This window comes from Stylophora pistillata, chromosome 3 (assembly GCF_964205215.1).
Source record: "Stylophora pistillata chromosome 3, jaStyPist1.2, whole genome shotgun sequence".
Taxonomy (NCBI): Eukaryota; Metazoa; Cnidaria; class Anthozoa; order Scleractinia; family Pocilloporidae; genus Stylophora; species Stylophora pistillata.
In genome coordinates this window covers 4,107,688-4,247,523 of record NC_142521.1, presented here as the reverse complement: position 1 = coordinate 4,247,523, position 139,836 = coordinate 4,107,688, and the positions used below count along the sequence as shown (strand labels likewise).

Genomic DNA, 139,836 nt, shown 5'->3' with positions numbered 1-139,836 from the left:
CAGAAGGCACTTGAAATCCGAAGTATTCCCCTATGCTTTAGGAAATTCATCATAATCGCAAAAGTATCCAATCCCTAATAAAGGTCTTCAATTTGATTTAGAGCTTTTTCCCGTCACAGATCAATGACCTACCAAATGAAGGCATGCCTTCCAAAGGGCTTAAGTCAAAGCGGAAACTTCAGGAGAATGTGGATGTAAGAGAGATGGCTATAAAGCAACAGGTAAAGTAACTACAACCCTCCCTTCTCGTTCCACATTGCTTTTCTCAAATGTTATCATCTTCGAGGGCATTGTCTCCTTCATTGTATATTTAGCCCGAAGTCATCGGCTGAATTTCTGTCGAGAACTTAAGATAATGATAAGATCAGCTTGTAGAGCAGTGATCGTTGCGAACAGATATGAGTAATTCTACGACAACAATAAGAAAACTATTTTCCAATTCCTGTCTCATTTCACCCCTTATTCTCAAAAGTGTTCACAACTTTGTTTCAAACTCAGTAGTCCACCAGATGCGTTCTTTTCACGAAAAGATGGCTATCTGACAAAGGAGGCAGATCCTCCTATTTCTAACCTTCAAGGTATTTAATCCTGTTTTGGCAATGCTAACAGCTCTTCCCTTTCCATCCGCTTTTCCATTTAGTTTCAAAATGTCATTTTGAAATTTGGACCCCAACCCTTTTCCTTTCAGGGAGTCAGCCTCCCCCTCAGCTTTTGATCGTCACTTTACCTTTATTTTGAGTGCTAAGACATATACCATACATTTAGCTCCACAAGGTAAACATGGTGACTTTGATCGACTGGCTTAAAAAGCGAGGTGTCCCTGTGAAATCTAAGGACAAGAAAGAAGAGCTGGCCAACAAAGTGAAGGGGTACATTTCAATGATTGTGCATGAACAATAAGTATCGAATAACTATTTTCATTATTCCACGATTACGTCGTTTTACCTTATTAGGATAATGGAACGCACAAAATATGCCACGGTATGACGCTGTACACAGACAGAAACGATCCTCGTGATCTTTGATTTCTTTTTCCGTATTTTCAGATATTTTTTTCAGCAACGCACTTCAAAAGCCACATGAGTTCAAATTTGTTTCTAAAGTACACTTCAATGGTTTCTTTCATGTTGTTTCTTTTTTCATGTACTCCTTATGCCATCGGCACGATGCTGAGGTATGACCGAGCGTAGTTTGGAGCAGTAGAGGCCATAAGACTAGAAAATGAAAGAGAAGAGGAATAATAAATCTCTTATTCGTTGCTTTAACACACAATACAAGCAGACATTTTGCTCACTGATCTTATTTTCCTTGTTCCGACGGGGCTCGGAAATATGCTCTGCAACTTGCAAAATATGCGCGCGTGTTATATGATAGACCATTGAATGAGTTGTATCTATGCTTTCCATTAGCCATGGAATTAAGAAAAATACACGAACACGCTCCTTTCCCCCCCTTCAAAAACATGGGCACTGTCATGATACCTTTGTTATTAAAAAACTAGTCATGAAATTTACAGGGGCATAAAAACAAATACACGAAGAAAAATGATCATGAAATGGAGCTTTTGATAAAACACCGCAATCGTAGGATGAATAAACATACGTTTTTATTTTAATGACCTCCCTCTCTTAAAACGAATAAATTTAAACAAAAAGCAGTTTTCCTTAATGAACACCCCCTCTTTAAAACGCGTTGGTATTCCTTCTAACTTAAAAGCTATTGCAACACGCACGAGAGAAGCTTTCAGACCCGAGGTGAATTCCTCTTTTCTACCAAATTTGTAGGGAGAAAAGAGTTCTTCTCAACCCTCCTCAATATTCATAGAATAGTTCTCATCTAGAATTGTTCTCAGAGAGATTTATTTGTTAGAAATACCAGGAGGCTGTTTCAACAAGAACATTTTAAACAGTGTTATTATTTTACTGATGTAGCTCTGTTATTCTTTCGGAGTAATGAGTTGTGTCTTTACAAGGAAGTAAAATTAGTGACAGATTAATAAACGATGAGCTCTTCTTAGCAGCCTCCTTAGACACAGGAAAATAAGATAACCAGCTTGCGATGTAATACAACACTTCAAGAGTTAACACTCATCTCTAAGAACACCATGACTAAAGAGACAGTCATCTTTTTCCCATTATTCATGGTTTGAGTGACGAGCAACGACACGGAACACGCTTAACGGAAGAAAAGAAAACAAGAAAGAAAAAGGTATTTCGTCTTTATGTTTTTCTTTAAACTTAAAACAATAAGGAATAATTGACTTAACAAGCGCGGAGTAAAACTCACGTTTTTCGCAAATATCGCGTCGGTTCGTTTCAAAGCCGATATCGCCGAAATTAACAAAAAGTGCCAAATACGAGCTATATCGGACTGGGTTAGATTTGTAATTACTTCTCAAGTCGTGTTTTCAACCCGGTCTAGGCACGTGCCTCAGCTTAAGCGACTCGATACATGTGAAATTGGAACACTGGACATTTTTTCAGAAGGTGAATTACATTTGATGTAGAACGCTGGTTTAACACTGTACTTGACTACTTTGGTCAAGGTAGCTTCACCTGCCAAAATTCTTCAGTTGTTCGTCACTTGAAATATGTGGTTGCTAAAGAACTTAAACGTGATGATGCTCAGAAAAAGTTTTTGCTTTATCACTTATAATGCTACTCGTGCAACTGTACAGAACGACTTCTTTCCATTTGCAACCTCAGTATTAAAGGTAAACTACTGAAGCGTGAGCGCTACTCAGTTGAAATATTCCAACGTAGCATCGCGCGAATGAACGTGATTTTCCACTTCGATACCTCTATGCCCAGCTAAAAAACATCCGGCGAGTAGGTGAACAACAACGTGCGCTTTCATGATATTGTTCTAGAACTTTGAGAGTCTTGAGAGGAAAATGCGCTGATACATCACCCAAACCCACGTTTCCGGCGCTTTGTTAATATTTCTGATCATTTTTTTGTTTGTTTTGACATTCCAGTCATAACAAATCTTTTCAAACTAGTCTTTGTCTCAGAATTTATTTGGTAGCAAAACCAAGGTGCTAGTGTTTTTCTTTTTTTTTTTGGAGCTTAAACAGAGAGAGACAGTTTTAAGTAAAGCGCCAGGAATGTATCACGGTAATTTTTAATCGAAGTGTTAAATTATATTCAAAAAATCTGATAGTCTATCTATTGCTTTCCTTTCTTATTCTTGAACTTGGTTATGCGACGTTTTTAAGTTTTTTTGTATTAGTACGTTTTACTCAGTATAAAAGGTCTCGACAAATGCATACCTCTAGGACAAAACTTACGACTGTAATCGAGAAAACTTCAGGAAAGGCGTCAATGGTTTTGTGGGTCATTAGTGAACAAAAGCCCCTTTCTCCCTGAAAGGCGAAGACCACTTACAAGTTTAAAATAAAAACAAACCCCTCAAAGATAATCACACCTTAAAGTAATGAGTAGGACTACAAAAAAAAGATTGTTTTATTTCCAGAAAGGTCAGTCCATGCACAATCGTTAGACAATTTGGTTCTAGACAATGAAATGATCACTAAATTGCACATTTTCTTAGTACAGCGCCAGCGCTCCGTTGAGCAATTGTATATATAAGCAACATAAACAAATTAGGAAATAAAAACAGCACCAAAATTTTGCGCAATGTCCATAGGTTTGTAAAGAACGACATGAAGAAATATGGTCTACGACACATACTTTGATAATCATTTCAGAGACAAACAAATTAGAGAAGTGCGCAGACTGAACAACATGGCCACTTAAAAATAGAACTACATCAAAAACCGCAAGCCATTTACCTGTATGTTGCCTAAGTACTTCAAGTGCTTATAAAGTCGTGGTGTCTATCGGGAGTAGATTAATTAGCACTGTACGTAAATCATGATGGAGAAGGTTTTGTTCTTTACAAGTGCCCTTGGGGTAGCAATTCCTGCTCAGACGTACTTCACACGTCGCCGCTGTGGTAGCGCGTAAAATGGCCTCTTGAAATCCACTAAAACAACCTAAAGGCCCTTGATAACAACATGATAAATATGTGCTTTGTCATGGGCGAGAAAGAACGCGAGAGAAACAAAACCGCAACAAAAGAAAGCAGCTCCGGTTTGCCATGCAACATCCATGATCCTGATAATCAAATAGCTACGCGGATACTTTTGCAATTGTTTAAAAGAATTGTTCATCTAAAAGACACTTTTTGATATGGAATGAGACTTGAGCTAACGTTATAATCTCCAGTCGACATACAAAAAAGATAATTGAATTAAAGAAGTTCAGTCAAACCACTATTTTGTGCTTCCATGGTCTTTAAAAAAAAAATAACAAAAAATCACAAGTTCAAAATCAGAAAGCGAGCTTTCCTTTGAGGACTTCTTTGTTACTTTCTATCCTAAGAATTAGTTGCAGATGGGTGTAAGCAAGCATACTTCTACAATTCACTTTGCGAGTCACAGAATATGAGCTTTTTGTAAAGTCTTACTAGGTGAACTGTTGCTCTAGGATTTTAAGTAACACTGGCGTTTAAGTGACCAAAAAAAAAAGCTCAGCAAAACTCCTGGTGTTAGAAAATAGAACGAGACAACTTCTGAGATTTTGCTCAGTGCGATAAGAGGCAGAATTTTTTAAACAATTTCTCAAATTTACATCTATTTCGTTGTTCTCGTTATTTGTCATTGTTGTTTTCGCAGGAATCACGAGAGATTTCTGTTTAACTATCCACCATCGCTGTTCAGGCATAGAACGACGTGAAAGCTGAGTTTGCAAACATTAAAGGGGAGGTAGCAGCCATTAAAAAGGGCACAACAAAGGCATAGAAAAACTATTCCTAGTAAAAATCGGTTCACAACAATACTGTGTGCATGAGGGATTGCCTTGTTTCTAACTATCAAAGCAAGTCATGTTATACACGAGAAGTTTTTATCATGCCAGATATCAGAAATTGTTAGGATCACTTTCGGTTTGCAACTGACGGGTTTCTTTTGTGGGGCTCGAAACGCTTCGTTAACTATATCTAGTTGATTTCGTCGACATAGTTCGGTATTGATAATATTGTTTTGACTTGTTTTGTCTTAGTGTTTTCTTTACGCTTAGTTCCACCCATGTGTTCTTTTGTCCACGGTCCAAAAGCAATCCATTTGATTATTTTACAAAATAACAGGCTTCCGAACAAAGGTTCATTTATCTGTTCCCACAAAAGACCTCACACAACAATAACTTTTTTTAAACCGACACGACTTCTATTTTTCATCAATAAAGAATGATCTAAACAAATTCTTTGCCCTCTGCAAAGAAGGCACGTTTCTCACAATTCGAGAAAATGAAAAGAGCCGTGATGTGATAAAAGAATTTAATACCTCGTATCAATATGGTTACAGGTTTTCGTGCCGAAATATGCTGATCGTGATTAAGGGTCCTATTGCTCACGCGAAAACGCGAGGTACACAAATCGAATGCGCAATCTAGCATGTGACAGGTGGCACGTGCTGTAAAAACGTATGACACGTATAATTGACCAATCATAAAGTATTTTATATGTGGAAAGATTTAAACCGGAATGCTACCGATATGGCAACGTTGTTGTAGTTCGATCCAAAAAAACATGTATCACTTCCCATTCACAGCCCCATCCCGGTGTTTAAGAAGGGTGGGGGTCGCGAACGACTCCTTTGCTACCTGAAGTTTCAGCTAACAAACCTGGGAAAAACCGTTCCCTTCCCATCCAACTCTTTACTTATTTAAAAATCAAGCATTTGCAAAGAACGTTTCGAGCTTCATGATCTGCTGTTGCATCTACATTTTAGCTTAAATCATGAAAAATCCTCCGTTCTTCTTTCCATGTCGGTAAATATAGTTAGAAAAGATTTCGTTCTGATCTCTTAACCAAAATTTCAAAGAGGGCGGGTGAGGTTGGAATTGCTTTGAGAACCTCCTTCCAACATTTTGTGGAAGATTGCAGTTTTGCTGGATCATGCTAGGAGCTTTCCTGGCAGACGTCGAAGACTGAAATAGTAAAAATGCGTGATTTGGTCGGACAGTTGCTGGCGAGGAAGATAATTGCAATATTTCATTTGGTTGTGATAATAACAAGGTGTTACGCTTGTGGAAGAAGGGCCTCGCCAAGTGTGATCTCCTTATTCAATCCTGTGCACTTTTCGTTTTACGCTGTATGTTGCTTCAGGGTTAAGGTCGCTATGGTCGTTAACCTTGAGCTCTACGTGAGAATAGTTTACCAGTGCAATTCATTTTGTGTCCGCAGTAAGATTCATAGCTTGCTGTGCTCAAGCATATTTTCGGTGGGTGAACGCTGAGTTCTTCTCATGATGTGCAGGGCCTGCATTTTGAAGTCGTGGACTGGCATTGCTTGAGGAGAGAGAGCGAGACTGAGAAAAAGGAAGAGAGAGTGAGAAAAAAATGTAGGTTTATCTGGTTAACTTGTAATGCTAATGGCAACCCTTGTCAAGATAGTTAGGGGGCACTCATAGGACATAAAACTTTGCACTAAAATAGATAGCGAGTGATTTTTATCATGACCTGCGCGGCGCCCTGAATAAAACCTTGGGCGCGGCGCGCAAAGTGTTTTCCGTGAACGTATACACCTTGCTAGGCACATCCTTAGGATATTAAGTGTTTAATTGACACTACAGCGCACAACAAAGAAACTCGTGTTGCGCTAACACGTTGCGTGGGTTAGAGTGTTTAAACAAGCTGAATGTGATATCGCAGTCCATGACAGCTGTTAAAGGTATGTTTAACTTCCCGCTATGCCGTTAATATCCCGATGCATGCAGATTGTAAACGTTTTGCAGAAGGTGATTTGGATTGTTAGGGACCAGATTGCAGAGCGGACATGCGATCGCGAAGCAGAATAGGAAGAGTCATATAATTATAATTCGAGTTGATTAGAAATCAAAACCGCAACTAACTCATTAACAATGAAGACCTGTCCACAAGGAATTCTTTGTTTCCAACGAAGAAAATTTTGAAAAGGATGGATATTGGTTACGAAAACCTAAAATTCGTCCATGCGTGCTCTATTATTAAAACAAACAGGTTCATTCCATGGAGAACAGACCACTCAAAGTGTTGAGATAAAAAGTTTCTTTAGCGATTAAGAAGCATTCTCATTCTTTGAATTTGTAGTCGAACCTTTTGTTTACTGTGTCTCGTTGAAATAATAATAATTCATAAAATATCTTCTACTTTTTATTTTACACTTTTTCTAAGTGTAATTGTCAAACGGTGGTATATATAAAATTAAGGTTACCCACACGATTTGAGTACTTTTATGTATCTCATTTGTTTCCCTCTCGTCATCTTTAAGCAAAACTTTGACAAAAACAATTCAATCAATTCAAGACTTTCAATTTTCTCAGAGCGAAACTCTACGCCGTGGACACAATAACAAACAAGAAAAACATCGCGAAGAATGGATGTTATAAAGAAGTTATATGGAACAATTTGTTCCGTAATGGTTTAAAAAAATAAAAGTATGCAAGAACTAACATTCCGATTTCAGGTCAGACAATCACAGGTGGTTTCAAAAGCAAATGCTTGGTTTGAAAAGGAAAGCTTCTCTACGTAGACAGGAGCTTAATGAACGGGCATGATGAAAATTGAATGTAGTTTGGACATATTACACACCTCTAAAATTTGATACGTCAGAGAGGAGAGCTGCTCTGCAGACCTGTTTCTCTTAATTATGTAGTCTTAAAAACAAAACCATTAGAGGATTTTTTGATGTCTCATTAGCACAACTATTTTGACGACAGGGTGGTTTGAAGGTGATCATAGATCGTTTAACAGTGCTGGGCTGATTAATTAACCCTCAAACAAAGAAAATCGGTCATTTGATCTCTATCAGATACTATTTGGAAGAGCTACACCGCAGGGAATCTTGCGCACGATCTAACGCTCTTTTGTGTAAGAGTCGGTGTTGCTTAGCTGAACACACTTTTACCCATCGATTCACATGGCATTCAGGAATCGAAGGTCCATAAAATATAACTAAAACCCTTCGCAATCACTGCAACACTTACTATGAGCTTAAATAGTTGAATGATATTTTTTCTTTTCAGAAAATGCAAAACAAACACTTCGCGCAGTAGGCGATTTTTGCACACTTACGAGTTGAAACATTTAACCTCTCTACCAGATAACGAGACCTTCCGCTGAAGTTTTTGTTTTGAAGCTGAGATCGTATTTTGATGGCAAGGATAGATCGAGAACCATGTGCTCTAACAATTCTTGATAGGTGTCGAATTCGGGCGTGAAACAGACACCTGCCCATTATCACAACAAATGAATTGTTTTTTGATCTTCTACCCAACAAGTCACTCGTTTGTTTCTCAACATAATTAAAGTAATCGAGAAACACTCCATCCCACGTGCGGACACAACTTCATCAAGCTAAGATGAAAAAAAGAGTGATAATTACTAGACAATGAGAAGTTTGAACAGGAGTTTAATACTTAAGGTTTACCTAAATTGTAAGCCTAAAAGTTACCAAACTTGGAGTTATGAAAACATGTAGTGTTATCGACACGCTTCGCAAAAAAAAAAAAAAAAAATTGTACCACACATGTTGTTTTGGGTGGCTTTTTAACTCACTTTTTTCTTGCGACCTAAAGCGAAGCGTCGAGGAAAACAAAAATGCTTGTTTTTACTTTTTTCCAAATCCAAAACCTTAGTATCTATAGGGCTATTGCTAATGTAGTAATATGTATTCCCTTCACATCATTTTGTAGAGATGATGTCCATCTACATTCAATACCACTGGCACACTTCTGACACGTCTTGTTGAAGATTAAAAGAACACCCCAGCAACCTTGATGCTGGACGTTTTATATCTTTTATCCTAAATATCATCTGCATTTGATCGCTTTGGGATTCTCAGAAATCAAAGTGTACACGCTATTTATGCGCATGTCTTCAAGGTCAGATTCTAAAAAAATCATGCCTCTAAAATTGTGCGGCGGAGATGGGAATCGATAACCCCCTAAGTCCCCGTCCTCCCGCCGGCTCAATAACCAGCTGCTCTTTGTCAGAGGAGCCCGCGTTTCTCTCTCCGAAGGGAGGGAAGAAAACTGGACTCGAGGAAATGGATGGACATTTTGCCAACTCCATAACCCCCTTCCCATGCCATGTGTATGGGAAATAACTTTCCAACTCAATTTTGGCACTGAAGCCACGTATACCCTGAGATCAGAATGAAACAATATATAACGATTATTTCCCTCAGCCTTAGGGAGGCTTACATAAAAAAAGAAAAGGAAAACTAGAACAGAATAGACAAACATTCCGTCTTCTGTCTCAGTGACCACGGAATAGACTGTACTATAAAAAGAGCTGAACTATAAAAACAGACTATAATTAGAAAAAAAGCAAAGCAGGCTACAAAATTAGCGGAAAGCAGCTCGCGTATCTCCTCAAGCACTGCCACAGGAAGCATGTAGTCTGGACTGTTATCGGATAAACAAAATTAAAAGCAGCATCTTCCACACCTGAAAGGCGCGGGCCCAATTCGAGACACGAAAAATGATAAATAGCCTTAAGAGTTTAGTCGAAACTCTGAAATATAGATCAAGCTTAATATGCTACACTGAACTCCGAATGCGCCTCTTTCGAAATACACAATCTCAACGGCAGATAACGAAAATTTAGCTGTACAAAAACACAAAAGCTCATTGCATAATCAGTTAAATTTTGCAGAGATACATGATTCAGAAGAGTATGTTTAAAACGCAGGCCCTGAAAATCGAACAATAATTCTGATTTTATTCCCTCTACAGGCTTCGCTAGAGTATTTCCTGTCTAAAACTCACAAAAAATATAGAAAAAGAAAACAGGAACAAATAACTGTAGGTGTTGAATAAATGTGTACCTCGAACTTAAATAACCATCCTAGAAAAACTTTTATCTTTCTTTTACTTGAACAATAGTGCATCACAACTTAAACGTGGCAAAGGTAGGAAAATAACTTTTCCGTCTAATTTTACGGTTAATTACTTTTCCAACATTGAAAAACCCATGCATAGAAAAGCATTCAAAGGTTCATTACGAGAATCTTTGTATGGCCATGATACAAAGATGGTTTTCTCTGTAAAAGAAACCTTAATTACTGTTCCGGAGATTTGGGCGACGAGATAAATCGATTGCAAGGAAAAATAAGCAGTTGCTGTTCAGAAAATGTGTGTGTCTGGAACGTACAGTGAAAAAGCTCTCTTCACTTTCACGATTTAAGACTGCGATAAACATAACGGTAAAAAAGACTTCATTTTCAAGCATGTTAAATCCCTGTTAATTGACAGAGAAGAAAAAAATTAAATAACGAATTTAGTCGGCATATTGCCAAAAATATCCACTGAAATTTTTTTAATGATAAATGAAATTTCAGTTCAAAAATCAACTTTTTTTTACGGGATATATGAACCTAAGAGAATAAGTACTCTTGATGACGTGCGCACGAACAAGAAGCGATAATGAAGAGGAAAATAAAATAGTATTGGAACACGAACAGTTGGTCGTGTTCCCTCGATCATGTGCCACTCGAATGCACTGTCCTCCGTTAGCTCTTCGCAAAATATGCGAATAATTTATACTTAAAGAGCTAAGGAAAAGCAACGAACTAAACTTTCGCCCTTTCTTCCTGCCCATAATGATTACCTATGCCCAGATATTTCGTTCACTTGTCGTAAAACACGGCTTCACATTTCACATACGTGTATTTCAATCTAAGTTTCATTTTTCTTTCGCTCTAGGCGAAAGTGTTAATATATCCAGCTAGTATGTGTTCGCCTCTTTCTATCGCATTCGCGAAACAAAAGCTGTAATGAGCAGTTAATGGCTACCGCACACAAAGTGCCTCTTAAAATGTTCCTCAGATAATGGGCGGACTCAAACTTGAAACATTTTTTCCTGAAGCGAAATCGCAACACGCAAATATAAGCTTGATAATTGCGCAACGATTAAATTGCATCTTGTTTTTCGAGGGAGATTATAACTGTATTTTAAAACGAGCGAATCTCAAATCTCCCCTTCGTGATTCAAGAAAACAGTCAAATAATAGAAAAGCAAACAAATTTATTGAATTCTAAGTTTGAAATCTCAGACTTTTCTAGTGCATGGTTGCAACACGGGTGCTAGACATCAATTTTGAAAAGCTCCCACGGTTTTTCAACTCCGAACCCATTTCCCAACCGATTTAAACGAAATTGAATATTTTTAGTCCAGTATATTAATTGGTATCACTATCTAAAAAGCTTTATATTTTCAATTTCATAAAATCGTAGATTATTAGTCTAAACGTTGTAGCGTTAATTACTCGTTTAAGTGCAAAGCAATCAAGTGAACATTTCTCTGTTCCTCATCAATAACAGCAGCCTTTGTTCATTGTGCTTATCCTCATTTTTATGGCTTGTTTTTATTCAAACAACGCATTTGGACACTTCACTTAGCCAAATAAACTTTTAAATCGAGCGGCTCATTTTTTTTTTTACTAAAAAATTAATTTTTCCCTGGATTCAGCGACCTCCATATTTCAAAGAAGTTCATCCTGATAAATTGTTTGTACGAAACTTAAGAAAGAGAACAAGAGACTGACACCTATTTTTAAAAATAAAAAAACTGAAAACAGTTAAGTTTTGTCCAAGTGAATTCCCTGTTATAGAAAAGATAAAAGCTACGATTAAATTGAGTCTAGAAAACCATTATGTAGAACTGGGTGTAAGCTATTATTTCAAACTATTTTAATAGTAGAGGGAATATTTCAGCGTGCATGACTTTTAGAATTTCTTTATTCATTCAATCGACTAATGGAAAGTAAAAAAGGAAAGCCGCTTTGAAAATTTGAACCTTTGAATTTGCCGATGGTAAAATTTGGGAATGCAAAGTAACGCGCATATTTTTAACTGTACAAAGAAACCATGAAATGTTTAAGCCGATTGCCTTTGGGAAAACACCATCTACACACAAGTGTTTGGATATGATAATTGACAGTTTAAATTACCGATCCTCGGCCCAAATGGCGGAAAACGTTTTGATTAAGCTGCGATTTTTCCTAGAACACTTGAGATGCTTTGAATCTGAGACTATTCTCAACGAAGAGAGGGTCATGCGAAATTGTAATCCCACGGAAGAGTGCATGCGAAATAAAACATATGAACGTTAACAAGCTCGAAACAGACCGACAAAATATGTCATAATTTCTGCCATTTAAAACAGGATGATGGCAAAACCGTGAAATAAAATAACAGGATACAAATTAACCGTTGTGTGATTATTCTGCATTGGATAGCCAAAAGCGATAAACAAACACCAGTCACAACTTACTAAGTGGAAGGCGTGGAGCAAACCTCATCAAAGCCAAAGCCCAAAGGTAATATATATTTTAAGTGTTTGTTTCCTCTTTTTTCTTCCTTTTCCCCTAAAGTTTAATTTTCTAAATTCCTCAGTCGGTCAGCTGACTCAGGTTTCACTGGAATAATTTAGCAAGAAACGCTAGTTTAACTTGCGGGCGGTTTTGCTTGAAGTTTTAATCACTTCAACATATTGGCAGCGAAATTCCGCTCAGATTCAAGAGGTGCAAGATAACACTTACAAGCCACTGCTCAGGTAGAAAATAGTTATTTTCCCCCTCTAAATTTTTAAGAGGAAATAATTTCCTAACCAAAAAGGTAAATTAATAGACTGGAAAATTCAAAAGTGTGTATGCTTATACTAAGTAACCCAGAAGATTTTCATTTCCCGCGTTTTCCACGACACAACGTTGATATTATGAATTCAATGTTTTATATTTCAATTGACGTTCAGCGGGAGAGCATTTTTAACATTCTCATTTCCCTTATTGTATTATTTGTTTCTTTTCAAGACCTTAGAAATGTTTGCCGAGTAAAACTCTTGTTTATTTATGAAATAAGGGGGAAAAGATACTTTATTGTAACGTTCTATTTCAAACTCGCAAATTTTCTTCGCGCACCGCAAATTCGTAATGACCACTATACGTCTGCCTCAACTTTCCTTCGTCGATTAGCAATCATTTTGTTTCCCCATAAAAAAAAACAAAGATGACGAAGTGAATTTGCAATATCATTAAGAACTACATCCTTAAAATGCAGGTCTAGAATAAGAGGAGATAAAAGTTGAGATTATTTTCGCGAACGAATAATTTTTTTATCAGCCTCAGTGTTTATCTTTTTAATTCACTGCCAATTTGACTACTTTTATTTTGGTTAAGCTCCGCTTACAACAACCAACGAAAAAATATAACATTTTCACATCAACGGATTTATTCAAACTGATAGCGCATTCTTTAAGGATAGGTTTTAGAGGAAAAGAGAGCCATTTATCAGAGATACGATCAAAATTTTGAGGGATTTTTTTTTTAGTAACCCGCAAACGTTCGTTATACTTCCATCTTACTAAAGCAGGTGTCATTAACTATTTCCAAAAAATGGTACATTTTTCTCCATTTCCAAGACTCAAAATAAGATTTCGAAAGATTCAGACATCCTGCACCACAACTAACGTTTTGAAGCACTTAAACTTACTTGAAAATAATGAATTTTCCACTTTCGCCTGTCAGACTTGGTTTGTTAAAGCAATATTTTGCCTTCCTTTTCCGTAAAATGTTCGCTCAATTACAGTTGTGTGTTCACAGAAACTTATCCCACTGCGGTACTCGCCAATAACTTGAATTCATTCTAACCAACCTACCAATTTATTGAGCACGAAAACCGCAACATCTATATAACCTGTGTTTTCTCTACTACTTATTAGCATGTCCTTTGTGAAGACGGCAAATTTTACTTGCTAGAAATGCAAATTGGCAAAACTATGGTCGTATTAGCGAACAAATCGCTGTATTCGCCTATTCTGTGCGGGGTAAACATTTATTTTCATCCCAATTTTCTCTATAGCCATTTCAACGGCTTTCCATTGTGTGTTGTTTTGAAAGCTAAAAAGAAAGGTTTATTTCAGACGGGGCTGAATTCACTGCTTTAGAATAACCAGCCAGGCACGCGTTGTGACAAATTCTGGACTCCTACCAAGCGAAGTAAGTGATAATTCTTAAAGATTGCTCGGTAATTCTTCATTGATGCCAGCTTATATATAGAGGTGCTAGAATAAATTCACTTCTAAATGTCAACAAATATCACTATTCTCTAGCCGTTATTGAGAAGCGAAAAGAATTGTTTTCTTCTGGGATTTTAGAGCTCGATAAAGTTAATGAAAGTGCTTTGGTAGTCTCCTGGGGTGATAACCCAATTTATGCACTAAAATATTTTCCCGCGAAGAACAAAAAATTCAACTGAAACGTGCATGGTTTCTTGGGAAAAAAATCTACTCATTTTCAATCTTTTTTTTTCCGCCCGCCCTGATCGATATCTCGAGTACAATCTTAGACTTAAAAATTCCTCATAATATCTAAATTGCTTTCTCTAGCAGGGGACAGGTGTCTAACAATTTTAACTAGGACTGAAACTTGCTCCGAGCTATATTTCAACAGAATGTTTATTTTTCTCAAGAGATCGTCTTTCTTTCATCTTTGTCTCGCTAGTTAGTTTAATTCAGCGGTCAAAGTTTATTTACACAACCAGGAAAAGATATCAAATCGCTTTACGCCGGCCTCGCAGCAATAAATACCATTATTATTCATTTTCCCTACTTTTTGCGGGGAACATTAATTTGGTGAAGAGTTTGTTATCTTAGCCTTGAGCAGAAAAAGCCATAATTAAAAGTCGCACGTCGAGAAATGTTAACTTCGCAACATTAGGTTGTTTTAAAAAAGAGCGATCTCTGTTATTTGCTTTCCAATTATCCAAGGCATTTCACGGGTGGGCAACGCTTCTTCCTGCTCGCAACTCTCTACGACAATCACAATCGCCGATATATCCACAAGAGACAAAGGATAAAAAAGAGAACAAAGAACGCTGTTTTGGTAAGCTTTATCTCTTTTGTGCAGCATTCATTTTCTACCTTTCGTTCTCTCGTGGTAAACTTCACAGCGGGGCACCAGTAAATTTTCAACTTTGTCTAATTGGAAATAGTTTGCAGCGAAAATCCCTTTTCCTCCATTTCTATGCCGTTAACAGTTGAAGCTGCCCTTCGTGCTAAATAACATAATTAAAGCCAGTATTTGTCTCTTGATTAGCAGTGTAAACAGAGAGGAAATAAACTCGAATACAAATACAAATGTAGGTGTAGAGCATTTCTCTAAATATAATTCCAAGTCACAAGCCATGCAGTTCCAATGTTTGTTCTACCAAACTCCCACGGGTTCGCCCTAGATTGAAAATTACCTCTGGTCGCATGGAAAAGCACCTAACAAAGATTAAGAAAGCGACTTCGTCGCAGGAGTCTCCTAGACTTTTTTCTCATTTTTTAAGACAAAAAAGCACGTAAGGAAGAAAAAAAATAGAATCGCCTTTCTTTATTGAGTTCGGCGCACACACGCTAAAGAAAAGTACATGTTTAAACTTTTGGCTAAGACAATAGTGCTTACAATGATCACAATAAGATTTGCCAATTCTCAATTCGGAAATATTTATCTAGCGGTGCAAATCGGTTGTAACCCAAGTTTTTAATGACTCTGCAAATACGACGGTCTATCAGCAGATTGGATCTAATTTGTCAATGTCCTTTCGTTGGTAATGCAATCATCAAGTATCGAAAGCGTTCGCACTTCAAGGCGCACTCATGCACGGAAAATCAGCGCTGAGGATTTTTAAAACTGTGTTTTGCCCTCTTAGTCTTTTACATCTAGAGTACAATACACGAAGACCCCTAGGCCACTGTTTGAAAAGCTTTTTCTCTTTTCATTTATTGTGCCGTTCAATGAAAACCAATTGACCTCGAATATGCGAAGTTCGCTATGATTATTCGCGAAAAGGATCACACAATACAGCTTTCATTATGTAAATCGCTCCAAGCAGTCCATTAAATAGAGAAAAGCTGAAAAGTTTGTAAATCTCTTTAAAAAAGCGACAATGACGCACAGAAAGGCAAGGTAAGCCCTTAATGAAACACGTGCAAAGCTAACAATAGCGAATGCCGCAGATGTGGTGAAGGCATTGAACGGAAAACATTATTATATTGAAATAGTTTGAAAAGCGCACCTGCCTGAGTCGTGCAGGTGTCGCGCTACTGTGATTAGAACAATGTTTGAATGAGAGAGCAAACAGAACCGAAAACTTCCAATAACTCAGTGATCATTGCGTTATAATCCGCTGCTAAGTGTTCCCACTTGTGCGATCCTCGTGTTATCCTCAAAATATCCATTTCTGGGCTGCCAAGCGAAAGTTTCGCCGCTCTAGCACACGTGTTTCAGAGTTATAGCACAAGAATTGCCGCCGAACTTTCCCGCGCATTGATTGGCCGACAACGGAAATATACATAATTCATGCACAAATAATTAACACCTATTGTTTACTTCTTGTATTATTATTGAAATGAAATATTAGCATTGTCCTATTATATCATTATACCCATCAGCCATAATCACGCCTGTGAGGTGCTGTAGCTGTTGAGCCGGTCGACCAGGCAAATAACAGATTGAGGTTGCTCCTTTGAGAACAGTTTGACCGTACTCACCCTCGCGTGAACATCACCTAACTCCGTCCGTCATCGACTGCCAAGACAACAGGGATCAATCCTATTAACAACTTCAACGACATGGGCAAGCAAGAAGAGGGCCACATTAAGAGACCCATGAACGCGTTTATGGTGTGGAGTCGTGGTAAGAGAAAGCAGTATGCTGCGATAAATCCGCGAATGCACAACTCTGAAATCAGCAAGCGACTCGGAGCCGAGTGGAAAATGCTTTCACAAGAGGAAAAAGAACCGTTCGTAGCCGAAGCGAAGCGACTGCAGGCCATCCACATCCAAGAGCACCCCGACTATAAGTACAAGCCGAAGCGTCGCAAACCGAAATCACTGCAGAAGAAAGAGCTAGCGGCCCCAATGTTTTCACCATACAGCGCCCCAATGATGGCGGTCGATAAATTCTCAACGAATCAATTGCCTCAAACAATAGCTCATTCAACGGCTTTGTCCGCGGACCCAATGTATTCCAAAATAAACGGAGCAGCAGCGTTTCATCACTCGGTTTCACCAGGATATCCAGTGATTTACCCCAACGTAACCGCAGTGAACACTCACCATTCGGTTACTCCACCATCGCGTCAGCTATTCGCAAGTTCCTTGGACACAACGCATTCATTCCGCGCCGCCGCCGCCGATGTTATGAGCCACAACAGAGCTCTTTATACCAGTCAAGCCTTCCAAACTGCGCTACCTTCCCAAATGCAGCAGAGAATTTCTAGCGTGGACGAAACACGAGGCGCTTCTATCAGTAGTGGAGCATCTTCCAGTCCGACCGCTTCAAGCAGCGACGCGCCAAGCAAGTCCAATGGTTATACAGTTTCCACTGCTGAACTGAATGGACAACGCGTTTGGCAGCCTCAACAGGATCTGTCCCGACCAGTGGCCTATGTCCCGGTATTGCTTTAAATTTCTTATGTATTTGCCACACCTTTTAATTTAAGGACTAACCCATAAACTGATAGTATATCATTAGAGATTCGATCATGCCAGAAACTTTACGCGTGAAACTCCTCGTCAGCATACGTTACTAAGTATAATCATTCAGTTTCTATAATAATGAGCGAAGATCACTTTATCTCGAATGTTTTCGCTAGTTTTTTTCTTTTCCTTAAGTGTAAAGTTTATTAGCGCCGACGAGTACATTAAAAGCATGTGATAATGCGTCTTTCAGACGCTTTTTCAGTTCATGCAAGTTGAATTCTGTATTATTTCTAGCAGCAAATTTCCGTTTAGCACAAAGAGCGCGGGCTTGTGATAAATACGGATTAATGAGGAACAATTTCGAGTTTACAATGAATAATGACGAAGTCTTGTCAAACGGTACAATAACTCGGTTAATATAGTGTAACAACACATCGCTTGGTATCACAGATATTCAATTTGCTGTAACGGTTTGGTGTCTTCTTGATCTGAAACTATCCCAGAGCGATCAAACGAAATCGAAAATGAAGTTCTAATTTTTTCTTCGTTTTTAATATATGCGCATTATCTGGTGCATACGTATGTTGTGAACAAACAAGGGCACAATGCCTCAACTGTTTTATCTCGAAGGAAGTTAAAAGAGTTTGGCTCTGATTATAAACTCAATCGGCCGGGCATGTATTTGACACTACGGCATCTCGTTATATAGCGGAACAATACTCTAATCTCGGGATTCAAACCAACATTCTGTTTGGGTCATTGTTATGCAAAGATTGTAATTCACTTAATGCGATAAAACAAGTGGCCACGTCAAAGACGAGAACAAAACAATTTCTAAATATCTAGGTACAACTTTCCTTTTAGTGCGATCAATGAGGAGATACCAATGTTTACATTAAGTTCATCGCCTCTGTCGCCAGTGTGCAACACCGCGTTCAAGGTACGAAAGGAGAGAAAGATTACTTGAAATATTTATTTTTTTTCCACGTTTTTGCATATTTATGCGCGGTGCGATCAAAAGCTTTCATGTCGCTCGCTGAGGTAGTTTCCATTAAGTTAATTTCGCCCGTAATGGCAAGCTAGAGAGTTAAGGAAGTTTTTCTACTTTATTACATGGACCAGTTAAAGTAACACGATACGTTCGCATTCAAGTTATTATCATTTTGTTTTTGAAAAATTGTAAATTACGAGATTCAAACCCACATGCCGAACGCATGGTAGACTACGGAAATTTAATTCATGCCTCAGTGGTCGATTTACTCACATGCCAACTTCGATAAGCAAACTGAAAACCGAAACTTCTAGGTTGTCCAATTTGTTCAAACAAACACATGACGGAAAAATGTGAAGGCTAGGATATGTCACCTAACGAAAGACACACGGCGCAAGAGCATCTTCGCTTATTTTACCAAGAGTCTTGAAATTAAAATGATTTATTGGATTGCCTAGTCTTTTCCAAAATACTCTTTATAAATTAATGAGCTCTTTGAGGTATTGTTGACCATGGTTCGCCGGAATAGGGACCTTAACTTTGTACATATAATGACCGCGAATATTTACGACTTAAAGTTATGGAAAAAAAGTTCACTAGTCGTAAGCTACCATAAGTCAAACAATTGATAGAAAAAAATCTTCAAACCAAAATTATGTTAAAACTTCGTTGGTTATAGAACATTAGCTTTGTGATTATTATTTTTTATGTCTACGATACGCAGTACTTAAAATACTGTAGCAAAGTTCTTATTTAACGAACAAGTTTAAAGTTTGTTCTCTATTCATTTCAGATAACTATGAAGAGTAAAGTCCGTTTTCCAGCCCATTTCAATTTTGCCTAGTTGTATACATTTCGATATTTGAGAATAAGTATATATCTCAGTATTATTTTTTGCCATATGCTTTAAGTTTACTGCATTGTGAATGCCTGAAAATTAAGTCGGCCTTCACTTGAGAATAAACTTTTTTTTATGCTGTAACGTGCAGCGCCACAAATTTTGGCGTTTAAGGAAAACATTTTTCTTTTTGTTACCTGAATCGAAATGTGAAATACAAAAGTGACTTATTAAACCCTATGTATCAGTAGAAGGTACGAACTTTGTTGAACAAGTATTAAAAATTTCAAGTTTGTATATGGAAATCTTTCGTATAAGTCTTCATTTTTTTCTCTTGAAAAGGTAGCAAATTATTACATATCAGAAATGTGCTGATATTTGAAAAGAAGTATGTAAAATCCTTCTCTGTGTAATATAAGAGTAAATAAAATAGTGATGTGAAGAATCTTCGCCTTTTATTTTTTATCTCGTAAGGACTTGCCGCAAGAAACTTTTAAGTGCAAGTGCTCGCGAAACGGGGGCAAGAAAAGCTCTCGGTCTTAACCGTCTCCTAAAAACCTCCCTCACTGCGTTTGTCTTTATAACCGCGCGTCTAAGTGTTACTTCGTACCTGAGTCGCACACGAGGTTAAGATAAAATGTTGATAAAATGTTGATTTATACAGTTGTACAAACTTCGTACCGTCTAAAGCAAATTTTGCCGCGTTCAAGCTTTGTAGATTTAGCGCAGCACTGAAGAAACGAATGCAAAGTTATGCGAGGAAACGAAAGTGAATCCCTAGTTTCTATGTATGACTCACACTGACTATTTTGAAGTTGAAATTTCCCCCTTGCTGCCATATCGTTCTAACTGTTAGTCGTATACGGCAAAGGTTTAACCAAAATCGACACAAAAAAAAGTTTTGTTTATCGACATGCCCTTAACGCCTAGAAATCATCACAATGAAAGTATTGTTCACACTCTAGTGAAAAGAAAGTGCGGAACATTCAATTTTTTGTACACTCGACCAACAATACAACTTTTCTTTCTTTACTCATTATAGACCTCTAGGTTGAAATACAAATTAGCCAACAAGCTCATTACTCTATGACTCGAAGCACTTCTCGTAAATTAGCGCGTACAAATACACATTTGATCTTATTAGGAGTTCAATTCTGTCGGCCTAATCTGTAAATTTAATTTTCCTCTAGTTTTCCCTGTGTCGTCTGGCCCTTTGGGGAAGCATTTCCGCCATAAGAGAAACTATACGTGTTTCAACGTGGGTGTTTGTAAAGTACAATTTCACTGCACATTTATTTTTGACTCATCGCACCGTTTTTCTGACTTGTTTAATCGCTGGTGTAGTCCATTTGAGCCAAAACAGGCATGTGTTTTAAACAATTTTCGTAAAATACGAAACAATACGATATCAAGACTGACAATATCAGAGAAAGAAATTTTCATTCTCTTGCGTGTGTTGTCAGCGCTGAACGCAAATTTAGAAACAGTTCCTCCGGCACAAACGCACAAGAAACGTGAACTTTGCGGGTCATGGAGAACTTGCAACAAAAGATAGCTTGACAATACCGGTTACCGCAAAGAAAAGCGTAAACAATAGCTTAGAACATGTGAAAACAGTGTATTGTAGTGGGACCATGTTGGGTATCATTGTTATTTTTATTAGCCATGTGGGAGCACACGGTGTGTTTTCAAAGAGTTTTTATTGATGCTGGAAGTGTCGCCCGATAATGACATTCCCTCAAGTTGTGCGATTGTCTTCAACCTACTGCATCTCTGAGTTTATTCCTTTATTCAACAAAGTTTTCGCGCGTTTTTTATTTTTTTTTCAAGGCGACTTTATTAATTATCAGATCACAGGAAAAACTGGCGAATTTGACAACAAAAGCACCCCTTTCTTTTGCAACAAAAATATACATATATATATATATAATTTTAAAAAGTAACGAGTTTCACAATATCTTCTAAGACATAGCAAAGGGTGCCAAATCTCATTATACTTCTTTTGTCTGACTCAATCTTTCATTACAGGAAATGCGAAACTATTTATATTCGTTTTCCCAGGTTAACAAGGTAAGCAAAAAGCAGATAAATAGAACTTTCTGCTTTTTTCCCCACGCATTAAAATCCTTTTATCTCAGTAGAATCTGATGTGTACGGCGTTGCTTGCGACCTTATCAATTCATATACTTCCTTTTAATTAACTGGATGTGCGACTGTTTAATTAGGTGTTAGTATACGCGTTGGAGGAACTGCAATATTTAGCAGCTTGTTATCGGTTTTGTTAACAACACATTATTAGTACAGAATATTGCTCCATCGATTTTTCGCCTTAAGATTTCAGCTGGTAACGATCACGCCAACGATTCGCTTATCATTTCATCAGCAAGAGCGATAACATCTTAACAATTCTTGACGAATGGATAAAATTAAAAGAAGTCAGTTTTATAACAAGTTTTGGGGGTGAATGACAGAGATCGATTTCTTTTGACTGAAGGGAGAGGGCGCGGAGATTGGCAAACATCTTTTTTGGGCAGTCGCACGCGTAGCAATTCCTTTTGCCTTTTGTCGAGTCGTGTCTCATTTTACAAGCGAACAAAGAGCTCTAGATAATCACTTTTGAGAACAACTGCTAGTACAGTTACCAAGTACGAGTTCTTTTGACACGCAAAGCGGCTGACAATAACGCGTTGTTTGAACTTGGGGGAAAACAAAACGCCCTGAATGGGTTTACTTGGAGATCCATTACACATAGCTCGCTTTGACAGTTTTAATAAACGCGAACAATGGAACGCCTTTGGACTAACTTAAGCAAACACACATTGCTCAAAAGGTTATTAAAGCTCGTTTTGCTGTGTCTCAACTCAAATAAAAAGTAGACACTATTTTCCGTCACGTTGACAAACAAGGCATAGAATACGCACGGAAAGTCATGCAATGCAGGTGGTAAAATATGTCTGCTCAGTTAATCTAGCGGTGAACTGATTTGTTTACACATCGAGTCCTTGCACCAAAAACAGCTCCTGACAAACGATTACTTTATTAAAACAACTCCACCTTTTATACACAATTGCCTCGGTAAAACCTGGCTCTATTTACTGAACAAAAAATGAAATGAATTTTACATGCGTCTTAGATCGCTTAAAGGACAGTAAACTTCAAGTAATTCTGGATAAATTTCTGAATCATACTTTCTTTCAAAATAGGATTGCAAAGCCACACGTTGCAAACTTTTGCATTTATTTGCTGCCAGAGGACAAGGCGTTTATACATAAAATCGCAACTGAGATCTTAGAAGAAATTTATGATGAAACATCGTAAAAACGTGGGTTCAAAACGGTCCAAATCGCTACAGCAACTAAAAAATACAAAAAATACTAGTTTATTAGCTTTTTAAATAAAGTCATTTGCAGTAAAAAATAGATAAAAAAAATTAAAATGTTATTTGTCTCACACCAAACTATATTAAAAGACTCATCCCGAAGACCCATCCCTTATTTGAACTGAAAATGCTGCCCTTCACCCCACCGACACACACTGAAATAAAACCGCCATCACATCTTAAAATATCTAAAAAATATCAAACGCCTGCACAGTGGTGTCCAAAGGCGATGAAATGCTGTTTATCAACATAGACGAAGCCGAAAGAGAATCTAAAATACGTAAAACTTCAAATCTTACGATAAAAGTCCCGTACATAACCGTGTCAGTTCGAGATTGCAGTCTTAAATTAGAATTTTTTTTGTTCAATCTGACACCACCCACTAGACTGTTGAGCCCACAGTTTGATACAATACTACTTAAATGTTTCATTAAGGCAGATTTCTAAAGAATAAAAACTTCGAAATCTATAAAAAAAATAATGTTAACTGGGGCGTTAAAAGTATGAACGTTGTAATGTGTGTTTTGGAATAAACAAAATTTTAAGTTCCAAAAAGAGGCGTTGAATGAAACTTCATATTGAACGATTCCATGCAAAGTAGCATTTCAGCGAAATGTTTTGGTGAATATACCCAGCCCTGCACTTTGTGTTGTCACGCTGTGTTTCATACTATAAACGGGGATCCAAGGGTTTAAACGGTCCGTGGTGTTCCTGTTTTATCCATACACTGTCTATGACCGAACCATCATAAGCTCTGATTTGTTCCCAGTACACATGAGTTAAGTTCTCAATCCTTAGTTTACCGTAACCGGCGTTGCCTGGGAACCACTCGCGGAAGGCGGACCAAGGACCTGATGAGAGACGACGATTAACAGTTATGTCCATTTCAAGAATCTTCGCCGAAACATTTTATTTATTTATTTAGAGAGGGAAGACGAACAGGGATGATGGACTGAAATTTGCAATTTTCAAGAGGAACAATGTCCGATGTAGCCCCTGGAGGCATGAGATAGAAAATGAACTAATTTTTTATCTATGAATATAAATAAGAGAAAATAAAGGCCATGAGAATCAAGGAGAAGTGACCTGCAAAAAGAGGAATTCCCCCTTTCACTTTTTTAGTCATTCCATAATCACTTTACGTTGGAAAATTGTTTAAAAAAGAGAAAGGAAATTTTTTGTTTCGATATTGGAAGATTAGGGGTCATCAATCGACGTTTAGACGTAGATTGGAGTTACCACCGAACCCACAACTGACCTATTATTCAAACTGAAATTAAGGCAGAGACGGGAGTCAAATGAAATCACAAAATTACTAAGGATGAAAAAAACAAATAGTTACAAAATGAACAAAACTGCTTAAAAAAACCAAACAAACAAAAAACAAACAAGGATGGTGCCAGTTCTAATTTTTTAGCAAAACAGGACGTTGTCTTGAGCGGGATTCTGATCGAAATACATGACAAAGAGACACTGCTAGTCACAAACGAATGCCACCCATTATTCTAAATTGACCCTAGTTTGGTGATGAACTTCGTCTTACGCTTTCCAACGAAGCTAAAAAAAAATCATAGGCCCATGCAGTTTTGAAGGAAAACGAATGCTAGAACCCCACCCCCTCCTCCTGGAGGATCATGTCCTCTGTCAATGGTGGAAGGTGTGGTGACCAAGCGAATGACACGATTACCAAGGTACTTCCTCCATGCAGACTAACAAATGCAGACGTCGTCGACTCTTTTCTGGAATTAGTTACCCACATTTTTTTAATCCATTTCTCCAGAAGCTCAACAGGGGCTGAGAAACAACCAGGCGCGTAATATCTTCAACAAAGGACGACCTTCAATCCTTCCTTGTTATCTGCGGATCCGCGAAATGGCGAGTTCCAGATTCTTCAGTTGAGTCAGTTTGTTTCTTTAAGACAAAACCAGAGGCAAGGACTCATCGAATTGTTGATTTCCTGGCCGACTTATTTTTTAACGTTGAACAGCTATCTTTCGTCAAGAAAGGTTAAATGCTTTCTTAACCAAAGTTAGACCTCCGCACAGTTGGATATCAAGTCTCCATTTTCGTTGTTGTACTGACTTCTTGTTCTTAAGGGAAATGACCATCATTTTGATTGGACAGGTGGTCGTTCGATGAACCACGAATGTAAAGGAATTGTGGCTTATCGAAGAAAGCTTTGTTGAATGAAGACTATAGCGGTAAGACCATGGCGAGATACGCTGCGATGAAGTAGTATTCTTTGAACAAACAAATTAGCTGCTCCCTGAATTTAGTAAGCAAGAAACAAGCCCTCCCAAACGAAAATATACCACTGATTTGTACAAGCTATATCTCCACATGGTTCATAAAGATTTCAAATCTCGATTCTTAGCTGCATGAATAACAAGATGCTCTTGACTACAGCTTGAGACGTTTCTAAAGTAACGCGTTTGATGTAAAGAAAGTGGCTTACCAAGCACTTTTCAGTTGCATGAGACTCTCGTTCAATTTTCTAAATCAAAGCATATTTTAAGGAAGGACAACTATTGGGAACTGCAGTAGAGCCGGTGAAAACGGTTCGAGATGCGAATTATTCAGACAAAAAAAGAAAATAAATTTACTACCGCGAAAGCGGAAGCGGCTTATGCTGGGAATAACGAACCTATAGTGTTAGGATTTAGCACGGCAACAAGTGATTTCTTTTACGGACTCCAGTGCTAATTATTACATTTTTGCCACCCTTGAGTTTAGGATATCCACAACTGAGGTAAACACATCCATTTATGAGTCTCTATCAGCTTTTAAGACATTGCATACCTCTAGGTCCCAGCATGGGATTCACGCATATTCCATAAGCCTCGTTGCAGCCTGCCGCACCCGATATCAGGTGGACTGGGGCCTTTGGATTGCTGTAGTTGTGAGCCGTTACTACGTCGTTGAACACTGGCCAGAGGCGTTCGTACGAGTGCTCATGCGCTTCGATGATTATGTCTACACCGTACTGGAAAAATAACGGCTCCAAGCTAAGGAAAGTCATCAAAAACAAAAACTGGTTCAAATTCACCATCAAACTGCTCACTCTCCTTTATCATAGAATTATCGTGAATTACATTAACTCAAGCAACTGAAAGTTTTAGGATTCCTTTTTGGTACAACTGGGTGCCTTAAAAGTTCATCGAGCTCGTTATGAACTAGGCGCTTTTTTTTGGTGGTTCTTTGATCAACTCTCTTCTCTCATTTTCAACAATGTATTCGTGGCATATTCACACGCTGTTCTGCCAGCAATATTCTCGACGCCCGTTGATTTAGGTAGTTTTCTCCTCTGTGCTAGCTGTAGTCTTCATCAAAGGTTGAATTAACCCGTTTTCATTTTTAATCATTCCTTTGAAAAGGAACTGAGTCAGGATCATGAGTTGAACATCTTGAAAAAAGATGCCTCAAATATTTCGAATTCAAACAGACCTCCTACTGAAATGCAATTTCATACGGTTCATATGCCGCAGAGGAAAGAAAAAAAAGCGGGGGGGGGGGAGGAGAGGGGAAGGGGGTTTAGGGCGGTAAGTGGGTCTTTTAACAGAAAAAATGCCAACCAACCTGTGCCTAACCACAGAGTGAAGCGTGGTACAATCATCTTTATCAATGTTTGAACAGTACATTGGTCTGTGACCAAACGCAATGATCCACGGACGCTTAGCACGGTTCTCGGGCTGGTTTGCCTTTTTAAGGTCGTTGGTTAACCACTCGAGTTGACCTTGAATTGAGCCGTTGGTGAAGTACACTTCAGACGAGTAACTGTTAAAAAATGAACGAAAAAATATCTATAAAATGGTAATAAAATCCGTACGAATTCCTTACAATTTATCTGATTCATGATTTAGTGTTCCAAACTCAGTAAGAGTTTTGGTACCTACTGGATTAGAGGGGATGGACGGGAACGATAGGGAACTTCCACATGAAATGACCTGGGGTTGTAAGTAAAACATGAAGCCGTCATGATGTTTCAGAATGTTACAGAGGTTGATAAGAGGGGAGATTTTCCAAAACCTATTAACTAACTCAGTCCACTTTACGGCGCTGTATTTTTTAGTTAAATTACGAGCGAACCGCTATAAGATAACTTTGTGGGTTAAAATCAAAATTGTTCTATTTTCTCGGCTTTGTCAACCGCTACCAAGAAAGTAACACTAAACTGATCAGATTCACTTTTCACCCTGGAAAAGCTATCTCATTCGAGACCAAAACTCCTTGTGTCTAAACTTATTTCAATTCCTTCTATGATCGCCTCAAAAGGTTTCTCTTACCAACCTTTCAGAACCTAGGATCTTTTATGCCCAGTTGCAATAGCAGAGTTGACTATATTGGCATAGTAATGTGAAATATGAGACAAACGTACGCGATGAAGTGAGCTCTGGCGACGTCAAAGCTGTACCACATTCTGTCGACTGCAGTGGGCCACTCGAGTTGCGGCATGGAAAACCTGTATCGGTAATGACTAAAGTTGAAGGCAATCTCTGCAACAAGAGAGAAAAAAACCCAAATATAACTTATAGTGAATGTTATTGTAGATGGCTAGCAGCGCCCATAAGTATGATGAAGCGAATTCTGTGTTTTGATTAGCTACCCATGCGGGCAACATGGGCCTATCCAGTCAAAACAAAGACATCATAAACGGCCCTCGTGGGCTCATTGTGCTACAAACACAGCTGACTTTCTTTCTCTACATTGACCGAGCTTATCCGGTCAGGATGGCTGGATTTTAGCCTCTTTTTTTTCCCCGTTTTTATAGACCTCGGCTTCGTTTCGGTCCATAAAAACGCGACAAAATAACTCCAATATCCAGCCATCTTAATCTCACGCTTGGTCATTAACACACACACACACATATATAAAATGTCGAGCAGGTGTGATTTTGGCGAGTGGGAGCTCAGTATTTTCTTGGTGAAAACCATAGCGCCATCTTTGACTTTCACAGCTTTGATTTTTACAGGAAGGCTGGGGATAGGATGGAAATTTGTTACAAAGGCGTAAGCGACGGTCCAAAGGGGTGGATCCGGCCGTCTCACTTTTTCCACGCGCCCTCCCCCTACTCGTCCGCTTGCGATCGGTTAACATGGCCGGATAAACGATAGCAAGCTTGAAACCGCGCAAACTCGTCCTAACAAGAGGCCTACATTACAGGCTATGAGTGACTGGTTTCTTTCCCTTTTTAAATCATATATTTTCATGACTTTCCCGAACCTCTTTCAATGTACTTTTTGAGTAGTTTTCCCACCGAACCTTGGATAAAACTCTTACCGTGATTTCCAACACATGTCATGTAAGGAATCCACGCGGCCATGTCCTGAATTCTGTTCATAAACGCGTCACCATTCTGAGGTAAGAAAAGAACAAGAGAAACTAAGATTTTTCAAGTTAGTATGTCACAAACAAAAAAATGAAGAGTGAACATGCTGACCTCAGCTTTGAAACTGACTATGACAGTTTTTATGCAGGTCTGTACTTTCGTGCAAGTGATTTTAATCCGTATGCCTTGATCGAGTATCAATTTATGGATTTGCCACCTGAATCTGTCCCTTAAATTATTTATTGTATTCCTGTTTATCGCACGACAAAATCAGCTGAAAAATTAAGTTAACGATGAAAAAAATTCTAAAAAGAAATAAAAAAATAAAATAAAAAAAAATCAAGACGATTACATTTCAAAATCAGAATGATTTAATCCCTTAGCGACTTGGCAACCTTCTGGTGTTGCTTTGAAATAGTTTATTAGACAATCTCCGATCTTACAACTGGCAATTTCCTACCGTGCAGTTAAGATGCTTCTGGGGCACTACATTGGGGAAAGCGAAAAAGCTGCACCTTTACTTACAAGTCCTCCGTCAGTTTGAAGGTCATACGCGAAGTCCCCGACATGCAACGCAGCCGTGTTGCGCCCGGACCTAGCTTCCATGATAAGCCGTTTGAGACTAGGCGCTCCTCCAATTCGACCCATGTCTCCATAAACCAAGAACTGCGGCGACCATTCCTGCAAAAGACAAAAAAATTGTAGGCACATCAGTATTTCTTTCATCATCGTTGTCTAGTACCAACCTGATCAGACAAAGTTCCTTTAGCAGACTAGATTGGTAGATTTATCATCAGCTTCCCCATTTAAAATGTGTGTGGAGCGTAGTCTTTCAGGGCTCGGTTTCGCTAAGCTACACGCCACTTTCTAATGAATTTCCAATGATCTCCAGGCCGAGTCTAATTTCCTTCCCTCAAAGGAGGGAGGGGTGGGAAGGGCTTTGATTGTATGACATTCAATCCAAGAGCCTTTCAAAAATATCGCATCTACTAACTGACAACTTGTACTGAATTGCTAAGTTTAGCAAGAGGGGGTCCAAAGATTCTTGGTTTAGGCGAGACTGAGCCAAAAGGCGAAGCGCACGTAATATTCATTTACAATGGAGTGCGTTTCCCACCAATCCTGCTAATCCCAGTTCTAACAAAGCTCAAATTTATTCAACCTTTATGGGCTTTTTGCTAGTTCAGCCGCTTAAAGAACGATTCCTAGCTCTATCTAGTTGTCCTACGTTTTGAAGAAAGGCTTTCTCAGATTCAGTTCCGTCCTTCGAATTAGCACTCTCTTTATAACAGGCGTGCACCCTTTTACATACAAGCTAATTGGTTTTAAGAACCGAGTTAATACTGTAAATTGGCTAAAACTGACGTTTCCAGCGTTAGCGCTTCATCCAGCGTTAGCCCATTGGCTCTGAGTTGGTCAGCTGATAAAAACCATAGTTACCTTGTTATACTTCCCCACCGACGCAGCACCACAGTTTTTTTATAAAGTAACCCCTTTATTTACCCTTGTACATAGTTAGGCACCCTTTCTATTATTTTTTTAGCCTGGGAAATCAACCACTGCCACAAGAGCGTAACCTTCAAATACCATTTCAGGGCCTGTCAACTTTGTCTCTTCCAAATTATGAAGGGAAAAATTGTTTAGTTACCCACATATATCTGCGAGATAAAAGCTGGTTTGTTTGTTTGTTTTTGATATTATTATTACAAAACACAAGTGAATTTTAGTCTTCCTAACAGAACTCCATAATAATTTTGGAAAGCCAGGAAAAACTAAAAATACATTGTATCGACTTTCCAGAGAGGTAATTCGAAATTTTTTGTTCTCGATTGTCGAAAAAAGACCCCAAACCTTTAGTACTCATATGAAATGATCTCTTAAGATTTCGGTGCAACCGTGGGGAAATATACCCTGCGAGCAGAGCCTTTTTAATCCGTCCTCGAAAAGAGGAAAAGAAGAAGAAAAGAAGAAGAAAAGAAGAAAAGGCTCTGCTCGCAGGGTAGGGAAAATACGACCACTTGTCACTCAACATTTTAAGTCTTCCCCAGGGAAAGTAAACGCGTAACCAATGATTCCATTATACATAAATGATCCGGTGGAACATTTTGAACAAATATAGTATTGTTTCCTTCTTGGAGAATCAGCTTTTGATACGTGAATATTGTTAGTCATTATTTGAACGTATAACACTTTCCAAGGGACGCGCGGAACTCACAACAGACGGCGAGCTGCCGTTGTATCGTCTCCATCTGGTCAAAGCGAGAAAGACTCTTTAAAAACGGCTTATCGAACTCCATAAAGAGACCGCTTCTGCTAACACAGACTGAATTACCGACTAGCTATGGAATCTTCAAACAAAGATTGTTACAAATACTTTTTCTAGTCTGCTTATAAACTTTCTGAAAATTCTTTTATTCGGTTATCATTTGTTTCGGGAACAACGTTGTAAACGAAAATTTATCGCTTTTCGCCAAACTATAAGAAAAGTAACCGAGCTCACAACATTAAAGAATTTCCGTAAAATCAGTTAACGCATAATTAGATCCGTAGAAACGGTTAAAATAGGAATAAATTTTCCAATGAAAGGCATTTAACAAGTAGCAAATTACAAAGTAAACTAGCGTTTGTTATAAAACAGCGCTGGTAATTCAAGAAAAGGTAAACAATCATACTTGTCTGAAAGAAATAATCAACGCTACGACTAAGCTTTCCTATAAAAATGGCAAACAGGATTGACATAAGAAACGGCGCACATAGTATTAAAAACAATATGGTCGAAATTTCCCGTTTCCTGGAAACCACAAAATTTAAGGGAAAACTATCAGTTCCTTTGAAGCCAACAAGAATCACAAACAGCAAAAGGGAAACAAGTTAGGACACGTACAGCACGAAACAAGTCTTTGTAATGTCTTTAAAGTTTCGGCACTACGTGATTTCCTGCAAATGACGCTAAAACGGCCGCGGCTTCCAAAGACGTACGGATATCAAATCTGTAGGAGTTGCTTTCCATTCCCGGGTAAAGATTGCTGCCTCTCAAAATAGTGCTGTTGTCCGAAACGGTAAAGTTAGGGTTGGTAAGAGGTTCGTTCACAGAGAGAGAGGCTATCTGTTCTGGTGCGCGCCAGTTGTTGTATTTAAGGCCACCCAAGTAAACATCTCTTACGGGCCATTGAGCCTGGCAAGGTGTAGGGAAATAAGCACTGCAGTTGGATGGATATTGTGTGGCAACCCCGAACTGAGAATGCAAAATGTTGGACACACTCTTAATCAATCCGTCATTTCCGTTTTTCGTTGTCTTTTCACTTTCGTTGATGGTGTTGTGTTCTTCGGTGAAAGGCGATTCAGTTTGAACGACCGCTGGAGAGAAATGCACTGCAAATTTGATCAAACGGCTTTAATTATAAAATTATGGTTCATTGAGAAGAAAACCATAGGAGTCATAAAAGAAAACCGTTAAAAACAGAGAAGGAAACTTTCCTTAAGCGTATAAAAGCGTTAAGAATGAAAGTTAACAAGATGAGTTTCTGCCTTTTTTCTGAGTTTCTACAAATAAACAAGTTAAAAAAAGAACAAGTTGAAAGCTGCAACAACTTCACCAACACGTCCGAAAAAAGCAAACCGTTGTTCTGGTAAATGATCAGCACGAATCCAAAAACAAAAACTTAGCGGGGAAAGCTAGACTCCATGACTGCTTAAACTGGAGACAAGAAGATACACGAATAGAAAACTTGATTGACACCAAAGATAAAGTGTCGCGCGGTGAAATAAAAAAAAATTTGTCAAAACTGCTCTCTCACCTCGAGTGGGCTCGGCGGCGGGTGGAATATACTGATAATTTCTTCTTCCGATTTCTTTCATTTGTTTTCGCCGAAGACGAACTTGCATTTTCATAGTGACTCTTTTTTTCCGTCCATTGACACACTGCTTACAGTCGCAGCGCAAAAACGGACAGCCAAGACGCTTATGACCTTTGAGTTTCGATCGGACTCCGTGATTGAAGCAGAGCGTGCAACAAGGATCACGTTTTTTACTAGTGTGTATCCATTTTTTAAGAAAAGTCCCGCCCATTTCGTTCTGACAGTATTTTGTCAAACAGCGGTCCGCAAGAAGAGTTTCTTTCTTCGGAGACGACGCCCTAAATGCCTCGATCGTCGGCAGGTAGTGACATGTGATCCATAGGCGGCTCTGAAGTCACTGACAAGCACATGTCAGTAAAATAGAAAAAGCTCGCTCACCATTGGGAAAGGTGTCACGTGCGTGGCTCGTGAAATTGACAGAGATCCGGTCAATCCAGTTCAAAAATTTTGTTGCCGTTTTCACCATATATCTTACGTCACTTCGTTGTTGTTATTACAACATTCTACTTCACTATAATCGGACAACAAAAATTTGAGATGATATACCAATGAAAGCTGTGTTGAGCAATGATACTGGACTTATTACCAGTGGTAAGAAATGAAAGGTTAATCAGAGCTTAAGCAAATCATACTGTTCCATTCTCCGTATCGAAAACAGGTTGGTTCCAAATGCTTTGTGCTAATTCTCAACACCTAGTAAGTGAAGAGTCCCTAAAATATTACTTAGTTACAAGCAACAGAAACATTCATGTAATCAAATGACGCTCAATTTTTTTAAATCTATGTGTAGAAGCTTTTCGACCATCACGATCTCGCTTGATGACTGAAAAGTTGGAAAACTTTTCATCAAGAAAACGTTGCATGATACATCGGTCCGATTTGCTTAGCTTTCGAAGGGAGGGGAGGGGAGGGGGTTCATGCATAACAGCAGCCACTCCTGCAACATTTAATAACAAGGTTATAGCCATCCACTAACATACTATTTTTTAGCAACCATAACTTGGTTATACTCTTTGCTGTTAGTAATAGCAATAGTAATCAAAGTTTAATGTCTTTACGTGGGGCATGGTTACCCATATTGCCCGAGCCAGAGGTTCATGTGTGAAACGCAAGACAACAACCCACCCATCCCACCCCAGGGGACGACATCCATCACACAGTAATCTCGTGCATGGGAAATTAACGTCTCCTACCCCTAACCCTGCAGGAGACGGGTCCTCCATTTATTCGTCCCTATCCGAGAAGACTAGAATATCCAAACCATTTCTTGATGTTATGGAAAGGCGGCATATTCTTCTCAATTATTTTAAGACCTTGAGTGTTGGTCCAGCCGGGGCTCAGGTATGCCAGAAGCCAACAAACACAGATAATTTCATTGATAACTTTCCAGAAACAACAAAATCACACAAAGATATTTTGACTGGTTATTCTTTTTAGACAAAGCACAAAATCTCAGTCCAAGCAATAATAATAATAATAATAATAATAACACCTTTATTTAGACATGATAGTGTTAAAAGCTGAACAGCTTGCGGGGTCGTGTGTAAATGCAAATAAACTCTAAATTAAATAAATTCAAATGATGATGGTTTTTGAGGAGAGGGGAAAACCGGAGTACCAATTATTTAATAGCATTCATATTTCTTGGAAGCCAATTTTAACAGGGTTAAGCACTATTCAGTGATCCTAAGATTATCTTTTATTCGAGTGACTAACATAGAATTTTGCCGGATGACATCAACACAATATTAAGCAGACAAGTAATGACTGGAAAGAAAAATATCAATGAGGGATTACAAGTTAATTAAATACCAAATTCTCTGCACTAACAAATAAGAATTGTATGGCATACAATTGTAGGGAGAATTTCTAATGAGATCTTCGGAGTGAAAGGGATCAGACAGTGGTTTCAAAACAAGCCAGTGACCACTGGAATTCCGCCGGCTACTTGATTGTATGTTGCCGGCTACTCTGGTCATAACAGTCTGGTCGTGACAAACAATCTTGACGTTACCACAGCCGCCTACTTTTCCAAAGTTGGCCGCCTACTTCAAAACATTTTGAAACCCCTGATCAGAGATATTTAGTAGCTTACCTCATCATCTCTTTTAGCAGTGAATTCAAACCCATCACTTATGTTACTGCCACTTTGGACACGGTATGAGTAATTCATCCCAGGAATTAATCCCTGAGAAAAATGCAAAAATATCAACATTGGATATAAGCAGATAATCACAATTAACATGATTAACAAGTAAACAACAATTTCAATACTACATCCAATATGTGACTAGAATTGAAAAAATATCTAATTAGGTCTTTTGAAAATAAGTTCCATCATAATTGACTGAAATAAGGAGTGTTTGGTAAAATCATGACATTGGTCTTACTTTGGAAAATTTTTCAATTTTCTGAGTAAAATGCCAAACTCCAACCAGAATGAAAACTGCTAGTCTTAAACCAAGTAGGGTTGCACTAGTAGTTATATTAGATAACCATCAGTATTTTGAGACAGAAACTACATGTGAGTACATATTCAATCAAGTTTATCATCTTAATGTGAGGCATGGTTACCCAGATTGCCCAAGCCAGAGGCTCATGTATGAAACGTAAGACAGCAACCCACCCATCCCAGGGGAGGACATCCACCACAGAGTAATCTCGCGCATGGGAAATTAATGTCTCCTACCCCTAACCCTGCAGGAGACGGGGCCTACAGTTTATTCGTCCTTATCCGAGAAGACTAGAATATTTATCCATTTCTTGATATTATAGAAAGGTAGCAAATTCTCCTCAGTTATCTTAAGACCATGAGTATTGGTCTGGCCAGGGCTTGAATCCTTGACCTTCCGTACTACACAATCTGGCACTCTAACCAATTGAGCTAACTGGGGGGGCTAAAATTCAGTTGGTTCTCTTTCAGTGTGGATTCTAGGGACAGAGACTGACCTATTTCTAAGATTGTACCTCATGTTCTTTTCCTTAGGTAAAAACTGGAAAAACGGGCATTTGGGGTCATTCGATCTTTTTTTGTTGAGTGCCTTGTCCGCCTTCTCTAGCAAATCCCTGATATCTACATTCTTGGACATAAACTTCCTTTTCAAACACTGGTCCAAAAAATTCTGTATTATAGAAAGGTCAGAGTCTGAGGCACCATAAACCAGCAGGGCATAAGAAAAATTTGGTAAAACTATAGCATTAAAAAGGTGATCTACTTTCTCCTGGGGCATTCCTTCCTTACGTAAAGATCCTAATATGAATAATGACTTGTTCGCCTTTATCACCTTCGCATGCACGTCACTACTATATTTACAATTTTGTTGGAAAGTAATACCTAATATGAATAACTCTGCACACTGCGGTATATCCCTAACTGGCGAAATGCCCTGATTGAAACCTTTCTTATGGAAAATAATCTCGTTGCATTTTGTTGGATTGCATATCATGCAAATGCGGCTGGACCAGCTAAGAAACTGATCCACCAAGTCAGTGCGACACTAGTCATTTCCCCAAAAAGGGATGATAATTGTAGAGTCATCAGCTATTTAAACAAGGCTGGGCGACCTTCTTGATTGAACTCCAAATCATTAATAAAGTGAAGTGAGTCTGATAATAAATTGATAAAGTGAAGTTAGGCAAGTGAGTCTGTAACAAATATGACCACTGTGATGATGGATATCACTGGTAAAAAGAGTGTAGACCATGCTAAACCATTGTTGACTTGTTTTTTTATGGCAATACTGATATCATATAAGAAGAAAATGATTTCAGTGTGTGACACATTGCATGACACATTGATGCAAGGAGTGTTGTCTGTACTCTTTTGATGATGGCAAATTGGCCAATCAGATTGCAAAATTGCTGCCAATTGTGGTAATAAAATACATTTTCCCCTGGATGACTGGTATACAACCATTACTCCTCTGCTTAAAACTATTTAGCAACGGAAGGAAGTATCTGACAAGAACTCAAACCACTTAAAACTGTCTATAGGATTACCAATGTGTAGCTTGCATCAGCCCGATAAATCAAGCTGTAGTTTTCACCGCATTTTAAAATCAAGAACGACATATTGTGAAGTTATGCATTGTGGCCTTCTAAATGTCTAACACATAATGAATCTGATCAGAACCACAAACTGAAAGTAGTTAAGCTGTTTTTACGAAGTAACATATTGCTCTGCAAAAAAAATATAAATCACAAGCCGCTGACTTGATTACCAATCTTTTATCGTCATCCAAAATTCCGTGCAAGTTGTACGTTGCATAATGCACCTCACGCGATGGAAGTGTAAACTATATGTAGTTTCATAATTAGTCACCGAACCGGCGACAACTGCTCGATTTCCTGTCAGGCTAATCTTAACAAATTAACTAACTGCTTGCAATAGACATTGGACAGAGCTAGTACAATACTTTGTCTCTAAAAATAGTTGCCATCATCGGCTATTGAAAACCGCTTCAAAACTGAAAACTTATGTATTGCGTTGCATAATTGTACGATCGATTATTAGGAAGTAATTTACCATCGTAAACACTACTGTGACCCTTACCCGAAGAACGACGCGATGAATGTATTTTAGTCCATCTGGATTTCCTTCGGTAAATAACACAAATTTTCCCCTTGCTTTAAGAGAATAATTCTTCGGCGCTAAGCCATAAAGAACGACCGAACTGGCAAACTCCGATGAATTTGAGGTCGACCACATTATAGTCATTTCATTCGGATTATCTCCGTAAGAAATGTGAATTTGTTCGGGCCCGTGAGGAGAATCATACGGTGCCAAATCAGACATGAAAAGATGTTTTCCTTCTTGATGCGATGATGCTGAATTCAGAAGGAAGCAGAGAATTAGGAAGAAATTAATTCCCTCCATTTTCTCCACAGTTCACATGAATGAACTAGCTCTTTCGTAGATCATGTGACTTGGAAGCAAACTTTGCATGATAGCGGTCAAAGAAGACATGACTTGACGTCACGCATCAATGTAATTTTCACTTTTGAAAGAGGAAACTAGCAGAGGGGGACTACGTTCATACTTAATTGAAGATCGCAAAATGAGATATGAAGGTGATTGATGTCGAGGAGAATTCTATAACTCCTTATGAGACTTTTTTGGTTATATCAACTAAGTTGAAATTGTAAATTGGCCACCGTAAAGAATTAAAAATTTGGGGTTTCGAGCGTTAGCCCATCGCTCAACCAAATTACCTTGTTACCCCCACCGACACAGCGTCAAAGTTTCTTTAGAAACTTACACCCTCTTTCTGAGACTGTCAGCTTAAAAATCACGTCCCTACGTCTTGCCTTCTAGCTTATTTCGCAGGGTGTTCAGTTGCTTGAAACGTATCTTCTATTGGGAACTGAATACTGTTTCTCAATTATTGGAAAAAAAAAAAAAAAAAAAAAAAGGTTATAAGGAGTGTAGGTGGGTCTCAGTACCAATTCCGAACACATCTCTTGTCAGTATATACTCTTAGTGTTAGGAGATTGAAGGCAGCCTCTAAGTGCTCTTGTCACAAAAGGAAACTAAAGGCTCCAACATCCTACTCCAAAAAGATTCCGGTTTGGTCACTTTTCAGCAGGAATGTAAAGGAAAAAGAAGAACGGCACGGACTTCCCATGCGGCTTTTGTGGTCGCGTCGATTACTATCGCCTTCAAATTATTTCTCACTCTCACAAGCGTGTCTTGAAGGGACTTTCCCTTTTCGTAAGAGATGATCGGAGGTCACTGTTTTCAGCGAGGGCTGCTGGCGTATCAGGCCCCAATGCTTCTGCAACATTTGTTTTAAATTTTCAAACTTAGTTTTTCGTCCACATGCACACGACAATAGGATAATTTGTTAATTAAGAAGCCGTGAACGGTCAAATCTAAGGAGAGGAGGCGCTCAGACAAAATAGATGGCATATAGCTCACGGTTTATTTTCCTTTTTTGTTTTAATCTAAATGACAACTACAGCGTTTGCCTGCCGGCATACCGTCGGTTTCAGCCGCGGCCTAATTCCGGATCCCGAGAAACCTACAATCCCACGAAATAGAAATATAGAACCGCCGTTAATTTGTTTTTTATCTCAAAATATTCGGAAATTCCTGAAGTACACCACATTCTTATAACCATTTGCGACCAAAACACCTCCACGACTTTTGAGAACATAACGAGGATTCCATGACGTCACCAGATTGTCGTTGAGGTATACTTTGACTTTCCCCGCAGGAGTGGCTGTTGATACGGTCACCCTGACATTGAACCATTCTGCTCCCTTGGGAGGACCAGCAGGGCAAGCACTGGTTTTGGCTCCGTCAAACTTTGGTTCGGCTTTGTAAACGTAACCTGTCTGAAAACAAGTGCTAGTACTGTGCGGCCTAAGGAAAAGAAATAGGGAAAATAAGAGGTAATTATGGCACACTTCAATCGGCGGTGGGGTAAGATGGATCTTCATTACTTAGTTCTTTACTTAAAGCGGGTAAGGAAAATTCTTAACCTCATAACTATATAACCAAAAGCTTCCGACAGCTAAATCGGATCAGTCAGTGGAGTTCAAACCTTCACAGGTGAGTTAACGCTCCTTTCTTTATCCGCGCACGCTCGTGACACATGTTTAGTATTCAGTCATTCTGTCTATGTTTTAATCATTTCTCTGCTATTCATATTCCCCTGAAAGTGTGTTGTTGTGTATGCTCCCTTTGCGAGAGCACAACAGTGCTTGTCATAAAAGACTCATGGATTTCAATTAAGGCTGGATAATGGTGGTCTATCTCTTTGGCTGTCTGTTGGCTTCCGAACAAGCTCTCCGCATGCCAAAAAATTACGTGACATTTGCCTCTAATTTTTTTTCGTTTCCAGGCCCCCAATAGTGACACAAAAACATAGCGAAAATTGTTAATTTTTTAGCGAAAAGCAGAACTAGACAAAGTTAACGATAACTTTATCTAAATGTACGGTTAGATTTACGATATATATTTATTACTCTATCTAGAAGTCGCAAAATACTTTAGAAAAGTGAAAAATAAACCATGTAAATCGGGCTTCGAAGTCGTTGAACTTGAAAGAAGTTGTGACTGGCATTGACCGCCCGGCCAAAACAAACTCATCACTTCAAGCGGCCTAGTCGTTTAAAACATGCGTATGTCGCGTATGTACGGGTTGATCTGGAAAGCCTGGGATCTAATAAACATTTTGGCTCCAAATTCGTATGTGTTGGAGCGAAAAAATATATGTAAATCGGCGATTGAAAAGTACTTCTTGGCAGATTTTGGTAATGTTGCGCGATGCCCGGGCTATTCTTGTAATTTGCATAACGTTTGTGTTGTTTTGTGCAGTAGAGGCCGTGCAAAACGACGAAGAAAAGAAGGAAAACGGCGATGGCGGGAATTACAGCCACAAAGAATATCCATCATTTCAGGCCCAAATAAACAAGTAATCTTTGAATCTATAAATTCCAAATTTGTCGTAAATTTATGAAGTTGCGCCCGATTTCATGTTCAGCAATTGATAAATGTTCTACATGTTTGTTGGCAGTAACCTTCTGTACGAATTGTACAAATCTTCAAAACAAAAGGCTGACCGTGATGAAGAACTCGATCCAGAGGAAAGCTTAGGCAAACGAAACTCCGTTTTAAGGATACTTATACAAAAAGTCGGACAGGAGTGCGGGATCCCTAGTGTAATAATAAATCATAGGCTGATCCAAGAATTCAAAACAAAGATCTGGCAATTAAATCAAGCACTAGCCAAAGCCAAAACTATGGGAGGCAATGGGGTGAAAAACTCTTTTCTAAGTGGACAAAGGGTAAATTTTCAACTTGGAATTTTAAGATATATTACTATGAAATGGACTCTGTTATGCTCTAAAACGAAAATAATGAATTGAGGGTACAGAAAAGAAAGCTTGAAGATGATCTTACTGAGGAAAGGTGCAAGAAGGCCAAAATTGAGCAGAAAATGAAGGAAGCTGTTGCTAAAAACAAATAAATTACTAGCAAATTTCAAAAGAAATTTAAAGGGCTTGTCCAGAAATTAATGAAACTACAAAAAGATAAGAAATCAAGGGGGCCTGCCAAAAGTAAAACATTTCTAGACTATAGCAAAAGGCATCAAACTAGAGTTCGAAAGCAAATGGTCACAGACTGTGAAACTTCACTTTCATTTCTCGGACTTCATAATTTTGTCGCCACTAAAGTTGAAATTTTCCATGAGAACACTCAAGAGTATGAGACTCTCACACTGGTTGATAACAATAACATTCAAAACTCATCTCGAGCTGAGGCAGTCACTGATGACGAGATTGATGACATAAATTTACTGCTGTACACAAAGGAAAGATTTAATATATCAAATGAAGCATACCATGAACTTTCCGTGATTTGGAATGAACTACCTTGGTCATGGAAAGTCAAGGAGAGGATAAAAGCTTTAAATAGTAAATGGAATCTGTCAAGTACTCCTAATGATACTTGTGGGATTCAGCAGGGTATCAAGGAACGACTAGAAGTAAGGTTGCAGACTCTTATGAAAAATAGTCCTTCTAATGCTGCTTTCAAAGAAAATCATAAGATTCGAGTTAAACTTTCTGGGGATGGTACCAATACTGGCAAACGACTACATGTCATCAATGTTACGTTCACTGTCCTTGATGAAGGAACATTGGCTCAGGCAGCTGGTGGCAATCATCTGATAGCTGTTATAAAGGAGCCTGAAAACTATGAAAAAACTTCCCAAAGCATTGACAGACATCCAAAAAGATGTAGAATCTTTAAAACATTCGTCAGTGGCAACAGAGCAGTTTGAAATTGAGTGGTTCCTGGGAGGGGATTGGAAAGTCCTTGCGTGTGTTTGCAGTCTTGGTGCTGCCCATGCTACATACCCCTGTATTTGGTGTAAATGTCCCTTATATGACAAATATGATGGAAGAAAAGAATGGTCTCTCACTGATGTCTCAAAAGGAGCACATTCAATTGAGGAGATTCAACAACAAGTGAATACAAGGTCAAGAAGAGTGGGGAAGTACAATTCTAAACATGCTCCACTTTTTCCCTCAATTCCCATTGATCATGTTGTCATAGATTCACTGCACCTTTTTCTTCAAATTTCTCACAACCTAATTAACCTCTTCATTCAAGAGCTGTGACGTCAAGATGCACTCGACAAAAACAAAACTTTTAATGATGGTGTTGAGAGATCAAAGTACAAGCACATGGTGGGCTGGGAGACCTATCTCAATGATACCCTCAAAATTCCCTTCAATTGGTTTGTATGTAAGGATTCAAAGAAATTGAAATGGCGGGATCTAACAAGCCCAGAGAAACAGAAATTATTTAGGAACATTGATTTCACTAGAGTATTGCCCAATCACCAGAAATCTGATCAAATATCACAGTTATGGAAACAGTTTCTAACAATTACAAACATGTTAAGTTCCACTATTCCTCAACTGAGCAAAGAAGAAATTCAGGAGGCATCAAAATCTTTTCTGGAACAGTTTTTGAAATTGTATCACACTAAGCATGTTACTCCCTAGATGCATGCACTGGTATGGCATGTGCCTGAGTTTATAAAAATGTATGGTACTATCAGCTCCTTCACTCAGCAAGGTCTAGAGAAACTTAATGACAAAACAACAAAGGACTTCTTCAGATCTACCAATCAACAAGGAATGGATGCGTTAAAACAAATTGTGCAAAAAAGGAACAGAATTGAATATTTCGAGGATCTTGGCAGCCAAAGAGGCACAAGAAGTGTTACTTGTGGAAACTGTAATTTAGAGGGTCATAATATTAAGACCTGTTTATCCCCATGTAGCTCATGTGCATTTAAACCATGCTGTTCTCCCTTACATGTGATCAAATCAAAAAGCAAATGGGTTAAGAAATGTCAAACTGAGAATATATTGGTTTAGAGATAGATGTTAGGGAAGTACCTTAATAAATTGTTGTTGTTGTTTTATCAAATAAATACTTTTGCAGCCCTAAATTGTACACCATACAAACACTAACAAATGATTATAATCTGTGATAATAACTTGTCATAGATAAAGCTGAGAAAGTGCCTATATCCCCTTGAGGAATAGGGATTATTCTTAGCAATGGGCAACAACTCATTCTCTTTGGTCAACATTAATGCATTACATGTTTGATACTGTCAGAAACATTGTGACTACTACTACTGTTAGGATGGGGGTGATTTCCACTCATTACTGTCGTATTCAGCCTTCACACCATCCCCATGAACAAATGTAAAAATAACTTGCAAGTCACTTTCAGTGTGGCTTTCTACAAGAGTATCGCCGACATAAAAAAACTCTCACAGGCTTTTTTTCATGAAGCCAAAATCTTACAGTTACAGGAATGACATAACAAAAGTCTCCATTTACATTTTGAATTCTCTCAAACCACTTACTACCGAGTAGATCGCATAAATGAGAGTTATCATCAACACAATGTACTTCCCGTCCTCTTGACTTTTTTACAAATCCAATATTTTGTAAATATGTTTTATAGATATCCATGTCAACCTGCATCTCAATTCGAACCTCCGGTGACTCCCATTTGGTTGAAAATAGACTAAACTTTATTTCGCGGCCGAGGCGGTTGAATAAAGCTGAAGCCCTGTCACTGGACAAAGAATCTTCACTTCGTATGAATCGTGATACCAAGCGACCAAGACTACATTTGTCTCTGTCAACTAAGTCATCTCCATCTCTCCATTCATCAAAATCACTTGAATATCCAATAAAGTGAATTTTTACTTTATTTTCTATTTTGTCTCGGTCAACAATCTGCAAAGAAAATATTATCTATATCTTAGGACTATTATGATTCACTTTGACAATATAACTTACGGTAATTTTTAGTACTTACTTGAAATGCTCACGGAAAAAAAGTTCCTGAAATAAAAATTATTTAACATTTTTTCAGAAGGATCCCAGTTAAACCATGAGTATTTGAGGCGACGAAAATTCCCTTTTAGGTTAACTTGCCAAATATCAGTACTATTATATTTACTTACATAGCAGCAAGAAAGATGGGCCAAATAACTCTCACTAGCTATGGTCGACTATGCTATCATTTCATGTTAAACTGAAAACTATGAAATTTGTAAATTCCTTTATCTCTTAATGAACTTATTTCCTTCGGAAGAAGTTAAAATTATTCAAAAGAAGTGTGGTTTTATACCGCATGTATTACACTACGAGGAAATTTATCAACAAAGCAATCTCCTTACTTACCTAAATTGGATACATTTTCTCCTGATCAACTTTTTCCAATTTTTTGGGACGTATCTTCTCGGCTTTGAGACGAATGTGGCTTTTTATTCCAAGATAAAAACCTTCCACGGGATGAGTGAGCTTTTCAGCCGCCATTTTTTTTGTCAACTTTGTTCAACCCCAGAGCCCGCACATTCAAACTGCGTAGGAGCAGGACCAATTTTTCAGTCTCGAGCAAATGTCTCCCTCAAAGGGGTCATTTTTTGGAATGTTTTGGATTTGGTGAGCACTGTCGCCTGTTACATCATTGGAGCCGCTTATCGCAAAAGTTATTAAAACCTCTGGTAAGTTTGATTCTCAGCATGAAATTGTAACCTGCAGTTTATATTCTCTTGAGACGCTCCAAGTCTCTGAGGAGAAAGCATGGGGCATTAAGCCCTTCTTCTTCTCTCGATAATCTCCTGTTTGCCCTGCCTGGAGCAAGCATTCTTTAGCTAAATTCTCACCCAAAGGAATCACTAAGAGTGCTTCCCTTCATATTTTTTCCTTTCTCCCACAAATTACATTTCAGTTTTAGGCAGTTTTGGGGCTGGAATAGTATGTTGGTCTCGTCAAGAAGTTTTTCAGAGAAATGATGGGCAACCACTTCCCATATAGAGGATTAGGTAGGTAGGGTCCCCAATCCTTTGAGAATTAAACTATATATGTGTCAGTTTAAATGATTCTCTGAGACAAAAATAACTATTCCAAACCTGAAGTACACGAAGTCATAGTTGTCCCCATCTTCAGAGTTGAAAAATACACCTAAGTGGCCAAAGTTTGCTCTATCTAGCCCCAAAAAATTGTACATGTCCACGCTGATCTGGTAGTCCCCAGTCCCGCATCCGTTTAAGTACGATACTTGACAAAAGCCATCCTTCGGCCAGCTTCCGTGATCTGCATCGAGTTTGACATACCCCGGAAATTCAACTGTTCGCACACATCTTTTAGAGACATACAGCTGAGGGTCGATTTGGAAGTTTTTGAAAAGAACCACGTTTTGATATCCATGGAAGGTAAAAACTCCTGCACGAGCCTGCAAGGTATGATGGGTCTTGATAGTCGTCACCAGGTCGCCATTGAAATAAATCTGTGCATCTTGATCATGAACCTTAACTGTCATTAAGAACCAGACCCCACCTTTGGGTGGACCTTTAGGACACGCTTTACTCTCGATGAAGCTGAGTTTTCCGCTCGTCATGAATCCGGTCTGATAACAGATGCCAACACTATGAGGTCTGTGTGCATAAAGAAAATCCAGACATTTAGAAATTAAGTAATGGCCTCCGCTCTCAGCGCTTTTTTAGCAGTGACCCTGTTGACATTCATAGTTGTACGGATACATTTTGACCCCGTTTCATTTCGGAAATTGCATATCGAATACAGAGTTGAAATAGATGGCCAACTTGAGATCAGTAACGGAAATGAATAGCGACCTTTTAAGCTTCCTTCCGTTCGCCAAGTAAGGCCGTACTCATGCAAAAACTGTTCGATCGCGTGATCATAGAGATTTCAGCCCGGCAAAAATTAAAGCGAAGTCTCGGCAATACTAAATTATGTTTTATGATAGAAAGGGTTGAGTTGTGGAATCCTGGAAACTGAGCCATACCGGACTCCAGGGTTCATAAGAAGCCAATATTCTCGAAATGGTTCCCCAAGAGTATCCATCATATGACTCGCGTTCAGTGAGAACGCGAGTAACACACGCGCGAAGGATAATACACTCTGACCTTTCACGCATTGACACCTGAGTAAGCAAGAAGAGAAAACTTACCTAAAGTAGACAAAATCAAAGTTGTTCTCATCTTTAGCGTTGAACAGCAAACCAAGATGGCCGCTGTTTATCCCCAGCCACCCTGCTTGGTTAAGTAACTCCGCTGATACAGTATATGCCTGCGATTCAACAATGGGTTGAGCGAGAACACGACACATTGAATTTTTGTCAGCATCCATTGCGTCCAATTTGTATTGATTACTTGAAGATGATTTCGTCATTCTTGTGCAGTGTTCCACCATAGATAGGTAAAACTTGTCTCGGTCTAAGATGGAACAGTTGTTATAAAACCATTTGCTTACAAATGTATAAGTCAGACCAAAATTCATGATTTGAACCTTGACATACAACTAGGCGTGTCCCTGTGCCCCATTCTCATATTAGTTCCAAACCCTTTCCCTTTACGATAATATAATATCGTATTTAACAATTATTCCACGAGCGCGCGTTGGATATGAGATGATAGATAGCCAACGAGGCGCGTAGCGCCGAGTTGGCTACAATCATCTCATATCCAACAAGCGCGAGTGGAATAATTGTTTTATTAAAAACGTTGAATTAAATTATTAAATTTTATTAAATTTTTAGCTCCCTTTTAATTTTAAGCTGACACGTATGCTTGCCACATTTGTAGATTATGGTATATAGGCTGATATACCATAATGGCTAAGCCAATAAAAAGTCTTGAATTGCATTATCCAATGATCTAGTTTTTAATAAAATATAATATAATATGATATAATAATATGTTATTCCCAGTCCTGCTACCGCAGTGAGGTTGACCCAGTCTTCCTCAGTACTCGAACTAAAACAGAAAAGCGAAAGCCTGTCTCATAGCGTATTATCCCTATTATCCATTGTATAGAACTATAGAATACGCTCACTCCCTTGAAACCATTTTCGGTCGGTATCATGCAGTGTCCCAGTACCCCAAAATATATACAAATATCCGGAGACTTATCTTTTCAGTTTGACGGGTTTTTGGAAAAAAAAAAAAGACGGCCTTCACATGAAGACTCTCGTTGCCCAGGGCTAGGCTCGAGTAGTAAACACAAACACCATTTAGCAACCTGCTGAGAGTCGGACGTTAATTCTCATTATATCCCGATAACTGTTTGTATAAAAAGCACTATCGTCGAACCAGAAAAAATGCTTTCGGCACGTAACTATTCAGGGTTGCAAATACAAAGTCCGAAAGGGAATCAAAGTCCTCTTCAGTCTTAATAGTCTCATAGCTACGTGGCATTTACATAAGAGCTTCATTCGAGGAAGACAAATCAGCTTTTTTGAAGTCAAAGCGTTGTAGTGTAGAATTTTGTTTTAGGCATGCATCTACTGCAAGTTCAAAAATAAAAGGACAATCCAGAAAGAAGACCACTATCACTCCACTGAGGGCCAGTTAATACATCCGGTTGAATAAAGGTTGGAGGTTTGTTCCAACAAGGTCTAGTATATTATTTCCTTTGCATGTGGTTGGATTTTCAACCAGCTGACACAGATAGTAGTCCCCTCATCAAGTTCGCAAACTTGGAGTCCTCACCAGTGGAAGAGCTCGCAAAACCTGTTCTGTCAACCCATTGTATATTGGGAAAATTAAAATCCCCCATCACGACGACGGAAGAATATCGATTTAGCAGCAGTGATTTGAGTAAGTCAGAAAATTTAGGCACAAAATCTGCACTGTCTCGTGGTCGGTAAGCGTTTTCAATTAAAACACTGCGATAATTTTTTAAATTGATAATTTCTACCAAGGTAACTTCCAGACAAGAGAACTCTGACGATTTTACAATCTCTGACGAATACAAATAGCTCTTAATGGCCGTCAGTGTACCGCCACAATCTCTATCGATGCGATCATGTCTGTAAATATTGTAGCCAGTGGGAAATATCTCCTGGTCATCGATTGAGTAATTTGACCACGTCTTCGAATGAAAGCTAAGAATGTCGAAGTCATTTTCATAGACAATATCTTGAAGAAGACGACCCCTCAACAGCTCGAACAGCCTTTAGACTCCTCACATTTTGCATGAAATAGGTTAAAGACTGATTAGCTCCAGGATTTACTCCTATGTTACCACAACGAATGATGATTTGCGTCTCAATAGCAACGGCCAAGCAGTGGTAACCAAGTTTGACAAACTTAACCAATGGACGATTCAATTTAGATGCTGCTGCATCCTCGGAGACCCAGGAGCTGTGGGTCGATTTCAAGTTAGGACATGAAGAGCCCCTGGGGACATGTCTTACAAAACTAGTTCCAAACGGTCGCAGTCGTTCTGCCATCTGAGTGGTGCCAGAAAATCTTTGTGTTTTTCTGCCCAATCAGAGTGAAGTGTGCTTTAGAGTCCTTTCGTGTGTTTTAACACGGACATATACTAGAAGCTCAGTTGCACGCTATGTTTGTTTGGACCGTGCGACGGAGATTTGCTTGAGGTGAAAGGTTTCAGTCTCAGCACACAATGTAAGAGAAATCGATCAGATTGTCCGCGAAAATCTTACCGGAAATTATACTGAATACTTTCGCAGGTATCAGTAGTACTAGAGAACGTGTTTTAAAGTTTGCGAGGTTTGTATACAACACGATGGTTGCAGTCATTGATATATCGCTTTGGACGTTAAACGAGATTTAAGCTTAAATCTTCCCAGATTTTTTGCATAGTTTGCTGTGATTGAAACTTTGCCAATCCCGTAAAGTTATTTCGTCGCACGGGCCACCCAGGTATGTCGAGCAACTGGTACTTGCGCAACTTTCTGTGCGTGCCAAAATCTAATCTCATCTTCGCTTGAAAAAAAAGAAAAGCTAAGCGTAGAAACGTTTGCTTATTAGATGTGGGTAGATGACCCTGTACTACTAAGCTGACATTTGCAATAAAGCAAACCCGCCCTTTCCGTCCAATATTTCTTGGTCTTTGGTTTTGTTTTTCCCATTGAAAACAGCATCGGATCGATTCCCAATGATCAAAGGTATTTAACTTGGTCTTCAACAATCGACAGAAGAGGTGAAATGACAATGACCAAGGGACTAGAAGAGAATCCGTGGCCTTCCCAGCTCAAGAATTTCAACACTCTAGGCAGCAGTTGAAAGATTAAACTCTTTCCAAACCCCTTCGGTAACTGCCCGAAAACATCTCTCCTTCCCTCGATGTTCTCGTTAATAAGTGTTTGTTCAGATTTTAATTAGCTAACCGGAAACACAGCTAAGCTTTCTCTTAGCACTTGCTGGAGGTCGTCCACGAACTTAACGTTATCTGCAACCTTTGCCGTATTGTGAACGACTCTACTACAAAGCGAAGATTAGATTTTGGCGCACACAGAAAGCAGAAAGCTTCGTAGGCGAAAGCGCCAGTTGCTCGATATACCTGGGTGGCCCGTGCGACGAAATAACTTTACGGGATTGGCAAAGTTTCAGTCACAGCAAATTATGCAAAAAATCTAGAAAGATTTAAGCTTAAATCTCGTTTAACGTTTTAAGCGACATATCAATGACTGCAACCATCGTGTTGTATACAAACCTCGCAAACTTTAAAACACGTTCTCTAGTACTAGTGATACCTGCGAAAGTATTCAGTAAAATTTCCGGTAAGTTTTCGCGGACAATCTGATCGATTTCTCTTACATTGTGTGCTGAGACTGAAACCTTTTACCTCAAGCAAATCTCTGTCGCACGGTCTAAACAAACATAGCAAGCAACTGAGCTACTGGTATATGTCCGTGTTAAAACACACGAAAGGACTCTAAAGTATACTTCACTCTGATTGGGCAGAAAAACACAAAGATTTTCTGGCACCAATCAGATGGCAGAACGACTGCGACCGTTTGGAACTAGTCTTGTAAGACAATGTCCCCAGGGGCTCTTCATGTCCTAACTTGAAATCGACTCACAGCCCCTGGGTCTCCGAGGATGATGCTGCTGGCGCGAGAAAGAACATAATTTTCAAAGCCAATTTTCTAAAGCGAAAGTGTCTTGTTATTGACAAAACTTTATCAACATTACGAAGCATCCTGGTTTTTTTTCAATTTGGCACCTACATCAGCTACCTGTGTATCTGTATCTTTTCTTAGCAACCTGCTGGAAGTCGGACGTTAATTCTCAATATATCCTGATGACTGTTTATATAGAAAGGCACTGAGCATTTTTTCCGGTTCGACGAAAAATTTGATAAAAGACTAAGAGTTTTTTTATATCCATATCTGATTCATTGAATATGAACAAACTAAGAATTCATCAGATGTGCAATATCGCTAATGTTACTACTAAACGAGATAAGACCTCGTAGATACAGCTGTTGCAAAGTAAAAAACACATTGAGTAGCCTTGACAATTTCTTGCTTATTCAGATGCGATCAAGAATCTTTGGAATTCGTGTATTTGGGTTTTCAAGGATTCAAGCCGTGCTGAAGGAAGACTTTCATCGTTCAATAAAGCCAGAGCTCAAAGCGTATAGCTTGCAGCTAGCGATCGATCTTAAATTTACATCAAGTTCTTCAGGTATACGAGATGATAAGTTTCAACAGCAATAATACCTTGTAAGCGCGCTCTTCAGTGTGCTTTTAATTTTGCCAAGGACTCAACTTGTTTGATTTTGTTTTGTTTTGCGAAGCTCAGAGAGCAAATTAATTTACTTAATAGCTAATGGGAAAGTAAAATAAATGAAAAATAATCTGTTACCATTGCTGCAGTTGCTATTATTCATCGCAGAGATGGCTAGCTCGCTGTAGATGCAGAGGGTCAAGAAGGCAAAGTGAATAACACCGTTCATATGTTGCACTTGCATGTTGTTTCTTCCTTCATGGGTAAAGCGACACTGAGTGCATCGCCGGAAAATTTGATAGGGGTGTCTAGCAAGACTCAATAGGAAACTAGTGCCAGTACTTCAACGGCCTTGATCCTCGGTCATCGCTTAAATGAATAAAATGAATCTTGGTGTTGCCAAAACTTTATTTACATAACGAAGCATCCTGGTTTTTTAATTTTGGCGCCTACACCGGTTACCTGTGTATCTGTATCTTTTCTTGGACTAAAATAAAAATATCTACTGTACCATTTCGAATAGATAATTGTAGGGAATAGGGACGTGTGAGAGGTCGTGTTGCTATCCAGCCCTACCCATTCTAAAGACTAACCATGCCTTTTTTGGAGCCCGTTTCTTCTCCAGGCCTTTTTTATCGGCGCACCCATTCAATAACTCGCACAAGTCGATGACGATTTCCTTTCACTGACGCCCACATCAGACACTACACTATTTTGAAATCAACCTCGTTCCCAAGTCCTTTTCCCCGCTCTGCCCCGCACCTACCCCGAAGTGAGGGAAAAGCATTGGAACGACGTTGTTTTGAAATGCTTTACAACGTGACAATTGACGTTCTTCGTTTAGCTAAAAGGAACTGCAGAGACTCCGAGCCTGAATATAAACCATGAACTTTCACTGAGTGTTGTTACTCGCTGCCGTGAGAGACGATCGAGAGGTCCCTAAGAGACCTCCTAATTTACGCGCGCACGGCTGTTTCAAAACGCCCGCCAGTGGAAATTTAGTTCGCGCATGTCAGATTTACATTTTCAATTTGAAACCGCTGAAAATGTTCGCTGAACGGCTCAACAAGAAAGAGCCCACTGATAACTAAGTCACAAAAAGTATATGCGTAAAGTCCAAGGAAATAGCTAACTTATGCGCATACATTGTTTTTTGCTTCTCTGGTTAATGTTCGCCTAGGAAATAATGCGTGTGCGGGATAGTTAACTATGCGACGGCTGTAAGGCACCTTGTTTTGACGCGAAATAATTTATAACCTCTTAGAGATCTTCTTATTTTCAGGCAAGATTCTGATTGATTCGAATTTTTCTGTCAATAAAGAAACAACTCTCGCTTTATATCTCTCCTTTGCAGCAAGTTTCTGTACCAAGACGTTTTAATCCGAATTGTTTTGAGCAGTGTAATCCGCGATTACTTTTCACCACCGAAATAGTAAATATGGCGCCCATTTCCTCTTTGACCTCGAACAAATTCCCCTAAACTACGCCAATTTATCTTTTTGATACAATCATGCTCACCCACGGGCTAAGTAAAGAATACAAGATGTATGAAAAACTGCTAAAATATCCACGGCCATCTATTCCGTGCAAGAAAGTCGCACTACATGCGTGTGATCTCCTTCCCAAAAACTGTACGTCAACCATTTGTCACGGGAAGCTACGGAAATAGTGAAAGCACGGAAAAGACGTTTCTTTTGGTGGAAATTTCGATCACGATCAGGGACAATAAACCTTTCAATTATATGTAACTATTTTTTCTTTGATCTGGTGGATGAATCGTTCTTCTTGGCATGATTCACATGGTTTACTGCGAGTATTCCCTTCCTCTTCAAACGGAACGCACTACTAGCAATAACACAAAATTGCAAATATTCCCGCTCCCCTGAAAAACCGATCGAGAGAGATAGACACCCCTTCCTGAAACAAGGTAAAAACCCAAAGGGAGTACCCTTCTGAAGCAAGAAGGTCGCAAAAAGGAATTTCGAAACATTTCTTGAGTCAATATTTAATATTGCGTTGCTCACATCCAAGTTTAATTTAGGACTCGGTTCGATTATACATTTAGATGGCTACCTTTGGTCTCTTTGAACATCCACAATTATTGCAAAAAATTTTCCGAATTTGTGAACAGCGATTGTAGAAGACAAAAGATACGAGAACAGTTTTCTCTGCGCTGATGAAATAGAGATCATTTTTACAGCCTTTGATGTTTGTAAAGATGACCTTGACATGTGCCCTCCCAAGTTCTGCCACAAGTGTTACAAGTTGCTCTAAGAGGCACATGCCTTGTAATCAATGTGTGGCCTCAACACAAACGAACTTAAAACTATAAGATCTGTAGTTCCTTCAAAGATCATCAGAAACCTGGTAGGAAGAAGAAGAAGAGTAAACCTGGAGTAAAACTCAGAGGACTCTGCTGGACCCAAGGAACAAGTAGAAATGGTGGAAGGGATGTCTAGTACTTTAAGCTTTCAACCACCCAGCCACATTCTCGTTTCCTGAGGAGGTAAAGAATCTACCAAGTTATTGAAGATCAGAATCTCTTTACCCAAAACAGTTTGTTGAAAACATCAAGCATGAGTAGATGTGCCCAATTTGCAAAGAGGTACGGGATCAATCAGTCCAGACAATGGCATTGTCTTTCCTATGTTCCATGCAAAAGATAGTGGGCCAATTTAAAGACAGCCTTAATGAAATATAAAGAACAAGTAAACACCTTGAAAGAAACAACCTGGGGGTGAGTAACAAAAAATATATTACACTTTTAATTAGTCTAGATGATAGAGACTAGAAATAGCATAATTTTGACTAAAATTGTTCTTTACATTTCGCCTATTTTTAAGGTGAAAAGAAAGTGGTTTTCCTGTTTGGTGACTGCATTCCTATGTAAGATATTTGGAACAACTGGTGCCTCAGGTCTGATCTAGACAACAATTCATGCATACTAATAACTATATGATTGAGCAATCAACTAAAAGAACTTAAATGTAGCCTGTATTGTACATTACTATTTCTGTGAAACAGGTTTTCACCATGAGAATTGTATTTGCAGGCAAGTATTTATGTTATTGGTGCAAGATAAATCCCAAAATGATGCAAGTCTCTTGCCATAAACATGGACATACTGAACTCCCAACCCTTGAAAACATTCAAGAGGATTATGAAAAGTTTGTAGCAGATGGCTCTGTTACAAATCAACAAAAGTTTTATCATAAAGTGATTCATGAGAAACTGCCGAACATTGAATTGGACAAAGTTAGATAAAAGAATTTATTTACTATTCACAGGAGTTGCTGAATTTACAAAGTCTGTATTCTAGTGTAAATATCATGCCAGCCTACTTTACACTACTACAGGAGGAGATAGACAAACTCCTTAGAAATGCAAAGGAAGAGGTAATTTTTTCTCAATTCGTGTTTTCCAGTATCACAGCTGTACAATCCTCCAATTCCATCACACATGATTCAAACCTTTCTTAATTTTTTATTGAAGGAAGTTATGATTCTGTTATAGTTTATTGATTTATAATATTACACTAGCACAAATCAATTTAACAACCCATCAAATTATAGCTACTGAACAGTACGTAAAGTAGTTCATATTTCAATAGTACTATCTCAACATTATAGGAAAAGCTTGCAGATGAACAAATGGAATTGGCTGCCTTTGAGAAAGCCAATGGACCACTACCAATTCATTTGGATGAGGTTCATAAGAAAATGAATGTGGAGAGACAAGCTTACATGGAAAATCATTCATTTGTAACCATGTATACACTTGCTGCAAGGTAACATAACTTCTACCCTTAAATAGCTCATTGATGACAAGACTGATAAGCTAGGTAAGTGAAAGAATAACTGCCCTTCATGGAAAACATGAATACAATAATAGGATCATGTCTCACTGTTCCCCCTTTTCTTGTGTTCTTGTTGCAGAGGAAGACCTCATAAATGTCTTCAGTTCATTAGGGAAAAATTCCCAGACATGATGATCACACCAAAGCTATATATGCTACAAGAACATGTGTGCCCTTTCCTTTGACAATATCACATGGGTCTTGGATTCTATTGTGAACAAGGGCTTGAAGGAATATACTCCGAATTCAAAACACAGTCTCAGCATTTTGACGATGTGAAGAAAAAGGACACGAGATTACGTCAAATCCAGAATTAGCAGAGAAAGCTCCCAAACCTAAAGAGAGAAATTTAAAACGAAGAGCGAATGAGTAAAACGCTTCCCTTTACAGTGGCAATGTATTGGTTCGTTGACTAAGAACGTGTACCATATATGTAGATCTAGTGTAATTTATTTGCTAAGTTCTCTATTGGACGAATAAAAGTGTGACCGCACTCTTTACGACAAAAACTAGACTTTCTGCTCGAAATTCAGTACCTCCGAAATTCAAAATGGAGTCGCATAACGGCCGATCTTGACATATTAAAAGCGCCTTGAATGGACTTTAAAACAATTCGGATTAAAACACTTACCTCCGTCAGTTGTTTAGTAAGGTTTCACGTCCTCTCTTGTGACTCTCGCTTTGCTGGAAAAAATTCGGGCCTTTCCCAAATCAGAATCAAAGTTTTCACTTGATTTCATAGGGTGTGCTTGTTGGGCTCCACTATAGCAACGCGTTTTCGTCGAACACAGGCAAAATTTAACCGATTTTACCCAAATTTTCAACAGCAAGCTCCTCGTCCATATGCATGCATCCGCCATGCTAAATTTCACTCGCATACATTACAAATACAGCAAGATTTCATTGGCTAAGCTAGACCTTAGCCCGAGTGGTTGCCATGGACGCCAGATTTATGCAAATGCATAATTTGGTGTTAACCAGAGAAGTAATAATTAACTCGATGTTTCTTGTAGAACGCATGCGCGAACTAAATTTCCACCTCGAAACAGCCGTGGCGCGCCCCATTACAGTTGCGTTACGTCACGATCGTTGTGACATCTCGTGACAAGATTAAAAGCGCATCATCACAACAAACATGGCTGGTCCTTCGCCAGTTGACAGCTTCTATGCGACTTTTCCAAGACTTAAATCTGTTGTGTATCGAAGTACATCGTTGTTGGCTTTGATTCTTTTTTTTCTCACATATCAAATGGCCATTGTGGAATTCTTAATCGACGAACAGGAGAAGGGTGTCTGTAGTTCGACGAGTAAGAAATGTTTCTTTGTGTGTCGCATTTCGAACGCGCTTTGCCTTTTTTTTTCGTTTGTCTCTTTAATTTTTCACTTGTCCTTTCTAACTTCCCTTGCTTTACGTGAATGAAGGTGTAATCTCGTAATGACCATGAAAATTGCACTAGAAATTATCATTGACGAAAGGAAAGATGATGTGTTGGTGCACAATTCTTAATTCACGCGGCTGTCTGGATTTTCAATTCGTGGTCACATTTTGCGAAACAAACTTGTATTTTAACAGTTTTATTCCCTCCTTCTCCAATATTAGAAAACCATATAAACTTAAATTATTTCATTTCCAGCGAACTGCCTAGTATACAGAAGCGTTGATATTCTGGTGCCGATCAATTCAAGTCAACCGATAAAATCTAACGAGGTATGCTGCTGTAGCCACAAATTTATAATTTTGTTCCTATGGTTATGAATGTCTTTAAGAAATTTTCACAGAAAGGCAGTGAAATTGCCTCTTTTATTTGAATTTAAAGTGAATCCTTACTATGATTTCAAATCTGTGTTTTTTTCAGTTCTTTTTAGAGGGTAATTTTTGATCAGGATGTGCATGTATAGCCACAGAGCAGTTTTCATGATCTATGTCAAATATGGCGATGATGTCGCGAGGGGGGACATTTTTGCTGCAACAACTTGGGGAATAGTTTCTGAATTAAGTAAGCGTTAAGAATAGAAGTTGGTATGAAATGACCTGCACTAATAGTAAACTACTGTAGTTTGTATTTCCCCTGTTTCGCGTTGAAAATTTATTAGTTTCATATTTGCGACTTCCGGTATAAAGTGCAGTTATTGATTAACCTATGACTTCTCCTTTACTAGAGGCTAATTTGGTGAATTTTGGCCAATTTTGAGAGTGAAATATCTCGTCACAGATTTGTTGCAGTGAGTTCCTAATTTTTACCTATGATATATGATTTTACTCATAATCTGGAGGGAAAAAAGTATTTGGCTTGGTGTCATAGAATTTGGGGAATTTCGTGAAATGATGGGGTGCGTTCAAAAGGCAATTTGGAGAAAATGGTATTAAAGGTTTTCAGGGTAGTTCACCAACAAATGTTCTATTTTACAATTTTATCGTCAAAAGAGGAAAAGGAATTAAGGCTGAGATCCAATACCTTCTCATTTGGTCAATTTGTAGTATAGTGTGATGGACTGCTCTGTAGATTTTCCTTATTTTATGTAGTTTTGGTTTGCCAAGTTTCAGATCCAGAGAATTAATCTTTCCTGAGATAATGCTGTTGCAGTGGCATGAGGCGATATAGCTGCACTGATTCATTTGCAAAAAGAGGCAATATCTTTGGCAGAATTTGCCAGAGAACCCAAGTTTACTTTTCTTGTATTGGTCACCATCATTTGTAAGACACTGAGGCATTACTGCAGTGGTAAAACTCAAAACGGCACTGTAGAAATGGTCATGATTGCCATATTCATTTTGCTATTCCCACCAAACCAATCAGAACATGAAACTATAAACCTTTGCACCTTCTGTAGCATTAGCACTATCCTGGGGTGTTGAGACAACTTTGGCCCCTATGTTTTGCAGTAGAGAAAGATGGAAAAGCAACATGAAAGTAGTGGCTGCAGTGAATGGTTTAGGCTTTCTCTTACTTAAAGAAATTGACTTTGCTTGGCTGGGAAGTGAAAAGAATTAAGGTGCGTCTCTAGGATAGATAGACTGATAGATAGACTGGTTTATTAAAACCACATCACAGTAAAAATACTGAATTGCACAATTTTTTTACAAACTACTGCTATACAAATATAAAATGTGATGACTTAAAGTTCTATTAAAAGTTCTCTACAGCCGCACCCTTCACGAAAAACGAATTAGCAAAACGCTTTGTCTTGGCTGCTGGTACATTGTACGTTATTTGGTGCCTTAAATTATAATGAGGGCTATGGGCTTCAGGAATTAAGTAATGTAGTTTACGGTTCTGATTCTCGCTGATTGATTTAAATAACGACTTTGTAACGTCTTCGTGATGTTCCCTGATAGAAGTCAAACAAGCGGGCTCTAATGCTTCCCCGTATGGCATTCTAGGAAAAATACACGCCAGAGCTCTTTTCTTAACTTTTTCTAACTCTGACTGTAAGTACTGAGGTAGAGAATAATGGAACACAGGGCAAGTGTAGTCAAGGGAGGATCTAATACATGGGCAGTAGTAGGCAACTAGATGTTTGGCTGGAACACCTGCACGTTTAAGTTGCACAAGGAAATCAATTTTCTTAGCTGCTTTCTTAACTAAACTATCCACATGATCCTTCCATGTTAGTCTGTTGTTGATGGTAAGGCCAAGAAGCTTGCTAGAAGTAGTTGCTTGGATCTGAGTCCCATCAACTATAACTGGGTCAAAAAGTTCCAGGGAGGGACAGAAACTGATAGTAAGCTCTTTAGTCTTCTCAAGGTTTAGCTGGAATAAGTTGTCCGCTGACCAGTTGGAAACGTGGTCCACTGCTTCTTGGGCTCTACTTTGTTGCCCCTGTGGCACTTTTTCTGACAGGGTGGTATCATCCACGTACTTCCACATCCCAAAGGACACACTGGGGGTTAAGAGGTTGTTGATCATAAGCAAAAAAAGCCAGGGCCCCAGTTTGGTCCCTTGGGGGAGAACCGCCTCCCGGTTAGAACCGGTTCCCGGTTAGAACCGCCTCCCGGTTAGCTCAATGGATAGGGCGCTGGACTGTAGTGCGGGAGTTCAAGGGTTCGAGCCCCGGCCGGACCAACACTTAAGGTCTTAAAATAATTGAGTAGAATTTGCTACCTTTCTATAACATCAAGAAATGGTTAGATATTCTAGTCTTCTCGGATAGGGACGAATAAATGGAGGTCCCGTCTCCTGCAGGGTTGGGGCAGGAGACGTTAATTTCCCACACACGAGATTACTGTGTGATGGATGTCCTCCCCTAGGGTGGGATGGGTGGGTTAGGACAGCAGGTCCACATCAGCTATTACAGCTGCCAATTAAGTAACCTGCTCAAACAAATAAATGAACTTCAACTTCAACAACCTGCTGGTAGCGCACCCCATTCAGACATGGCACCACAAAATTACAATGTGGTGTGGGCATTTGAAAGTCACAGTCTAACATGCAATAAAAGATATGATCAAATGTGCATTACAACATTAAAAATCTTACAGCAATGAGGCTAATCCTAATAATGATAGTAATAATAATGATTTACAATTTTTCGGAAAAACAATAAAAGTAAAATATGAATTAATAAAAGAACTAATAAAAAGCTAAATTAAAAAGATGTCTTTAGTAAAACTTTAAAAGTATCCAACAATTGACACTGTCTCATTTCCAGAGGTAGTCAGTTCCATACTTTGGGCGCAGCATGTTCGAATGCCCTTTTCCCGAGTGTCTTTTTTGTTCTGTAGGTGTTATCGATTAGGAGTATGCCCCGGTGTGATCTCAACTGATACCGCGAACTCACTTTGATTTTTATTAAGTCTGAGAGATATTGTGGTGCGACGCCGTAGATACTGCATACTGATGTACATATGCATATTGAATATGAATGTATGCAGAATATGCATACTGATGTACATAAAACTCTTCTCACTTATTTGGGAAGACATTTTAAAACCTTTTGAGCAGGATTACTGATATTGGGAGCTGAAGGGGGAAAACAGCTAGTAGTTTATCGTTACTGCTGGACAAATTTTCTCAACTTACTCTAACATGCATCATATGTATCTATAACTGCAGTTCATTCATCGTATCTTACTCTAACATGTTAATGGTGATGGTCATTAGACTCAATTTATTTTGGCCCCAGTCTTAATCTTGCTCTTATCTGTTGGGGTCATTTTCAGCAGTTAAGATTTCAGCTCTGTGGCCATGCTTAAGTTTTCTCTGCCTAGTAAATATTCCCATGTATTTGTTGACATGTTTTGTTTGTTAGCCATTAGTAGACCATCAGTAGTTGTGGCACTCTCCATCAATTTTTCATTAATTTTTTTTAATTATGTATGATGGATACAAGAGACTCCAGCAATAAATATAAGTAAAGGAATTAATAGATGCCAGTTTAAAGGATATTCAGCATATGACATTCACCTTGATTGGTTCTCTTCTTATTAGTGATCTACTCTAGGACTGATGCCTGGATGATTTTGCCATTAGCAACCATTACTTATTAATTAAATGAAATGAAGGCTTATTTCTACAGTAGTTATAGATCACAGAAGCCTTACATACACAAATCTGTATGTGTATGTAAGGTGAACCGCCTCCCGGTTAGCTCAATGGATAGAGCGCTGGACTGTTGTGCGGGAGGTTGAGGGTTCGAGCCCCGGCGGACCAACACTCAAGGTCTTAAAAAGAATTAAGAAGAATATGCTACCTTTCTATAACATCAAGACATGGTTAGATATTCTTGTCTTCTCGGATAGGACCGAATAAATGGAGGTCCCGTCTCCTGCAGGGTTAGGGGTAGGAGATGTTTATTTCCCACACACGAGGTTACTGTGTGATGGATGTCCTCCCCTGGGGTGGGATGGGTGGGTTTGCAGAGCCCCATTTAAACCAGCATATGCTGAACTGGGCATCTCTGCCAAAATATGGTTGATAAATAAGTAAATAAACAAATAAATAAATAAATCTGTATATATGTATCTATATATATATGGTAGATGCTATTTGCTGGCTGGGAGGTTAATAAAAAATGTGGTTAAGGCGTTGCTGTTTTAAGTAACAAAAGTATTATTAGGGCTGTGAGCTGGCAGGGCAGTGGTCTAGCAGCACCCAGTGGCCCCTGGTGCCTGACTTTTGCTCTTGGGTGACTCAGGAATCTTAGTTTTTCATAAAAAGCACATTCTGGGCACCCCTGGATTTCATAGTTTCAGAGCACAGGGGTCCCTTCACTTTTTCATAGAGCATAGCCTTGGCAGGGTTAGGAAATCCTGAGCTTAGGGACCAATCAGGATCAACTGGTATGCCTCCTTGTTAGTTATTATTATTATTATTATTATTATTATTATTAATATTATTATAACTTTCTTTATTATTACCATTTATTGTCTTTTGTTAACTTTTTTCAGACTAGTACTGACTCTGTAGAGAAAGTTATACTTATCCTCGACACAACACAGGCAGTCTGCATGTTGTTGGGAACCTTGATCTTAGGACTTGCTGCAGATGCCAGTGGCAGACTGAAGACTCTCCTTGCTTCTGTTTTCGTGATTTTTATCGCAGGGATAGCGAGTTCTCTTGCTTTTCACTTTCTTTGGATATTTATTTTTCTGCGTGGTGTGGTTGGATTTGCAGCAGGTATGTGAAGTTAAAGCTGAACAGTAACAATCTCACCCTTTAACTCCCAGAAGTGATTAACATGTAACTTCTCCCTATAAATCCACACATTATCCAGCAAACAGGTAATGAGAATACTCAGACTAATCAGGTAGTTGTTGTTGTCCTGATCTAACAGCACATTCTCGTAGTTAATTTACAAGGAAATATGTAGCAGCCAGAGGGAAGAATTAACGATTAGATCGCGGGAGTTTAAGGGTTTATATTGTACAGTGCAGTCGTGGCTGACAGATCAGGCAGTGAAATTACCTGTTGATTCCTTTTGGCTTTGATGAATCACTTGAGACAACTAGCCTCTCATCAACAATCTGCAAAAGGGAATGAAAAAGATTTTCAGGTGAGAAGAAGCTTTTCTACCTGAATGTCTTACCAGCATTTGGGAACGTGTTAAATTGTTTTATTTTCCAGTTTACACTTGCTAAAATATACCTAAAAATCACCACAGAATAGACAACATTAGTCACTGTGGTATGAAAAACTTGATGCAGGGCTTTTCACTCCCTGGGTAACCAGTTTGTTTTTGTTCTAGCCGGCGCCATTCAAATCACGTTGATTCTGGGGGCTGAATACGTCAGTTCTAGACATCGACCAACCTGTCTATTATGTTTTTGGGTCACCACTACTCTGGCCTACATGTCAGCAGCTGGGATTGCCTATGCGCTGCAAAATATTCAAATGTTGATTCTTGGAATGACGCTTCCGTTACTACTCACCTTTCTGCTGTGGAAGTAGGTTCATTTTTAATACAGAAATGCCAGTTTTGCCTGACCACTTTAAAAGCAGGTTTACAGTAACCAAAGGCGGGTCTTCTAAAACTCCACTCCAGTGTTGAGGAATATTAAAATGCAGTTAGGTTATATATTATAGTGGGTCGAAAACTCAGCTAAGCGAATGAACTAACTTAAGATGACTCACTAATTTTCTTTCATTGTCGGTCGACATTCACAAGCCTGATATCAGCTGCTTTTTTTACCGAAGATTCCTCTTCCGAACAGCAGGTTGCTGTAGAGGCTGTGGTCGACAACCATCACCCTGAAACGAACACCAGTATGAATTATTTGGGAGCCTCAGGGAGGGAAATCTTTTCCATTCGGTCATCCAAAGCCGAGGGAGCGTTTCTTTGCTCAAATTTACCCGCGCTCTTGTGGGCGGAGCCTAATCACTTTGCTTGAAATTTTGGAATATGGCTCACCTTTGCAGTTCTTATCTAAGACATCAGCATTTTGCCTTTCCCAGGTTCGCTCCAGAATCTCCCCGTTGGCTTCTACTTAATTCCTCCTCAGATGAGGAAACAAACGAGGCGCAGGTGTTGTTGGAGCAAGCAGTTAGCGAAGGGCAAAGGAAAACTTCAAAGTTTAGAAAGTGTTCATCGTTGTGGAGAAAATTTTATACCCCACCAAACGTGGAGTCAAACAACGGATGCTGCGCTCTTCTTAGACGCAAAAATCCTCGAAAAAAAACAATTGTGTTGGCGTTTGCTTGGTGAGTAAGAAGGGTCCTTTGCACACTGCTAGGCCACAGTAGAGGCCACTCGCCCACTGTCTATTAGGGAATAGGTAACGAGTAGCGTAGCCTATCAGATTGCAGCGTGTGCATCAAAACGCGATGGGCCTTATACTAATGGTAGTTTTTTTTTTTAAACTAAAATACTGCATTCCATTGGTTGGAAAGTCAGGGAGGTAATCATAATGTTGATACTTTGAGACGAAAGTGGCGATGGCGATCATGAAAACGTAGTATTATTGATAATGACGATGACAATGTGGTAATCTGATTTTGATGGTTGACAGTCGATGTGGACTTTAACAGTGATCATAGTATGGTGATTGAAGTGATGCTGATTGGCTGTTTTGGGTCGATGATGCAGCCTCATTGAAAGGAAGAAAGAGAGCCCTGGTAACTAGGTTGGTGACGATGGTGTTGATGATAACGTCAGTCATGACATCCTCGATGAATTAGGAAAGAAAGGAACGGAAACAATGATTCTAGCCGTCGAGTTATTGCAAGAATAGCTCAATTACTTTACACAATTATTCGTTTGCTAATGTCTAACTATTTCTTCTATTATTTGTTACAGGTTTGCCTTGGGCGTATTGTACCGAGGACTGAACATAAGTTCTATTCAGCTTCTTCCGAATTTCTACAAGAACTATGCAGTGCGAGAAATTATCCACTTGCTGGGAGTTGCTCTCTTCTTCTTTATGGTCACGAGGTAAATAAGTACGTCACGCGATTTGAACCACAATTTATGACAAAATTGTGGTGAAATGTTTACTCTCCTCTCTGTCATCCCCCTAGCGTTTTTCTCGTACTTCCTCTCCCTCTTCTCCTCCACTTCTTCTCTCTGTACCCCCCTTTCCCTCTGCCATACATGTCGTGTTGGTGTCATGTTCAACTTCTTTTTCAGAGTCGGTCGACGTGCATGTACGGCTCTTTCCATGCTGTTCGCCGGTGTTTTCTGTTTGCTGTTCTCTCTTGCTTCTCGTGAATTTTTGAAAGCAGGTATTTGACCTTGACTTTTTGTTTAAGTGTCTTTAACAAATAACAAGGTCGCCACAATAACCAATTAGAATAAAAGAAATTGTTATAAGGAACCAACGAGAACGCGTTTTTGTAGGTAAAGACACAGACCTGTTCTTAAAAGGACCGTCTCACCAAACTTATGTTACTACCACTAAATTACTGGCTAGGATATCTAGACGTTGTTTCTTCTAGAAGTGCATGAAAGGAGGTGTAAACTTTGCCAGACATTTTGATAAATATTTTCATCTCTAAGTGGACGCTCTCGCCGTGCTAGTTTTTGGGACTACTTCTTGAATAAAATTTGTATCGTGTGGAATAGTATCCCTGATGATGTCAAGCTGGCTGAATCCTTGGGTTCATTCAAGTGCCAAATTAAATCATTATTTTTCAAGCGTCTTTATTATGTTTTCGATGGGGACAAAGTTCGTTCATTTAATATTATCTGTCCCAAATGTAGAAGAGTAAATTTATATGTGCATGCACTTGTTAATGATTAATTCATCATTTAACTTATTTAGTTTTGGTTGATGGATCGGAGAAGTGTTTTTTTTTTTTTTTCCCCTTTCTTTTTCAATTATTATCAATGTGAGGCTGAGCTGGGGACTGGTGGTCGAATCTTGTAGGGGACATAATGTCTTATTATTCGTACTACCCGAACATTGTAATCAGTTTGCAAGTCTTTAAATAAGTAAACTAATTAATTAATTAATAAAAGAACCCAAAATGAAAATTCACCTTTTCGTCCGTGTCTGTCTCGCGGGAAAAATGCTCGCGGCGCCCCTAACTCTTACACTTATTGATAAAAATATGGGTTTTTTTTTTTTTTTTTTTTTTTTTTTTTTTTAGAGCGTCATGCAGTGACACTGGTGATTCAGTTAATAGGCCGTGTATGTATGATGGCTTCCCAGGCTTCGCTCAATTTATATTCATTTGAATTGTTCCCGACAGTAGGCAGGTGATTACACTTTCTGTCAGTCACTTTTTCTGTCATATTGATTGAGTCGCACCATTCCCGGGGCACGGTAACGAGGTAGTTCAGTATAGCATATCCCGGCAATATGCGAGGCTCAAGACTCAAGCTTCCTTAAGTATCGGAGCCCATGAGGGTAACAGTGCCTAGCGATTTTATAAAGTTGATTTAGTTCTTATCTTTATGGTTTCAGTTTATCAGTCTCCTCGTTCGAAATTACACTTAGAGTCTAGAATTAAGTTTTATCATTTTCCATGTCTACAGATGTTCGGCCGTTTGCTTGGTATTTTGTTTTGCCTACTTGGGCGAAGCGCTGGCTCCGCTGATCATGAAGCTCCAACTGCAGACCCAAGCCGTGGTGCCGCTCGGCGTGATGGGATTCCTCTCTCTGACAGCTAGTCTTCTGTGTCAATGTTGTCTTCCCAAAACGAAAGGCAGGGAATTTGAGACCTTTGAAGATAGCTCGGAAATGGATGGTTTAAAAGAGCGGAGTCCAAAATTTTATCGAAAAAGGAAGACGAATTGCAAAACACAGCAAGTTGAAATGACAGAAAGTACTGAAAGCACAGTCAATGACGCGAGCAGCGACGAATTCGCGGTAAGAAATGAATGCCTTTCTCCGTGTGGACTTCCCCTCTTTTGAGAATGTAATTATAATTTATAGTTCTTTATTGTCTTAGAAACTTCGTCATAGTTGGGAGGTATCGTTTGATCGCAAGTCTCGGAACTCACGGTGGGAGGTAAGAGTGTAATTGACAATAGCCTCCTTAAGATTCTCGCAAAAACTTTCTTTAGTTCATAAAAACTAGGCTTGTCAGCCCAGTGGGTATCATAGTGAACCAACAAAATGACCAGCTCATAGTTGGCTTGTTGGTTCAGTTGGTATCATAGTGAACCAACAAAATGACCAGCTCATAGTTGGCTTGTTGGTTCAGTTGGTATTATAGTGAACCAACAAAATGACCAGCTCATAGTTGGCTTGTTGGTTCAGTTGGTATCATAGTGAACCAACAAAGTGACCAGCTCATAGTTGGCTTGTTGGTTCAGTTGGTAGAGGACTGTACCGGTATCGCAGAAGCGATGGGTTCAACATCCGTACCGGCCTGAATTTTTTTTCAGGCTTTATTTTTGCTACTGCTTAAGTAGTATTCCTTACTACGAAGATGACGTTCATATTCCAGCACTGTAGCTACTGAATTGGGCTTCCGACTGAAATTTCAAGTGATGCAGCTCAAAGATCGCGTTCAATATTGAAAGATTGTAACTGTGCGACCTCAGAAGTGCCCGTTGTAATTTACCGAGCGATCGCCAGCCGAAAATCCAGACGGCAATCGTCGCTCTTTCATCTGGCGAATTTCGTCGGCAGCCGGTGTTTAGCGACAACCCTGATGTTCCTTTACTAAATCCGCGGTACACATATATGATTTTCTGATATTTAAGGTCATTGAAAAGAGAATTACAACTCCACAGTTCTTCAGTGTGGAACAAATTTTGTTGACAACGTGCCATTATAAAGATATTTATCTTTTTCTTAACAGATACTGAGTTACGAAGATGCTAAAAGGAAGTAAGTGATATCAGATGGTTGTTTTTAAGAAGCCGTTACCGAACTTGTGCGTGCACGTGCTTTGAGACTACGTAAGTTAAAATGTCGTCAGAAAATAACGCGGACTCTTTTTTTTTTTTTTCACTTGTGTAAGTTCTTTTCGAGGAATTGAAAGTTTTGAGTTTTTCAGTGGCAATGTGTTTGGTGGACGTTGGTATTTACCGTGTTTATCATGAGTTTACCGTTTACCGTGTTACGAAAAAACATGTGTTTGATTTCCGTTTCGCTTCCGAACAGTTGTATTTAAGCTCTGCTCGATTCTCGTCCATTTTGGGAGCCGTGGGTTTTGAGGCAGTCAAAACAGCTCATACGGTAAATGAATAAAACAAAACAGGTGTTCTAAACACCATTATAACATAACCAAAGTAAAGCGCGCGCTCTGATTGGTCAAATTAGCGTCCCCCATTTGCCCATGGGTGTACGCTGCTGACGTGAGCAAATGCAAAGACTATTTTTCCGCGCGCGCTTGTTTTTTTCTGGTCGCGTAAGATTTGTTAAATAAAAGGGAACTCTTTAGCTACAATGTATCAGTGTTATGTTATAAAACAAATGGTAAACACCACAGCGTACACTATTGAGTTATGGATGCACTTGGGAGGTTTGCTAAGCACTCAAGAAGCTAGAGTCGCTCTCGGCTATCGCCTCGAGCGACTCTTACGCTTCTTTCGTGCTTAGCAACCTCCCGCGTGCATCCATAACTCAATAGTGTACGGTGTGGTGTTTACCATTTGTTAAGAAGGATACGTTTAACTTCCCGTGTCCAGATCGATTTGATAAAATTGTAATTTCATGTGACTCTCCTAACTAACAGTCGTTCACGAGATGGATTTGGTGTAATCGATAATGTAATTTCATTTCTCTTTTAGAACTCACTCCATCTCTATCCATCAAAACCTTGACGAAGAATCTCACATATTGTCTGAAGAAGATATTGATAAGGTATCAGATATCTCAAGTTTTCTGAATTCTATCAGATTTTTCACCAGTATGCGCTGAAAATGACTCCACCGTTTGATCCAGAATGTGTAATTAGTAGCGTTTCGCGAGCCAGTGAGCGAGGAGTGAAGCGTTGACAAATCTCGCGTGTTTTTGCACATGCGTCGAAACTCTCGCGGGAATATATCTTACTGGCTATTAAAACCTTGAAGAGTCAAGATTCCTTGTGAAACGAGCTCATATTATGTAATGGCTTTTATACCAACTCTTCGAGATTTCAATCAGTTCTGATCAGGTGATGAGTACAAACATGGTTTTTGATACCAAATCTCTTAACTGATTTACAAGGAAATTTATTGTAGTTGGAAGGGAGAATTGCTAGTCAGATCATGGGAATTAAGCGTTTAACCCGGTGTGATTGTTTTTCAGCTGGCCTGTCATCTCCCATCAACCACAATGGTCTTGGCTTACAGCACATTTCTACATGGCATGAGCCTTCAGACATTGTATCATCGGGTCAGAGGTGTTGAAACTCCTGTTCTCCTTGTAATCGAGGATAGCAATGGCTTTGTAAGTATTTTACGTCAATTTTTCTTGCATCGTTTGCGAGGCTGAATCTACTCTGTCAAGATAAAATCTGAAAAGGTAATGAAGGGTAATAGAACATCTGCAAGCAAGACCTTGTCATCCAAGGATTGCCGATCACCTAAATAAGCTGCCTTTGAAATACCTATTTTAATTAGTTTCCTGACAGAAGGAAGCTCAATATTTTTAAAGGAGAAGTGTCCAAAGAATATTTTTCACGTGATTTAACGAAATATCGATGACTTAACCTTGGAAGTCCAACTCAATACGAAATTTTTCCTTTTTCTGTCTTAGGTTTTTGGTGTGTTTTCTCCGACGGCACCCATGATTGGTCCTGATAAATTCCTTGGTGTTGGAAAATCATTTTTCTTCACTTGTAAACCGAAATACATGGTAGGAGAACAGTTGAGAGGAATTTACATTCGAGTGTAGAAACCGATTTGGGAGTACATTTGTTTTGCTTTACCACACTGTCAATCAATCAAACACAAAATCGAACCAGTCTCTCGCGTATCAACGTGCCTTAGGCAGCTTACATGTTTTGTCTTTCCCATCGGCTTTGTATAATATTTACGGCAATTTTTTTTTTGTCTTTGTTTAACAATAAATTTGCTTCAATATGATGGCAAAGTTTACATCATTCTCTCAACAATTGCGAAGGGAATGTAGCAGTACCTTCATTTTTCAACAATTTCTTTTAGTTCTTCAGATTACGTACTTGATACAAATTATACGTTAGGGAACTGGCGAGTTCCTGATTGGCTTCTACTGATCACTCTGGTTTTGGTGTAAGAATACCGTATCAAAATGTACTCTAATGTTTTTGTCTCTTGTCTTTGTTTTTGGTTAAGCACATAGTTTACATGAAGTAACAACCTAACTTTGAGTTTATTTACCGATGTTGATCACACCAGATCTATCCATGCTCTGGAAAGAATTCGTATTATTTGACAGGGGACACCACAAACCTTGCATTCGGATGTAGCGAGTAAGTACTAGCAATAATGTTGATGAAAATTTAACGCAGTTAGCAATTCGATCGATCAAAGTGGTTTAGAAGTCGGTGAGCTTTACCGAAAGAACGTTATGTTTGAAATTTGAATAGCAGTTAGGTTTTTTGTTTGTTTGTTGTTGTTGTCGTGTTGTTTTCTGTTGTTGGTTGTTGTTGTTGTTGTCGCCGTGTGATGGATGTTCAGTTCATTGACGCCTCTCTAGACTGTTCCCAACCATCTATTTGAGCTTCGGGTCTCCCATCGTTTATTTTTTAAAATAAACGATGGGACACCCGATGCGTTTTCCGTACCAAAGAACGGCTCCCAAGGTGACCCTTTGCAATAGTTCATGTTAAGCTTGTTTTTACATGACATTACGGCAACTTAAACCTAGCTGCTCAGCCCGTGATTGAAAACGCCCCATGGCCATTTGATTCTGTAGTTCCAGGTAGACATGAGACATTTATCAGGGTGACATGTCACATGTTGTAAATTTTAGGGGAACATTTGGCCTGTGGCTGGACAGTGAACTTTATCATGGTAGAAGCACTGCGTGCGATACTTACGACAGTGAAATGCTTTCCGCGACAGAGGACTTCATTTGTATCGGAGTGGAAGTCTGGGCATTTGCCTAAGTATGGCGTCACTAACATGCCCGTCACGCCACCAACACGGTGTCACGCACAATGGCCGTTCTAGCTGCCACACATCAGAAATATATCAATCACAATCACTAAACATTAGAAAGAAACCTTTGGATGGATCTTTGAATTAATTTGACCACGATTTGACAAAAACCATTTATTGACCCGCACAAAAAATGGAAAGAATAGCAGTGTACTTACATGCGTGTGTTTTCTAAAAAAGTACGAAACAACATCAAATTTATATAGGTACAGCCTTGAAGCAACTGTCAGTCAAATTAACAAATAAAGATAAATGAAGAAATTAATAGACAAAAAATGTAATTATCGCGATTTATATCATATAAAACTGATCAGAAAATGCTCCAGAAATATTTCCTATACAGTGAAACATTATTATTTCCTATACAGTGAAACATATTTCCTATACAGAAATATTACACTATACAGTGGAACCTCGATTTAACGAACCTTTATATAACGAAGTCCTCGGTATAACGAACGATACTTCAGTTTCAGCCCGACTAAAGTTACAGTAAAATGCATACCACAGAACCTGGATGTAACGAACCCTCGATATAACGAACCAATTTCCCCAGTCCTTTGGCACTTCGTTAAATCGAGGTTCCACTGTATTAGTTTTAAGTCCACTTGTGTCGATGTGTTTCTAAACGGAGATTGTGTAACCAAGCCTGTTAGTAAGCTCTCTTTGGTGCTGCTTCATTTCCGCTTTTTAGATTGAGTCCCTCTTTCTAACGCGGTTAAGCACGCGTATATGCCACTTTCATAAGTGGCTGCTGGATTAATATTCTTATGTTTAAATTTAAATTAGCCTTTCTGGCCTCGTTCTTCAGTACAAAATTCAAGAGAATACATTATCTCAAGCGAAGCCAGAAAGGCTAATTTAAATTTAAACAAAAGAATATTAATCCAGCAGCCATTTATGAAAGTGGTCAATAGAAGAATATTTATGGATACATTCGTTACAAATGCGGGGTACGTAATCTTAATTATTAAATGAAATCGTTTATCAATGAATTTGAACATCAGAAAGATTTGAAATCAGAGAGAAAATTTATTTATCATGATGAAATGTTATAAAATAGTTTATCATCATTGAGTAAGAAATATAATGATCTGATTAATTGCAAATTTGAAATAGCGTGCGCTGTCAAAATTGTCTGTCTTGACTTCTTGTGATGCTTTTTTCATGTAAATTTTCAATAAGTAAGACAATGATTTCTCGCACAATTTGGTGTAATAAGCACTTGTATATTTTTCAAAGACTACAAGTTGATCTTGCCCTTCGGGCTCATGCAATTTTCTTGTCTTTACTCGTGCTTATTTACACCAAATTGCACTCAAAATCGTGTTATTACCAAGACTATTATGTCTAATATGTAAAGCTTATATGTTGTATACTTGCATCGTTCTCACCACTATCGTGTGGTTGGATTTACAGATTCAAATTCTTTTGACCATTAAACGTGATTTATAAAGTGTTTTAATTTGTTTTTCGGTTTTTTGTTTTCTTGTCTCTTGCTGTCACTGATTTTGCAATTCCTCATCGGGACTCCATCCAATGACCTCATCAGCAAGCAACAAAGCGTAGCGCTTAAATAGTGTCCAAAACGCATATACCTAGCGTTTGCCCTTCGTTCCATATTTGTTCTGTAGGAGGCAGTGTGGCCGAGTGGTTAGAGTGTCGGACTCGTAATCCGCCGCTCCCGGGTTCGAGTCCCACCCTGACCACTAGATTTGTTTCACGGTAGCCCCGTGTTCAGATCCTTGGCCACACTTGTAAACAGCCACCTGGTTTGCCTCAGGCCGTTTGGGGTTCTTAATGATGTTTTTAATGATGTTATGTTCAGTTTAGACCATTTGTTTCATTTGTTTGCAAGGACCACAATGAAAACTAATGGTTCACCAGTAATTGTGTGATCCTATAGAAAGACTTTTTTTTTTTTTTCTTTTTTTTTTTTTTGTTCTGACGAGGGGTTAACGTCAGTGTTAGAAACTCTATACGGTCGCCAATTTTACATTATCAACTTAGGATATCGATCGGTAAAAAAAAAAAAAACAAAAAGGTGGCAAGGTGGAAGAAGTCTTAGTCGCAGCATACTCACATTAGAAAAGAATGGTTGTTTCAAAATTCATCCGAAATCTCCGGTTGTTAAACGTCCATGTTGAAAGAAGTCCGAAGTCCGATCACGCAATTTTAAGCAGTTTCCATAGATATGGACTACTTACACTCCCTTCAACAAACAGTGTAGCATACTGGCTACCCCTAAAGAATAGCAGCCACAAAAAGAATTTTAATCCCCGGTTAAATTGATATTTGCGGTCGACAGTTAGCTGCAATTCATCAACAGTGACCATTGATTGCAGTATCCTAAAAACCGATTTTGGCGACAGTTAAAATCAGTCCGCTATGATATAAAATTTAAGTGAGTGGTACGGATAGCAAAACCTTATCTGGATTCTTCAAGATGAGAAGTTTTCAACGAAGAAATAAGTTATTTCTTTTACTAATTGGAAACGTCATTCCTTAATTGAATTAAAGTTCGTGTTTTTTATACTCTGCGATTAGAGCTAGAACTGAAAAATGGCATCCTATAATTGCCCCAGTTAGTCCAAAGAGAGCAACTGCTGAATCAACGGCGAAGTCGTACCATTGAATTCTAGTATAACAGATCTTCATTTGGAAAATAGGAGAGGAAATAAACGTTAGGCACATCCCTGTAGAGCTGCCAACTAGGGCAATGTACAACCTAAATTGAGGAACTAAGACGCTTACGAATAACGTGAAGGAAACTATACACAAGCGCGCGGCGAGCGTTTGAAAATAGAAAATTTTGTCTTTTGCCTGGCTAAGACTGTTCACCTTAAAACAGGGAAACTCAATGTTTTCTAGAATGACGAACGCGGTGTACACTGGTATTGTGTACGATGTGGCGTCCAGTGGTAGGACTAGAAGGTTGACGCACATATGAAGTCTGCCTTTAGAAAGATTGTTAGTGATTACCTGGTCTGTGTTTTGAATGAAAGTGAAATAACCGATGAGGCCAAAGCCAGCTTTCACGAAGGTGACCGCCAGATAAGCGACGCACATGACATTACTGAATTTTTGGGGCTTTTTCATACTACCTTGAGTCCCCGGCGTGTAAGGTTGTAACAATGATTCCGACAGCTGCACCGAAGCTCTTTAGCTTGAAGTCGGATAGCAATGCAAAATTCCAGCGCTCGTGATGAATGACACCGTATATTGTGACGGAGAGATAAATAATTTCTCCAATCGTGACCGACAGGAAACTTACCACGACACATCATTGAGAGACTTAAGAGAGATGTTTGGAAGAGTAACAATGGCTCCTAACGCTGTCCAATGGCTTTCATTAAGCGGTACGAAGGGAAAGGTGGAGGCAAAAATGGAGCCGCACAGAATCAACAACACCGTGCAGTATGAGAGCTGTTCAAACATTTGCGCCGCGTTGACCAGGTGTCGCCCGATTTTCGGCGAGAACGCTTCTCCGATTTCGACATGGCTGTTTCGAACTCGGAATGTCCTGGGATCTGCTCCGGTGAATACTCGTACAGACGCTGCACCAGAATCTTATTGGTAAAGTTGGAAATAAAGGCTATGGAAAGTATGCTGAATGCTGAAAAGAGCCATGTAGCCTCCGCTTTTGACAACATATGGCATGGCCAGTATGGTAGCCCCTTGGTTGGCATTAAAAATGTTGCAAAAAGTTTGCAAGTTGGTCGTCTTGTTTTGGTCATCCTCTTCCATGGATGAAATGGCATGATTACTTTCTTTATCTTCTTCCGCAGCCTCTTGGTCGCTTTCGTCATTTGAGACATTTCGGAGCAATTTATAAGTTCCGTAGACGTGATCTTGAGTCATTGACTTCATTTCTGCTTCACTTGAGACTGCAAAACTAAGAAATACTTCTAACGCCTTAACTGTTACACATAAACGCTACAATACGTTCACAATTACTTGGCATATTTTATTTGAACCCGCCGAAAATACAATGTTGTCACAAGGCAAATCAAGCATAAAGTTTTGTAAAGGATCTCAGAAAACTTAGGCTTATATGCTGATCTCAAAAGTTAAATTCAGTTGTTAAATGTGACAATCTGTTTTCAAATACTTTTTACACCAGATAGAGTCAGAAAATTGGTTTTGGTGCGTCGACACAAATCTGCAAACTTGCGCAACAAGGGTTCCGGTTCACTAAGGAGCTTTTTTCCTCATGTGCTCCGGAAACGGATCTACCAAGCGGTGGCAAGGTAAATTTGAATCTTCTGTATTCTTTGTTATTTGAGTTACAGGCGAATTAAAGGAAGCACAGCTAATCATCATGGGTTGGAGCCCAGAGGATTGGGGAACATGAGTCTTTCGAGCTAGCCCCTTTAAATTAATGTTATATTAATATTGTCATCATTATTATCCTCACTGTTTATACTAATGTCAAGGAGACAATATACTGGTATTCTTGAATCACCTTTCTCTTGTCGAAAAGGATACTCATCTATATGTGTGATGCGGCAGGTTTTCTGTCACGGTGATGCATGTGAGTAATATTCTGCAACTCTACCTCTTAGCTTTATTATAACACTATTATTGTGGCCCAGAATTTACGGTAAAATTTAGACTTGGCAAATACGAGCCTGTTTTAATAACAGACCTTATTATATGGCTGTGTCTCACAAGGACTGGGAACTACCGAATTCACGAATTTGATTGGCTAAAATCAATGCTGATAGCGGTCTAGATTTTCCCATCTAGACCGGCATCTAGACCGGTCTAGAAAAAAAAGATACAAAGAATATAAAAAATTGGCATATAAGACACAGCCATATAATAAACATCTTATTAACCGAGCTTGGTCGGTCTGTATGGGAGAATCTTGACCTTGGGCGCTGGTACAGACCTCACTGCGTTCGGTCTGCACTGGCGACCTCGGTCAAGGTTCTCCCGGCACACAAACCTCCCGCTCGGTTAATAAGAACTAAGTAATATCTAGCCATTTTGACCTCACGCTTAGTCAATAGAGGATTTATTATACAGCAGAAAGATTTCGCTTTGATAAGAATCAAAAATAACTTCACGTTTAATTTGGAGAACCGGAAAAGGAAGCCTAATAAACTGTGTTTTAGCACATTAAACCTTAAACCCACGAGGGTTGTTTATCTTTAAATTTGTTTTGAAGTCTTTTGCCGCTCTTTGCGACTTCATCACCAACATTGTAGAAAGGTTACGAGCTTTGTAAGTTATAAATTTTATTCACTTGCGGGGATCAAAGCGGGCAATCCCGAGCGGGCAAGATGGGCCCATCTTGCCTGAGTAGTTTATGGGGTCCGATATGGCCATTCCGTAGAGGCCTGGGTCCGAGTGACTCGGCCGAGGTTAATTTATTCATACCACGTAGGTGTACGGGGGTTAGGGTTAGGGGGGTTAGGGAGGTTAGGGTTTTGGGGTTAGGGTTAGGGGGGTTAGGATTTTTGGGGGTTGGGGTTAGTTATCGCATAGTTTCATGCGTGGGTTTTTGCATCTGATCGTTGAATTAAACGCGATCTCGAATTCTACGAGTCTATGGTAGATAAATAAAAAAAAAGTGTTGTCTTCTATCGAGTGTCATTGAATCATGTCTCTAGGGTCGAAACTTCTTTACGTGCACTACTCTCTACTCAAGATACAAAAGATAAAAAAAAACAATAAGAATTATCTAATGGCTTGGTACAAGCGTAAGTTGCAAGTGATTCGATTGTGTAGAAGGTGCTAATAAGAGTAGAGGTATGTTACGAGGATTAGGTGGCGGTATGATGAAAGCGTGCAAAGACACGGGCAATATGTAAATATGAAAAAAATATTCTATAAACTTCGAGGTGTGTAATGCGACTTACTTTCGGCAGCATGGGATAAAATGCGAATACAAAAACGTGTCGAAAGATAAGATTCTATATAAAAATTACAATCGTCTAATGGAAACAATGAGTGGTATCGCTGTAACGCTTCTAATATGGAGACGGTAGAGTATACTTAACAAATGGTAAACACCAATCAGAGCGCGCTTTACTTTGGTTATGTTATAATACAAAATCGTAAGGAAGAAGTAACGTACATAGAGACTCTTGAGATATCTACAAAACATAAAAGAGATGGACAGAATACCCGGCCACATCATTTACATGTCATTGAATAAGAATAGCGTCTATTGTATTATACCTCATTCTTCAAAGCCTCCCGACATATGTAAATGAAGTTGCTCTGATGGATGGACATGAGTGGAATGGTAATACTATGAAAATGTACGAGCTGTTTATGTTCTAAAAAACCGTGGTGAATAGAAAAGCGACATCTAAAGGAGATGTATTCGAATAACAATTTCGTAAATAAACAATAAAAAACGCATTCGGGAAAGATGGAATGAATACGCACTCTCCTTTGCCGTCTTTCCTCTTTAAACTCTTGATACATCTGTCTCTCTTCCACCTCTTCTTTCAAATCTTCTATGGTCTCTGACAACACCATCTGTTCTAACTCCTTACATGTCTTCCTCACTTTTTCATTTCTCCTTTCACACTTGAATACAGGAACTGTCATAAATTTAAAACTTTTTGGGAAAGTCTCATTTCTTTGATGTGCGATGTAGCGGTGCAGCACCCACTCCTTTAAACGAAGCTCGCCCTTCGTCTTCTTTAGTTGATACTGGTATTCTTCCCTGGTTAGCTGCATCGCAGCGAATGACAACGTGTGAGGGTCGCTTCTTTGATTCCGACCCATGTGGAGGCGTTTCTCTGACTAATCTCTTTTCATTCCAGATACACAATGACCTCACACAAAGAATTGTTTCTAGCTCATTTTGACGAAGAGATTGAACAGAATCCCCAATGGGCCAGAGCCGTCTTAGACGAATTATTAGCCATTGTCAAAGAAAAAGCCACCACGCAAGATCTTCGCGATATACGCAGACAAGTGACTAAATACATTGACGAAATTGAAACCTATGATGCACAAGTGGGAGAACAAACTACTTTCCATCAGTTATACAGAGACATGATGACTGCCTTTCTAGCTTATGTCACGTATTTACAAATCAAATACCGCGTTGTGTGACAATAAAAATTGTAATATGCGAAAACAGTGTGTTGGAGTTAATCCCTCCTCCATCTTGGATTCTTTTGTTCCCTTTGTGTGAGACGCCATCTTGAAAACCGTTATCTTTTAATCAGATGCAAAAACCCACACATGAACCTACGCGATATTTAACCCTAAACCCCCAAAAATCCTTACCCCCCTAACCCTAACCCCAAAACCCTAACCCCCCTAACCCTAACCCCAAAACCCTAACCCCCCTAACCCTAACCCCCCTAACCCTAACCCCAAAACCCTAACCCCCCTAACCCTAACCCCCCTAACCCTAACCCCCGTACACCTACGTGGTATGAATAAGTAACCTCGGCCGATTCTCTCGGACCCAGGCCTCTACGGAATGGCCATAGAGGCCCCCCAAACTGCTTGCCTGCTCGGGTAGCCAAGCAGAGCACAGAATTGCTTCATATTTCCCCCCGGTGTACATGTAAGCAAGGTAAAAGCAAGAAAAAAGCGAGTCTACACCGCGAGAATAAATGCTGTTGCAAAAGACCGCAGAAAGTTGCAAGACTACTAACCTGAACTTAAGGATCAGGGAAAATTGTAAATTTCTAAAGGGTAAAGACATTTCAGAATAAGGTGTTTATAGGAATTTAAATCACAGATTTTTTTAACTATCACCACTTGACTCTCTGTAGGGATACAGGGAAAAAAAAAAACCAGACCCTATTTTTGTTGTTCTCTCAGAACAATTTAAGCACCCCGTATAGTCTAGCTTATGTTGCAGTGTTTGTTCGAAATACTGGGCAGCAATGTCTTTATGTGGTCTAAAATATAATCACAAGAACTCAATTACTTCCCCAGAAATTAGACCGTCGGTAATGAACTGTATTCTAGTTTATCAAGAATGTCCGTTCACACATTAAAATCAAATTAGTCACTCAGTGATAGTTATCAAAAGAAGTCATTTGCAATACGATTCCAAATATTCCACACAGGTTTTGTTATAATTTCTTTTCCTCGTAATAACTGCATATTCTTTCAACTTACAGTTCGTTCTGCACCTTTTTAGCTGGGACACCCTTTAGGTAAAATCCACACGACAAGACATCATAAACCTTCTTGATAGAAAGTTCCCGATGAGAATGGACCTTGACAGGAAAGTAATCGAACATGTAACGCCCACACCAGTCAATGACGAATCTCAAGATTGTCACCAATAAAACGACAACTCACACCTAAAGAAAATGAAAACTTTGTAAAAAGCAACAAGCTCAAGGAAACTGAGTGAACAAACCCCTTGTTATTGTGCTAATAACGAAACTTCACAAAGTGACAACATCACTTTGATACAACTCAACGTTGTGAAGAAAATTACTGTAAAGAACACATGGATTATTTTCTCTTGGTAAGTGCAAACCAACTAGCCTAAAGGGCCATTTTCAGAATGGCGTCGTTCACCAAAGGTGACTCGATTCGTTTCGTTTTCCCTTTTCCCTGAAGATTTATATCTAATTATCCTTGGGAAGCTTTAATAATAATGTCCCTTATTCATTACTGTTTACAAATTGCGTTATTACGTTCAAACGAATTAAAATGCTGTCGATCTCTCAGCCCAAGGTGCAGTCGGAGAGTTTAATTTTAATGGGCAACGAAGTAAATAAGAGGCTGTAGGGAGAGAGAAGTCTCCATCGCAACATGTTCACGTGAGCAAAAAATTCGTGGTAAGATCGGTTGCTTAAAGATCCAACTAAATCTCCATAATAGGGAGTAATCTGAAGAATTAAAATTAAGTGAGATTAGCTTTGGGAGGACGTGGTTTACCGAATGAGGAGCTGCAAAGAAAAAGCACTTTCAGGCAAGCAAACGAAATCTCAGAGGAGAACATCCTATTCCCCGCCATAATAACGACAGTTCAGGAGGCTGCTAAAAGACACAGAGATTTGTTATGATTTTTTTTTTGTTACTTCCAAACTGAAAACAATCTTGAGGTAAACACATAAACGAAATCGGTGCTCAGGCCTTGTTGTTGTTGCCTTTTTCGTTTTTCCGCCTCAGCATAATTTAGCTTCAAGGTTGCTCTATAATCAGCAAAGAAAAATCTTCCGCGATTGTGCGCAAGGAAATTTTAGTATTATGCACACATATATATTTGAAAAATCACCTTTATTTCTCTGTACACTCCCCCTCTTGGTTAAACTCATCATTCACCGCCCCACGAGAATGTCCAAGTGATAACGTTAAAAAATCAGATGACTGAAATACGTACGTATTTCCCTTATAGCTAGTAAGCATTTCACGTCGTAGCCGAAACGCTCAAAATCTCACAAAGCTGATCATACCTTGTAATTAAAAAACAAAACAAAACAAAACAGAACAGACCTGAAAGTCTTTCTCATGGGATATCTTCCTTGTGACTTGCGAGTGGCAAAAACCTACGGCTTATGCCTTTCAGTTACTTGAGTCTATCGCTTAGATAATCTTATCGATGCTTTTTATTTCTACTCTCGGTCAGGGGGGTTCGCGGTCACCTTTTAGCGATGAGATAAAAGAAAAATCGTCAAACTAAGAGAAAGCTTTGAATTTTACTTCACGCAACCATTTTTTTTATATTCTACAGAAAACGCTAACAATTTTCAAACCAGAAATCTTTTATTTGATGTTTCGTGGTTAAATTATTGTACATACACCTAAAAATCTGCAATTTTCTAATTTAGCTTCCATCGATTAGGATTATATTTCAGTCAATGGTACTAACAATATGGGATAAATTACAGAAGCTTCTGTTTTCTCGAAAGAAATTCCTAAAATCTATATATCTGTTTACTTTCGAATGATCATAAATCCATTTGCTAAATTCTGATATACGTCTTTAAAAGGCTGTCAATACTGCATTTCCCATATGCTTAGTTGAGGTTTTCTTCAGTTGTAGAAAACAACAACAATGGCTGAAAAATTTTAAGCTTACTTTTCACAAAATGTTGATTCCCCGATGAATTTCTTAATTTATTGCTGAAATTTGAATTTGGCAAGTTCAAGAAGGTTTTCGGTTTTTCGTGGTCAACAACTAACTACAATAATATTGTTTTGATTTGAAATATTCTTGGATCCATGAAAATTCGTTATCGATTGCAATGTCTACTTTTTTCTTTACCATAAAAACCGCACGATTTTGGCGCGAGATCTTTAAGGGCAAAAAATCAATTCAGGTGACAATTAAAATTAATCAGCTGTAATATAAAATTCAAATGAATGGTATAACACAAGCTTATTAGAATTCTTCAAGAAAGGAAGCTTAAGGAAGAAATAGATTTTTTTCCCTTTTGAAAAAGTTATTCCTTATAGTTCGTGTTTTTGATACTCTGCGATCAGAGCTAAAACTGAAAAATGACATCCTATAATTGCCCCCACCAGCCCAAAGAGAGCAACCATCGAATCTACAACAAAATCATACCATTGCATTCTAGAAAAACATATTTTCATGTGAAAAACAGCAGGGAAAATAAACGCTAGGCACATCCCTGTAAAGCTACCAACTAAAGCTAAATACAAACCAAAATGAGGAACTAACACGCCTACGAATAACGTGAAGGAAACTATACACAGGCGCGCGGCGAGCGCCTGAGCGAAGGAAATTGTATCTTTTGCCTGGCTGGGACTGTCTACTTTACACCAGGGAAACTCAATGTTTTCCAGAGTGTCGAACGCTGTGTACACTGGTATTGTGAACGATGTAACGGCCAGTAATAACACGAGAAGGTTAACGCACATATGAAGTCCGCCGATGGGGAGATTATTGGTTATGACTTGGTCTGTGTCTTGGGTAAAAGTGAGATATCCGATGAGACCAAAGCTGACCTTCACTAAGGTGATGGCCACATAGGTGACGTTCATTATAATGCTGAATTTTTGGGGCTCCTTCATGCTGCCTTCAATCGCCGGCATGTAAGGCTGCGATGAATAGCTTACAACAACGATTCCGACAGCTGCGCCGAAGCTCTTCAACTTGAAGTCGGGTAGCGATGCAAAATTCCAGCGCTCGTGATGAAGGACGCCGTACATTGTGACCGTGAGGTAAATGATGCCCCCGATCATGACAGTCAGGAAACTTACCCACGACACTTCTTTGAGAGACTTGAGGAAGATGTTTGGAAGCAGGAGCATGGCTCCTAACGCTGTCCAATGGCTTTGATAAAGTGGTACGAAGGGAAAGGTGGAGGCCAAAATGGAACCGCATAGAATCAATAACACTGTGCAGTATGAGAGCTGTTCGAACATTTGCGCCGCGTTGACCAGGTGTCGCCCGATTTTCGGCGAGAACGCTTCTCCGATTTCGACATAGCTGTTTCGAACTCGGAATGGGATCTGCTCCGCTGAATACTCGTACAGACACTGCACCAGAATCTTATTGGTAAAGTTGGAAATAAAGGCTATGGCAAGTATGCTGAAAAGAGCCATATAGCCTCCACTTTTGACAACATACGGCATAGCCAATATGGCCACCCCTTGGTTGGCATTGAATATGTTCCAGAAAGTTTGCAAGTTGGTCGTCTTGTTTTGGTCATCCTCTTCCATGGACGAAATGGCATGATTACTTTCTTTATCTTCTTCCGCAGCTTCTTGGTCGCTTTCGTCGTCTGAGACATTTCGGAGAAATTTGTAAGCCCCATAGATATGTTGTTGAATTACTGACTTCATTTCTGTTTTTACTTAAAGTGCTTTGGTTTTCGTATCTGAGTCTCTCTCTTTTGATATCATCCAGCTTTTACCAGCATAGCGAAAAGGAATTTATTTTCTCAATCCGTGGTTTTCTTGTCTCCTATCGCTTTTCAAGCCCACGCACCCTTCTCAGTGGGAATTGCTATCAAAACCTGGTAAATATGCTTTAAAAGTTCTTTTCAATTTTGACAATAATTCTCTAATACACCACCGCTCACTGACAGGAAAATTCGCCTGTTCAATTGGTCTCAAAGATGTCCCGTAAATTAAATATGCTTTCCTTGACTCATAGCAAATCTGATTGGATTTTAAACTTCATAATTCACCGAAGCTAGCACTTGTTAAAAACAGCGTTAAGATTTTTTCCAAGCTGTTCTGATGCATAAATTATGCTGATATCGCAGGTGCAAAAAATATCCAAATTCTGCGATTGGTTAAAGCCAATTTTCTAACCTCGAATGATAACAGCCCCCCAAAAAATTATTTATTAACAATTTCTTTGGAGTATTATTATTCATGAGGCAAATCAAAGCTAATCTCTCCTATAAAACTCGGCGGGTAAAAGAACTTCTTCATAAGGATTTATTCGAAACACTTTTGAGAATTCCGCGGCAAAAATTGCGATGTAATATCTTAGAGTTTTAGATGAACAAGTGTAAATTTTGTGTAGTGCTTCCATACAGTTAGCCTAAACAACAGCTGCTAGGTGTCATATTTCATACGACTTTTACCATTAAACACCTTTGGATAAACCTTTCTATCCACTATTAAAAATAAAGTAAACTCCTCGAAATAAACTAGTTTTAAGGAGATGAAAATCCTGTATTCAAATTAAAGTTTGTTTGTATCTGGGTGACCCTCTATGAATTGTTCAAAATTTACGGTTAAACCTTTTTGTCAAAACAGCAATAATCATTTGTCGGTCAACCGACTGAGGAAAGAATTTTTGTGTGTGTGTGTGTTTTTGACCTTGGGTCTGACTGAAATCCTGAAATGAATATCATTTCACAAAGGCATGTCGGAAAAAAAAAACCGCAGGGAACCAATAGAACGCAAAGTAAAAACAATATGACCAGCAGAAGCGGGTAAAACATTTCTACAGCAATCACAAAGCGAAGTAAAAAACAGTAATCCCCCATCACTTTTGACAGTCAATTAAAAATTGAATTCAATTCAGAAAGTGATGCTCGAGGCAAGTTCAAGTTTTAAGTCTCCTAAACGATTGCGGCAACGATAAAAAAAGTTTTTCCCTTAACGCTTTGCAAGCATATGGAATCTCATCATGTAGCTTGAGCGGCGCTTTAATTAACCCTTCAATGACCAAAAAGCAATTTCTCCTTACAATGTAAGAAATTTTCGAGTTGAAAGGCGATGAGGAAAAAAGAAAAAGTCATCCATGGAATATTTTTTAATTCCTCAGCAAATTCTTATAGCTAAAATTAAAAGGAACATAAGATGTGCAGTTGTGGAGAGAATTAATTGACAAATAGAGAAGCCTTAACTGTGCTCTGTTCTGTTGTAAAGCACGTGGGAAGTGACTAGATTACGAAAAAAGTGCAGGGAGAAACACGTGACGTAGTCAATTGCAAATGTTTCTCTCCGCTTCTTGACCTCGTGAATGCGCCTCCACTGAACATGCCGTCTGATATACAGATGACAACATTTTAAGGGTAACGCCAATGAATGAGATTTTGAGACAAGTCTTCTGTTTATCGGAATTGGCATAATGTGCTTCTTCTCGTTCAGAATAATGTGCCACGGTTAAGATAAAAGCGATACATTTTAAATGGCGTACTACTCTGTAAATATCCTTAGTGGAACCAGGATAATTTTTAAGCTCCGGTACCGCTTCGAAAGATAAACAAGGGAAGGAACGTGGGTGAGCGAGGATTTCCCACCTTTAACGATCGACTTGCCTTTAGTGCCAAGTAGAAAGCTTCTAAGTGTTTAATTAAGATAGTTTACATAGATTAGAGAAGGATATTTCTCTACTAGTGTTCAGTCGTTTCGTACCCAAGCTTATAAAGTATGTATGTTCAAAGCAAGGTCGGTTTCTTATGTTTACTAAAACGCGAACGCCAAATGTAAGGACTGGAACAGAAAAGGCGTGCATGGCCCGCTGGTCTGGCGATGAAAGTTCTGGTGTGTATAAACAACAGAACTTAAATTGTATTTTACTCGCTTGGCTCTTAACTAACTTTAACGGCTAATAGTGATATTCCCACAATTTTATTCAATTTACTACATTAACTCACAAGATATTTCTGTTTTGAACAATAGACCATTTTCTTTCCACACTATTGTGAACTTTGTACTTTTATTCGCTAATATCGGTGACCTGCTGCGCTGCACAGCAATGATGTAGAGCCAAGACTTGCACAGGCCACTCAAATGTTTAGAATTTTAGCTTAATTTTACATCTTTAGATTACTTAACTGCTCCGTGAGTTCTGTTGTTTATTGCTCTTAGAGCGGGTTTGGGAGGGGGGGGGGGATAGGGGTTGACTACTCTCCTATATCTGCCCTCCTTGGAAAAGCATAATTATACTGATTTTAATTTTAAACTAAAATCGCCAGAGTGGAAAAGATTGCGATCTGTTTCTAAGTCACTTCCTGGCAAAACATCGATTTCGCCGACCTCCTAAATTCCGGTATTCTAATCGCGTATAATAAGGCATTTACTAAAGAATTTATTCCAACTAAAAAGATGATGAAGCAGGTTAAGTGCGACGGATACGTGCTAAATATCTTAGTCGAGTACCAAAGGAAACATTGTACAATAAATGGTAGCCACATCATCAACGACCGGAGACAACAGTCAAGATGAACAGAGACACCGTCAGCCTCCCTTCCATGCCAGCAGTAGCATGATGACGAGGCTGAAAACCACATTTGACTTCAATAAGGATGAGCGAATAAGAGAAAACCATCACCACGATACATATTGAGACCAATGAAGTTACCACAAGCCTGCCAAAACAGATTTCACCGCGGATTATCTAAAAGCGCGAGTTTGTGACCTATTTTAAACCAAAACTGCTATAAACTCTTCCGCTCTGCGCGGTTAAGAGAAATTACACGAGTTTCCTGGCAGGTTAGAGGTATGTGAATCGCCAACAATTTATTCTTCGTGAGATAAAAAGGAGCAAGTTTGTGAGGGCAAGATGAGTAAGAATGGAGAAGACATGTAAAGGTGATAAATTTCGAATAATTGGGAAATCATTTCAAGACACACGACCTGTCTTAACTCCTACGAGGTACACCTGTTTCTTGCCTTTCGCTTTTATTCTGACAAGAAGAGAGACTTCCGGCAGGCAATCAAAACTGTAATGTCCAGTCGTGGGAAGTACACCAATGAGGTGTAATTTGTACCGTGTCTTTGTCTATCCTTGTTACAAAAATATGAGTTCTGAAACAATGTGTCGGAAACATGGAGACGCCCCCACGCGAGAACAATTTCTTTACCTGTGAAACCAGATATTTCGTTTTGTTTGTACAGTGACAGTTGATTGATTAAATTAGTGATTCGCATATTACCTATATATAAAGAAGCGATTACACATTAGACACACAATATACGAGTTGGAATTACGCCTACGCTTGGTTTATTACACAATGAACTGAACAACACTTTCGAAACGTTTAAGTGCTTTTACGTGAAAGAACATAACTTCTATCACTAACCGAACCACAGTAGATAAGGTTTCTCCCGCGAACCTATAAATATCAAACTAAATATGTTTTACGAGGTGGGATGAAAATTATTTCCAAGTCAGTTTGGGTTTGAGTTGACGAAATTTTCTTCTGACCAACGATTTCATACAACGAGAAACGGGTAAAACTGATTCTATCCGTGAGCGACACATGATAGTAGTCATTTTATCTAATGTTTGTTCACTCTGATGTTTGTTGAGTTGACCTGATACCAAACAGAAGATAACCTGGATCCTGTCGCCCGTTTTCATGTTGGAAGAGTAATGAAACACGCACAACATCCAACATTTGTTGAATACTTTCAGAGAAGACACTACTGTGCAATGATAGTACGATGGTACAACAATTATAGAGTTCTATAAATCGCTATTTACAACAATTGAGATTATTGCATGTAAGGTTCGAAACTGTGATCATGCCCAAGCACATGTGCGAAACTCCGTCGATAAAGGAAGTTTAAATCGGCATATGACAGATCGGTCTGAAAGGGTATTTGATCACATAAAATGTTGAACATGATGTTATAAATTTACCGGAAAGTCAATTGATAAGAACACTAGAAACATTTAAAATGAGAAAAGGTTATCTAGCGTGAAACTTTATTATCAGTTTCTTGCACACAGAGTACTTTAAAAATATACGCTGATGATTTCCGCCTATTTAGACAGACTGATTTATCATCCGAAAGCATGCATACACCTCAAAAGATTCCGTGGATATCTGACGACTTTCGATCAGGATGTGAGTGCTCTAACAAAAAAGGAATTGTCCAAATGTCTTAAATGTCATGGATATCTTAGACTGCGTAAGACAAATGACACAACTTAATGTGTAAACCTATGAGCGGGGGTGCAAGTCGTTTCATATGCACTATCATCAACAATTTAGCGCAAAGAAAAAAAGGAATTGTGCTCAGTACACGTGATTGAAGTTAGTAATAGTCAGTGAATTCCTTTTAAAGTTTCTTCGAAGTGAACGGGACACTTTAAACTAAAATATTTCGAAGACTACCGCAAACCGCGAAACCAAGTACAATTACTATACAAGAAAAGCGTAATAAACCGAATAGGCTTATCTAACCAAGGAAGAATTTGACAACTGAGGAAGCTGCAACGCGCCTCACACATGGGACACAGAAGCTGGCTGTAATGATAGAGTCAACATTCAACGTGTCAACCATCAGGACTAACTAACATACTCCTTCTCCTTACAAAAAGAAAGACATTATTGAGGAACAAATGGTTGTGAAAGCAGCGAGATAGTTTTATCTTGAAATCAAACAAACTTCTTAACTGTAAATAGCTACATGACTTTTATTTCACGAAGAAATTTTCCTCCTCTCCTCAGAGCAGATCTGGTGCCCAACTGCCCATGTTTCAAAATGACTCCATAGGTATAAACTTTCCAATATTATAAAAATATCTTTGAAAGGATTTGAAAAGAGTACTGCAGGTTGTGGCTTAAAAGATCGAGACGCAAGTGGACCCCGATGAAGAGTTTAAATGCCTGCAGAGAGTCCTTTCTTCTTATCACGAGTTTGGGACAAAGAATACATTATGAGTCCCATGAAAAGTTGAACCAAAGACGTTGAGAAATTTTACTCCATATCTCAGCGCCACGCTAAACACCAAAACATGAGCCAGTTGGGCAAAATCCCGAGACACGTCATCGCAAAGGACCACGTGCCCAACATTCGGGCTTCCCTTATTGATGATGTCACGGCTTGATAGACAGTTGTCATAGTGGATTGAAGTACGATGCTGATGTCAGCTTCGGTTTGTGGGACAACTAAGTTATAGGCCAGTGAAAGGAGAAATAGTATCATCGGCGGCGATACCAAAAGTAACAGTGCTGCTTGAAGTAGACGGCGACCACTGTCAACAAAACGCGAACAAGAATTTAAAGTGAGATTGCTTGGAGACAACAAAGAATTTATACGAAGTAAGAACGACTTCGAACCATTACACTGACGAAGACAAATCATATGTGGCTGCAATGTACAAATGGAGTTACATGCTGCATAGTTTCAAAAGCTCCTGGTTCGTAGTTTATCAAGGTTACTACCCACATTGCTTTTCGTTTCTGCGCGAAGTGCCTCTTTCCATCCAAGAGTAACCGTGGGGTGGGGTGGGGGGGGAGGGGGGCACGGGGAAACTTTCAAGTAACCATTTCGACAAAGTGGAGATGTTGAGAAAGGGAAGAGTGATAAGCAAGAATAACGTTCAGCAGGATTAGTACAACGCATGGTCGCCTCATGCTCCAGAAACCCAGATGGATCCTGTTCGGTAGTTGTGTATGTTTTTTTTTTTAACATACTCCACAACTCGGTAGTTGTGTATGCTTTTTTTTTTCATACTCAACAACTGAGGCACAAAAAAAATCTAGAAATTAAGGAGAATTCTCGCAGTTAACTAATACATGAACTACTCACCAACTGCCGGAAGGAGCCACGAACAAGTACACAGGCACTTGGAACATGGTTACCAGAAAGGCCAGAGAGAAATTGATGGCCGCCATTGCTCCCATGAGGACAGAGAAGAGAATCAAAGCTCCACATTTTAGCATGTAATGATTTCTAAGGGTCACGTGATGAAGGCTTACGTCACTCGAATACCTTCAATGAAACATAGTAGTAAAGTTAATAGCTTGTATCATGGATCTGCCCTACATATCGATTTTTCTTAGACAAGCCTTTTTTGGCAGTGTTTATTAAAGAGATTGATACTTTGCCCTTGTGCCTTTGTTTGAAATCAGACATTTCAGTCCTAAGAGGTGTCCGGCTCTCAATGAAAAAAATTAACAACGACAAAATTTGCTTGACAAGGACACTTGGCCGTTAAAAATATGACGGGTTAAGTGACTTATTCTTTATTCCCTTTTCTTATTTGAAGCGTCCTTGATAAGTAGTCTTTACGTATGGAACTGCAAGTAATTTCACCCATGCAACTCGAAAAACTTCCTTCTAAACGCGGGTACAGCCAAATAAAGGACAGCCATTTCATCAAAAACAACTGAAATTACAACCCAGGTGAAAAAAACCTAAAAATGAAAAAAAAAACGTGATTACCATAAATCTTTTGATTACTTTGGAAAGCCCACTGGCAGATACAAAGGAACTAGAGTTAAGAGGAAAGTATACGAACTTCACTAACGAAATAGCTGTATTAAACAAATATGTGCACATTCATCAAACTTGGTCAAGTGACACAAATAAATTCATGTTTTCCTACGTTTATCTCAATTCGAAGTCACCTGCACCAGAACAATATTTAACAAAGTGCATTCTTTCTAATATTGAAAACTAATAAGAAACATCTCTTACGAGTGAAAGTGAATATTGTCATTCATCCAGGTTCAATTCAAATGAGGAATTTTTTAATATTTTTCTGGAATTTTGGTCTTAATTATTAACAGACATTTCGACTGAAACCATCAGTCTTCATCGAGTCCTGGCAGTAGAAAATTCAAGCGATAATACACATTCTATCTTGAGAACAGGCTTTGCAGTTCCGTTCGACACGGCATGCGCATTTATAGGATATAAATCCAGATCATTAATGTTTACAATTGGCGAAACTTGGCGAAATTTGTGGACACACTGACAACTTGACGCCTAAACTGGTTAAAAAAATTTTATTTCCTCCCTTTCAGAGACAAAAGGCATAATTTCTCAATTTCTGATTCATCAATTCGGCTCCACAGAAGTTTGCCACAAACGAGTAATTATAGAGGAATTCTATAAAACCACGTTTTACACAAATGGCGAGAACACCATACTGCCGTTTACACTTCATCCGTTTGTGTAATAAGGTGGGCAGATTTACTGTTGATGTGTAGAACACCATACTGTCGTTTACACTTGATCTGTTTGTGTAATAAGGTGGGCAGATTTACTGTTGATGTGTAGAACACCATACTGTCGTTTACACTTCATCTGTTTGTGTAATAAGGTGGACAGATTTACTGTTGATGTGTAGAACACCATACTGTCGTTTACACTTCATCTGTTTGTGTAATGAGGTGGGCAGATTTACTGTTGATGTGGAGAACACCATAATGCCGTTTACACTTCATCCGTTTGTGTAATAAGGTGGGCAGATTTACTGTTGATGTGTAGAACACCATACTGTCGTTTACACTTGATCTGTTTGTGTAATAAGGTGGGCAGATTTACTGTTGATGTGTAGAACACCATACTGTCGTTTACACTTCATCTGTTTGTGTAATAAGGTGGCAGATTTACTGTTGATGTATGGAAGACTAGTGTAGTGTTTCTATTTCTATATTGGATCTGTCAGTTGAAGGATCGGAAGAAATGTAAGCGACAACAGAAATAGATTTTCCCTTTCTCATTTGTGGTAAGAGTTGTTCTGAATTTATCTGTTGTTTTTAAGTTCACCACTGCTCGAATATTATACTACACAGAAAAAGGTACTCGACGACTTCTTAATGAAAGGGTGTGAAAATACAAACAACTCATGGCCCATGTCGATAGAATCTAATAAAAGGGGGTTGATTTTTTCTACTTCTTCTGTTCGTGGAATAGAAGAAGCAAACCAAAGAGGCTTTTATGTTCTCAAAACCGGTTTCGAGAGTTAAATTGATTCGTCGTTTTATTAATTAATTTTAGGGGCTTACAGATAGCACAAATACGGTAGACACAAGAATTAATAATAGAACCGTTTACATAGACTTTTCTTTTTGACGAAAGGAAAATGTCCGTGTAAACAAATACGCGTCAAAAAACCTCAAATAGTTCTTGTGAAACAGCGAGTTTCTAAACAAATAATTTACGCATTCAATTAGACCCTACCAGGAGGGAGTAAGACTGCATTAATGCGAACTTTTGACCATGCTTCGTTTAAGAATCGCTTCCCTGTTGTTCATTTTAAGCGTGGTGGTCCCAATACATCAAACGGACACCAAGTTTTATCAGAATCGCATTTTCAAGCCAGCAGATGTAACATTGGGAGGTCTTTTTGATGTACACTTCAATGGACCCAACGATAACTGCGGCGGTTTGTTTGCCATGGGTCTTGGCCATGTCGAAGCCATGTTGTTCGCCATTGAGCGCATTAACAACGACTCCAACATCTTACCAAACGTCACTATCGGTTATGATATTCGAGATTACTGCGAGAACGCGGGAATAGCCATGAGAATGGCGTACGACTTGGTTCAAAACACTGATGCATTCAGTCGAGCAGATAAGAACCGCACTTTGGATGAACATTCTTCACCTCCGCAACCAGTAAATGCTCTGATAGGCCCGTACGACTCGGAAAGCGCTGTTCTAGTGGGAAGTCTTCTCCAAGTGCACGGAATCGCTGCCATCAGCCCCTCAGCGACAAGCCACGAGCTCAGCTCCAAAATGTACCAGGATTTTTTTCGCACAATCCCGTGTGATACGTGGCAGGCGAAAGTCATGGCCGACATTATCGAGTATTTCAAATGGACTTACGTAGCGGCTGTCGCAATCGATGACTCGTACGGACGTCAGGGTATTTGGGCGGTGAAAAAAGAGGTATACCGGCGAAGAACCTTTTGCATCGCTTTTTCCGAGTTTATTCCACGACTAAGCTACCAAGAAAAGCTCGTTCAAATTGTTTTCAAACTCAAGAAACAGCGGAACATTGGGGTTGTACTGGTGTGGTTGTCAGGTGGGTATGCAAGAGCTTTCCTCCATGAGACCAACAAACAAGGAGTACGTGACCGTACTTGGATTTTTAGCGACGCTATGACCGCCGAGGAGAGGGTGCATCTTGACCCGCGCTTTGCAGGACTCGATGGATCTTTGGGAATTCAGCCACAAGACTTCCGCCATTTACCATTTGATGAACATTTGAAGCACTTAACACGAAATGCCACATTGAGGGCAAACTCGCCCTGGTGGGATGAGTTTTGGATACAGATCTGCAACAAAACACTGTCCGGTTGTAAAGACACCATTTCGTCATATCGCTTCATTAAGAAAATTCGCAGCTCATTTGTTCCGTACCTTTTAGATGCCGTGTATGCAGTAGCTCATGCCCTCGACAACATCTACAAATGCGTTGAACCAAATGGTCTTCTTCCTGAGGGAAAATGTCCAGGTGTTACACCCGATAATGTTACAAAAAGCCTTCCAATCTACCTTAAGAACGTAAGTTTTCAAGGAGCCACTGGCAGAGTACAATTCAATCATTTTGGTGATCGTATCGTGGCATCTTACGACATCGTCAATTTTCAGCGAAACAACCGGCGAAAGAAAAAGTACGAAAAAGTTTTGGTGGGGTCTTGGATGAAAGACAAGAATCCACAGCTAGCACTGGAATCAAACGTAGTATGGAACACACTTATAAATCAAAGAGCTCCGCGGTCAATCTGCGCTGAAGACTGTTCTCCAGGAACCAGGCAGTCGCTGACCACGCCCTGCTGCTGGAAGTGTATCAGGTGCCCACTAGGCAGCATAAGTACAAGTCACAACTCTCGCAACTGCACCGAATGCTCACAAACACAGCAATCGAACGAAAAACGATCGCGCTGTGTTGATTTACCAATACTAAGCATGCACATGAACAGTGTGACTGGTGTAATTGTGGCACTTCTCTCCAGTGTTGGACTCGTTCTAGCACTCCTTACCTGGGGCATCTTAGCGAAGTATTTCAACACACCCGTAGTTAAGGCGGCCAACAGAGAAATGAGTTTAATTCTCTTGGCAGGGATCACTTATCTATTTGTCATACCCCTACTAAATCTCTCCGACTCGACCGACACTATCTGCTGCTTCAGCCATTGTGGACGTATGACGATTTGGATCATGTGTGTTTCCGCGCTTCTTGTAAAGACGATGCATATTGTCAGCGCATTTCGAGGTAACATTGTTGCGCAGAATGTCAAGCCCTTAGTCTCCAAAGCCAGTACACAGAGAGCTCTCCTAGCGATTCTTACAGCTGTTCAGACAGGTTTAACGGTAGCTTGGCTTGTTTCAGGCCCGCCTTACAAGAAAATCACCATCACCCATCTGCAGCACATTTCAGCTATGTGCAAGCCATATTCTAACCTTGCCGGAAAAAACATCTTACTCGCTAACATCACGTATGGAGTTTTGCTATGGTTGGTTTGTGCGTACTACGCTTTCAGGGTGAGAAATATCCCCGAAAACTTCAATGAAGCGAAGCGCATCGGTTTCTCCATGTACGTCTTATTTCTCTCCGTGATATCCTACTATCCAGTAGCGTTCGCCTTCGAAGGATGGTACATAACTGTGCTTGAATGTGCCACAAACATCACCAGTGCCTCGGGCTTCTTACTTTGTATTTTCGCACCGAGAATTTATATAATTCTGTTCAAGCCCAGACAAAATACAGTGTTTGTTTCAAGAGCACAAGTTGCTGACTATACGTTTACAACGGCGAAATACAGCGGTGCAGTTAGTAACGGTTAAAAAGAACGAACAACGTAAAGAAAACGGCGTCTGGCAGGTCTGAATATATCCTTGCAGCACTCTACGAACATCTCTCTCAAACTTGTATTATTTTTTAATCTTTTGGCTTTAGAGAATCTCTGAAGACGAGATTAATTACTTACTTTTGAACTGTACAGTACTGTAAGGCTATATGAACAACCCACTTAATTCTTGTAAGTCTTGGTTCTTTTTTAACATGGAACATTTAACAATTAAAATACTAGTTTGAGAAAGTTTATGATATAAGAGCATTGTGCTTTAGAAGTTCAGTAACGCCGCAACTTCTGTAGTAGTAGTAATTAGCTATTATTGTTAGTAGGACATTATGCTTGAATGTCCATCTGAATAATAGAAAAATGAATCAATAGGAAAATACGTACATGTATGAAATATTACAGAGATTTAGCATAGCGTTTACTGAAAATAGTAAACAGAAATAAAAAATTGTACTTCTCGCCGTCGGCTTTTGACTGTTTGTAGTTAAATGAAATTTTTACATCAGCCTAAAGAGAGAGTCTTCTGTCACTTTTTTCGAAGGATAGAATTAAGGATTACAAGAAAATTGAATTAGAGTGCTCTTCGATTGAGTGTCGTAAGACCAAAGCTAAAGTAATAACAACGGTTAATCAGAGGAAACGAAATTATTTTTGAGAATCAATGAGAACTCAGAGTAAAAGCAACCAAACCACGGGAAAACGCGGCCGGCCGAGTCGTGATTGATTAACATTCGGCATCTGATTGGTGGAGAGAGTAGCGCGAGTGTTCTAGACCAATCACAGAGCAAACTAAGGCAAAACAATGCATTCTCAGCTCACTTTCGACAGTCAATTATTAAATTGCTCAAAATGTGAGTTCATTCTTGCTACTTTCGTTTCTACATACGTCATTTATCTAACTATTCTCTATTTCACTCTGTAATTTCTCTACTAGTGACGTGAAAACGTCTCTTACCTTGTAACAAGAGGGAGAAACACAACTAGAAGGAAAGAGAAAGCCATTCCAACATATGTACAGAGCAAAGGATCCAGTCCTGTAACGTGTCCTAGTTTATAACTAAGCTCTGGGGAATAGAACACAAAAACACCAGCCATGTGCGTCGCCATGGCAATAGGCACCACGCTTCCGATGTCAGGAGGATACTGCAAAAATGCTACCTGCAAAATGACGACACTCTCAGCATTTTACATGAGATCATGACGGCGTTAAGCAGATTTGACCGTCTCACGACAGTTTCAGGAGCTGCGTCACGGCTGGTGCATCTTGGAAAGTTTTGCTTAAAAATTTTCATTTTCGTAATTTTGTTTGAGTCAATCTTCATCCTTTAAGATCCTGGTTCTTTTATGGTTTACTCATTTCTCTTACCTATTTATCTACTCTAACAAACTAATATTTCAAAGGACAATTCCATTCAAGGGCAATTCTCTGCGGAGCTGAAACTGACTTGACCTACAGTTACTCCTTTAACATTGTACAAGGCGCATGTTACATGCAACCCACGCACGTACTTCTCTTTTCCTTTTCCCCACACTTGTGACTTCTTTATAAATCTTATTCAACAGGGTTTATATTCAAATTGACACCTCAACAAACCTCAGTTTCTAAATCAGGAATTTTCTTTTCATTATCACTTTTTTCTTCACCACTCTCCCCTTCAGCTATTTCCCCTTCAGCTTCTTCCTTCAAAACTTCGCCTTCTTGTGAGGTGTCAACTTTTGAGCCATTTTCTGGAGCAGACCCGGCTAATACCCACAACTTTATAGCCATAATCAGAGTACCTAGCAGAAGGCAGCCAAAGGGAGGCATGTACAGGCCAATTGACACATATCGATGAGATTCAGGTAAAAGATAGAAGAAGAACGACTGATGAAATTGCTCCAGGAGGTTATTCAAGCTGCGGAAAATACCCTCAATGACTCTGCCAAAGCAAGGAGCAAATATTTAAGAGTTTATAAAAAGATCTTAGTCTATCACTGTGTAAAATGGTAAACTTAACTCTACATGTAAAGGGGGGAAGCTAAGATGAAATAAATGTTAAATCATATTAACAGTATACAAAAAACATTATGTCCGTGTTACCTTATGACTGGCAAACTAAACAGTGAGTCAAAAGTTGAATCTTTCTTTATGAGAAGTAGCATGAAAGATCACAAGATAATCTACATGTGGAACTTAAGAAAGACGAGTGAACAGTGCTGAATCTTTGAAAATTTTCATACAGAAAGTGCACAACATGCCATTCAGTGCCTTAAAAATTGTTTTGCCTTTCATTCTAGCCTCTCTCTCTCCTGACAAGGGATGATGTTTGCAGGACAATGTAAGGATATTTCAGGTCAAAGTTACCTGTGAATCACTTCTGGGAGTTAAGGGGTTAAAAAAAAAATCCTGACAACACTTTCCCACCTTCCAGTCTCCTGAAATCCACGCCCATACTGAGAGGTGTCCCCACCACCCCTCATTGTAACAGCTTCGATACGATATCTGTGAAACAAGCCATGATTGCCAGAAGCCCTTCCAGAGGCTTGGTAAAACATCATCATCACCATGGTAATGAGAGATTGCACAGAATCTGCCCAGGGTCCTAGGTGTTCATGATATCCCTGTCATAATCAAATGATACAAATAATCATTGTATGTGTCTGAAAATGTTGGAGTAAGTAGTACGTAAAAATAGATTTCCTCTCACAAAGTAGATACAATTCCATGCAGAAAAGTGATGTGAGGATAAAAAATATCAACCTGGGAATGTTCTCAAAGCTAAGATCGGTAAAAAAAGTATGGCAGATAATGCAGAGAATTCATATTAGAAACTTGAGATTGAAAGGGCTAATGAAGCCTAAAATAAAAATGACTACTATGTACTCAATCATTTCATAATGATGATGATTTTCCACGCAAGGTAGCCCTGGAAAGGACTTTGTCAGGGAAGTGTCTAAAATCTGGAGAATCTAAGCTAGAGTTGCCAGACACTTTGATGACTATCAGAACTTGAGCAGATATCATCACTGACAAGTCAGAGTCGTCAAGATTGACTCTTAAGATGACTTCTGCTCAAGGAAGGCTTAATGGCTGTCTGATCAGCACATTCAGCAACTGATCCAGTAGCCCTTGTTTCAAATTGTCACACTCCGATCACCAGTAACATTAATATGTTTCTCAATGTTCTTTGTTCAACTCCTCAGCCACATTTGTACACAGTAAATACCCATCTGGTTTGCCTCCTACACTGTTCCAGAAGGGGCCTTTGATGGACATGTTTCTATTCATTTTGAATATCCATTTAATCATCAGTTTAAAATGAATTCCAGGTCAATGAAGTTTTAACACATTTACTGAACACTCATTGTTTCCACTTTCAAAAAAATCTAATTCACCTCTGTGTGAAGAGATACTGGAACATACTCTTTGCGACACATCCTGAACACAGTGTTCACTAGATCAAGATTGGGAAGCTGTCCATTAATTCCCTCAATAGCAATTTCAAAGAAGTTCACTTTCTCATGAGGAAATTCCAAGTTCAGTGCAGCTTGTATAGAACCAGAATGTCCTTCAAGAGGAGCAGAAGAAATGTCTGTAAACAAAAGAAGGAGAATTTAATTCTGGGAGATTTGGCTTTGTCAAAGCCAAGAAAGTCAACCAAATGCACTCTCATCAGGAAAAATCCTAATTTGCATTTACTTGCAATTTCTTCATGCAATCAAAAGCTTGAAGTTAACGCTATCATAAATACATTAAAAAAAAAGGTACAGGTAACTGGTACTTACAAGAATTTGGAACACCATGGTATGCATCAAGCCAAGCTTGCATACCAAGTTGATCTCTATCAGCCACAAGAAAAATGATATCCTTTGACCAGTAACTTTTCCCTGAAAGACATTCCTTTAAATTAGAATTGAATACTCAAATATTAAAAAACAAAACAAAACAAAACAAAACAAAAAAAAAGAGGAAATCAGTCGAAGTCCTACAAAAGACTGACTCCAGAGTAATTTCTACATGAGAAAACTTTTTAAAAATCCTTCAGCATAAGGCCTTCTTTTCAAATGTCTCAATATAGAAAGTTGAGGTAAAATTTCCATTCAACTCGAATAACTTAAAATTAGACAAAAACTCCCATGACAAAGAACAGCTTTAACTCTTAACACTGTAACATCAGTATGCATATTCTCCATACTGTTCTCTAAACATTTCTTAAGATGCTGACAAAGAGAATTTGTTTAACAATCAAGAGCCTCTTTAGTTGGCAATTATTTCCGTTATTCTCATGCTTGTGATGTTTGGGGGAGCAGGGATTGCGCAGTGGTGAGAGCAGTCACCTCCCACCACTGTGACCCGGGTCGGATTCCCGGACCTAGCGTCACATGTGGGTTGAGTTTGATGTTGGTTCTGATATTCTTGTTCTGAGGGTTTTTCTCCATGTCCTCTGGTTTTCCTCCCCCCACAAAAACCAACATTCCAAATTCTGATTTGACCTGGAAACAGTAGACAGGAAGAGCCACTTTGTGGATTGTCCACTGCTTAATCATTATTATTATTATTATTAAATTATCATTGATTCAAGGGTGATATTGCAGGAAGAAAGTAGATGCAAGTCTCTATTAAAGGTTAAAGGGTTAAAACACACGGTTTAGAATTTGAACACTCTTTATACTCACTGCGACAGTGGTCAGCAAATGACAACATGAGTGCTAAAGCTCCTTTATTGTTCCCTTGATTGTAAGGAACACTTATAACCAGTGCTTCAGTGCCAGCAATTCTGGGAGCTCTAAGAATCCCATAAATGTTAATGCCACTAATCTCAGGTGGCTCAGAAACACCAGGAAATGGTAAGTAAACTGTAAAGTTCTGTTGGTAAGTGTGAAGACCAATGTTCTCCATTGTGTTCATAATCATCTTTGTGGCTGAATTGCTATAAACAATAGAAAATACATCGACTGATGAATAATGAAAATGCCAATTGAGTTGAATTCATTGTACAGTACATCTAGACACACAAAATGGTTGCATTGAAGAGGGGAGGGATGGCTATGATCAGTAATAGTCACAAAACAAATCAATAGAGAGAAATTAGGGAGGTGTACCCCAAATTCTTCTAATCAAATTTCCTTGGTCTGGCAAATAAATTTCAAATGAAAACCATCATAGACCATTGAGAAAATCATACTTACAAAAATCTAGCAAAAGAATGAAGCAGATTTCACTAAGTTTATTTTTTTAAGGAAAAAACCCAACTATAGCCACACCTATATTTTCCATTTTTCTTATACAAAATTTACTAAATTAAATGCAAAAGATGGTTTGCACCCATAAATTTTAGGGGGTGTGTGGAACAAAGACCTTTGTGACTTTTATACAACCTCTCCTTAAATTTTGCCTGTTTTTCATAGAGGAATAAATATACCTTCAAATTTTGGCAGGATTCTGTGAGAAGTTATTTAAGCAGTCCAAAGTCTTTTTTATTCATATCTCCCCTAAATTTCAAGAGCAGAGAAGAACTGTAATAATGGGTACCTAATATCTCCCTTTGGAAGAGTTGATAACTTCCCAAATAATTCTGATGCAAATCTATGATTCTTGAATTCTGCTTCAACCAGACCAGGTAACAATGCATTCTCAGAGAAATAAACACGACCATTAAAAGTGCGATCAGTTAAAGCACACAGCCAGATGATTCCAATGATATAACTGAGAACACTGGAAAAAGAAATGGAACATTAAAATTGATAAACGAATCAATTTATTACTATTCAATGTGGGCTGGAGTTTGCTTTGGTTGAAATTTTTTTTTGTGCTTTTGTCGTTTTTTACATTATCATACATCAACAAAATCCAAAGAAAGAAAAAGCACTGAAAAAGGAAAATAGGAAGACAATATAATAATATGAAAATTATGTACAACCTCGCTCTTGACATTTAAATCTTAATTAAATAACCTATATTTTTCTAAATAATTTGGATATATCAACAAAGTTGAAATGGTAAATTGGCCACTGTAATGATTACAAAAGCTTACGTTTTGAGCGTTAGCCCTTCGTCGGAGTGAATGACGAAAGGCTAACGCTTGAAACATCAGCTTTTGTAATCGTTACGGTGGCCAATTTACCATTTCAACTTTGTTGATATATCCAAATTATTTAGTTACTCCCACCCAAACAGTTTCTTTCCAAACTATCAGCCTTTATTCATTTATATTTTTCTACACTTGTCTCATACAGTCCTCCAAGTTAGTATTTTATAACTTACCGTAAATAACTTGCTTTTTTTGTAAACATATTCTAGCCTATTTATTGTCTTTTTTTTTTTTTCATATAATAGGGGTTAGGTGTCAATTGGGATGAAAGTTCTGTTCCTCTCTCCTGCTATTGCACTTAATTTTTTCTTTTCTTGTAACTGTGTAATGTAGATTAGTTGTTTGAATTTGTTGAAACGTGGCGAATAAATTAAACTAAACTAAATAATTAGTCTCACAAACGTAAAAATATCTTTATAACTATGACATGGTGGTACAAGGTGCATCTTTTCACAAAAATCTCCGAAAAAATTTGTCGAATAAAATATAAGAACGTTAATTAAAGAGCTTATCAGAGTTCTGGTCTTTAATACTGCTAAAAGAGATCTCACAAGATTTAATTTTCCTTACCACAACTTTGAGCAATAAGCCACTAAAACATTTACAATTTTCTTCCGTCCTTGAACATCTGACAAGAGACCCATTTCTCTCGCACTGACTCCACACAGAAGAGCTGGATATGAAGTTTATTTTAAAGCTGAAGTGGAAACAGATAAAGACACTCTAAGGTGGCAAGCTTCAAAATCTGTCAAGTTAGAATTTACATACTGCAATGAACTTCATTACCACCTCAACACGCGCGACAGAAGACTAAGCCTCGAGGAAAAATACTGAACGCATTTTTGATCGTGTTTTGATAGGCTTGAATAATAATGAAATATAATTTTTACCTGTTCATTACAAATCCTTCCTCTCCAACAAAATTATACCCTTACCTGAGGAAATGCACCCCAAATGTCAAATATATTCCGCCATCTTGAATACGTTTCTTTTCCAGGCTCTACCTCTTACACGGTAAGTATCGATGGCGCGGCTACAAACTCAAAACAGCAGTCATGCGCAGTTACAAAGTTATGCAATGTTACCGCGTTGAGCTCTGGGTAATAGCCCACATCCATTTCAAAATGGCGTTCAGACTTTGCCGGTCGCATGGATTATCAAAACGATTACAAGATGTTTTAAAGGTAAGAAAGGCTTTTTTGTGTGAAATTTCCATGTTTTTATGCCAATGGTTTTCACCCAAAATATTTAACGATAGACTGCACTGAATACATTTGAAAAATACTTGAGATTGTTGCAATTGAGTTTGATATATGTACTTTGTTCGTTATACGTGGTACTGAAGTTTGTTCACGAACTGAAAATCACTGCCGGTGATCAGTGATGGTCCAAGTATTCTCCTAAAAGTTGAACTTGTTTCGATATTTTAAACACCAGTATGGTTTTTTAAATGTCAACTGAGGTATATTTTCTCATTTCTTAACTGTTGACTTGAATTCGTGTTTTGATATTGTCAAGTTTCCTGATGGTTGTAGATAGAACTAACTTTAATTTAACGGTAAACACCTTCTGGAATTGACCTAAATTTATCTGCATTTGGAAGAAATGCGTCCTCATGTAGTCATGTATATAATTATGTGTCTTATTTTTTACTCATCAAAAATTTCACCACCATTTGTACTGAAGGGCACACTGAGATGACATTGCATTACATTTCCTTAATAATCTAGTGAAATACTCCTGCATACGACAAAGACCCCTAGCACTTCAAGAATAAATGTTTGACAGAAGTGCCACCCCAACAGATTGTGTACCCTAGTTTGTAGTCCCTGGCAATGGGTGGATCATTTGTTACTAAATAATGGGAAAGTTACTTTTTACCCTGAAGGCTTTTTCTCATGTATAGATCATGTAAGTTACTTAATTTCATCCTTCATAGACATTTTGATTAAATTTAGGTAAATTTTGTTTGAATTGAGAGGTAAATTTCTTATTATCAGGTACAGTCCAGGCTAACAACAACAGCAACCATTGAAGGAGGGAAAAGCAATGCAAAAGTAAGTGTGGTCAACATCAGTTACTTCTGAATTGAAATAGTGCTTTCAAATACATGTGGCTTTGTCTTTCTCCTTGAAGAAAATTCGTTCTGATCACTCTTAAGAAAGAACTTCGTATTCATTGACTGTTCATGACTTTTTCAGATGTGGTTTGCATTTGGCACTCTTGCTGCTGGAGGTCTTGCCACAGGTTACATCCTTCAACCAACAGTTGATGCAGCAGAACTTGAGCTTCACCCTCCCCACTACCCTTGGGCTCACAAAGGCCTCTTAAGTTCACTTGACCATGCAAGGTATGATTCAAGGGTAACAATAATGTAAATGTGATATGTATGCATTTAGAGTGTATGCTGCCTTTTCATAATACCCATCATACAGGTATTCAGTTTATTTCTTGCAGTTCTGAGGTACTAGTACAGACATTATTTTACTTTTTCCAGCATCCGACGAGGTTATGAAGTGTACAGACAGGTCTGTGCTGCGTGCCATTCAATGGAGCAGTTGGCATATCGACATCTTGTAGATGTGGCTTACACAGAAGATGAAATGAAAGCCATTGCAGCAGAGGTTAGACAATAAATTCTAAGAAAAACATTAGGTAAAACGATCACTGTATTGTATGGACACAATACTATGATGTTTAGCACAGTGCTGTTAAGTGGTCCCAATGAAAAATTCTCCCTTAAGATCCACCAGACAAAGTTTAAGCAAACTGAACAGATACACATAATTTATCTTTTTCGTAGCCTACATGTAACCTGGTTCTCTCTGAGTATAGTTATAGATAAGGTTGTTATCATCACTGTTGATGCTATGGTAGTGTTTTTTTTTTTTTTTTCATTGTGCACATGGCTGTGACATTTAAGTTAAAGAGGTGTATTGCTTGTTTTTCTCAGGCACAGATCGAAGATGGCCCTGATGATGATGGAAACATGTTCACCAGACCAGGAAAGGTGAGATAGCCTGCAAAGCTTATGGATACAGCAATCAGTCAACTTACATGCAGAACAAAATCTGCTTTGATTCTGTGATTGTGTAAATTTTGGCTTGGTGACTTGGTTCAATACCAATTTTTGCATTTTTCAGTTGTCAGACAGCTTCCCTAAGCCGTATCCCAACGAACAGGCTGCAAGAGCTGCTAATGCTGGTAAGAAACGCATTGAAAAATGTTACCTGTTACACTTAATGATGCACCCATTATTTGTGTTTTTAACCATGAGATGAAAATGTGTACCCATCGTGTGAGGAGTGCTTATCTCTTTTGGTTCTCTATCACATCCTAGGTGCCTACCCTCCAGACCTGAGCCTTATTACATCTGCAAGACACGGTGGAGAGGTAGAAACAGTTTTTTTTTTCTGTTACTTTTTCAGTTCTTCGTGATATCATTCTTTTGTTGGCTGAATGCTAGCATCCTGAATTAGTTTTGTATCATGCAGTCTTGTCAGTGTGAAAAATTTTCAATCACCCTGAGCAGTCCAGTTTGTACCTGTTTATAAACTGGTTCTGCATCAGATGAGTAACCATTTAGTGCAACAACCTTGTCAAAGCTGTTTATTTGCATCCAAGGCAGCAAAGGAGTTGTGGTTGAAATAAATTTTAAACAAAGGGTTTAATTGTATTGATTGTAAGGTTTAAGAATTAGGGTGTATTACTTGAGGGTTATCTCTGAATATTCCTCAGTTCTAGCAAAAATATCGGATGGATTATAAGTGATGTTATCAGCATTCTACTGTCAGTAGGTAACTGCTTATTTTCCTTCTCTGTGGCAGGATTATGTATTCAGCATCCTGACAGGTTACACAGATCCTCCAGCTGGAGTAGAAGTCAAGGATGAGTTGTACTACAATCCTTACTTCCCAGGGCAAAATATCGCCATGGCGCCAGCATTGTACAATGAAATCATTGAATATGAGGACGGTAAGATTACATTGGATAATAGAAGATGATCCCTAATGCTACAGCCAACTTAATTAGCCAATTCCTACTGAAGTATAAAATCTGTCTTAACCATAAAAACTCCCATGAGTGACCAAGAAAGATTATCTTCTTACTACCGTATTTACCCGTGTATAAGTCGACTCGATGTATAAGTCGACCCCCGAAAATCCTGAGAAATTGCCAATTTTATCGTATATCCTTTGTATAAGTCGACCCTAATTTTTTTGAATTATCAAGTATCTTTTAGGATGAAATGTGAGCGAAAGTCAAGGCTGAGAGAGGAAAAAACAGCAAAGATTCTTCACTTGTTATCGAGCGTGCCGCCATTTTGTTTGCTGAGCAACCTCCCCTGCTTCTCATTCCAGGCACTATGTCCAAATAGTTCATTCCATTGATTTTCAGTTAGTCTGTCATCATACATATCTTCCTCGTCGTTCATCTCTGGTTCGTCTTCTTCCTCGGCCGGCTCATCCCAAATAAGGTCATCTTCTGTACCATCCATTGCATTAGAAATAGCACATTTCTTGAATGAGTACTGCACCATATTGGCTGGTACGTCATTCCACGATTCGCTGACTCATTCAGACACAGTTTCGAGTGATGCTGCTTTCGTGGCACCTCCCTTCGTGTACTCTTTGACTCCTTCGACCATCCAGTCACACCACTTCTTACGTATTCTGTCTTTAAACGGCTTGTTTAAGCAAACATCTAAAGGCTGAACGATGCTAGTCAGACCACCTGGTATTACGGCAATGTCAGTATTGTTCAAACGTAGTTTTCGCTTTACGGATTCCACAAGATGTGCACTGAATGAGTCCCACACCAGAAGACTTTTTGTTCTGGACAAACCGCCGGGTCTTGCATTCCACACTTTCTCTATCCATAGTTTCTCTATCCATTTCCGTTTCTTGATGATAAAGGATTGGAAATTTACGATTTTCTCCTCCAGATCCTCGGGTAGTTTCTGTGCAATCTTTGTTTTTTGGCGAAGCACAAGATCGTGTCGTTTTAAGAAGCGTGAAACCCAATTCACTGTCCCTTTGAAATCCACAATGTTCATATTCTTGGCAATTGACAGGGCACGCAGACGAATCATGTTTCTTGTAACAATGTAACCAGACTTTCGTTGATCTTCTATCCAGGTGACTAGTTCGTTTTCCAGCTCTGGCCACTGACAGGTTTTCCCTCGATCAGCACATTTTGACTTCGGCATTTGAGATAGCTTATCAGCATTCTTTCTCCAGTCTCTAACCAGCTTCTCGTTCACATTATACTTCCTGGCGGCCGCACAGTTGTTCGTTTCTTCAGCAAATTTGATGACTAAAAGCTTGTACTTAGCGGAGTATTTCATTCGTTTAGGCATGTTGAGAATCGTTTGAAGAGATATAACTTATAATTGTTGCGAGTTGCTCGTAGTTCTGAAAATTGTTTATAAAGCCGCTCTATTGAATCTGACAACATTAGACCAGAAAGGTGTGATATCACACCTATTGAAAGCAATTGAATGGACTTGTGATATTTTAGCGTCAATAAGCAACGCGTAAACAATCAATTGAAGTTGATTTTTATACCCGGTGTATAAGTCGAGGTCGAATTTTTAGGGTGTAAATTTGGTCAAAAAAGGTCGACTTATACACGGGTAAATACGGTATATCAAGCAGACAAGTAAGAAGTCAGCACAAGTTGAGAATTAGGCAAACGATGATCAACTTAAGAAGCTCTTGATTGTTAAACAAATCCTGTTTGTCAGTATCATGGGAGATGTATATAGGTTATGCATTCAATACAATACAATACAATGTTCTTTATTTCAAGAGGGTAAATACATGATTAACCCAGTAAAGAGTTTTCTAACACATGGCCCTCTGTAAACCCACCCATCCCACCCAGGGGAGGACATCCATCACACAGTAATCTCGTGTGTGGGAAATTAACATCTCCTACCCCAACCCTGCAGGAGACGGGACCTCCATTTATTCGTCCCTATCCGAGAAGACTAGAATATCTAACCATTTCTTGATGTTATAGAAAGGCAGCAAATTCTTCTTAATTATCTTAAGACCCTGAGTGTTGGTCCGGCCGGGGCTAGAACCCTCGATCTCCCGCACAACAGTCCAGTGCTCTATCCATTGAGCTAACCGGGAGGTTAGGGTGTTAAGGGGTGATTTATCTTTTACTATTGTACTGCATATACATGTTGAATTTTAGGTACACCTGCAACAATCAGCCAGCTGGCTAAAGATGTGTGCACGTTCCTCAAGTGGGCCGCAGGTGGGAATTCAATGTCTTTTCACTTTGTACAATATTGTGTTTACTCGATCAAACATCATGGCATTTGATGTAGTGTTTACTTCAAAATCATTTTCCCAAATTCTCTGACATGATTGCAGCAGATCATGTGTTAGTCTCATATAAAACAACACGCACGGTATTGATTCCAATGTTTCAATTTTGCCAAGACAGAATTATATTTTTATGGCTTGAGGCAGTTTAATAATGATGGTATAGATTTCCTAGCTGTCTCCAACTTGTTAGCGTGGCATTAATTGGTTTATTATATAGTTTGTTTCCATATACGACATTTATGGTAGGCCAAATTGTTGTTAATGGCTCGTTGTTATTTCCTTGTCTTTGCAGAACCTGAACATGATGATCGTAAAAGAATGGGAATGAAGGTATGGTGCGGATTCAAATCTATATTCATTATACATGAACAACAAACCAAACATAACATGTATTTCTGACTTGCCAACGTAGAAGGCTGGAGGATGATAAAGGCAAACATGAAGGGCCGCGGTGTTGATCTTTCGTGATAACTTTTGACTTGAGACATCATGGTATACACTCTCTGTACACGCAGCCGCGTGTCTGTAGATCTATGTACCGTGATTAGAGCAGTTAGCTGCAAAGGGGAATTTTCCGCAAGTTAGTAAAATGAATCAGATGAGTCGACTTGTTCACACTTAATTAACAAGACCTTCGTGCATATTTTTTCAGCCTGTAATATCCTTTGTTTTTCTTCACCGTAGTTTGCGTAAACCCCATGGTCGATCACAAATGAATCTTGTTTCTTGTGGAAGTTGCTCTGTTTTAAAAAGGAACATTCTCCTCGAGCATTCTTTGAAAGAATGAAATCTCCACACTTGCATACTTTTCTCTTTTTTTCTTTTTCCTTTTTTTTTTTAAGGCCATGACAATTCTCGGATTCCTCACGTTTGCCTCATACTACTACAAGCGTCACAAGTGGTCAGTGTTGAAGAGCCGCAAGATCGTGTACCGTCCCTCACCCCACTCCTGAGTGGTTTAATAACTAAACAAAATTTAAATAACTTTTTGCGCAGATCATATCAGAAGTAGATGGAAAAAAAATAAGTGCGTGCTCTATTTGATCTGTGTTTTTAAAGGGTGAAAGCAACATTTTGGCCTTGCAAACCTAATTAAGTGCAAATATTTTGTCGTGATATGGAGGTTTCGCAAAGCAGCCATGTTGGATGGCAGGAACAATAGATTATTTTACCCATGGAAAAAATTTTCTTTCTTATGCAAAATATTTTCATTGTTCCTGCCATCCAACATGGCTGCTGTGCAAAACCTCTTTTGACCTGAGGCTTACTGTAAAGAATTCTGTTGATCAGAGTGTCACCTTAAATTTCGTGAGTCATGGTGTTTGTTGCTGAGGTCTAGCTGCTTTTAGCTTGCTCTCTGTGAATAGCCTCTTCAAAAAGCTGTGAGGTGATCGCAATTATATTTTATTCCCTTCCGTTGTGAATTACTTCAGTAAACACCATGAAATTATTCATAACTGTCTCGTTTTTGTGTAGGGTATAGTACTGTTGTAGCCTTTCCCCAAACCCCTCTGACGCCAGTGGACAAATATTACGCAAACTTCTGAAAGATTTATAAAAATATTTAGACGTAGGTAGCCTGAAAAGGCTCTCTGCAAAAGTGTAAGCGCAGATTTCGTTTAACTTCACGAATGAAATACAGGATTGAATCACCGTGCCAAATTGGCAATACTTTTAATTTAATTTACTCCATTTTCGCTGCACTATTTGCAGGGAGAAAGGACTAGAAGGAACATACGAACCATTCGTGCTAGTCCACCCATCCTACCCCAGGGGAGGACATCCATCACGCAGTAATCTCGTGGGTGGAAAATTCAAATCTTCACCCCTAACCCTGAGACGGAATCTCCATTTATTCGTCCCTACCCGAGAAGACTAGAATATCTAACCATTTCTTGATGTTATAGAAAGGTAGCAAACTCTTCTCAATAATTTTGAGACCCTGAGTGTCGGTCCGGCCGGGGCTCGAACCCTCGACCTCCCGCACAACAGTCCAGCGCTCTCTCCATTGAGCAAGTAAAATAAGGAGAATATAGTGTAGTTTATCAACTGAGCTACAGCTGACGTTTCAAGCGTTCGTCTTTCGTCAGAGAGTTGGGTTGTAGTCGGGCTTTCCTCTGGAAAAGGGCAAATGCTTGAAATGTCACCTTTGAGACTCACTATGGTAACCAATTTGTATGATCAAGTCAGCACCCAGTATCTTAAGAATCTTATCCTATTTATTCAAACAAGGATAAGGTAGATGTGATCATGAAACATACCCACTACAAACGCAGCACCGTAGTATCTTTAGGAGTTTACCTCCTTTATTCAAACAAGGATAAGATCGGTTAGATCATGAAAGAAAGTCGCAAAAACAAAAATCGTTTTCAACACCGAAACAGAGCGATTTGATTTCGTAATGATCACTCAATCCTTCCACGGTCGCCAGGCCCCTCCATGATTTAGCGGCTTGGATTTGGGATCGGGGTCTGGGAACCTTGCGGGCACTGCACTATTGTTGTATTTGTCCATGCTACCGAGTAAATCACGCACTACATCCGGGAACTGATCTGAAATCTCTCTCTTCTCTTGGGGATCGTCCGTAATGTTGAAAAGAAACACGCTATTTGCGCTGTGTTGGTTGGAGGAGGACTGGGTCTTAGAACCCGATTCTGGTGCTGCAACCCAATCTCCGTTTCCTGGACAGCCAAGTAAGAGTTTCCAATCCCCTTTTCTGATAGCGGCGCTACGACAGTGAGAGTATCCATCAGGATTTCCCCAGAATGTATCTATAGGGTCAATATTATGTAAGATTTCGTTCCTTGGGGGCGTCAAGTTCTCGCTAATGCTCACCCACTGATTTACACCGTCCAGAGGAATGTCCTCAACCGATACCCCAGCCAAGTGCGAGATGGTGGGAAACCAGTCAGACACGTGCATCAGTCCCCTATAAACTCTCCCAGGCTTCTGAATCAGATCACTGTTCACAAAGCTAACGCTTCTTATTCCTCCTTCCCACAGCGAAGTTTTCCAACCGCGTAGCGGCCAATTGTTTCCCCCCGCCGTGACTTGTCCTCCATTATCGCTGCTAAAAATGAGCACAGTGTCTCCCCACAAACCGCGGTTTTTGAGCGCTCGTGTCAAGTTTCCAACCGCCTCATCCATGCAAGAAACCATGGCGGCGTACACGCGCCGATTGTGATCTTTGATGCTTTTGTACTGCTTCAAAAATCGTTCAGGTACCTGTAACGGCGAGTGAGGAGCTTGAAATGATAAAAACAAGAAAAGCGGGTCTTTGGGGTCGTGTTCTTCAATTATCCTTTCGGCTTCTTTAGCGAAGAGAATGGTGGTGTAGTTACCTACTACATCTCGTTCTGGCTTTTCATCCCGCCAAAAGTCATAACCGTTGAGAAACTTGTAACTCGATGCCGGAAACCCAAGTCGATTCCGATGCGTGTAGTAATCTTGTCCGCCGGTTAGAAAACCGCAAAACGAATCAAATCCCCTTCTTGTTGGTAAGAATTTCTTATGGTAGAACCCGAGGTGCCATTTTCCCACCAGGTGGGTCCTATAGCCACTGTTTTTTAATTTTTCTGCGATTGTAGTCTCGTTACTCGGCAGAGCGTTGGCCTGCGAGGGCCAAATTATTCCATGTTGTAGTCCAGTGTGTATATCGTATCTACCCGTTAAAAGCTGTGCTCTCGTTGGAGTACAAATAGGTTGAACGTAATAGTTTTCCAGTCGAACCCCGGAGCGAGCCAACCCATCCAAAATATTGGTTTTGAATACTGAGTTGTGATAACCAATGTCATTAAAACCCAGATCGTCTGCTAAGATGAATACAATGTGCGGTATTTTACCATGGTTGAGGACTACTAAAGTAGTCGTGATCAATATGAAAAGGATTTCAGCTCCGATTAACCTCAGATGTAAAACCATAGTTATCTCCTCAAGCGCTTTTTCGTCTCTCCCAGCAGTTGTTCAGTCTCATGAAACTTTATTGTGCGGCGTCACACAAAGCCCTTATAAACAAACAGGAACCTGTTCAGTTCAGACTTTTTTTATTTAGAGTAAAAAACGTAACACTATCATCCAAGAGATTTTTATCTACTCTTGCACAATCGAGACCAGAAATCTTCTTCGAGAAGCGAAACATTCGAAAGATGAATTGAATTGGAAATGAAAGGATCCGTCTCAGTTTGATCTCGAAGAGGAGAAAATAATTGTTACGGGTCTTCACCATTCACAAAGCGGCAGGTCTTTATTCCTCTAGTAACCCTCGCCTGACTGAAAGATGCTATGTACCCCTGCTTGCATTAACTTCAGTGGCCACTGAAAAAAAGAGCGAAAAGAGAAAGCACAGCCCTAAACTATGTAGCACCTTGCGTTCATTTAGATATTGTGACTTATTCACTCTCCTACCCCTCCCTCAGGATAACAGGCCGACAAAACGAAGAGTTTACTCAAGATTGTCGACATTCAAAAATTGCCCAAGTTAATTGCCAAAAATTAATATTAATTGAACCTATTCTTAAACGGTTTTGGCGTACGGTGACGACTGGTCCCAGTTTCATTAACTCGTGTGAAAAGTGTTAAAAATGGTTATAATTTAAACTGGAAAACATTTATTTCCTTCTAGCAAGAAAATAAAAATTAAAAGCGACCACTGAAATAAAATATCGAGATCCATCAGTTCGGCGGCCTGGGATACATAGATGTACATGTCGACTTCGTTGATTGATCGCCACTAATCTTCAATTTGCATCTCGGAGACGTGACAACGTACCTCGCCTTTTTTTAATCCATTTTCCCTTTTTTTTTTTTTGCATCATTCGCATTACTTGCTAAAGTTCCTTTAAAACATGTCAAGTTATACCGAGAGAAGTTATAGCTCTCACTCACTTCACAGAGAAACTGATGACTCGCCGAATATTTTTTATTCCATTTTATTTCTAAAAAATGTTTAGCGAACAAACTCTAAGAAGTAATTACAGAGAGAAATTACAGAGAAAGGGAGCAAGATAAAACTTTGTCAGTCTTCTTCACGTCACGACTTGCACTGTCTCTTGATTTATAAATATATAAAACTAAACCTGAAAAAGAACGCGTGATGCCTGGTAAGTCAAAACGAAAAACATACCAAATTTCTCATGTACAAATTGGTGCAAGGAGTAAATTAAATAAACATTCTTAGAATTTTTAGAGGTTACAAGTCAACAATTTCTCAGAGATAAAAGGGTTAAGTTAACTTTTTCCCCTCACAATATCAAGCTGACAAGTGATGAAAATAAAGAAAAAGAAAAATCAGGGGATTACCAGATGATCTAATAACAAAATAATTCCCTGAACTAAAATCATAAGAATTGTATGGCAGACAGTAGAAAGAATGACTGACAAGATCTTGAGGTTAAAGGGTTAAGAACCGCCTCCCAGTTAGCTCAATGGATAGAGCGCTGGACTGTTGTGCGGGAGGTCGAGGGTTCGAGCCCCGGCCGGACCAACACTCAAGGTCTTAAAATAATTGAGAAGAATATGCTACCTTTCTATAACATCAAAGAAATGGTTAGATATTCTAGTCTTCTCGGATAGGGACGAATAAACGCACGAGATTACTGTGTGATGGACGTTCTCCCCTGGGGTGGGATGGGTGGGTTTATTGGAGCTTAAACTTCGTAGGGGACCCATGTCCTATTGTTTCTGCTCCAGTACTTGGTACAAATCCTTAAATAAATAAATAATAAATATATAAATAAGAACTAGCTGTCGGTTTGAACTGCATTTGTGGACAGATAAAACACTAAAAGTCCCCCATAACTACACCGTGGTTGTTTGCCTTTCATTGTACACTTTAACAGTTGTCATCTGTTGTTTCTCTGGTCCTCCATGTGGAGGATGAGGCTGGGAACTAATAACCCTCTTAACAATAAAACACCCCTCTCCTTGTATTGATTTTTCACCTCTATCATTAATTTTGATTCCACCTTTTCATAAAATGGTTTTTAATTGAATGCAGGTAAAAAGTAACATGACAGGTTAGGCCACTCACCTACTAAGCGCTTGAGGAAGACTGGCTATGACTGGTCCATAACCAGGAGAATTATCATACAATTCAAACAGCGGTGCTGCAACTAACTTGTAGTTACGAGGCACAGCAAAGTTAGCTGGAAAGAAATGAAGAGCTTTAGATTTTACCTTTTAACTCCCGCGAGTGACCAAGACAGAATTTCTCCTTACAATATCAAGTAGACAACTACTGAGAATAGAGAAAAATTTCAACAAGGGGATTATTAGTTGATCCAATATCAAATTCTCCAAACTGATATGACAAGAATTGTATGGCACACAGTTGGGAGAATTACTTATGAGATCTTGAAATGAAAGGGCTAAGGTATCCTCAATAAGAAAATTCCATGATTTTCCAGATTTCCCATGACTGCTGAGAATTTCCCACAACATGGAGACTCATAAAGAGGGTTACCAGTAGTGTGTTTTTGAAAACCTCAGTACTGAAATCTAACCTTTTAAAAGTTTAACACAACATTAAAACAATATACCTTTCTCTCCAAGTTGAACAAGAAAGAGTTTTCTTTGTTCTTTAGGCTTTGTTATGTGAGCAGGAATATATGGATACTACAGCGGGAAAAAAATGAACATTTAAGACTATTACTAATATCTTCCTGAACATGTAGCTTTTGTAATAATAATAATAATAATAATAATAATAATAATAACAATATAATAATAATAATGGTTTATTCACAGTATATCCACATAAAAAGATGTGGCTCTTCATCTTTGAAGGCCTACAATACTAATTTTTAACATTATATGTACAACAAAAATGGAAAAAAACTAAATTGTAATAAAAACTATACATGAATGTAAATATGTAGAATATAGTGCTTGGTGGTGGTGTTTGTTTCTTTGTCTTTACAAGGAAGACAAGGTGCGCACCTTTAAGAATGCCTTGCAGAGCCTGAAGTATTCTTTAAAATCTTTGCAATTCCTTATATTTACTGGTAATTCATTAAAAATCATGGCTGCTGAATGCTGAAAGGTGCCTTGTACAAATGGAACATAAAGCCTTGGAGCAACACTGGAATGAAGGTGCTTAGCGGGTTTAATGACTTGCCTGTACCTTGAGTACATTATTGTCAACCATTTTCTTTCAGAGACACTGAAGTACAAGTAGATAACGAGGAAATGGCAAGTCAAAAGACCTGTACCTATCTGGCAATTGAACATATTCAATTTCCAAAGAAACATACTATACCCAATGATTCTCCTATACTGGGTTCATTACAAATTTGATGTACCTGAGGTGCTTCAAAATTTGGTCTCCACCAGTTTCCTAATGTGTCTTCCACAACCCAGTCAACTTCAATTCCTTGTTCAGGGCGGCCTAGGATCTGATAAACAGGAAATCATCAAGAGACAAAAAGATTTATTTTACTGTATTAGGGAGCTGGTAGATCAAAGAAAAGCAAACAATGATAACAATGATCAATAATTAGAAAATTAAGTGGTCCAGGAGATTTGATAAAAAATTGCAACAATACACAATCCCAGGTATGCAAAGCATGCAAAAGACCAACAGTGACAGTTTGCACAGAAAAGCAGACTTTCTGAAGCCTGTAGGCAGGCTCTCATAAGCATTGCCATAGTAGTAGCAAAGCCTGCATGTTTCAAGCCAGAAAGGGTCTCCAAGAGGTACGCACAGGTTCTGGCACATCTCTCATGAACCTGTGGCATGTTCACTTTGCTTTGCTTCTTGATCATGAAAGGTTTGCTTCTCTCTGCAAACTGTACAAACCACATTGTGTATTTGTACAATGTACAAATGGTATTTAACTCCAACTCCATGACCATAACATCACAGTCTTAACTTTAAGTGATTAATATAGAATCAGAATTTTTACCTCAGTCATCGATCTTTTAAGTCCATCAATTTCATCTTCCCCAGCAACAAGTTCCCCACCAGGTCTGATAAAATAATAGTTGTATTTGATGTGTTAAGGAGTACATTACTCACCTTTAGCTGTATAGAAGTAAAAAAATATATTCAACAAGAAAGTAAAATGTAACTTACAATTTAAAGAATGTCGTTCCTAACTGTAAAAGAAGTACATGTGGCAATCCATGTTCATGAACAATCAGTACCCCTTCAACAGTCTTCCTCATACCAAATTTCTCATATTCCTCCCTGGATTATGGTAGAAAATGAAGCCACAAATTAAAGAACACTTAGTACTGACAGAAACAGTTCACATTTCCTTGAGCTCTTTGAGTGTACACAATCCTGAATATGTACGCTGATTTTATTCTCACCTCATTCTAGTAAATCTGGCTTGAACAGAGCTGCAAAATTATAATTAAAACTTAAATTAGTGAATATCTCCTAGACTAAACATAAAAAAAGTTGGCAGGTCTAAACAGTGGGCATGGAAAAATTACAAGAAGCTTCATGGAAAAGAGTGTTACATGTGTCAAAGAACCTATACATCTAAAATATCCTATAACTAACTATAGGCATTTGTTAGAATGGGCTAAATTGCCCACCCTAGTGAACCGTAGATTGCAAGATATAGCGACCATCATGTATAAAGTAAAATTTAAGCTAGCACCAAGCTATATACAAGATTTATTTTCAGCAAATCACACAGTGTATAACTTAAGAGTTAAATAATTTACTATTCCAAGATTTAACTCTATTAATTATGACAGGCATTCCCTTAGGTATTTGGGACCTGTGCTATGGGCTAAGCTACCTTCCCGTATTAGGATGTTGAATTCACTAGTGGGTTTTAAGAGGGCAGTTAGAGGAATGGATTTGATGGACGATGGTGGCTGTGTGGGCTGCTTGGTTTGCAGTGCATGATTCTTAGTTATATCTTAATTAGGCTCAGACTATTCCCCCCCCCCCCCCACGTCTTTGCAGTGCATGATTCTTAGTTATATCTTAGGTAGGCTCAGACTATTCCTCCCCCCCCCCCCCACGTCTTAAGGTCCCCTAGCCAAATTCTGCTGACCACTAATTTTATGCTATTTATTCGTATATTTTATGCTATTTAATCGTATATTAATACTTAGTTATTTATTGTTTTATCTAAATTATCTTGTTGTGTCCTCACTTAGTGGTTTTATTACTGCTATTTTATAATTGACACATGAATAAAGTTCATCATCATCAAAGTTCATCATACATCCAGTTTCGTGTGTTCCAACAAACAATTTGTTCTTAGGTCTGTTATCGTTACTTGCGTGCATTTATCATGATAGTCTAATACTGTAAAGGAAATGGTAAATAAAACTGATAAGAAAAGTTTTAAGGCAAAGAATAATTTAGAACCCCAAACATGACCATCCCATTACCTGTCCTTTTCATACAACGCTTCTTTGGTTCCAAACGTGTAATTCGTCAGGGGATACCTGAAAAAAATGACAACATAAACTTAACAACCAAAAGACTAAATTAATGACAGGATCATAAAATGTATATCACCTTTCAAACTTCAAGTTTAATTACCATCAGTGGAACTGACGTTACCAGATGTCAGTATGGTGGGAAACTTTACGTTCAAGTATAGATATCTCACATACCGTACTTATTCTTCTATAATTCGATCATTTTCAGTGTTGAACTTCTTTACTTTTAGATCATATAGTTCTTGTTCCCTCCATTTACTTGTCTCTCTTACTTTCCGGTAGGTAAAGTACGCTCTAGCTTGCATGGAAACACGACTACATGCATTGAAGTTATTGTTGCTGTCAATAATAGCTGCGTTTCAATCATGGCCAAACACACAAAAACAACAAAACAACCAACAAAATCTTACAGCCTAACTGTCCGTTCCCCTGTTATTCCCTGTGGTCCCGTCATGTATTTTCCAGCATTACTAGCCGCTCGACTCCTTGGCCAACCTCGTGCGTTCGCGTTGACCGCCATATTTATTTACGTTAGGCACCAGACTTCTTTCGATCATTACCCACCGGCACCAAATGCTTCAAGTAAGTAACATTTTTTTTACCCGATGCACTTTCGTGATGGCAGCTTCCTCACAAGTATTTTGGGCCAGCTTTGGTCGACCTTTTGCTGCTTCAAGAAATAATTTTTCGTTAACGTACAAAAAATTCCACTGGAAATTACGACCAATGAGTTCAGAGGCCATGGTACCCGCTGGAAGAAAAAGACTGTTTCAGAGAAAATGGTTTTGGCTTTTATTTGGTGGTGGTGCATCTCTATTGGCGATGAACGCTTACCATAACAGACTGTGGGAAGCCAGACAGCGTAGAAGACTGCGAGTTTCCTTAGAAGGGATAGGAAGATTCTTCAGGTAAGGAAAACAATTCTCTAGAGGCAGTCAAGTAATGGTGCAGCCTGACTGAATTCAGCGGTGAAGGGAGAGGGGGAGGGGACTTTCTATTTTTAATCCCAGACACCCCCCCCCCCCCCACTTAAAAGCAGAACTTCTGAATTTGTTTTTCAGCTCTGAATAATGAAATCCTAACAGTTGGTTCCTTTTCCTTACCGTTAAAGAAATACTAAAAATTCTTGAGTTGTCTGAGGAAAAATTTGAACCCCCCTATTAAAAATCTACCATCCCCTAGATGTGGGGTGAAAAAAAAAGTTGTCTCCATATGGGTAGTTAAGGATATAGTCAGTCTTTTGAATGACTCCTGCCTAATTTTCCCATCTGTCACTAGACTTTAATGTTGAAATGATCTACATAGTAAATGTAGACTATTCTAGCCTTCAACAAATAATAGTTTCTTTTTATATATATTTGCATACCCACATAGTTAAATGTTAGTTCTTAATTATTTAATTAATTATCTTGTATTTCTAAACCCATTTTAGCCCAGTCCCTATCCACGCATGTAATTTTATATATTTGTTAAATAATTGTAACCACATTGTAATTCAGATTTTCTGTGAAAATGTGAGAAATAAACTTATCTACTACTACTACTACTACTAAATTGTGCAAACTAATCAGTGAATTATAGCAGAAGAAGCCTGAAAAAAATTAAGAACCTATGATCTTGTGACCCTAACCAACTGAGGCATGATGCTACTAACTTCCAATTGAGTGGGAAAAACTACCCGAAAGACAGTAATACTTTGCAGTGTACTTGTGTGTATGTCTGCAGACTACTTTGGTAATAGGGCCACTAGTTTATTAGCATTTAGATGCTATTTCGTGCTACCCTCGCTAAATAAAGACTTTATGTACTTACTTACTTACTAATAGGTTAGAATAATCCATCTCTTATGTTAATCTGCTTTTCTTCTTGTTGATTACCGGTAGGTGTTTTTATGTTGGCATGAAAATATCATTAGACTACTGGTGGACCCTGCGGAACTTAGATCCTGTGAGTAGTACATTCTACCTTCAATTGGGAATTTTATTTGATCTATTCGTTTCATTTAAAACTATAGGAACTAAAAGGGTGACTAAATCCCTCCTGAATAATGTGGCATTTAAAACCACTCCAGAAGCATGTAATCTATGCTTCTAATTGCAAACAGTTTTATGTCTTATTTTTGACTGTTAATTAGGAGGGAGAAGAATATGCCCAAGTCATTAAAGGTTGTCACCAAAGAGCAGCAGACAGGATTGTGGTTGGAGCAATTGATAATGGAGGGATTTATGTCAAGTTAGGACAAGGTCTTGCTTGCTTTAACCATATCTTACCGCGTGAATATACAGAAACTCTGCCAGTTTTACAAGACAAGGTACAAAGAGAGGAATTCTCTAAAATTTTGTTGGGTATATCAACACAGAAATCCAGCATACTTTCTTTATTGTATTCCATTCTTTTAATTTACTTCTTTTTTTGACTACCTCTCTGTTATCTACCATAAAATCATTTTGCTCCTTTTCTTTAGGGGAATTTTTAGTGGAACAGTTTCCAACTTTATCCTCATAGATGAACTCTTCCAGGCAGGAAGTGTAGTTTCACTCCCCAGGTTTTTTTTCTGGAACCTGGTAATAATTGACAATAATCCCAAAGTCCACACTAAGTCTGTCACAAGCAGGAGTAATCGATGAATAACTCCTCTCTTTAATGCAAATTACATTTCTAAGCAGAAAGGTGATTAAATAAAAGAAAAATGTCAATTATTTGACATGTGTGATGTAACATCAAGTTTTTACTAAGTGCACTACAATCAATATACTGCAGAGAATAAAGAGAATGAATGTTGAGATCTTTTGCGAGGGCCATCAAAAGAGGAAGGACTCAGGTTAATTCTTTCTTAGATCCAATTTTCTGTTGCTTTTTTGTAGGCTCTTCGAAGGAAACACGGTGAGGTCAGTTATTCAAATTTTTGCTTTTTACTGAAGACTGTGAAATCTCTATTAGCCATTTAACCTTGTGCAGCAGCTGGTGGCCTGTGTCTCTCCAAATAATCCCATAAGCACTTGAGCTACAGCTTTCCCAGGCTATCACACTATTCCAAAGCAAGCCTTAGAGTTGACTACAATTTCACATGTGATTTGGCAAAAAGGTGATCTGGAAAACAGAATCCATCAAGCAGTTATTAATACATTACTTGCTTCTCTTGATATTGAATAACTGTTAAAAAATTTTACTTACTAGGTAGATGAGTTATTTCTTGAGGACTTTGGCAAGAAAGCTGAGGATTTATTTCTGAAATTTGATCGCAACCCCATAGCTGCTGCAAGTCTGGCACAGGTACACAGAGCAGTCACCCATGATGGAAGAGAGGTGGCTGTGAAGGTAAGTAATAATTTATTGTTATTACCACCTTACTTGCTGCTCTGTATTGTGTGCTTTGGGCATTTTGTGTTTGTTGGAAATTTTCAAACTGAGTTTTGGAAGTAATTTGGAATAGTGATTGGTTGATAAAAATAATTGTGCCCTTCTAGCCACCAGTTGGGTGCAAAACTAGTTGTAATTGCAGCTCAATCAATTGTTTTCTTAAGCCTGAGCCTGACAGCTGGCATGTTCCTCTCTTCTGCCACTCCAATTTATTTTTGCTTTCCTCATAACTGTATAATGTAGATTAGTTGTTTGTATTTGTTGAACCATGGTAAATAAATTAAAATAAAATAAAACATTTTACTGTAAGATCTTGTTGGCTGGCTCTTTGTGATATTTTTGAGTTTAGGGCACCCAGTTGGAATGCACTTTATGACAGCCTGACGTACCATCTTAGTTTTGTGCATGTTATTCATCAATAGTGTCTAGTCCGTTTTTCAAATTGTTTTTTTTTTGTTTTTGTTTGATAGATTCAGTACATTGACCTTCTGGACAGATATGATGGAGATCTGTGGACATTAAAACGTTTACTTCAAGTGATTGCATGGATGCATCCTTCTTTTGCATTTGCTTGGGTTCTAGATGTAAGTTCTGAGGGTGATCATAGAAAACGTATAACAACTTACAACTAATCACAAAACCTGTTAAACAGGTTGTGATTATTAGCCGATTCTCCCTATTTATTCATTGTATCAAAAGATGGTAAAGGCAAAAGGCAATACTGCTTAAATGCTCTGTCACGAGCGAGAGAGAAAGAAAAGTCTGATGAATCACGAGGACTCGATTCCTAGACCTTTAAATTTTTTGCGCCCTGATGCTTTACTCGGAGCTACAGAAGACTGTGTGGTGAACCCGGTCATTGTAAAACATTTCTGAACCTGAAGATATTTCCCTTTTGAATTACGCGCAGGACATGCAGGCGACTCTAAGGCAAGAGCTTGATTTTGTACACGAAGGTCACAATGGGGAAAGATGCGCAGATGAGTTGAAGCATCTCAGTTACGTTTATGTGCCCAAAATACACTGGGATCTTACTACCAAGGTAAGAGTCATCTCTAGGTAGGATAAGCAAACAATTCTTTAGGCTTATAAAGCACTCGGTGGTGGAATGTTACTTTCCGGCTAGAATGTATTTATTTTTTTCTCTGTGCAAACACGGCTTTTCGACAGATTGGGGAAAGGGTTCTCAAAGTACACTCGAAGCAGTTAGTTGCCGTCAGTTTTATAGTTTTCGTGACTTAGAAGTACGATTTTTGCCATTTAAAGCCTAGTGCTTGATGACTGTATGGGTTTGGTCAATCTATCTTCGTTTGTTGGAGAGAAACGTGAAATTTTATGCAACTTATGCAACTAATGCAAACAGATCTTCCGATGGGATTAACGAAGCTGATAAGTTTTGATAAAAATGGCGGTCAACACCAAGGGACTGTTTCTCGAATCTGGTTCTTGAACTGGTCCCTTGACATGCAGTCTGGTCTACGTGTCGAGTCCATTCTAAAGAAATGCACTGCGTTACGGAGGTCTAGAGTACAAGACCAAACTAGTTAAGGAGTATGTGTCGCCCTGAAAATAGTTCGACGTTACAGATTTTTTGGATGAGGACAATATTAACCCATGACTTTCGTCCCACGTATCTTCACTTCAATAGTCAGCAGAGAACTTGAAAGGGCCACTCTCTCCTCGCGAAAATTAGAACACGAGGCTCCGTTGTTGCAACCTGGATTTCAAGGTGTAAGGTTATAAGCTATTTTGAAAAGATAAATTATTGCAATCTCAGAATCCCCATTATTGCCTTTCAGCGTGTGCTGACCGCAGAGTATGTAGATGCTTGTAAAGTGGATGATGTAGAAGATCTAAGACGCAGAGGACTGGATGTGGCTGATGTAAGTTTACAATACCATGCACCTTTGCGCTATTGGATATTGTTAGTCGAACGACGTCACACTTTCGTTGTGTGGAGTTATGTAACACTTTTACAAGCTACGATGAATATATGAAGTTCATATATTTTGAACTGCGGTTATAGATACGTATGATACACGATCCTCGCAGTAGAGAGCGCTATTTATGCAATAGCGAAAATCAGACCTGAAAAAAATCAACTTAACGGCCTGCTCCCAGTTGGCTTGTTAGCTCAATTGGTAGAGCGCAGCACTAGTATCGCAGAGGTCAGTGGTTCGAATCCCGTTCAGGCCTGATTTTTTTCAGGTCTGATTTTCGCTATCGCATAAATAGCGCTCTATACTGCGAGGATCGTGCATCATACGTACTTTTACAAGCTATAAGTCACAGACTACAGGGACGGAAACTTTTGTGACAAAAATCGTAAAAGGCTCAAAGCCGTTTTTACAGGACTTTTTGGAAAAGAAAGGTAAGTCCTGGTCATCTTAAGTCGTGGGTCGTGGGATTGCAGCCTATCCCAATACCAAGAACATTTACTCGGAATCTGAGTTTTAGGATGTCATCAGTTGTGTGGTTTGTGATAGATGGAAGTGACAAACCCTCGAGTTTTACTGTCTCATTCACGTTTCTTAGGTTGACGAGAAAATGATCAAAGCATTTGGCGAGCAGTTGTTTCGTAGCGGTTTCATTCACGGCGATCCTCATCCCGCCAATGGTAAGTAGTTAAGTGATTTGAGTCCATTAATATCGCATAAAGGGGGTAAGTTTCTAACCAAACTGTGCTGCTGCGTCCATGGGGGTAACAAGGTAATTTGGTAATATCAACTAAGTTGAAATTGTAAATTGGCCAGCGTAAAGAGTTAAAAAGCTGACGTTTCGAGCGTTAGCCCTTCGCTCTGACGAAGGGCTATTTGGTAAATAGTTGACATTACCAAATTATCTATATCGCGGGCTCATTCCTCTCGAAGCTTTTCTCAGTTTCTCTGTCATGAAGTGACGTGGGGTGTCCCTGAGATTCCTGGATGGGATGATAGAGTCCCTCTCCTCCCCTTCCCCCTTCCCCCCTCCCCCTCCCCCTCCCCTCCCCCTCCCCCTCCCCCTTTTCCCTCCCCCTCCCCCTCCCCCTTTTCCCTCCCCCTCCCCCTCCCCCTTTTCCCTCCCCTTTTTCCCTCCCCCTCCCCCTCCCCCCTCTTCCATGACAAGTCAAGTTTTCCTAACAGTTTCCGGGTATTCATTTCCACTCGTGAGCAGAGAGAGGCGCTGTGACAGCAAGGTGTACTGCCTTAGAACTCAACAAAATAACCCGTTCAAGGCACAAATTTAGACCTTTGGCAATTATCTTCCGGCCATTTTCAGAAGGTACGCTCTTTTGTCCCCACATATACTTTATGGATAATCCCTATCCTGGTTGCCTGCCCCCTTTCCCTGGATAGCATATGAACCCCGAAGCAAAATTGTTAAAGAATGGGCCACTCAGTGAAGCAAAGAGTGAAGAAAACCTGTTCGAGCGGAATATATCAAAGGCTGTAGTCCTCGATGAAAACTTGCAATCTTATTAGTTATCTGCAGCATTGTTCGATATTGATCACGGATCTTGCAGAAGCTGTTTAAGTATTACTCAATGTATCTTAAAAAAAAATCGATTGATAACTAATTCCTGTGTTTGTTTCCGTAAAAGTTCTCGTCAGAAAAGGCAAAGATGGGAAAGCTGAAATAGTCATCATTGACCACGGGCTTTACGAAACTCTCCAGCATAAGTAATTATTTTGTTTGTATTTGGTGTTTGTTGAAAAGGTGTGTAGCTTGAAGACAAGCAGTCTTTTTCGAGCGGGGAGGAAACGAACTACTTAAGGGCGGCGACTGCTGAAAGAGCTTTAAGGAGAATTTCCATTCGGAAATGTTTTAAAATGCTAGTCAATTGTAGAATACTAACGCACTCTGGTCTCCGTTTCTAATACTGTTAGAGGAAGAAACAGTGTGAGTGCCCTGTGTCTTGCGAAAGATTACAATTCTAACCCATCCAATAGTCCTGAAAAGTTGTTCCAGAGGCCAAAAATGCTGAACTTATGATTCGAAACTAAATTAATTGACACGTAACATCCGCGTGGCCAATTTTGTAGGATAATTTTGAACTAAAATTTGAACTTTAAAATTAAAATTGCAGCTCGCTGCAGCACCCTCTTCCCCCATTCAATGCTGAACTGAGAAAATCACAAAATAAAGAATTGCCCCTTTGTGAAGGGGAAGACGGGATAAAACTGAAGATGGCGGGGATGAGATTGGCACGCTTTTTCTTTCTTTTCTGTTTTTTTTTTTTTCGATCTCGATAATTGTCAATAATTTTGTATCGGATTGTAGCCCCCTTTGCAGACTTTTAAATTAATGATAATAAACTAGAGAAAAAAATCAATGCAGCCCTCAATTGAGTGGGTGTCTTTCCAATTTTATTCTATCGGCTCAATGCATTTATCATAGAAAGTAGTCGAATATGACTGTTTTTTTATTTCTTCTTTTAGAGACAGAGTAGCCTTGTGTCAACTGTGGAAGTCCATCATACTCAATGATCAGAAGAAGATGCAGTATTTTAGTAAACAACTCGGAGTTGACGGTAAGTGTACACGTCCCACTTTAATTTTCCAAGGTATTATTTTCTCCGAAATGGATATTAAGCTGTGAATGTTTTCCGCGGGTGAAATCTCTCAGAATGAAGGTAAGAAGAGTGTTTTTTTAAGTATTAGTAGGTGTATGTTCATTTTTAATGTCGTTTTATCTTCCAGATTACGAGAATTTTTGTCAGATTCTTCTCCAACGCCCGTTCGCGTGGGGAAGCGCTGGAATGCTGTTCACTTCAAGAGTGACTGAAGAGGATTTGACAATCATGACAAAACTCGCTCAAGGACACTTCGAAAAAGTGATAATCATTCTTAAACAGCTTCCACGGAGCATGCTGCTAGTGTTCAGGTGTGGATACACTTCGAAATAATTTATTTTTGCTGAATTTTTTTTTCTTTGCACGTTTTCCTGTTAATGGCACCATTCTTTAGCAAGGCCGAATTCCCCCAATTTCGTTGTCGATTTTCTGATGTATGTTTACCTTAGCAAACTGTCATAATTTAAAGATTTTCTTAAATTCAACAGCCCAAAAACCAAATCCCAAAATCGTTGCGCAGCTTTTTTGGTCGTGGACGCTGGACAGGGAAAGTTATCGGAGCCCTTTGTTAGAATCGAACCCCCACCCCCTCCCTCCTCTTTGATAATCGGTAGGATGTGTTATAGATTCGAACTTTGTCCTATAGAACTACATTCTATCTCCTTCCCTACCCCTCCTCCCCTCTTCCTCCCTACCCCCTCCTCCCCTCTTCTTTCCTACCCCTCCTACCCCTCCTTCCCCTTTCCTCCCTACCCCCTCCTCCCTTACCCATCCCCCAACCTACCACTGATGCAAAATGTTTCCTTCGTATCTCATCTTGAGCGTCCTTTTTTATTATTTTTTTAGGAACTTGAACACAGTTCGACACATAAATCAGGAACTGGGAGAGCCTGTGGATAGATTTGTTCTCATGGCCAGATGGTTTGTGAAAAAATATTTGTATTTCTCGGTATTCTTCCCGTTTCGTTATTCCGGTTTTTCCCATCGAAAATATCGAGATACTTTGAGGTTCTTTGAATGACCAGTTGACTTTTAAGTATTAATATATATTACTTAGCGAACCTGTCGAATGTTGAAGGTTTCAAAATTTTCCACGGTAGCACTTGCTTGAGACATCATTTTTCTGACTTTATCTTGCAGCGCCATTGCAGGAATTCACAGCCATATAAAGCACGGTAGCCTATGGTCAAAAGTGAAGACAATCTTTGAATCGTACGTCCTCGATGTGAGAATAAGGTAATTCTGTTTTCCAAATAAGCGGGAAGTTCTTCGCAGTGCTATCGCCTAATGTAACATTTCTTGGCGTTCTCATTTTCTCCGTGTCATTTGTTATGGCTCGCAGAACGAATTATTATTGCATGTGGGGCGCACCAGTTCCGAACGATATTTCTACATTCCTTGTCCTTTAAATGTTCCGGCCAACTTCCGGTTCTCTTTTACGACACTACTTCCGATTATAGTACCTCCGCTTATTGGATGATACTGCTTGATCACATTCGACCATATGGTTGACGACTGGAATCTGATCGTCTTTTTAAACGCGATTGCAATCTTCACACAACTTGCATGGTGTTATCAATCCCCTCTTCCTTGATAAAACGTTATATTTACTTATTAATCTATTGAATTTTTTAATTCAGTTATCTGGTGTCTTGAATTCGGTCATACTCAGAAAATCGTTCCTAAACGGAGCCGTGTTAATTAGTAACGTTTTGACCCTTAAGAGTGACTAGCATCTAATTTCTCCTTACAATATCAACCCTAAATCACACATTAAGGTCAGGAGAATAAAGGAAGTGATCAACAACGAAAGGAGCTCTTGATTGTTAAACAAATTCTCCATGTTTGCACCTTAGAAAATGTATGTAGGACAGTATAGAGAATATACATACTGATATGAGGGTGTTAAGAGTTAAACAAAGGGGAATCGTTTGAGCCCGTCACTAACATATTTCTTGTTGTCACTAGGGCCATGAGTTTCAGGGCGTGGATGGTTGAAACCTACCTCCAGATTCTTCAGTACCTGGGGCGTGCACCAAAAGATATGGACAAACTCACGTCTAAATTAAAAACCTTAAACGAGTTGGACGCCATAGCCGCAGAGCGAGCCAATAAGGCGGTCACGGTTTCTTGATTTCGATCCCCATCGCATCTAAATTGTGAATAACATTAACCTTTTGTGTATCAAATATTTTTAAACAAAAATAAGTAAATAAACCTGTAGTGATAACGCACTTTAAGGTATCTGCTTTTAGCCTGAAAAGCAATGATCTCAAGCGATCTAACTGTCTATCCTTTGGCTTGCGGAGGGTGGTGGCGCAGAATGTATTAACTATAGATCTATTTCCGTTTACAAGATAGTTTGGTTTTATCGACTGAGTTGATGGTGTAAATGGCCACCCTAAAGAGTTTCTAAGGCCGACGTTTCGAGCGTACGCCCCTCGTCATTCGTTCCAGAGGGGGGGCTAGAACTTGTTGCCTGACGAGAACAATCAACGGCTGCAATTAATTGCACCGTAGCATTTGGGACTTAATGTATTACCAATGATCTATTTGTATTGATGGTCACATGATTTCGAGAATAGTTTAGAATACATAAAAACGAGTAATTTTTTAAGAACAAGACTGCACGATCCTATGATAAGACGGGTGGAATTTGCAGTCTTTGAAAAGTTTTAACTGCGCTTGCTTATTCCAACTTGCACGAGGATGATCCCGCTCATCGCTGGCAGCCACGCAGGCAGCCACGCTCGCAGCCACGCTGGCAGCCACGCTGGCAGCCACGCTGGCAGCCACGCAGCCAAATCAAACAAACTTTCTAAATGTTTTTCAGCTGCAGCAGAGTTCAAAGTCAAGCTAAGGGGTTTGTTACCTTCAATCGCTTTAAAGTACCTCTCTTCTGTACTATAAAGGGGGTTTTTCCTTGTATGATATGGATGACATCATCAGAAACTAAACATTTTGACTCGGCAGCTGTTCGCCGTCCACGTTACACCACTAAGTAGCTAGGAAAGTAGGAAAGTAGGATCTGATAAAAGGACACCTGACATGCGATATCCTTAAAAAGCTGGCTTTCTTATGACTTTTCTAACTGCAAGAAAGGTCTACCTAGTTATATTATAGTTATAATGAGAGTCCTACTTGCCTATGATTTTTTTTCTGTCCATTGATTTGTTTTACTTGCTACAGTCCGCATTTTTACACTACAGGAGAGTCCTTATGATTACTGAACAGCGCAATATGTTCATCAATAATAGTGCAAGGTATTTACTAAAGATAAAGGTGAGAAGATGCGCGAAAGCATTTTAGAATCATTCACATTGCATTACCATTTCAGTGTACGCTTAAACTTGAAATATTTGTTTCTAAAAGCGTTCTTTAGACAAAAGATCGGATCAAAATTGTTTTGGGTTTCGTTATAGAAATCTAGATAAGGAACTAAAATTAGCAACTGGGTATACTCTTCTGAAACAATGAAGAGACGAAAGAAAAATTTCAAGAATTACAGCTTGTTATAATCGTAACGGTGGACAATTTACCATTTCAACTTTGTTGATATATTGAAATTATTTCGTTACCCCAACCGACCCAGCCAGAAACAGTTCCTTTAGAAACTATTAGCCTTTATTCTGTTTGCTGAACAGAATAAAGCTCTAGCACTAGTATCGCAGAGGTTGAAATTAAGGGGGTGGGAACTGGAAAATAGTGAGTTGTCATGGGAACAGAACTTTTATAGCCGCAGGTGTGTTTCCGGTAGAACTGTTAGCCTGCCAAATTTCAATGGTCTGCACTGCAAATTGGCCAAGATATATAGCTCTATATCCATCTCATTTGCACATTATACACATTTTTCAGACTTAAACATCTCCGGAACTAATGCAGATATTTAAAAACGATAAACAGCATTTTTATGCTTTCATGGAATTCTATGTGATACACCTAAAGTATACTTCAATTAAAATCCAGCGGAGTGTTTTTGAAAAAGTTTGCAAGTCTAACTCTTAAAGAATGCCGCAAGTATTAATACGGAACAATCACACTGTTAGGAAAAGACTCAAATAAATTGTTCGGTAAACATTCAACGGTAGTCGAATAATGAGTTGTTGGAAAATCTTTTGAATCACCGTAGGTATTGTGTAAGACACTTTCAGTGGACACGTAAGAAGTTGTAGAATTACACGATGTTGTCGTATTTTCCTGTGGAGTTAATTAAAGTGCTAAGACTGGTTTTATGTCTTTCCAATTAAAAATGTAGGAAAAAATTAAGTTTTCCTGTGGAGTTAGTCGGGTATTATGACCGGTTTTATGCCTTTCAAATTAAAAATGTATGAGAAAAAGAAGTTATAGAACCAAGTGTTTATAAGAGGTCTTTCCAATTTAGAATATACCTTACAAAAAACGCTTCAGACAAAACTGCTAGAGTAGTAAGAAATAAGGCACATAATAAATAATGTACAAAAAAGCAGACTGTGCGAAGCTCCTTCATTACTATCACGAACTTTTAAAGAATTTTTTACTCTTCATTGCGAGTGGTTTTTCGTAGTTTTGTAACTAGCAATTTCGTTTTCGCTGAAAATTGAGGCCGGAAAAAATCCCTTTTCCAGTAAAAAAATTTTCTAGCTTCTGTCTTCACGGTGATCTATCGATGCACTTACAGTGCAACAAGGTCAAAATTCTTCAAAAACGAATGCGAACGCTAGTATTTTTGTATTTATTGAGCGAGTTATTGAAACTGCCGTGAAATATTACATAATCTTTTTTTTTCTCTGCCGGTTAATCGTAAATTTTCGTCCAATCCACTGAAAGGAGGGCCAAATTCCAACTGAGAAGTAATAGACGCCTAAGTTTCACGGATTGTAATGGCCAACCCTGTGTGCCGCTTTGCCATTCAAAGCGATTTCGAATCGGAGAGCATAACGTACTGTATTTCATTCATGAGCTCAATGCAAAATTTTTTCACCTTATCTAGTGACAGCTTTCTTGAAAGACTGATGGCAGCCTAATTGTTCTTTTGTTCGTTATGAGAGTTAAAATAAGAATTCAAAGCTTTTTTTGAACAATTAGAGTTAGAAACTAGCATCTCCTTTTAGAAGTGGAACCATGCCTGAGCACTCGCGCAATTTGTCGCGACGCCGTATAACTTCGGTATGAGAAAAACACATCGAAGGCAAATCTAAGGCCATCTCATACTGTATCAGTTAAATTCTACAGATTCAATACTTTTTTCCCTGATATTTGGAAAGACTCAGTTGTTAGACCGCTCCTAAAAAAACAAGGTCTTGACTTGGTTTTTAAAAATTTTTGACCAATCAGCAATCTTTCCTTTATTTCAAAATTGGTTGAAAGAGTGGCAGCCAATCAGATCCAATCCTACTTAAATGAGGATGATCTTTTCCTTCACTGCAATCAGCCTATCGACAGCACCATAGTAGAGAAACCGCCCTACTTAAAGTAAAGAATGACATTTGATGAACATGGAAGATCAGTGCGTCACGTTGCTTGTGCTTCTCGACTTAAGCGCCGCGTTTGATATCGCTGACCATTGAATTCTCTTACATCGTCTCCAATCTGATTTTGGAATTTCAGGCTCTGCACCTAACTGGTTTGAATTCCTCTCTAAGAGAACCCAGCGCATCTCTATAGACGGAGTTCTATCGAATATCTTCAATCTTAAATTTGGAGTTCCACGAGGCAGCTGCCTCGGGCCATTATGAGTTTCTCTTTACGCCGGCAATCTTTTTAAGATCGTCGAATTACATCTTGCAAATCCCCATTGTTACGCAGATGACACACAACTGTACAACGCATTTAGACCAGGAAGTGACATGGAAGAAATCGCTCCCTTAACTGCCATAGAATCTTGTATCGCTGATATTAGTCAGTAGATGCATATGGATAAGTTAAAACTGAATTCCAATAAGACAGAATGTCTTTTGATTGGAACGCGACAACAACTTCAGAAAGTCAGTAACATTAGTATCTTATCGATTGGCGAGTCCCAAATTCCTCCATCATGTGAAGTTCGAAACTTTTGGAACCTGGTTTGATTCGAAAATGAGTATGCTAAGTCATATTAACAGAACCTGCTCATCTGCATTCTAGTATCTTTATAACATACGTAGAATTAGAGAATATTCAAGTCGTCCAGTCACTGAATCATTAGTTCATGCTTTCATAACCAGTAAAATGGATTATTGTAACAGTCTACTATACGACCCCCCGAATTTACATATCATGAAACTCCAACGGATACAGAATATCACTGCTCGGTTGGTCACTGGATTACCAAGATACTGCTATGTTATGCCATTGCTTTTCCATCTTCATTGGCTCCCGATTAGTTACCGTATAAAGTTTAAGATTTCACTTTTGACATTTAAGTGCTTATATGGTCTAGCTCCTAATTATTTGATTGATTTAATTAGCATCAAAAAGCAATCCAGGTACTCTCTTAGGTCAAACGAGTCTTTATTACTCAAATTACCTAGCACCAAGACCCGTCCAACCCTTAGCGGCCGTGCCTCTCAGTCAGCTGCACCTTATCTCTGGAATGTATCACGCAAGCGAAGAATTGGCTTGTAGTTACGAAAACAGAAAAAATGGCGGACAATTTGAATCATATTTCCGACAACGAAGAGTCAGAATGTCTGGCAAATATAGGTGAAAGTTTATTAGATGAATCAAACGATGTAAAACAGCTTCATTTAATGAAGTAAATAGAAAAAGGAACACGGCAACGCGCCAATTCCGTTCCGCTTCGCCATACTTCTGTCACGCGCTCTCCGTAAATAAATATCCGCGAAATTCGCCCGCACTGAAATAACAGTTTGGCGTGTTGGATAACTTCTTGGACGTTTTTTTGTGTAGTATCGCTGAGTATTTTTACTCGTTATTTGTATTTTGACGAGCCCTACGGGCTCGTCAAAATACGGCACAACTCGTAAAAATACTCAGCGATACTACACAAGAAAACGACTAATAAGATATAGATATTCAGTCGCGCTTCACAATATCGTAAGGTACAATTATGTTAAAAGTAACTAAAAAAATATAGGAAACAATTAAAACCTACGAACCTATGCACTCGAAGGGAACAATTACCTAGTAAAAACTAATTAAAACTATTTGAAAGCCAAATTAAAGAACTGAGTTTTGACAGCAGTCTTGAAAGCGTCCAATGTCTTCATGCTGCGAATTGTGGAAGGTGATGCGAGAAAACCTGTTTAACCGGTACCCTACCATAGACGACTACAAATACCGCGTGATATTTGTACTCGTCTATGGCGTTATTTGTACTCTACGAAGTGTAGTTGGATAATAAATCCACGTAGAGGTCTACGCTCTATAAATGTAAATTATTATTATTATTATTATTATTATTATTATTAGTAGTAGTAGTAGTAGAAGTAGTAGTAGTAGTTTAAAACGTGAAAGGGACGACCATTCAAAGCGATTTCACACAAAAAAGCAAGTAATTTTAAAACTATGCAGTTTTAAAAATTGCACAGTTTTACACTACTTTGTGTAAAATACGCAATTGATTAAGGAAAGAACTCATACATCATAGACTACCAAACAAATTAATTAAATAGAATCTCTTGCTTTTTTTTTTTAACTCAAACTGTGTAATAGTTGTGCTGTAACTGCAAAGAAAGGTTTAAATATATAAAGAGTCATGGAAGTCAGCAATCCGCTGATCTCATTTTCATTTCAGTTCTCTTCAGCGAGTGGTGTTGTCCTTCCCAACCTTTCGAGATCACTCCATAAGCATTGGGGGGATCCCTGCTTTTGTTGTTTGTATTTATACAGCAAAGTACACAACCTTATACAATGCATGGACTTTATCTATAATAAAGACCGTAGACTTCATAGGCGGCGGAGCAGAGGGGAAGTCCCTTTAATCAGTCTTGTTTGTTATTTATGGTACAAACCACTATCAACTATGTCGTAATGCAAACGCGAGTATATTTCACATAATACTCATGAAACCTCAATGCACGTCAAATACAAACTAATGTAATTGACGTATCAGTCAATCAAATTACGGAATTAATTTTTCCTTTTTTCAAAAACGTAGCAGAGACCACCATCCAATCCCCGAGAGCTTCAACGGGGAAGAATTAGAGATTTGAAAAACTCACAAAGAAGAAAACAAAAATCTAAACAAGCTTGAACAATTCAACAAACATTTAGGTAGGCTGTAACTTATAAGTGATTATTTAGTGCTGAAAAAAACTTCATCGAGTTGATTTGGTTCTCTATCATAGCTAGGGTATCAACGGGACAGTTTAGAAATCCATTGGTCTTATTTTCATCTCGGTTTTTTTCAGGGAGTAATAATATCGTTTCCAGCGTTCCCAATTCACACCGTCAGCATAAGAGGTGTGTTTGCCACGAAGGTACAAGCCATTCAAATTCGAGCCGTGACAATCATTGTACCACCAGGCTCCCTTATAACTAATGGCGCAGTTACAGCCGTCGCATTGATCGTTATCTTGATCTTTTGTGGTGAATGGCATACCGCGATGCTTATGGCCGAGAGAGTCACCAGCATTTCCTAACATAATGAACAGTATTCTGTTATACTTGAACAACAACGAGTCTTTTGCCATGGCAAAACAAATCTGGAACTTTTGGATCAGCATACAATTTAAAACTGAATAATGATATATAATTGATCTCCAGAATTCTTTTCGCGCGATTCTGCGTTATAAAATTATCAACATGATAACGCTCATAAATATATTTTCCGAGTTGAACATCAAACTTCCATTGCTTTATTAGGATATCTGCCCATGATCACCCGTGAATGCCTTCAAATTGAATCAACGCCTAGTTTACGCCGATACAGATTGCATCAGCTAAGGACATTTCGATTTTTCTTCTTCGACCGCTATGGATGCAATCGTCTTTACACTAATCAACTTGGGTGGAGGGTGTTGAAGTCCTAAATGTAATAACTTTCCTAAATGTAATTAAGTCCTAAATGTAATAACACTCGGTCCTAAATTTAATAAAGTCCTTAATGTAATAACACTCGGTCCAAAATGTAATAAAGTCATAAATGTAATAACACTTAAGTCCTTAATGTAATAACACTCGGTCCTAAATGTAATAAAGTCCTGAATGTAATAACACTCGGTTCTAAACGTAATTAAGTCCTAAATGTAATAACAACTTGGTCCTAAATGTAATAAAGTCCTTAATGTAATAACATTTGGTCCTAAATGTAATAAGGCTCTAATGCAATAGTCTAACTGTGCTTGTGCATCCACATTGAGATGTTTAAGTGACAACTGTTGCACCAGAGAATCCTCTGAACAAAATTCATGGCGTATTGTGGGCTCTCGCTGATTTTTTGCTTGAGATGTAGGCCGAGAAGCATCGGCTACAAATCTTCATCCTGATGTCCTTTTGGCATCAAATTGACAGATCCCAAAACAATAGAACGCTGACCAATCCGGCCATCTTGACCGAACAGGCTTGGTCAAGAGATTTTTTATTTTCGGCAAGTAATTTTTCACGGAAAAAAATGCGTTTTCTTTTTAGTAATAACGGATAACGGAAAATAGCATCTTTGTTTCACGCATCGCGACTGGCATATCATTCACAGTTCACGGCTTTTAACTTTTTACAATCACGAGTCACGGCAATTAAAAAAAGCAATTCACGTTTCTCTGAAACCCCCACAGTTACATTTAGACATGGAGACGAGACGGACGAGAATCGAAGAAATTATTTGTCAGACTATTTACTAAAACAGATTAAAAATACAAGAACCTGCGACTAGTTGTTGAAGAATCATTGCATAAACCTCAAAACTCTTAACCTTGGGATCGTAAAGAAATATTGACAAGACAAATCCGAATTTGTGGAAGCACTGTAGCAGTTGTAAACGAACGATGTTATTAATTTAATATTACCACTAGTGCTGTTTACCCATTCAGACTAGGAACAATGTAGGACGTGTGAAAGAACTGAAGCGGAAACTGTTTCCAAACAGAATTTACATAAACTTTAACATTGCCTATATTCAGGGATACAACCCGTTAATCGACAGCAGATAAAGGTGTATTCTTTACGTTTTCTTCTCAATACATAGAATATTACGTATGATGGACGATCCTCGCAGTAGATAGCGCTATTTGAGCAATAGCGAAATTCAGACCTGAAAAAAATCAGGCCTGTACGGGACTCGAACCACTGACCTCTGCGATACTAGTGCAGCGCTCTAACCAATTGAGCTAACAAGCCAACTGAGAGCAGGCCGTTAAGTTGATTCGTAATGAACCCGTGAAAGTGATAAATGAGATAGAATAAATATATGAAAATCATATATTTTGAACTGCGGTATTTGATACGTATGATGGACGATCCTCGCAGTAGATAGCGCTATTTGAGCAATAGCGAAATTCAGACCTGAAAAAAATCAGGCCTGTACGGGACTCGAACCACTGACCTCTGCGATACTAGTGCAGCGCTCTAACCAATTGAGCTAACAAGCCAACTGAGAGCAGGCCGTTAAGTTGATTCGTAATGAACCCGTGAAAGTGATAAATGAGATAGAATAAATATATGAAAATCATATATTTTGAACTGCGGTATTTGATACGTATGATGGACGATCCTCGCAGTAGATAGCGCTATTTGAGCAATAGCGAAATTCAGACCTGAAAAAAATCAGGCCTGTACGGGACTCGAACCACTGACCTCTGCGATACTAGTGCAGCGCTCTAACCAATTGAGCTAACAAGCCAACTGAGAGCAGGCCGTTAAGTTGATTCGTAATGAACCCGTGAAAGTGATAAATGAGATAGAATAAATATATGAAAATCATATATTTTGAACTGCGGTATTTGATACGTATGATGGACGATCCTCGCAGTAGATAGCGCTATTTTCACGGGTTCATTACGAATCAACTTAACGGCCTGCTCTCAGTTGACTTGTTAGCTCAATTGGTTAGAGCGCTGCACTAGTATCGCAGAGGTCAGTGGTTCGAGTCCCGTACAGGCCTGATTTTTTTCAGGTCTGAATTTCGCTATTGCTCAAATAGCGCTATCTACTGCGAGGATCGTCCATCATACGTATCAAATACCGCAGTTCAAAATATATGATTTTCATATATTTATTCTATCTCACATAGAATATTGTATTTTAATTTCTCCTTAGCGTCTTCCAAAATATACCACAAGCTGTGGTGGACATTATGTGGGAAGAAATCGAAAGTGATGACGCAGGAATATTGGCAGCGAAAGGCTTTTGTAAAGTCCCGCAGTATATGAACTTTCCTTAGCCTTAAAACTCATTAAATGGTCTTAACTGGAACCCTTTGCCTCTACTTTAAGTTAGACTTTGAGAGATATTTCTTTTACTGTGCAAAAAGGTTGAAAAATGTTCTTGTTTTTCGCGATGAGCCATCGTCTCGGTATTTGGTGAAGGTATTTGCTTTCTCTTTTCTGTTGTGACTGTTTAAAAAGGGACGAACAAGGGACATTGATCAGAAAGCGACAACATGTAGCGATCTTTCTTGTTCCGTCAAGAACGATGCATCTAAATGGTGGTTAGTCTTGTTAAATGTGGATGTCCGCTATAACTACAATACATTAGTGCACTCGAACGATTGCATTAGAGACTTATTACATTTAGGACCAAATGTTATCACATTTAGGACTTTATTACAGTTAGGACCAAATGTTATTACATTAAGGACTTTATTACATTTAGGACCAAGTGTTATTACATTTAGGACTTTATTACATTTAGGAAAGTTAATACATTTAGGAAAGTTAGTACATTTAGGAAAGTTAATACATTTAGGAATTCAACACAAGGGGAGGGGGGAAGGAAAAGATGAAGGGAAAATTACTGTTTCACCTGAGTAAGAACCAAGAATCAGCTTGTACTTGTCATTCTCATCCATGACACCAAACATTTCGTACTCAGCATATCGAGTATTCCCTTCAAAGTCCTCCAAGTCTACACGCAGCGTGTTGTTTTTATCAGAGGTCAAGCGGTGAACCTTGTCCAGTCCGAGCCAGAATTCGCTATTTAAGTCACCAAAACCGTGTTTATAGTCGGTCCAGTTGCGATAGAAATCCACCGAGCCGTTCACTCTCTTCTGGAACACTGTCCACCCTCCACCAGCTGTTGTTTGATCACAAAATACACGAAAGACTAGCAAATCATCAGGTATAATGGTGTACACACCGTCTCTTCTTTTCCCAGCTTCGTAGATGTCAGCACAATTTGTGGCTGTGAATAAATGAGGCAAATTGTCGAATCAACACTGCACTTTGGCAATAAAAGAAAGTTAAACTGAACGATAATAGTGATTATATTCGAACTGAAACACAAAGTCACGTAGATGATAAATATTAAAAGGAGTTAATTATAAATCAATCAAACTGGGTAAAAAAACCTTCCATGTTGCAGTGAACCAAAACAGCCTTTCCACTTCTAGTTGGATCTAACCAATACTTGCCGCTGATGGCGTCTTTGCCTTCACTCGCCTTTATTTCCCGACATGACTCTGCAGGCAGCTCTGTGGTGGATCCCAAGGAAGCTGTCAAAGAAAGTGATTTCAAAACGTGTAGGTTTTTAAACATGTTTTTAATCAGCACTCATTTCCACACGAGTATGTTGTCTATTTTGTCAACCACAGAAATGGTTTATGAACATTTAAAATAGGTGGATTTAGATATTTTTAAGAGCCATAATTGGATCCAATTATGGCTCTTAATATTTTTACATACCCCGGCCGTTTAGGCGCCGAATGTAAAGCCTATCAGGATCTGAACAGAAATTCTCAGGTCTTGCCTCCTTGGTCCGGTTGTTCAGTTCGCAATTTTTTAAGACGCAAGAGTGTTCTCCAGTAACGAAATTAAAGCTCTGACACGTAACTTCCTTTTCACAGTTGATATTACATTGATCAAAGGATGTAACCAAAAGTTTTTTGAAGATGAATCCACGCAGCGCCTTTTCTTTGATGCTCCTTTCTTCTCTGCACTCTTGGGCAAATACGCTGGCCAGCAAGAAGGCCAGAAGGATGTAACATGAGGATTTCCACCACATATTTTCAACTGAACCGATTGTGATCGACTGTCTGATTAAACTTCAAATGAGTGTAAGTGAGCAATGGAGGTGATAGAAATAGTAGCCTAAATAGACCAAATAAGCAGTTTTCACCGGCTTATCACGAACATGTCGCTACATGTCATTTTCCTAAAAGTTATTGGCAATAGGAGTATAAAGAGAATAAAAAGGAGGGTGTTATATCAAGCAACAAAACTGTACATTCTGATCAAATTCATACAGCAACAGTTGAAAATGGAACTTTTTTCTAGTATGGAAAATTTTCCGTCAAGTATATTTTGCAACATTCGTTTTAAAAGAGATAATTAATGTCTTTTAAAATTCTCCTACTCTAGTTTACTAGAGTCCGAGTTAAGAGCCTGAATTGCTTTGACTTTCTTTAAGACTTTGTTTGCGTCCAGTACAAGACGTACGCGTCCTTTGTTTTGGATAACATTTTCCTGATGGCTGGTGTAAATAAAGATGCTAAAAAACTTTCTTCGTCTGGCAACATTAAACAGTTAGTAAAATTTGCTCATTCCCTTTCATACTGTTGTCATAATTTTAACTGGTTGAATCAAATGAAACTGCTGAGAATTGCCGAATTAGAAAACAAACTGCAAAATTTCAGGGAAATCAAACAAATAAAACAAATGAGCCGGCGGCGAAGGGTGAAATAGGCCATTTTCTATATATTAACACTGAGGTCAAGGGATGAATGATTAATTACTTTCTTTTAATCCCCTCGACTCGGAGCCGAGTTGGAATTGTCATATTTTGAAAATAACTCATTTATTTCCTACTACGCTCCTTTAGTGAAGAAAGACAAGGTAATTTACAAAGTTTAAAATATCGATATTTTGCGAAAATGCGTATCAAAGATATGTTTAATTTGAGTTTAAAAATGACAAAATATAAGAAATTACATATTATTCAACTGAATATTATTTTATCATAAGCTGTGATTTTGGCGACTAGACCGTTTATCATTTGGCTAAACTATTCATGTTTAGGGTGTTCTGTTTCATGAAGAAAAACTAAACTGTCTAGAAGTTGGCCATGCCATTCCTTTATCAGCTATGCAATCCCGCTGCTGATCCTTAAACCATCTTTTTATTTGCTGATTTATTTGAAATCCTTGTATATTTGGTGGTGACGGCCGCCCATATTGGATTCTCAGTATTTTTATTGACGCTGTTCTCAAATGCTGGCTTCAGTCATTGCAACCGGTCAAAGTGATATCGATACGTAGCTTAAAAAGATATTTCTTACCTTTTGAATGACCACGTTTTCTCGTGCTTGGTTAGCTTTGTTCTTGGGGTATCAGTGGTTCAAATTCGTGTCGTACTATTCTCTAGGGAGAGTTGGATATCTGTAACTACAGTTACGAACAAACCCGTCTAGTACTTGATGAACATAAACGCCACAGTACTTCTTCGTGTTCAGCAGTTCAAAATGCTGATCGTCAACAGATCATAGTTTTGGTCTCTCAGTCTGCTTGGCTGCTTTTATCGAAGAGACCCCAGAGATTGAAGCATCTGAGTGACTTCAACATAGTTCAGAAGACGATTTTTAAAAATATCAGGAATTCAAACACAGACGATTATATCATGTGGATAGTACTTCTAAGAACTAAAACACAGTAGAAACTAGAGTCACGTTAAAAGTGATCGAATTAACCAAATAACCATAATTGTTGTATCTTCAAACACATCATTAAGAATATTTGAACTGGAAAACATTTCTTACATTCATGATGAAAATTGTTTTGGAAATTGGAATTGTGCTTGGATGTATCAGTGTTAAAAATCGTGTCATTTCATTATAAAAGTGTTCGAAAACACACATTTTAATGGTCTGTGAATAGGCGTACTCATAGCCTGTTGAGTTTTAACAAAACTTACATACATGCATACATACATGTATACATATGTATGCTAATCGACCACTCCCAATGGGGGCTTTTCAGGGCCAATTCCCACCCAACAACCACCCCAGGGGAGGAAATCCATCACACAGTAATCTCGTGCGTGGGAAATTAACGTCTCCTACCCCTAACCCTGCAGGAGACGGGACCTCCATTTATTCGTCCCATCCGAGAAGACTACAGTATCTAACCATTTCTTAATATAGAAAGGTAGCATATTCTTCTCATTTGTTTTAAGACCTTGAGTGTTGTCCCGGCCGGGGGCTCGAACCCTCGACCTCCCGCACAGCAGTCCAGCGCTCTATCCCTTGAGCTAACTGGGAGGCGGTTAACTTGTTTTGTGTATCCTAAAATTAATATTTCAAGTTAATCATCGTGTCATTTTATAGAATATTTGCAATGGTTACCAGGTGCTAACAGTTTGCTCGTGCATTTTACTTTTAATGGTTTCGAGGGAATGACACTAAAAAAGTGAAATACTAGAAATTGATCAGGGACCATAAATAGGAATTCCACTCACCAATGAAACAGAAACATTCAAACAGTGAGAAAGAGATTCCTTAAATAAGAGAGAGTTTGCAGGTGATTCAAGAAAAACGACTCAAGAAAAAGCTTGAACTGGATCGCTATCATGATGAAATAACAAATTACGCATTGATCGTTCACGACTGTATAATAGTCGTCCCAAGTCAATAGATTACCCGTTTTTCATTACATTCTATTATGACTCATTGCGAGGAATATGTTCGGCATTTATTTGTCAGCTTTGTATAATGAAAGAAACCTTAATTGCCGCGATACTTTGAAATAAAATGCTTCAAGTTATGTTATTGAAAGTATTGACTTCCACCTGCTAATAAGTTTGTTTTGTTTTATCCTTCGAAAATTGAAATTTTGGGTAGAATTTCTCCTCGCCATGATGAAATATTCAGCTGCGTGGTGAGCCAACCACTTTAAAAGGGCACATAAAGTAAAACCTGTAGGATAGTTATAACGCATTGATCTGCATCAGAAAACTCTAGAAAATTAATCTTTCGCTGGTAAACAGCTGTAAACCAGATGTGTTTGAATGCTGTAACTATGATTACAAAATACCCTCTGACTGTTGTCGGCCTCGTATGAAAATAGGAAACTTGAATTTAAAGAAATAGAGCGGTAATACCCCAGGGCAAAAGTCTTATAAACTCTTTTCTACATAGGGTCTCACAGTATTGGGGTTAATTTTCTCTGTATCGGACTGCACCTTTCAGATTATGACTGGGCCGGTCAATATCGTCAAATAACCAGCTTAAAGCGACCAAGAAGGCACATCATTGAAAGCGACGACGAAGATGAAATATTTTCCGTCCCGCTTGATTCGCCGATGTTTGATCGCTAATTCCTTCCACCGCTCAACTTTTAGCGACGCCTAGCCTATTTTGCCATTTACCTGAGTTTCGGCTTGAAACGAATTTCCATTAAAGACGTTGATTTTAAATTTGTTCAAAACGACAAAACCTCAACGTAGGCACTTTGTTAAACTTATCCCTTTCGTCGTTAAAGCCTTTCAGTCACAAAATCAAAGTTTCAGTTGACTTTTCAGGACCTTGCGAGAAATTACGTGTTGAATGAAAATGGAACGTTGACTTTTCTGACAGTGTTGAAAGCCCATGTCACGCTTGATAGACTTTGTACCACTTAAAACTGCGTTAAATTAAAAGAATCTCAAACTGATGACTGGATTGTAATGGCTTACACTTCAAACAACATGAAAAACTTGCGCGTTACGTTATTTTGTTTTTTCTTAAAATATTAAGACAAAACTGAAAGCATATTTCATCGGCCGTAAAATGTACACATGCTAAGCCCGCAGAATCGGTGCTTTTTATTCCTGTACATTTTCCGCATAATGTTACATGGAATTTGTGAAAAAACCTGCAAAGCTTTCTTCAGTCGTATAATAAATCTCTTATTAACCAAGCTTGCTCGGGACCGTACTTGGAGAATATCGGCCCTAGACTATTCATGTTTAGGGTGTTCTGTTTCATGAAGAAAAACTAAACTGTCTATAAGTTGGCCATGCCATTCCTTTATCAGCTATGGTATCCCGCTGCTGATCCTTAAACCATCTTTTTATTTGCTGATTTATTTGAAATCTTTGTATATTTGGTGGTGACGGCCGCCCATATTGGATTCTCGGTATTTTTAATGACGCTGTTCTCAAATGCTGGCTTCAGTCATTGCAACCGGTCAAAGTGATATCGATACGTAGATTAAAAAGATATTTCTTACCTTTTGAATGACCACGTTTTCTCGTGCTCGGTTAGCTTTGTTCTTGGGGTATCAGTGGTTCAAATTCGTGTCGTACTATTCTCTAGGGAGAGTTAGAATATCTGTAACTATGGTTACGAACAAGCCCGTCTAGTACGTGATGAACATAAAAGCCACAGTCTTTCATCCTGTTCAGCTGTTCAAAATGTTGATCGTCAACAGATCATAGTTTTGGTCTCTCAGTCTGCTTGGCTGCTTTTATCCAAGAGACCCCAGAGATTGAAGCATCTGAGTGACTTCAACATAGTTCAGAAGACGATTTTTAAAAATATCAGGAATTCAAACACAGACGATTATATCATGTCGATAGTACTTCTAAGAACTAAAACACAGTAGAAACTAGAGTCACGTTAAAAGTGAATTAACCAAAGAACTATAATTGTTGTATCTTCAGACGCATCATTTAGCATATTTGAACTGGAAAACATTTCTTACATTCAAGATGAAAATTGTTTTGGAAATTGGAATTGTGCTTGGATGTAGCAATGCTAAAAATCGTGTACATGTCATTCCATTATAAAAGTGTTCGATCATACACATTTTTAATGGTCTGTAAATCGGCGTATTTATAGCCTATTGAGTTTTAACAAAACTTGTTTTGTTTCAGTCCTAAAATTAATAATTAAAGTTAATCATCGTGTCATTTTATAGAATATTTGCAATAGTTACCAGGTGCTAACAGTTTGCTCATGCATTTTACTTTTAATGGTTTCGAGGGAATGACACTAAAAAAGTGAAACACTTGAAACTGATCAGGGACCATAAAGGGGAATTCCACTCACCAATGAAACAGAAACATTCACATAGTGAGAAAGTGATTCCAAGAAAATGAGAGAGAGTTTGCCGGGGATTCAAGAAAAACGATTCAAGGAAAAGCTTGAACTGGATCGCTATCATGATGAAATAACAAATTACTCATTGATCGTTCACGACTGTATAATAGTCGTCCCAAGTCAATAGATTACCCGTTTTTCACTACATTCTATTATGACTCATTGCGAGGAATATGTTCGGCATTTATTTGTCAGCTTTGTATAATGAAAGAAACCTTAATTGCCGCGATACTTTGAAATAAAATGCTTCAAGTTATGTTATTGAAAGTACTGACTTCCACCTGCTAATAAGTTTGTTTTGTTTTATCCTTCGAAAATTGAAATTTTGGGTAGAATTTCTCCTCGTCATGATGAAATATTCAGCTGCGTGGTGAGCCAACCACTTTAAAAGGGCACATAAAGTAAAACCTATAGGATAGTTATAACGCATTGATCTGCATCAGAAAACTCTAGAAAATTAATCTTTCGCTGGTAAACAGCTGTAAACCAGATGTGTTTGAATGCTGTAACTATAGTTACAAAATACCCTCTGACTGTTTTCGGCCTCGTATGAAAATAGGAAACTTGAATTTAAAGAAATAGAGTGGTAATACCCCAGGGCAAAAGTCTTATAAACTCTTTTCTACGTAGGGTCTCACAGTATTGGGGTTAATTTTCTCTGTATCGGACTGCACCTTTCAGATTATGACTGGGCCGGTCAATATCGTCAACGAACCAGCTTTAAAGCGACCAGGAAGGCACATCATTGAAAGCGACGACGAAGATGAA

General features: G+C 38.8%; 13 protein-coding genes, 3 long non-coding RNA genes and 3 pseudogenes across 25 annotated transcripts in view; 7 read left to right on the top strand and 12 right to left on the bottom strand.

Moving 5' to 3' along the window:
* The window catches only part of LOC111340013 (uncharacterized), a 10,047-nt gene extending 8,432 nt beyond the window's left edge, over window positions 1-1,615 (top strand). The window contains exons 11-12 of one of the 2 annotated variants that reach the window (XM_022946778.2): window positions 120-221; window positions 766-1,615. In XM_022946778.2, the coding sequence (XP_022802513.2) occupies window positions 120-221; window positions 766-900 (237 nt within the window). In that variant the 3' untranslated portion in view covers window positions 901-1,615. Of the gene's footprint in view, window positions 1-119; window positions 222-688 lie in introns of both variants that reach the window. The other variant, XM_088752500.1, reaches the window with a different exon arrangement.
* Window positions 1,616-5,323: 3,708 nt separating this feature from the next.
* LOC148734177 (uncharacterized) lies at window positions 5,324-13,849 on the bottom strand. The gene is made up of 2 exons (XR_015998535.1): window positions 13,535-13,849; window positions 5,324-6,370 (listed from the first exon to the last, which is right to left on the bottom strand). It is a non-coding gene; the product is annotated as an uncharacterized LOC148734177 (long non-coding RNA).
* Window positions 13,850-13,952: 103 nt separating this feature from the next.
* Window positions 13,953-19,784, top strand: LOC111340018 (uncharacterized). The gene is made up of 3 exons (XM_088752511.1): window positions 13,953-14,040; window positions 16,479-17,483; window positions 19,295-19,784. Exons 2-3 carry the CDS (start codon window positions 16,659-16,661, stop codon window positions 19,343-19,345), a joined length of 876 nt encoding a protein of 291 aa, XP_088608637.1. The 5' UTR covers window positions 13,953-14,040; window positions 16,479-16,658; the 3' UTR covers window positions 19,346-19,784.
* A 2,573-nt stretch (window positions 19,785-22,357) lies between these two features.
* LOC111340575 (acid phosphatase type 7) lies at window positions 22,358-36,870 on the bottom strand. Of its 2 annotated transcripts, XR_015998533.1 has the most exons (9): window positions 36,454-36,870; window positions 33,997-34,089; window positions 28,570-28,725; window positions 27,996-28,071; window positions 27,094-27,211; window positions 26,295-26,492; window positions 25,518-25,723; window positions 24,476-24,629; window positions 23,434-23,569 (listed from the first exon to the last, which is right to left on the bottom strand). XR_015998533.1 is itself a non-coding variant. In XM_022947439.2 (8 exons), exons 1-8 carry the CDS (start codon window positions 36,775-36,777, stop codon window positions 23,388-23,390), a joined length of 1,353 nt encoding a protein of 450 aa, XP_022803174.2. In that variant the 5' UTR covers window positions 36,778-36,865; the 3' UTR covers window positions 22,358-23,387. The 2 variants fall into 2 exon arrangements, 1 of the variants encoding a protein (XP_022803174.2); XM_022947439.2 differs by lacking the exon at window positions 24,476-24,629 and having other exon boundaries at window positions 22,358-23,569; window positions 36,454-36,865.
* On the bottom strand, window positions 30,433-33,967 carry LOC111340586 (uncharacterized). 2 transcript variants are annotated; one of them, XM_022947467.2, is made up of 2 exons: window positions 31,842-33,967; window positions 30,433-31,401 (listed from the first exon to the last, which is right to left on the bottom strand). In XM_022947467.2, the coding sequence occupies exons 1-2, from the start codon at window positions 32,110-32,112 to the stop codon at window positions 30,956-30,958; spliced, it is 717 nt and encodes a 238-aa protein (XP_022803202.1). In that variant the 5' UTR covers window positions 32,113-33,967; the 3' UTR covers window positions 30,433-30,955. The 2 variants fall into 2 exon arrangements, with proteins under 2 accessions (XP_022803202.1, XP_022803195.1); XM_022947460.2 differs by having other exon boundaries at window positions 30,433-31,416; window positions 31,842-33,960.
* A 929-nt stretch (window positions 36,871-37,799) lies between the features above and the next one.
* On the bottom strand, window positions 37,800-49,722 carry LOC111340601 (putative skeletal organic matrix protein 7). Its single transcript, XM_022947477.2, has 4 exons — window positions 49,589-49,722; window positions 44,920-45,184; window positions 43,859-44,383; window positions 37,800-38,265 (listed from the first exon to the last, which is right to left on the bottom strand). Exons 1-4 carry the CDS (start codon window positions 49,692-49,694, stop codon window positions 37,974-37,976), a joined length of 1,188 nt encoding a protein of 395 aa, XP_022803212.2. The 5' UTR covers window positions 49,695-49,722; the 3' UTR covers window positions 37,800-37,973.
* Window positions 41,039-43,852, bottom strand: LOC148734176 (uncharacterized; annotated as a pseudogene). Its single transcript, XR_015998534.1, has 2 exons — window positions 43,128-43,852; window positions 41,039-42,677 (listed from the first exon to the last, which is right to left on the bottom strand). The product of XR_015998534.1 is annotated as an uncharacterized LOC148734176 (transcript).
* A 2,440-nt stretch (window positions 49,723-52,162) lies between the features above and the next one.
* On the top strand, window positions 52,163-53,241 carry LOC148734175 (uncharacterized). Its single transcript, XR_015998530.1, has 3 exons — window positions 52,163-52,187; window positions 52,738-52,845; window positions 53,080-53,241. It is a non-coding gene; the product is annotated as an uncharacterized LOC148734175 (long non-coding RNA).
* Window positions 52,707-54,354, bottom strand: LOC148734174 (uncharacterized). Its single transcript, XR_015998531.1, has 2 exons — window positions 53,938-54,354; window positions 52,707-53,641 (listed from the first exon to the last, which is right to left on the bottom strand). It is a non-coding gene; the product is annotated as an uncharacterized LOC148734174 (long non-coding RNA).
* A 59-nt stretch (window positions 54,355-54,413) lies between these two features.
* LOC111340611 (solute carrier family 22 member 3) lies at window positions 54,414-69,720 on the top strand. 2 transcript variants are annotated; one of them, XM_022947487.2, is made up of 16 exons: window positions 54,414-54,613; window positions 54,941-55,014; window positions 59,695-59,923; window positions 60,492-60,690; window positions 61,199-61,444; window positions 62,040-62,174; window positions 62,370-62,464; window positions 63,332-63,440; window positions 63,720-64,053; window positions 64,136-64,195; window positions 64,994-65,022; window positions 65,928-66,000; window positions 66,427-66,567; window positions 66,877-66,975; window positions 67,497-67,570; window positions 68,074-69,720. In XM_022947487.2, exons 1-16 carry the CDS (start codon window positions 54,442-54,444, stop codon window positions 68,207-68,209), a joined length of 2,205 nt encoding a protein of 734 aa, XP_022803222.2. In that variant the 5' UTR covers window positions 54,414-54,441; the 3' UTR covers window positions 68,210-69,720. The 2 variants fall into 2 exon arrangements, with proteins under 2 accessions (XP_022803222.2, XP_088608619.1); XM_088752493.1 differs by lacking the exons at window positions 54,414-54,613; window positions 54,941-55,014 and adding an exon at window positions 56,191-56,300.
* On the bottom strand, window positions 69,720-75,418 carry LOC148734173 (vesicular inhibitory amino acid transporter-like; annotated as a pseudogene).
* Window positions 75,419-77,950: 2,532 nt separating this feature from the next.
* On the bottom strand, window positions 77,951-81,407 carry LOC111339735 (vesicular inhibitory amino acid transporter-like). The gene has a single exon (XM_088755324.1). It carries the CDS (start codon window positions 80,013-80,015, stop codon window positions 78,657-78,659), a length of 1,359 nt encoding a protein of 452 aa, XP_088611450.1. The 5' UTR covers window positions 80,016-81,407; the 3' UTR covers window positions 77,951-78,656.
* A 2,924-nt stretch (window positions 81,408-84,331) lies between these two features.
* LOC111340153 (GPI-anchor transamidase component GPAA1) lies at window positions 84,332-98,299 on the bottom strand. Of its 4 annotated transcripts, none has more exons than XM_022946943.2 (11): window positions 98,199-98,293; window positions 97,834-97,960; window positions 96,705-96,887; window positions 95,849-96,102; window positions 94,958-95,059; window positions 94,568-94,764; window positions 93,597-93,793; window positions 92,787-93,111; window positions 92,148-92,350; window positions 86,181-86,363; window positions 84,332-85,623 (listed from the first exon to the last, which is right to left on the bottom strand). In XM_022946943.2, the coding sequence occupies exons 2-11, from the start codon at window positions 97,905-97,907 to the stop codon at window positions 85,359-85,361; spliced, it is 1,983 nt and encodes a 660-aa protein (XP_022802678.2). In that variant the 5' UTR covers window positions 97,908-97,960; window positions 98,199-98,293; the 3' UTR covers window positions 84,332-85,358. The 4 variants fall into 4 exon arrangements, with proteins under 4 accessions (XP_022802678.2, XP_088611692.1, XP_088611693.1 ...); XM_088755566.1 differs by having other exon boundaries at window positions 97,834-97,965; window positions 98,199-98,217; XM_088755567.1 differs by lacking the exon at window positions 98,199-98,293 and adding an exon at window positions 98,154-98,175.
* Window positions 88,261-91,657, top strand: LOC111340143 (extracellular calcium-sensing receptor). The gene has a single exon (XM_022946933.2). It carries the CDS (start codon window positions 88,602-88,604, stop codon window positions 91,173-91,175), a length of 2,574 nt encoding a protein of 857 aa, XP_022802668.2. The 5' UTR covers window positions 88,261-88,601; the 3' UTR covers window positions 91,176-91,657.
* LOC111340220 (uncharacterized) lies at window positions 98,300-105,061 on the top strand. The gene is made up of 11 exons (XM_022947031.2): window positions 98,300-98,447; window positions 99,264-99,320; window positions 99,465-99,613; window positions 99,761-99,887; window positions 100,217-100,273; window positions 100,407-100,467; window positions 100,604-100,656; window positions 101,091-101,238; window positions 103,468-103,530; window positions 103,897-103,934; window positions 104,447-105,061. Exons 1-11 carry the CDS (start codon window positions 98,319-98,321, stop codon window positions 104,555-104,557), a joined length of 993 nt encoding a protein of 330 aa, XP_022802766.2. The 5' UTR covers window positions 98,300-98,318; the 3' UTR covers window positions 104,558-105,061.
* Window positions 105,062-105,883: 822 nt separating this feature from the next.
* On the bottom strand, window positions 105,884-108,367 carry LOC111339743 (arylsulfatase I pseudogene; annotated as a pseudogene).
* A 149-nt stretch (window positions 108,368-108,516) lies between these two features.
* LOC111339773 (cleavage and polyadenylation specificity factor subunit 5) lies at window positions 108,517-113,572 on the bottom strand. The gene is made up of 9 exons (XM_088755576.1): window positions 113,423-113,572; window positions 112,959-113,015; window positions 111,915-111,944; window positions 111,676-111,789; window positions 111,506-111,569; window positions 110,903-110,995; window positions 110,141-110,216; window positions 109,633-109,747; window positions 108,517-108,679 (listed from the first exon to the last, which is right to left on the bottom strand). The coding sequence occupies exons 1-9, from the start codon at window positions 113,530-113,532 to the stop codon at window positions 108,658-108,660; spliced, it is 681 nt and encodes a 226-aa protein (XP_088611702.1). The 5' UTR covers window positions 113,533-113,572; the 3' UTR covers window positions 108,517-108,657.
* A 13-nt stretch (window positions 113,573-113,585) lies between these two features.
* On the top strand, window positions 113,586-124,448 carry LOC111339783 (putative aarF domain-containing protein kinase 5). Its single transcript, XM_088755569.1, has 15 exons — window positions 113,586-113,920; window positions 114,896-114,959; window positions 115,147-115,323; window positions 115,877-115,900; window positions 116,190-116,330; window positions 116,843-116,956; window positions 117,283-117,414; window positions 118,172-118,255; window positions 118,908-118,989; window positions 119,953-120,031; window positions 120,791-120,882; window positions 121,052-121,235; window positions 121,771-121,845; window positions 122,065-122,160; window positions 122,893-124,448. The coding sequence occupies exons 1-15, from the start codon at window positions 113,586-113,588 to the stop codon at window positions 123,056-123,058; spliced, it is 1,845 nt and encodes a 614-aa protein (XP_088611695.1). The 3' UTR covers window positions 123,059-124,448.
* A 3,120-nt stretch (window positions 124,449-127,568) lies between these two features.
* On the bottom strand, window positions 127,569-138,286 carry LOC111339795 (microfibril-associated glycoprotein 4). Of its 2 annotated transcripts, none has more exons than XM_088755573.1 (6): window positions 138,197-138,286; window positions 135,271-136,272; window positions 133,680-134,084; window positions 133,346-133,489; window positions 132,802-133,179; window positions 127,569-129,481 (listed from the first exon to the last, which is right to left on the bottom strand). In XM_088755573.1, exons 3-6 carry the CDS (start codon window positions 133,996-133,998, stop codon window positions 129,213-129,215), a joined length of 1,110 nt encoding a protein of 369 aa, XP_088611699.1. In that variant the 5' UTR covers window positions 133,999-134,084; window positions 135,271-136,272; window positions 138,197-138,286; the 3' UTR covers window positions 127,569-129,212. The 2 variants fall into 2 exon arrangements, with proteins under 2 accessions (XP_088611699.1, XP_088611700.1); XM_088755574.1 differs by having other exon boundaries at window positions 133,680-134,038.
* Window positions 138,287-139,836: the final 1,550 nt, after the last annotated feature.

What these genes read in the sequence shown, in the direction of transcription:
- LOC111340018 (XM_088752511.1), top strand. Translation starts at nt 16,659, where the DNA reads ATGGGCAAGCAAGAAGAGGGCCACATTAAGAGACCCATGAACGCGTTT. An exon ending in GACCAGTGGCCTATGTCCCG is followed by an intron (nt 17,484 to 19,294) that starts GTATTGCTTTAA and finishes TATTCATTTCAG; the next exon opens with ATAACTATGAAGAGTAAAGT.
- LOC111340586 (XM_022947460.2), bottom strand. Translation starts at nt 32,112, where the DNA reads ATGGGCGGGACTTTTCTTAAAAAATGGATACACACTAGTAAAAAACGT. An exon ending in CGCCGCCGAGCCCACTCGAG is followed by an intron (nt 31,417 to 31,841) that starts GTGAGAGAGCAG and finishes TCAAATTTGCAG; the next exon opens with TGCATTTCTCTCCAGCGGTC.
- LOC111340575 (XM_022947439.2), bottom strand. Translation starts at nt 36,777, where the DNA reads ATGGAGGGAATTAATTTCTTCCTAATTCTCTGCTTCCTTCTGAATTCA. An exon ending in CTGCTAAAAGAGATGATGAG is followed by an intron (nt 28,726 to 33,996) that starts GTAAGCTACTAA and finishes TGTCTTTTGCAG; the next exon opens with GAATGGTCGCCGCAGTTCTT. An exon ending in GCCAGAGCTCACTTCATCGC is followed by an intron (nt 26,493 to 27,093) that starts GTACGTTTGTCT and finishes ATTTTTTAACAG; the next exon opens with TTACTCGTCTGAAGTGTACT.
- LOC111340601 (XM_022947477.2), bottom strand. Translation starts at nt 49,694, where the DNA reads ATGCAAGTGCAACATATGAACGGTGTTATTCACTTTGCCTTCTTGACC. An exon ending in TAATAGCAACTGCAGCAATG is followed by an intron (nt 45,185 to 49,588) that starts GTAACAGATTAT and finishes GTTCCATCTTAG; the next exon opens with ACCGAGACAAGTTTTACCTA. An exon ending in TATGACTTCGTGTACTTCAG is followed by an intron (nt 38,266 to 43,858) that starts GTTTGGAATAGT and finishes TCTTTTCCTTAG; the next exon opens with GCCGCACAGTACTAGCACTT.
- LOC111340611 (XM_022947487.2), top strand. Translation starts at nt 54,442, where the DNA reads ATGGCTGGTCCTTCGCCAGTTGACAGCTTCTATGCGACTTTTCCAAGA. An exon ending in ATTGTGTTGGCGTTTGCTTG is followed by an intron (nt 61,445 to 62,039) that starts GTGAGTAAGAAG and finishes TATTTGTTACAG; the next exon opens with GTTTGCCTTGGGCGTATTGT. An exon ending in TTGTTCCCGACAGTAGGCAG is followed by an intron (nt 63,441 to 63,719) that starts GTGATTACACTT and finishes CCATGTCTACAG; the next exon opens with ATGTTCGGCCGTTTGCTTGG.
- LOC111339735 (XM_088755324.1), bottom strand. Translation starts at nt 80,015, where the DNA reads ATGAAGTCAGTAATTCAACAACATATCTATGGGGCTTACAAATTTCTC.
- LOC111340143 (XM_022946933.2), top strand. Translation starts at nt 88,602, where the DNA reads ATGCTTCGTTTAAGAATCGCTTCCCTGTTGTTCATTTTAAGCGTGGTG.
- LOC111340153 (XM_022946943.2), bottom strand. Translation starts at nt 97,907, where the DNA reads ATGGGTCTCTTGTCAGATGTTCAAGGACGGAAGAAAATTGTAAATGTT. An exon ending in GCTTATTGCTCAAAGTTGTG is followed by an intron (nt 96,888 to 97,833) that starts GTAAGGAAAATT and finishes TTCTTTTTCCAG; the next exon opens with TGTTCTCAGTTATATCATTG. An exon ending in CAGTATCTCTTCACACAGAG is followed by an intron (nt 93,794 to 94,567) that starts GTGAATTAGATT and finishes TGATTATGACAG; the next exon opens with GGATATCATGAACACCTAGG.
- LOC111340220 (XM_022947031.2), top strand. Translation starts at nt 98,319, where the DNA reads ATGCGCAGTTACAAAGTTATGCAATGTTACCGCGTTGAGCTCTGGGTA. An exon ending in TGCAAGAGCTGCTAATGCTG is followed by an intron (nt 100,468 to 100,603) that starts GTAAGAAACGCA and finishes ATCACATCCTAG; the next exon opens with GTGCCTACCCTCCAGACCTG. An exon ending in GTAAAAGAATGGGAATGAAG is followed by an intron (nt 103,935 to 104,446) that starts GTATGGTGCGGA and finishes TTTTTTTTTAAG; the next exon opens with GCCATGACAATTCTCGGATT.
- LOC111339773 (XM_088755576.1), bottom strand. Translation starts at nt 113,532, where the DNA reads ATGGCGGTCAACGCGAACGCACGAGGTTGGCCAAGGAGTCGAGCGGCT. An exon ending in GCGTTGTATGAAAAGGACAG is followed by an intron (nt 111,945 to 112,958) that starts GTAATGGGATGG and finishes ATAATTTTGCAG; the next exon opens with CTCTGTTCAAGCCAGATTTA. An exon ending in TTAAAAGATCGATGACTGAG is followed by an intron (nt 110,996 to 111,505) that starts GTAAAAATTCTG and finishes CCTGTTTATCAG; the next exon opens with ATCCTAGGCCGCCCTGAACA.
- LOC111339783 (XM_088755569.1), top strand. Translation starts at nt 113,586, where the DNA reads ATGCTTCAAGTAAGTAACATTTTTTTTACCCGATGCACTTTCGTGATG. An exon ending in TGCCAGTTTTACAAGACAAG is followed by an intron (nt 115,324 to 115,876) that starts GTACAAAGAGAG and finishes GCTTTTTTGTAG; the next exon opens with GCTCTTCGAAGGAAACACGG. An exon ending in TTTGTTCTCATGGCCAGATG is followed by an intron (nt 121,846 to 122,064) that starts GTTTGTGAAAAA and finishes TTTATCTTGCAG; the next exon opens with CGCCATTGCAGGAATTCACA.
- LOC111339795 (XM_088755573.1), bottom strand. Translation starts at nt 133,998, where the DNA reads ATGTGGTGGAAATCCTCATGTTACATCCTTCTGGCCTTCTTGCTGGCC. An exon ending in TCGGCGCCTAAACGGCCGGG is followed by an intron (nt 133,490 to 133,679) that starts GTATGTAAAAAT and finishes TTTCTTTGACAG; the next exon opens with CTTCCTTGGGATCCACCACA. An exon ending in GGTTCACTGCAACATGGAAG is followed by an intron (nt 133,180 to 133,345) that starts GTTTTTTTACCC and finishes ATTTATTCACAG; the next exon opens with CCACAAATTGTGCTGACATC.